This window comes from Pseudopodoces humilis, chromosome 8, assembly GCF_049639895.1.
Source record: "Pseudopodoces humilis isolate 2021_Gansu_Grassland_sample_001 chromosome 8, ASM4963989v1, whole genome shotgun sequence".
Lineage (NCBI taxonomy): Eukaryota > Metazoa > Chordata > Aves > Passeriformes > Paridae > Pseudopodoces > Pseudopodoces humilis.
The window spans coordinates 37,083,203-37,205,190 of record NC_142207.1 but is presented as its reverse complement, the minus strand read 5'-3'; the positions used below and the strand labels follow the sequence as shown (position 1 = coordinate 37,205,190).

Genomic DNA, 121,988 nt, shown 5'->3' with positions numbered 1-121,988 from the left:
ATACTTATGATCAATAACAGCATGTAAAAGTTAGTGCATAAATGCAAAAGCCAATATTATATTGTCATTTTTAACAGTGTCCCTACCCATGCCGCAGGGTGGAAAAGGATGAGCTTTAAGGTCCCTTCCAACCAAAACCTTTCTGGCATTTTACAAAGACCAGCGCCCCCTTTCAAATGAACAGTTGTTTTGTGTCATGGGTTTATTATGGGGATTTGGGATCTCCTGTCAAGGATTAATTTGAGGCATTTGGAGACCGCCTTTCATGGATTACAGGGGCTTCGGGATCGCTCTTCATGGGTTTATTTGAGGTGTTTGTGGATCTCTTTCTGGATTTGTTAGAAGGGTTTGGGGCTCTCTTTTCACGGATATATTAGGGGGATTTGGGATCTCCTGTTTATTAAACAGGAGATGGGTTTATTAAAGGATTTTGGGATCTCCTGTCATGGATTTCTTTGAGGTGTTTGGGAACCACCCTTCATGGATTTATTAGAGGGGCTTTGGCATCTATTGTCCTGAATTTATTAGAGGTATTTTGGGATCTCTGGATTTATTAGAGGCATTTGGGATCTCCTGCCATGGATTTATTAGAGGGGTTTGGGGCTCTCTTTTCATGGATTTAGTAGAGGGTTTTTGGGATCTCTTTCTGGATTTCTTAGAAGGGTTTGGGGCAATGTCCTGGGGTGACTTTATGATGCTTGTATCCCCAGTTGCCTTGTTTATGTCACATATTAAGTTCTGCACCTTTAAGACTGGCTCTGAGAGCAAAGAGGGGGAAGAAGCCGAAGTCTGTGTTCAGAAAGAGCACTCACTGTCCCACATCCTGCTCCTGGACTGTGTTGTCTGCAGCACAGACAGATAGCAGGACAGAGCTCTCCTTTGCTTTTAGTTAGTTTTTAGCTTGCTGAGGCAGGGAAGTTCCCTGGACTGTTTATTTTTTGTTTTTTCTCAGATCTGTCGAAACCTGCTCTCGACTGAAAACCCAGCCAAACCCCGGGAGCCCAGGGCCTGGGCCTTGGCACTTTCCAGCACCGGAGGGACTGATAAGAGACTGAGTGAGCTGAACTACACCCCATGAAAAGGACATTTCTGGATTTGCCATCTCATTGAACAGTGAGAGGTTTCTTTGTTTAATATTATGCAATTTCTGTTAAATAAAATAAACAGTTTTTTCCACTTTTCTCCAAGAAAATCTTTTTCCCGATCCAGCTGGGGGAGGGGCTGCTTGAATTTGCTTTCTCAAAGGACCCCATTTGGAGGTTCTCTCCCAAATTTGCCCTAAACCAATACAGTTATTGGCACCCAATGTGGGGCTCGAGACAGTGGAGAAACCTGTACTGATTACTGATTGCATTTTGGTTTTACTTACTCTGTATTGGGATAAAGCAGTCAGTGGCCACATTGTTTGAATGCATAATGTCTCTCAGGGTGGAGGCCTTCATGTGGTTCTGGTCCCTAGGCTGTTTTGAGGTTTGAATACCTTTCTGGTCCCTAGGTTTATTTTCTTTTCCAGAGATAACTCCAGTATTGTCCCTAACACGTAGCTTTACAGTAGAGGGGCGCAGATTAAAATAGCTATTGTGAAGGGCTTGGTGATAATGGTTTATAGGAAGCTCATAAAGATACTGGAGTTTATGCCATGTATATTTGGATTATGGTTTCTTCCTCCTACCCTGCCTCCCAGTCCCAGTAGCATGTTTTGGGGGTTTATTAGTAATTACATCCAATTTGTTAGAGGAGGAGCCGGGGATGAGGTTTTTCAGCCTTTCTGTTACGTCCCATTTTGAAAATGTTCATTTTTCCCTGAGTGTTAAAGATACCAGTTTCCTGATATTACATCTGCTAAGCTTCCTCTATACAGTCTTCAGCTTCTCTAGAGTGAGGGCTGAGATGTCCAGAGGAGCTGATGAGACCCCTGACCCAGGAGTAGACCCAGGTGTGGAAAATCTGGAGTGTTGTGGTGAATGGCAGGATATGGGCCAAACCCTGAAGGAATTTTCTGATTTTATAGCCTGGGACTTTCCACAGGAACAAATTCAGAACCCTGCTGAGGTGGGGAAATACCTGAAAGAGGAGTACCATGATGATTCCAAGGAGAAAAAGATCATTGCAGTAAGCTGGGCCCTGGTGTATGCTTATTGCACACTGCTACATACTGTAAGGCAGGGAGATAAATCAGCAGCTACCCCAGTCACTCAGGCTACAGCCAACCCAGCAGCCAAACCAGACAGTGAGTCCAAGCCAGCAGCCAAACCAGACAGTGAGTCCAAGCCAGCAGCCAAACCAGACAGTGAGCCTAAACCAATGTCTGTTGCTCCTACCACAAGAGGCATGAAATAGAAAACCAAAACCAATCAGCCAGTAGATGATGATAATGGTGATGCAGGGGACGGACCCTCAAGACCAGCAACTGACACAAAATCAGAAGTCACTAGTGAGCTCTTTTCCTCTGAAGGACCTTTATGGTCTAAGAAAGGACTACACTCGACAACCTGATAAATCTATAATTAGTTGGTTAATCCATCTGTGGGACGCCGCAGGTGAAGCTACGGTTCTGGATGGCACTGAAGCGAGGCATCTGGGGTCCCTGTCACACGATCCGGTTATTGACCAGGGGATGATGAGGGGGGCTGACCCTCACAGTCTCTGGGCACGGGTCCTGGGAAGTGTGGCACAAAGACATCTGTGTGCAGATGATCGCTATATAGAGCAAACCCAGTGGAAGACTAGAGAACAAGGGATTCAATGCTTGAGAGAAATGGCAGCAGCAGAGATTGTCTTCTCAGATGACCTAAACACTAGGAATCCATATTTGGTACCGTGTACATCCGTGATGTGGCAAAAATTTGTACGACTCGGGCTGCGAGAATACGCTTCTGCTTATCGTGGTTTTAAACCAGTAACTAAAAAAATTACTTATTTTTTTGCTGTGAGATATGGATTAGAATAAGAGCAAAACAGGCTTAAAACTTAAAAGGAATAAAGACAGTTTATTAACAAACTACAAGAATAAGAACACCAGAATAAACTTTCAGAAAACTCTTTTATCTTTCACTACTTGACCATTTTTTATACACATGATAACATAGAGACAAAAACCTTGGTGAACCTTGGTGGTCAAACAGTCTTAATTCTTGCTAGAGTCTTTCCTTCAGTCTTTGCAGAGAAACAGAAGTCTCTTTCTGCCAATCTATGGAGTTTTTAGAGTTCACTCCTCTCATTTCACATTACTCCGAGGTGTGCATGGGTCAATGAGTCTAGGGATGCTATTTTAAGGATAAGTTATTCAAAGGCAGAAGTCCTCTTCATCTGTTTCTGTGAGCCTTCCTGGAAAACAGCTTTCCTCTTGCCCCTTCAAGGCTTCAAAATCTTCACTTTACCCATTTCCAGCAACCCACAGTATCACAACCACTCTCTCTTTTTCTCTGAAGTCCACACTTTGAACACTCTATTCCTCTCATACTCTAGTCAAGAATTAAAGGGGTCTTTTAAACTACTATTATCCATCTCCATAGCTGTAACAGAAAGATATTTCAGCTGTAAAGCATCTTCTTATTCTCTCTTTCTTATTTAAACTTAACTCTTTTCCTCACTGGTTTTTAGTGGTTCTATGATGTTTTTTGCATGTTGATTGTCTGTCTTTCTGAGAAAAAAGAGTAATCTGTTTGCTTATCCAGGTAGTAAAAGAATTAAAAGCTCTAGGAAAGCTGCAAGCGTTCATGGTGTCAGGTTTCAGTCTAGCAGCAGAAACTGAAAACTAAACTAGGCTGCTTTCCTTTCCTCCCCCCCCTTCCCTCTCATCCTCTGCGGCCTTCTTTGGCCGAGAGGGGGGGGCGGGGAGTGAAAGAGGCTACCACAGAGCCCGGCTACCTTCTCAGAAGCCGGAAACCAAAGAGGGCAAGAGAACTCTGTCTGTACTTCTTAAGGGGGTGTTTACAAGTTGAATTCACTTTTTAATGGTCAGATCTGCTGTCAATTCTTGGAAATGACTGATAATTGGTCAGAAAGAAAAACTCCCATCAGCCACCAGCAGCTTCAACTTCCTCTCTTTCCAAGCTGTCTTAAAGGTAAAGCTACCCCATGACACTTCTTTAGCAATGATGAAGTGGGATGACAAGGAGGAGACCGTGCTGGATGTGGCAAAGAAGCTCTGAGCATATGCAGATTCTGTGCATGGCCCCACACATGCAAGAACCACAGCTGTGGAAACACGTCTGCAGAAATTAGAAGATAAGATAGAGGAGAATCACAAGAAACTTAGAGAGGAGATGAAAGAGGGCTTTCTCCAAATCTCAGCAATACAGATCAGAAGTTCTGGTATCAAATGCAGAAGTTGCCCAGATAGGGAAAGAAAGTACACCCCACAAGCTGGGCTGTGGTTCTTCCTGCGTGACTATGGAGAATACATGAGGAGATGGGATGGAAAATCTACTGCTGCTCTGGAAAAACAGGTGCATGAATTGGAAGACATCAAGACTCAGAGAGGAAGTTCCTCCAAAAAGAAAGCCGCTCCAGTAGCCTGTAGCCAAACTACCAGGTATGATGATGATGGCATCATGTTCGATCCCCTTGAAGAAAACTCCAAGACAGATGAGCAGGGCAAGAAGGATAACCAGGCTTAGAGGGGCCCTGCCCCTAGCCAGGTAGAGGCCAGGGAAAACCGTGTCTTTTGGACTGTGTGGTTCCCTTGGCCTTGCAGATCAGAGCCACAAAAATATGAGGCCTTGGTCTATGCTGGTGTGCAGTGCACATTAATTCCATCAAGACATGTAGGGGCAGAATCTGTTTCGCTGGCTTGACAGGGGGATCACAGGACTTGACTTTGCTGGAAGCTGACGTGAGACTGACTGGAAATGAGTGGAAAAAACACCCTATTGTGACTGGCCCAGAGGCCACACGCATTTTGGGCATAGGCTTCCTCCAAAGTGGGTATTTCAAAGACCCAAAGGGACTCAGCTGGGCATTTGGGATGGCAGCTGAAGAGACAGAGGGCGTCAAGCAAGCAAACACCTTGCCTGGACTATCAGAGAACCCATCTGCAGTAGGCCTCCTGAAAGTGGAAGAACAGCAAGTACCAATTGCCGCTTCAACAGTGCACTGCCAGCAGTATAGAACAACTTGAGATGCTGTGATCCCCATCCACAAGATGATCCGTGAGCTGGAGAGCCAAGGGCTGGTCAGCAAAACCCACTCACCCTTCAACAGCCCCATTTAGCCATTTAGCCTGTGCACAAGTCTGAAGGAGAATGGAGATTGACTGTGGACTATCGTGCCTTGAATGAAGTGACTGCAGAGTGCTGCCATGCCAGACATGCTGGAGCTCCAGTATGAGCTGGAATCCAAGGCAGCGAAGTGGTATGCCACTATTGACATTGCCAATGCATTTTTCTCCATTCCCCTGAATGCAGAATGCAGGCCTCAGTTTGCCTTTACCTGGAGGGGAGTGCAGTACACCTGGAACCGACTGCCCCAGGGGTGGAAGCACAGCCCCACCATCTGCCATGGACTGATCCATGAGGACCAAGGAATCAGCAAACAGAGGAGTGTTGGTGAGCCCCTAGAGTGCTTCATCCTAGGCCAGGCACTTTGCCCTCATAGTGAGAGAAATGTATCTCCCAGACACCCTTTCGTGTTTTATGTTAAACTGTTGCACCCCATTGGTGTTCTCCCCTGCCATTCCACCCTGCTACTTGTATCCAAGTTTCCCCCACCCCTCTCCTTCCCTATATATACACCCCAGTTTTTCCCCAGTTGGCTGAGCTGTTGTCACTGGCTCCCTTCACTGAGGGCCCTGCTATAATAAAGGCTGTTTCTCAGTGGAATGCCATACCGCTCTCCAGTCTCTCTCTCTGTGTTGCCTGCACACTGCCACTAAGCTGAGATCACTCACTGGGCAAGGGACGTGCCTGTGCTCCTGGGCAGTCCTTTTCAGGACGGCTTCTTCGGGGTAGTCGTGGCACCCCTGCCATCGACCCTGCTGCAGCAGATCCAGGCTGCACTGGAAAAGGGTGAGGCTCCAGAACATCTGCAGTACATCAATGACATAATTGTGCGGGGGATACGGCTCCAGAGGTCTTTGAGAAAGGAGAGAAAATCATCCAGACTCTCCTGGAAACCTGTTTCGCCATCAAGTGGAGCAAAGTTAAGGGTCCTGCTGGAGAGATCCAGCTCCTGGCAGTAAAATGGCAAGATGGACGGTGTCAGATTCCCAGTGACATCATCAACAAGATCATAGCAATGTCTCCACCAACCAGCAAGAGGGAAACTTTCTTAGATGCCATATGTTTTTGGAGACTGCTTATTCCTGAATGAAGGCAGATCATGACCCCTCTCTACCTGATCACCCGCAAAAAGAACACTTTCCAGTGGGGCCCTGAATAGCAACAAGTCTTTGCCCAGATGTGATGGATTGGCATTTAAGAAACAAAGAGAAACACCTAAGGAAGTTAAAGCTGCTGGAGGCTGATGGGAGTTTATCTCCTGGCCAATAACTGGCCATTTCTAACAACTGACAGTAGTTTTGACCATTGAAAAGTGAGATCAACCCGTGAGCACCACCTTAAGACCTAAGCCTCTCTCTCTGGTTTCCAGCTTTTGAAGAGGTAACAGGGCTCCAGTTCAGTTGCCCCGCCCCCCCCACCCCCAGGCCGGTCAAGGCCGCGAAGAGGGGAGAGGGGCTGGCCGAAGTTCTGCAGGTCCCGGGGAGGATGGAGACTGTGAAGTGACAGGAGCCTTCCCAGAGGGCTCGCTGAGCCTTATACAGAGGGCCTGCCAGGCTGGTTCCTGGCTCGGCTGCAGTTTCTGCCACTGCTGGCTTTCACCAGAGACTGCCGAGGAAGGGGAGGGAAAGCTCTTGAGCTGCGGCGTGCTGAGACAGTGGCCACACTCCTCCAGAGCAGCTACGGAAAATCTTCCATGGCAAACAGCTCCAGCCGCTGCCCCGGCAGAGATCACGGCACCATCCCCAAGGCCTGGGCAAGATTTTAACTCTTTCACTACCCAGATGAGACTTGCGGATTAATCCTTTTTTTCCAGAGAGAGGGGAAGAGAGAGAGTGATCAACAGGTAAAGAGACAACATAAACTATCAAAGACAGTGGAGAAAGGAATTAAGCTTCAGATGGGGGAGAGAAATAAAGAGAAGCTTTAATAAGCTGAAATATTCTTTTGCTAAAACTATAGAGATGGACAATTGTGTTCTGAAAAAAACTGCTTTAATTCATGAAAGAGTATTTTGGGGAGAATGGAGTATTTCAAAGTGTGGATCTAAGCAAATGGTGATGTAGTTGTAATCCTATAAGATGCTGGAAGAGAAAAGGAGAAGTGATAGTTGTTGAAGATTTGTGGCCCTTAAGAGGCAAAGAGAAAACTTCTGTTTCCAGAGATACTCACAGAGACAGATGAAGAGAACTTCTGCCTTTGAATAACTCATCCTTAAAATGACACCCCTGGATTTATGACCCATAACACACCCTCCAAGTGATGTGAAATGGGAGGAGAGAACTGATGGCAGAGTTTTCCGGGTGGGTGGCATCAGAAAAATAGAAAACCATGCGAAAATGGTTTTCTTGTGAAAAAAGATTGACAAGATTTTTCTTGTCAAAAAAGATTGACAAAAGAGGACTTCTTTTTTCTCTACAAAGACAGATGAAAAGACTATAGCAAAGTTGGGACTGTTTTAACCACCAAGTGTTTTTGTTGTCTCTATGTTGTCATGTGAACAAGGAGAATGGTTGGGTAGTGGGGAAAAAGGGTTTCTGGAGGTTTTATTCTGGTTTCTTATTCTTGTAGTTTTGTTAATAAACTTTCTTTATTCCTTTTAAGTTTTAAGCCTGTTTCACTCTTCTTCTAATCCATATCTCACAGCAAGAAATGAGTACATTTTCTAGTGATTTTTTAGCTAAAGCTTTAAAACCACGACACCAGATCAAGCAGGAGATCGCTCATGCAGTAGCCCTTGGCCCAGTCAGAACAGGACCAGATGTGAAGAACGTGCTCTACTCTGCAGCCGGGAACAATGGCTTGTCCTGGAGCCTTTGGCAGAAAGTGCCTGGGGAGACTCGAGGCCGACCACTGGGATTCTGGAGCCGAAGCTACAGAGGGTCGGAAGCCAATTACACTCCCACAGAGAAGGAAATTTTAGCTGCCTATGAAGGAGTTTAAGCTGCCTCAGAAGTGATTGGCACAGAAGCACAACTCCTCCTGGCACCCCGACTACCAGTGCTGGGGTGGATGTTTAAAGGAAAGGTTCCTGCTACCCACCACACCACCAACGCTACATGGAGCAAGTGGATCACCCTCATCACGCAGCGCGCCCGTATAGGAAACCCAAATCGCCCTGGGATTTTGGAGATAATTACAAACTGGCCAGAAGGTGAAAACTTTGGTCTCACTGATGAAGAGGAGCAGGAACAAGTGACACAGGCTGGAGAAGCTCCACCATACAACCAACTGCCAGCAGAAGAAACCTGCTATGCTCTGTTCACTGATGGTTTCTGTTGCATCGTAGGGATGAACCAGAAGTGGAAAGCAGCCGTATGGAGCCCCACATGACAGGTCGCAGAGGCCACTGAAGGAGAAGGTGGATCAAGCCAACTTGCTGAACTCAAAGCTGTTCAACTGGCCCTGGACATTGCTGAAAGAGAGAAGTGGCCAAAGCTCTACCTCTACACGGATTCATGGATGGAGGCCAATCCTCTCTGAGGATGGCTGGAAAACTGGAAAAAGGCTAATTGGCAGCACAGAGGAAAACCAAATGAGGCTGCTGATGAAAGATATCACTACTAGGGTAGAGAAACTGTCTGTGAAAGTCTGTCATGTACATGCCCATGTCTCCAAGAATAGGAATTTCTTTTCATGGATTTATAAGAGGTATTTGGGGATCTCCAGTCATGGATTTATTCCAGCCTTGGCTGGTGTGCTGTAGCTAGCCTAGTAATTCCCTCCAGAGCCTGGAATGGCCCAGCCTGCACCTGACAGAATCATCAAGCTTAGAGAAGTCCTCCAGGATTACCCAGTCCCAGCTTCACTGCCATCATCACCCCTAAACCACGTCCCCAGGAGCCACATCCAGGCTCCTCTTGGACACTTCCAGAGATGGTGACTCCACCACCTCCCTGGGAAAATTATTCCAATGCTTAACCATTCTTCCAGTGCATTTAATTTTATTTTCTAATAGTCACTCTGAACCTCCCCTGGTGCAACTGGAGGCCATTTCCTCTCATCCTTTCCCTTGGGACACAGCAAGACGTCCCCATCCCACCCCACCTCCTGTCAGGGAGTCGTGGAGAGCAACAAGGTCCCCCTGAGCCTCCTTTTCTCCATAAACACCCCCAGTTCCCTCAGCTCAGGAGATTTCTTGAACCCCTTCCTCAGCTCTGTAGCCCCTCCCTGAACACAGCTGCCCCCAAATTCGGGGCTTTTCACCCAAATCCAGCCTTCCCACTGTCCCTTTGCTCACATGTGAGCAGGGAGCGACTTTGATCTCGCCCTGCCTTGAACCCAGCAAATTCCAGAATGCCTGGCTGGGATATCCTGGGATAACCAGGCCAACTGAGGGAGCCTTTGACAAGTTGACAAACACTGAGGTAATGATCAACTTCACCTGTTCCAGGATTGCCTTTGCACCCACTCCTCACACTGAAGGTTTGGATGGAAATTTCGTCCTGCAGCAGGAGGGAGGGGAGGACATTTCCCTGCTAACCCTCACCTTATCCCGCTTCGGCAAACAGCTGGGTGGCCTCACAAAATACATAAATTAACTTGTTTTTTTATGAGAAAATGCTGTTTGCTAAACTGTTCAGCTTCCCAATGGGCTTTATAAAAATCTGAACATACTTAGTAGTTCTTACTGTGGTGTTTTATTCCTTTACTGCTTATAATATTCAGAGAGTGTTTTAGTCTCTTTCACCTCAGAGCTTCTCCCCTTGACTCTGAGGCTCAAAAAGGTTGTTTTCTGAAAAGCCATTGTGACATAAGACTGCTCTCTGCCACCTTTCCAGTAGAAATAATTAAAGACATTGGTAAAACACAAAAAATAAATAAGGCTGATCTGAGGAAAGCAATATACAGTTCATTTTGGTGCACTGACCATGGTGTGAAGGGAGATGAGAGAAGTTGTGTGCCTGAGGGATGGAGGTTGTGTGGCTCTGAATATCCTGAGGTGTGGCTTTTTTCGATTTTGGCATCAGTGGCAATGCTGTGAGGCTGGGGAAATCACGTCTGTGCTGAACCTGCTCCTTTGCTGAGTCAGGTGTGCAATGAGGCCCCAGTGGCTGCTAAAACGCATTTAGTGCTGGTCTCATTCCTGGTTGGGAGGAGTTTTCAGCTGCCTGAGGGCCACCTCCCAGGCTGGAAACAACTCTGTTAAGTGAGAACTTGGGCTGTACGGAGAGAGGTCAGCCTCTCTCAGCACCTCTTTGTGGCGTCCCTGGCACTGAGGAGGAGACTCCTTCCAGCTCAGAAGAGCTCTGAGCCTTGTCCTGAGGGTCTCCTGCTCCATCCCTGGAGGAATCACCTGAGGATCCCTGTCCCCAACATTGAGAGGCTGTTTGCATTTTTTCCTGTGGGGCTGGGAGCTGTGCACAGCAAGGTTGCATCCCTGGGTCCTGGGCAAGTTGTAACACAAGACACAACAGAGATGTGGAGTCCTGAGGGATCCGAGTTGCAGGTCAAGGAGCTAACTGAACACCGAGGAGCTGCAGTGACTCAGCATTGAAAGGGTCACAAAACCTTGGCCTTTCAAACAAGGTGGGAAAAGGCAAAACGACCAACCAACAAACCAAAGCTGTGAATCATTAACAACAGGATTGCCAAAAGGCACGGGCAGCACAATCCACCCTACAGTCGCTTTCCAAAGCACCTTCAGGCTACAACCTGCAGGAGAAATCTCTTCCAAGGACCCTACTCCAGCTCACATGGCTCTGAGGCTTTGCTGTGCCTGGGTTTCCATCCTCCTTCTCCTGCCCGGCCTCTCGGATGGAGGGAAGCTCCTGGTGGTGCCCATGGTGGGAAGCCACTGGCTGAGCATGCAGGAAGTGGTGGAGGAGCTGAGCAAGAGAGGACACGAGGTGGTGGTGCTGGTTCCCGAGGTGAGCTGGCAGATGGAGACGACGCAGGCCTACAAGGTGGTCACGTACCCAGTGAGGCAGACCCTGGAGGAGCTGGATAATGTCTTCCGGGAATATGTTGCCGTGCACCTGACAGAGAAGCCTTTCCCTCTCAATGTCCTGGCAATGTACAGGGCCTCGGTGAACACTTTCAGTACTTTCTTTGGGCAGTGCAAGGACCTGTTCCGCAGCCAGGAGACCCTGAGTTTCCTCAACCAAAGCGGCTTTGATGCCATCCTGACAGATCCGATCTTCATGTGCGGGGTCATCCTCGCCCATCATCTCTCCCTTCCCTTTGCGTTCATCATGAGGGGGTTCCCTTGCAACCTGCACTTTGCAGCCCCACAGTCCCCGAGCCCTCTGTCCTACATCCCGAGACTCTTCAGCTTCAACTCAGACCACATGACTTTTTTCCAGAGGGTGGAAAACGCCCTGATTTCCCTCCTGGAGCTTGGGTACTGCAACGGTTTCTTTGGGGAAGCACTTCAGCTTTCCTCAGAAGTTCTTCAGAGGGATGTGTCCCTCACGGACCTCGTGGACTCCGCCGCCGTTTGGATCCTGAGGTTTGACTTTGTGTTCGAGTACGTCAGGCCTGTGATGCCCAACATGGTCTTTATTGGGGGGATCAACTGTGCTAAGAAGAAACCACTGCATAAGGTAATGTTCCTTCACCTACAAATTGTACATTTCCCAATGAAAAGTCATTCTGTGGTTTCAGGAAGTTCATCGCTATTGACTTTTTTTTTTTTTATTTCTGTTCATGATTGAATTTGAGCAGGTTTGGGTAGTTGTTTTCCACAGGCTAAAATCCCAAGTCTCTTGACAGCAACCTGCTTGAATTAATGAGGGTTTTCTAACAGGCCAAACAAAAGAGGCATTTCACCTACCTGATGGAAATGACTGTCCTCAGTGAATGTGTATTAAGCACCATCCAGATCCAGTTTTGATTACATTTTAACAGCAGCTGACACATATTTCTCTTATCTGATCAAAACCCCATACGTCCTCTTCTGTTTTTAACTCCAGGCTCATCAGCATCAGTTGATTCACTTTTCACATGTATTTTCATGACAAATTATTTCCAAACTGGCTGTCTGCGTTGAGTTACTCCTGTTGTGGGGGTGAAATATAAATGTTGTGTTGAAATGGCAAGAAATAATCATACGATTGTGGATTTGGTGAATGACACTTGAATGCAGAACTGAGATCAGTTTTCACACCTACTTCTTGACATCTACTTTTACCAGAGTTGCTCTGCAGGGTTTTTAAAGCTAATCTAGAAATCAAAATCTATTTTGATAGTCACCATGTAATCTCTAAAATGATAACACTGGACATTTCTTTCCAGGCACAAAGCAGGACACAAATCTCTTTCCTGGGAAATTGCTCCCTCACTTCCAAATTGTGGTCACGCAATATCTCTGCCCAATGACTTTGAGCTGAAGGGGTGGGTTTTTTCTTTCTTCTTTCAGATTTCTTTTTTGCTCTTTGACAGGCTTATGGAGAGCCCTCTAAACCTGATAAGGAAGGCAAAGAATGCAACTATGAACTAGAATATTAGGATAAAATTATTTCTGAGGTGTTCTATCACATTAAGCTCACAACAGTGACACTAGTTTGAGATTTAAGAGGCAAATTCTTCCTGGTTACACCACACAAGTCTTTCGTTTTCTATCCTGAAGGTCTCAGAGCTACGAAGAGCTACATGGGTGGAGACATCCTGCCCTCATTTTATCTCTGCCAGCTCCTGTCTTCACTCTCCTGTTAGGTGAAAATCACATGTTCCATGCACCTGGAAAAATCTTGCATTGGCTGTTTTCAGCCAACTGGTTTTGCCATTGAAAAGCCAATTGAGTCCAGAGTAGAAAACGCAGCAAGCAGCAACTCCCAAGTTAATTTGGTCAGCTTTTGTCACAGCAGTTGCAATAAATTCTTTGCGTCCAGATTCCCTACATTTAATGGGAATTCTTTCTAGGTCTGTTCAGTCTCCTGCTTTCAGTCTGTGCCGTCTCCCACCTCTCCTGCCTCTCTGGCCCTCTCCAGAAACTGGTTTTCCATGTCTAAGGGTGGTTCCTCCGTGTCCAGTGTGACAGAGTGGAGCTATTACACGGAGTGCCAGCACCCTTTGGGTGTCATGAGATGAATCCCTTTGCCTCAGGCTGCATGGATTTCTTTCTCCCGACTGAGGATGCTGGGAGTCCCACCACCATTTATAAAAAGAAGGGAGAAACTCTGTGATGATGATGATGATGATGATAGTTTTTCATCACAAGGACTTCTTTCTCAGCACCATCCAAAAGCCTTTGCTCTGGCATTGCTTTTACTTGCACAGTCCAAACACTCCTGCTGTGGGATTAGTGGAAGGCATCACACCTTCTCCTACTTTTGTCTTGCTCACAATACATGAAAAGGGGTTTCAAGACCGCAAACAAAGACGAAAACTCCTTCTTTGTGTCCCTGTGCCGGCCTCCTTTCCTTTTGTTTGCCCTGAACCCATGCATTAGTTCACTTTTTTGGTGTAGTGCCAGGAGGAAGCAAGCCAATCGGGATTGTTCTCCTCACACTTGGGATTGCATGGTACACCCTGGTGGCTGGGCCATCTTTGTAAGAGCTGCAGCTTTGGCTGCTTCCAGGGCGTGGGAATTCAACATCAGCCTCATGTCAGCCTCAGGAATGGAGTTACATCCATTCTGCTGGGTGTATTGTTGCTATTTTCTCAGTGTGTATTCTTGCCAGGTCAATGGCTCTAACCACGGCTATGGTTACAACGTGACACCCGTGCTCTTGGTGTCACAGACTTAGTGCTGACAGACTTTGAAGCTTAAACATTAACAGAAAGTACAACTGTTTTTCTCTGAATACGGCTTCCCTTCCCTTCCACAAACATGGGCAATATCACAGGCGAATCACAACCCTGTTGGGAAGTTAAATATTAATTCCTGTAGCCAACAAATCCCCTGCTTAGTCTGCATGGACCATCATATAAAGGAGGGTGTGGATCCCTGCGGAGCAGAACCCTCTGGTTCATGCCCACCAAAATGGCTCTTTTTTACCGAGGTACCGGGGTACTTCTCCTCCTGGCACTGTCTGTAATCCTGGCTGAAGGTGGGAAGATCCTGGTGGTACCCCAGGATGGAAGTCACTGGCTCAGCATGCGCCCAGTAGTGGAGAAACTGCAGCAAAAGGGACACCAAGTTGTTGTGGTTGTACCCTCAACCAGTCTGTATATGAAGTCAAAGGAGCCTCAGAATTACACAGTGAAAGTGTATCCAATCCCTTACACAGACGAATACTTGGATGAAATGCTCAAGACCTACGTTAATGCCCATTTTCTTGAACAATCTGTTTTGAATGTTGTTCTTACCTCGTATCAAAGCACGATAGCAATCTCCTCGGTCTTCTTCACCAACTGTAAGAGCCTGCTGCAGAACGAGGAGCTGATGCAGGACTTGAAAGCAAGCAAATTCGATGTGGTTTTCACAGATCCCATCCTGATGTGTGGGCCCCTGGTGGCTGAGTATCTTTCCGTTCCTTCCGTCTACTTCCTGCGGGGCTTTCCCTGCGGAATGGATTCCGCTGCTACCCGGTGTCCAAGCCCTCCTTCCTATGTCCCCAGGTTATTCTTGGATAATTCAGACAGCATGATGTTTTCCCAACGGGTGAAGAACACGCTGGTTGATCTGCTGGAGCTCTTCTACTGTAAGCCTATCTATGATCACTTTGAAGAACTTGCCTACGAGGTTTTCAAAAAGAAAGTGACAGCGACAGAACTCCTGAGCCGTGGATCCTTCTGGCTGATGAGATACGATTTTGTGTTTGAGTTCCCGAGACCAGTGATGCCAAACATGGCTTTTATCGGAGGGATTAACTGTGTTCAGAGGAAAAAACTGTCTCAGGTACAAAATTTTCTTTGGTTTTTATAGGGAAAAGGCAAAAATAGAAATGTGTCATAGAATTGCAGAATGGCTTGGGTTGAAAGGGACCTTCAAGATCATCTCAGTTCACCCCGCTGCCGTCCTGGGCAAGGAATGTCACTCACATCCTTACATCAAATCCTGACTGACAGCAGCTGGGTGTTTAAAGATAGAAATCCTGCATGGTGCAGAAATGTTATTTCCTCATACCCAGCATTCAGATGATATCACATCCTGCCAAACCTAAAGCCTTACCAGACTTGATTAGGACAATTTAAGTGACATAGAGCTTCTATGCAAATGTTTGTCTTTTTTGTTGAACTCAAGAATTTTTGGTATCCTCCTTTCCCATCTTTCTCGTGGACTATCTCTCCATACTTCCATATATCCCCTCTCCTTTCATCCACAGTGAAGGTTCTTGGACTGAAGGTTTTGCCTCTTTGCTATCAGAGACATCCACTAGATTGCTTCCTTTCCATCTGCCTTTATTGTCAAGGTGTCAATAGCTAAGCCCCAAAGGAAATCTGCTTTCAGTTCCATCCTTCCCTTTTTTTTGTTTTTTTTTTTTTAGATTGCTGAATTAGGTTTTAAGCTTTTCTGGGTATGGTTATCTCCTGTCAATGTCCATTTGGGCTTCTGTGTACCAACCTTCCCATGTTCATTTGGCAGCCTTGTCTGAGGCCATGGCCCCTCTTCTGAGCATGCCCTTCCTCGGAGCTGTTTGAAATCTCCCCATGAAGTTAATCCATGTTTTAAACTACCAATATGGGCTCAGAGCAGGTGATGGAGCTGCTGCTCCTTTTGGAGGGCAGGTTCTCAGAAAAGTCCAAGATTTGCCACCAGGCTTGGGAAGGAACACACAGAAACTGCATGGGGGAAAAAAGCTTCAGGTAGGATTTAAAGCCCAGGATGCCCTGGAAAAGGAAATTGTTTCTCATATTCACCTATTTAGGAACTTTTATGAGAGGTTATCACCAGCAATAACCCCCCAGCAATTTAGAGCCAAGAAGGACCTGGACACAGGGTTGAGGTCATAAACTGACCCAACATTGGTCATGAACTGACCCCTCACTGGCCGGGAATGATTCCTGCCTTTGTGAACTGGAGAGGTGTTGTTGGTCTTTGTTGTCTGGAGTACAAGGGTGAAATGCTCTTTTGCAACTTCATTTTATGTCTGGTAGGATAAGGGGTTAGATGAAAGTTATACGGAGAGGTAAGGAAAGATTTTCTGCTGGCTGCTTATCCTCCAAAAAAATGCAAGTCTACATGAAGGAAAATTAGTTTTTCTCAGGGCTGCCTGCTGGTTTTGACTATTGAAAACTCAGCAAAACCCAACTGTACCCAGGTACTGTAACACCGATTTCTCATATGAACCTCTACAGCAAGTTATGTTTCACTGCACAACTTGCACCCATTTCATTAGGGAAGAAAATGCTTTGAAAAATTGCTAAATGACCTCAGTCTATGACAAGTCCATCAGCCTTCAGTGGCAGCGATGGAAAAGAGTCCTTGCAGTGCTCCCTTGATAGGCACAGTCCTCCCATGAGGGATCAGCAATGTTTCTGCTCCATCCATTCCATGGATGCATTTCTTCCTGGATTTTCCCTGCATTTTGTCATTGGACCTCGGGCGTGGTGGGCTGGCGGCAAGAAGTGCCAAAAAGCTGGGATCCTGCTGAGGGAAGAAGGTGGCATTGAGCCAATAACCTTTGCTTGGCGTGTGTGACGGTGACACGCCTTTCCTGACTCACCCAAAGCCACCTTTGAAATTCAAACCTGCCCTGAGTCTTTCCTAATAATTTATTGATATCGGTGACCTTGTTGCAAAGGTCTGTGGATCTGAAATGGGAGGTGAGACAAAGGGGAAGAGGTGGAGCACGGCTACAAGGCACTGGCAAAGCAGCCCTGGCCTCTCTGGTGCGAGGGCTCCTCTCTGCACAGCCCACACCATGCTGGTGGCACTGCTTCTCCCCTTCCTGTGCCTCCTGAGCCCGGCTGCTGCTGGGAAGCTGCTGGTGATCCCTATGGAGGGCAGCCACTGGCTCAGCATGAAAAAAGTGCTGGTCGAGCTGAGCAAGAGAGGGCACGAAACTGTGGTCATTGCACCGGACAACACACTCCTGATTGATTCCTCGGGTGTCTATGAACTGAAAACCTACCCTATGCCATTGATGAAGGAGGTTATAAAAGAAAACATACGCTCCTTTACTTCAAAATCTTTCAGACAAGAGCCTTTCCTGGTGAGATTCTGGAAGCTTTTGGCAGAGTATCGGCAGACCGGTGCCATCTTTTACGCTTCCTGCAAGTCCTTGGTGTACAACCAAGAGCTGATGAAGTACATCCGAGACAGTCACTTTGATGCCCTGCTCACAGATCCCGTGTCACCTTGTGGGCAGATCATTGCCCTGCACTTCTCCATCCCCAGCGTTTTCTTCCTGCGGCTGGTTCCGTGTGCCTTCGAGGTTCGCGCCGCTCAGGGCCCGGACCCACCATCCTACGTGCCACGCATGTTCTCGGAATACACCGACCACATGACCTTCTCCGAGAGGGTGAAGAACTTCCTGATTGCCCTTTCCGAGTCCTTCATCTGCAGCATTGCCTACTCTCCGTTTGAAGAGCTGGCCTCAGAGATCCTCCAAAAGCCAATGACAATGACAGAGCTTTTAAGTCATGGATCCATCTGGCTGAGGAGAATTGACTTCGTCTTTGAGTATCCCATGCCTGTCATGCCCAACATGGTTTTCATTGGAGGCATCCACTGTGGAGAGAAGAAGAAGCCGTTATCTCAGGTCAGTGGCTGGCTGGGAGAGGTTGTGGCAGTCACACCTCTGCCTAATCCAAGTGAGGTGTTTGATAGGGATGTATCTTCTCTCTCCTGGAGGGATACTATTTACAAGAGCCTGAAGTGATGGTGCAAGAGCAATGGCTTTAAGCTGTCAGAGGAACGGATTAGATGGGATATTGGGAAGGAATCCTTCCCTGAGAGGGTGGGGAGGCCCTGGCACAGGTTGCCCAGAGAAGCTGTGGCTGCTCCAGCCCTGGAAGTGTCCCAGGCCAGGGTGGACGAGGCTTGGAGCGAGCTGGGATAGTGGAAGGTGTCCCTGCCCATGGCAGGGGGTGGAATGGGATGAGCTTTAAGGTCCTTCTCAATCCAAACACTCCTGGCATTCTTCAATGACCATGTCCCTCTTTCAAACAGTTGTTTTGTGTCATGGATTTATTACAGGCTTTGGGATCTCCTGCCATGGGTTTATTAAAGAATTTTGGCATCTCCTGTCATGGACTTCTTAGAGGCATTTGGGGACTACCTTTCATAGATTTATTAGAGGGGCTTGGGGATTTATTCTCCTGAATTTATTAGAGAGGCTCGGGGATCTCTTTTCATGGATTAATAAGAGATATTTGGAGACCTGCAGTCATGGATTTATTCCAGCCTTGGCTGGTGTGCTGTAGCTAGCCTAGTAATTCCCTCCAGAGCCTGGAATGGCCCAGCCTGCACCTGACAGAATCATCAAGCTTAGAGAAGAACTCCAGGATTACCCAGTCCCAGCTTCACTGCCATCATCACCCCTAAACCACGTCCCCAGGAGCCACATCCAGGCTCCTCTTGGACACTTCCAGAGATGGTGACTCCACCACCTCCCTGGGAAAATTATTCCAATGCTTAACCATTCTTCCAGTGCATTTAATTTTATTTTCTAATAGTCACTCTGGACCTCCCCTGGTGCAACTGGAGGCCATTTCCTCTCATCCTTTCCCTTGTGACACAGCAAGACGTCCCCATCCCACCCCACCTCCTGTCAGGGAGTCGTGGAGAGCAACAAGGTCCCCCTGAGCCTCCTTTTCTCCATAAACACCCCCAGTTCCCTCAGCTCAGGAGATTTCTTGAACCCCTTCCTCAGCTCTGTAGCCCCTCCCTGAACACGGCTGCCCCCAAATTCGGGGCTTTTCACCCAAATCCAGCCTTCCCACTGTCCCTTTGCTCACATGTGAGCAGGGAGCGACTTTGATCTCGCCCTGCCTTGAAACCAGCAAATTCCAGAATGCCTGGCTGGGATATCCTGGGATAACCAGGCCAACTGAGGGAGCCTTTGACAAGTTGACAAACACTGAGGTAATGATCAACTTCACCTGTTCCAGGATTGCCTTTGCACCCACTCCTCACACTGAAGGTTTGGATGGAAATTTCGTCCTGCAGCAGGAGGGAGGGGAGGACATTTCCCTGCTAACCCTCACCTTATCCCACTTCGGCAAACAGCTGGGTGGCCTCACAAAATACATAAATTAACTTGTTTTTTTATGAGAAAATGCTGTTTGCTAAACTGTTCAGCTTCCCAATGGGCTTTATAAAAATCTGAACATACTTAGTAGTTCTTACTGTGGTGTTTTATTCCTTTACTGCTTATAATATTCAGAGAGTGTTTTAGTCTCTTTCACCTCAGAGCTTCTCCCCTTGACTCTGAGGCTCAAAAAGGTTGTTTTCTGAAAAGCCATTGTGACATAAGACTGCTCTCTGCCATCTTTCCAGTAGAAATAATTAAAGACATTGGTAAAACACAAAAAATAAATAAGGCTGATCTGAGGAAAGCAATATACAGTTCATTTTGGTGCACTGACCATGGTGTGAAGGGAGATGAGAGAAGTTGTGTGCCTGAGGGATGGAGGTTGTGTGGCTCTGAATATCCTGAGGTGTGGCTTTTTTCGGTTTTGGCATCAGTGGCAATGCTGTGAGGCTGGGGAAATCACGTCTGTGCTGAACCTGCTCCTTTGCTGAGTCAGGTGTGCAATGAGGCCCCAGTGGCTGCTAAAACGCATTTAGTGCTGGTCTCATTCCTGGTTGGGAGGAGTTTTCAGCTGCCTGAGGGCCACCTCCCAGGCTGGAAACAACTCCGTAAAGTGAGAACTTGGGCTGTACGGAGAGAGGTCAGCCTCTCTCAGCACCTCTTTGTGGCATCCCTGGCACTGAGGAGGAGACTCCTTCCAGCTCAGAAGAACTCTGAGCATTGTCCTGAGGGTCTCCTGCTCCATCCCTGGAGGAATCACCTGAGGATCCCTGTCCCCAACATTGAGAGGCTGTTTGCATTTTTTCCTGTGGGGCTGGGAGCTGTGCACAGCAAGGTTGCATCCCTGGGTCCTGGGCAAGTTGTAACACAAGACACAACAGAGATGTGGAGTCCTGAGGGATCCGAGTTGCAGGTCAAGGAGCTAACTGAACACCGAGGAGCTGCAGTGACTCAGCATTGAAAGGGTCACAAAACCTTGGCCTTTCAAACAAGGTGGGAAAAGGTAAAAAGAACCACCCACAAACCAAAGCTGTGAATCATTAACAACAGGATTGCCAAAAGGCACGGGCAGCACAATCCACCCTACAGTCGCTTTCCAAAGCACCTTCAGGCTACAACCTGCAGGAGAAATCTCTTCCAAGGACCCTACTCCAGCTCACATGGCTCTGAGGCTTTGCTGTGCCTGGGTTTCCATCCTCCTTCTCCTGCCCAGCCTCTCGGATGGAGGGAAGCTCCTGGTGGTGCCCATGGTGGGAAGCCACTGGCTGAGCATGCAGGAAGTGGTGGAGAAGCTGAGCAAGAGAGGACACGAGGTGGTGGTGCTGGTTCCCGAGGTGAGCTGGCAGATGGAGACGACGCAGGCCTACAAGGTGGTCACGTACCCAGTGAGGCAGACCCTGGAGGAGCTGGATAATGTCTTCCGGGAATATGTTGCCGTGCACCTGACAGAGAAGCCTTTCCCTCTCAATGTCCTGGCAATGTACAGGGCCTCGGTGAACAATTTCAGGACCTTCTTTGGGCAATGCAAGGACCTGTTCCGCAGCCAGGAGACCCTGAGTTTCCTCAACCAAAGCGGCTTTGATGCCATCCTGACAGATCCGATCTTCATGTGCGGGGTCATCCTCGCCCATCATCTCTCCCTTCCCTTTGCGTTCATCATGAGGGGGTTCCCTTGCAACCTGCACTTTGCAGCCCCACAGTCCCCGAGCCCTCTGTCCTACATCCCGAGACTCTTCAGCTTCAACTCAGACCACATGACTTTTTTCCAGAGGGTGGAAAACGCCCTGATTTCCCTCCTGGAGCTTGGGTACTGCAACGGTTTCTTTGGGGAAGTACTTCAGCTTTCCTCAGAAGTTCTTCAGAGGGATGTGTCCCTCACGGACCTCGTGGACTCCGCCGCCGTTTGGATCCTGAGGTTTGACTTTGTGTTCGAGTACGTCAGGCCTGTGATGCCCAACATGGTCTTTATTGGGGGGATCAACTGTGCTAAGAAGAAACCACTGCATAAGGTAATGTTCCTTCACCTACAAATTGTACATTTCCCAATGAAAAGTCATTCTGTGGTTTCAGGAAGTTCATCGCTATTGACTTTTTTTTTTTTTATTTCTGTTCATGATTGAATTTGAGCAGGTTTGGGTAGTTGTTTTCCACAGGCTAAAATCCCAAGTCTCTTGACAGCAACCTGCTTGAATTAATGAGGGTTTTCTAACAGGCCAAACAAAAGAGGCATTTCACCTACCTGATGGAAATGACTGTCCTCAGTGAATGTGTATTAAGCACCATCCAGATCCAGTTTTGATTACATTTTAACAGCAGCTGACACATATTTCTCTTATCTGATCAAAACCCCATACGTCCTCTTCTGTTTTTAACTCCAGGCTCATCAGCATCAGTTGATTCACTTTTCACATGTATTTTCATGACAAATTATTTCCAAACTGGCTGTCTGCGTTGAGTTACTCCTGTTGTGGGGGTGAAATATAAATGTTGTGTTGAAATGGCAAGAAATAATCATACGATTGTGGATTTGGTGAATGACACTTGAATGCAGAACTGAGATCAGTTTTCACACCTACTTCTTGACATCTACTTTTACCAGAGTTGCTCTGCAGGGTTTTTAAAGCTAATCTAGAAATCAAAATCTATTTTGATAGTCACCATGTAATCTCTAAAATGATAACACTGGACATTTCTTTCCAGGCACAAAGCAGGACACAAATCTCTTTCCTGGGAAATTGCTCCCTCACTTCCAAATTGTGGTCACGCAATATCTCTGCCCAATGACTTTGAGCTGAAGGGGTGGGTTTTTTCTTTCTTCTTTCAGATTTCTTTTTTGCTCTTTGACAGGCTTATGGAGAGCCCTCTAAACCTGATAAGGAAGGCAAAGAATGCAACTATGAACTAGAATATTAGGATAAAATTATTTCTGAGGTGTTCTATCACATTAAGCTCACAACAGTGACACTAGTTTGAGATTTAAGAGGCAAATTCTTCCTGGTTACACCACACAAGTCTTTCGTTTTCTATCCTGAAGATCTCAGAGCTACGAAGAGCTACATGGGTGGAGACATCCTGCCCTCATTTTATCTCTGCCAGCTCCTGTCTTCACTCTCCTGTTAGGTGAAAATCACATGTTCCATGCACCTGGAAAAATCTTGCATTGGCTGTTTTCAGCCAACTGGTTTTGCCATTGAAAAGCCAATTGAGTCCAGAGTAGAAAACGCAGCAAGCAGCAACTCCCAAGTTAATTTGGTCAGCTTTTGTCACAGCAGTTGCAATAAATTCTTTGCGTCCAGATTCCCTACATTTAATGGGAATTCTTTCTAGGTCTGTTCAGTCTCCTGCTTTCAGTCTGTGCCGTCTCCCACCTCTCCTGCCTCTCTGGCCCTCTCCAGAAACTGGTTTTCCATGTCTAAGGGTGGTTCCTCCGTGTCCAGTGTGACAGAGTGGAGCTATTACACGGAGTGCCAGCACCCTTTGGGTGTCATGAGATGAATCCCTTTGCCTCAGGCTGCATGGATTTTTTTCTCCCGACTGAGGATGCTGGGAGTCCCACCACCATTTATAAAAAGAAGGGAGAAACTCTGTGATGATGATGATGATGATGATAGTTTTTCATCACAAGGACTTCTTTCTCAGCACCATCCAAAAGCCTTTGCTCTGGCATTGCTTTTACTTGCACAGTCCAAACACTCCTGCTGTGGGATTAGTGGAAGGCATCACACCTTCTCCTACTTTTGTCTTGCTCACAATACATGAAAAGGGGTTTCAAGACCGCAAACAAAGACGAAAACTCCTTCTTTGTGTCCCTGTGCCGGCCTCCTTTCCTTTTGTTTGCCCTGAACCCATGCATTAGTTCACTTTTTTGGTGTAGTGCCAGGAGGAAGCAAGCCAATCGGGATTGTTCTCCTCACACTTGGGATTGCATGGTACACCCTGGTGGCTGGGCCATCTTTGTAAGAGCTGCAGCTTTGGCTGCTTCCAGGGCGTGGGAATTCAACATCAGCCTCATGTCAGCCTCAGGAATGGAGTTACATCCATTCTGCTGGGTGTATTGTTGCTATTTTCTCAGTGTGTATTCTTGCCAGGTCAATGGCTCTAACCACGGCTATGGTTACAACGTGACACCCGTGCTCTTGGTGTCACAGACTTAGTGCTGACAGACTTTGAAGCTTAAACATTAACAGAAAGTACAACTGTTTTTCTCTGAATATGGCTTCCCTTCCCTTCCACAAACATGGGCAATATCACAGGCGAATCACAACCCTGTTGGGAAGTTAAATATTAATTCCTGTAGCCAACAAATCCCCTGCTTAGTCTGCATGGACCATCATATAAAGGAGGGTGTGGATCCCTGCGGAGCAGAACCCTCTGGTTCATGCCCACCAAAATGGCTCTTTTTTACCGAGGTACCGGGGTACTTCTCCTCCTGGCACTGTCTGTAATCCTGGCTGAAGGTGGGAAGATCCTGGTGGTACCCCAGGATGGAAGTCACTGGCTCAGCATGCGCCCAGTAGTGGAGAAACTGCAGCAAAAGGGACACCAAGTTGTTGTGGTTGTACCCTCAACCAGTCTGTATATGAAGTCAAAGGAGCCTCAGAATTACACAGTGAAAGTGTATCCAATCCCTTACACAGACGAATACTTGGATGAAATGCTCAAGACCTACGTTAATGCCCATTTTCTTGAACAATCTGTTTTGAATGTTGTTCTTACCTCGTATCAAAGCACGATAGCAATCTCCTCGGTCTTCTTCACCAACTGTAAGAGCCTGCTGCAGAACGAGGAGCTGATGCAGGACTTGAAAGCAAGCAAATTCGATGTGGTTTTCACAGATCCCATCCTGATGTGTGGGCCCCTGGTGGCTGAGTATCTTTCCGTTCCTTCCGTCTACTTCCTGTGGGGCTTTCCCTGCGGAATGGATTCCGCTGCTACCCGGTGTCCAAGCCCTCCTTCCTATGTCCCCAGGTTATTCTTGGATAATTCAGACAGCATGATGTTTTCCCAACGGGTGAAGAACACGCTGGTTGATCTGCTGGAGCTCTTCTACTGTAAGCCTATCTATGATCACTTTGAAGAACTTGCCTACGAGGTTTTCAAAAAGAAAGTGACAGCGATAGAACTCCTGAGCCGTGGATCCTTCTGGCTGATGAGATACGATTTTGTGTTTGAGTTCCCGAGACCAGTGATGCCAAACATGGCTTTTATCGGAGGGATTAACTGTGTTCAGAGGAAAAAACTGTCTCAGGTACAAAATTTTCTTTGGTTTTTATAGGGAAAAGGCAAAAATAGAAATGTGTCATAGAATTGCAGAATGGCTTGGGTTGAAAGGGACCTTCAAGATCATCTCAGTTCACCCCGCTGCCGTCCTGGGCAAGGAATGTCACTCACATCCTTACATCAAATCCTGACTGACAGCAGCTGGGTGTTTAAAGATAGAAATCCTGCATGGTGCAGAAATGTTATTTCCTCATACCCAGCATTCAGATGATATCACATCCTGCCAAACCTAAAGCCTTACCAGACTTGATTAGGACAATTTAAGTGACATAGAGCTTCTATGCAAATGTTTGTCTTTTTTGTTGAACTCAAGAATTTTTGGTATCCTCCTTTCCCATCTTTCTCGTGGACTATCTCTCCATACTTCCATATATCCCCTCTCCTTTCATCCACAGTGAAGGTTCTTGGACTGAAGGTTTTGCCTCTTTGCTATCAGAGACATCCACTAGATTGCTTCCTTTCCATCTGCCTTTATTGTCAAGGTGTCAATAGCTAAGCCCCAAAGGAAATCTGCTTTCAGTTCCATCCTTCCCTTTTTTTTGTTTTTTTTTTTTTAGATTGCTGAATTAGGTTTTAAGCTTTTCTGGGTATGGTTATCTCCTGTCAATGTCCATTTGGGCTTCTGTGTACCAACCTTCCCATGTTCATTTGGCAGCCTTGTCTGAGGCCATGGCCCCTCTTCTGAGCATGCCCTTCCTCGGAGCTGTTTGAAATCTCCCCATGAAGTTAATCCATGTTTTAAACTACCAATATGGGCTCAGAGCAGGTGATGGAGCTGCTGCTCCTTTTGGAGGGCAGGTTCTCAGAAAAGTCCAAGATTTGCCACCAGGCTTGGGAAGGAACACACAGAAACTGCATGGGGGAAAAAAGCTTCAGGTAGGATTTAAAGCCCAGGATGCCCTGGAAAAGGAAATTGTTTCTCATATTCACCTACTTAGGAACTTTTATGAGAGGTTATCACCAGCAATAACCCCCCAGCAATTTAGAGCCAAGAAGGACCTGGACACAGGGTTGAGGTCATAAACTGACCCAACATTGGTCATGAACTGACCCCTCACTGGCCGGGAATGATTCCTGCCTTTGTGAACTGGAGAGGTGTTGTTGGTCTTTGTTGTCTGGAGTACAAGGGTGAAATGCTCTTTTGCAACTTCATTTTATGTCTGGTAGGATAAGGGGTTAGATGAAAGTTATACGGAGAGGTAAGGAAAGATTTTCTGCTGGCTGCTTATCCTCCAAAAAAATGCAAGTCTACATGAAGGAAAATTAGTTTTTCTCAGGGCTGCCTGCTGGTTTTGACTATTGAAAACTCAGCAAAACCCAACTGTACCCAGGTACTGTAACACCGATTTCTCATATGAACCTCTACAGCAAGTTATGTTTCACTGCACAACTTGCACCCATTTCATTAGGGAAGAAAATGCTTTGAAAAATTGCTAAATGACCTCAGTCTATGACAAGTCCATCAGCCTTCAGTGGCAGCGATGGAAAAGAGTCCTTGCAGTGCTCCCTTGATAGGCACAGTCCTCCCATGAGGGATCAGCAATGTTTCTGCTCCATCCATTCCATGGATGCATTTCTTCCTGGATTTTCCCTGCATTTTGTCATTGGACCTCGGGCGTGGTGGGCTGGCGGCAAGAAGTGCCAAAAAGCTGGGATCCTGCTGAGGGAAGAAGGTGGCATTGAGCCAATAACCTTTGCTTGGCGTGTGTGACGGTGACACGCCTTTCCTGACTCACCCAAAGCCACCTTTGAAATTCAAACCTGCCCTGAGTCTTTCCTAATAATTTATTGATATTGGTGACCTTGTTGCAAAGGTCTGTGGATCTGAAATGGGAGGTGAGACAAAGGGGAAGAGGTGGAGCACGGCTACAAGGCACTGGCAAAGCAGCCCTGGCCTCTCCGGTGCGAGGGCTCCTCTCTGCACAGCCCACACCATGCTGGTGGCACTGCTTCTCCCCTTCCTGTGCCTCCTGAGCCCGGCTGCTGCTGGGAAGCTGCTGGTGATCCCTATGGAGGGCAGCCACTGGCTCAGCATGAAAAAAGTGCTGGTCGAGCTGAGCAAGAGAGGGCACGAAACTGTGGTCATTGCACCGGACAACACACTCCTGATTGATTCCTCGGGTGTCTATGAACTGAAAACCTACCCTGTGCCATTCACAAAGGAGGATATGGAAGAACACATACGGTCTACTACTGCAAGAACTTTCAGCCAAGAGCCTTTCCTGGTGAGATTCTGGAAGCTTTTGGGAGATTACAAGAAGAGTGGGACCGTTTTTCACGCTTCCTGCAAGTCCTTGGTGTACAACCAAGAGCTGATGAAGTACATCCGAGACAGTCACTTTGATGCCCTGCTCACAGATCCCGTGTCACCTTGTGGGCAGATCATTGCCCTGCACTTCTCCATCCCCAGCGTTTTCTTCCTGCGGCTGGTTCCGTGTGCCTTCGAGGTTCGCGCCGCTCAGGGCCCGGACCCACCATCCTACGTGCCACGCATGTTCTCGGAATACACCGACCACATGACCTTCTCCGAGAGGGTGAAGAACTTCCTGATTGCCCTTTCCGAGTCCTTCATCTGCAGCATTGCCTACTCTCCGTTTGAAGAGCTGGCCTCAGAGATCCTCCAAAAGCCAATGACAATGACAGAGCTTTTAAGTCATGGATCCATCTGGCTGAGGAGAATCGACTTCGTCTTTGAGTATCCCATGCCTGTCATGCCCAACATGGTTTTCATTGGAGGCATCCACTGTGAAGAGAAGAAGAAGCCGTTATCTCAGGTCAGTGGCTGGCTGGGAGAGGTTGTGGCAGTCACACCTCTGCCTAATCCAAGTGAGGTGTTTGATAGGGATGTATCTTCTCTCTCCTGGAGGGATACTATTTACAAGAGCCTGAAGTGATGGTGCAAGAGCAATGGCTTTAAGCTGTCAGAGGAACGGATTAGATGGGATATTGGGAAGGAATCCTTCCCTGAGAGGGTGGGGAGGCCCTGGCACAGGTTGCCCAGAGAAGCTGTGGCTGCTTTGAAAGAAATTGGCTAGGAGACAAGACTCCTGTTTTATGCCTTTATTAGGACTGAGCTCTTGCGGTGGGGCCCCGAGGGGTCGCTTGCACCACAGTTGCTCTCACACTGGCGGCTCCAAGGAGGAGGCACAATTCAGCTTTGCAGCACACTCTGCAGAGCTCGGGCTTTCGTCCTCATGGAATAACCAGAAGGCCTGTCATTCTGGCTCATCGTGTAGGGTGGTCCGTCCTTTCCAGTCCTCCTTAGGTCATGGTGATGCAGGAAAATGGTTTCTAAGCAGGCTTAGATGATGGAGGAAGATGATCTTTCATCATAGCTTGCTAGAATATGTTTCTTTGTCCTTTTATTCTTTTGCTAGCTCGTTGTTTTGGTGTTTTGCATGCCTTAGTTTGCATGTTATTCGGTTGCACAGCTCCTGTGGGAGTTGCTTGGTTCTGTGGCATAGCTCCTTAAGGGGTTGCTTTTGTTACAGTGTGGCAGGGAAGTCAGGGAAAGGGATAGAGGAATGTCTCATAAGAACTCTTAAAACACTTCAAAAACTGGTAAGTAATTAACATTACTAATAACCATCGGAGTAAACAAGGGGTACAACAAACAAGGTTTAAAATGGGATAAGAACATTAACTGTACATAATTAAACACAGTATTTTAACCAGGGTGGATTTTTTGAGAGATTTTATTCATGACATGCTCCACCCCTGGAAGTGTCCCAGGCCAGGTTGGACGAGGCTTGGAGCAACCTGGGATAGTGGAAGGTGTCCCAGCCCATGGCAGGGGGTAAAATGGGATGAGCTTTAAGGTCCTTTTCAATCCAAACCATCTACCAATCCATTCTACCTTAGGATATTAAGCTTAAGATATTTAGCTTAAGACTTTCTTTACAGCCAATCCACATAAAATCCAGGCCAGGAGCACAGGATGTGACTCCAGTTCCTTTCTTTAGGTCTGCCCAATTTAGGGATTTTGTTTCATGAGGGCATCATGTGCTATGCTGTGTTTAATTCCAGCTGAAATCACGCACAGAAATTCTCCGGCAGGAATTAATGCCAAAGGAGGCTGGTGAATTATAACAACTCTTCCAATAATTTTTTGCCTCGTGTAGAAGGCTGGAGAATATTTCTTCAAGACCATTAGCTGCTTATCTAGTCAGAAAAATACCTCATTGGATGATGTTCAAGAGCATCATGTTCTTTGTTATGTACCAGCAGCTTTTAAGACAAAGGCTCATATTTTGTGGTGAAGGTCTAACAGCTTCCATGAAAACCATCTGAAATCTTGGCTGCTATTTTAGGACACATCCAGTTTGGATGGGGAAATGTTGATGGGTGTTTGCTGGGGAATCTGTGTTCTAAAAAGCCATTGATTAGCTTGGTGGTGCTCAGGATGTACCTTAGCTTCTTGCTGCACGTGATATGTGTTCTTGCTTGCTTGTGCTGTCAATGGAACAGTCTCATGTTCCAGGGATTAATTGGAAGAGGAGATAGAGGAGAAGGGAACTCTCCTCAGCAGTGATGGATCTGTAGCTAGTGTCATGCTGCTGTCTCAGCAATACATCATTTGGTTTCCTAAAAAGGAAGAAGTTTTATCTTTATGAATATTACTTAGAAATCAACAAACTCTCCTCTCTTCTTCTCTCGAACTTTTTTCACCTGCCAGTCTTCCCAGAGCTCTTAGAATGGATTCTTCTGGCTTAGCACCATTCTTATTCTTCCCTCAAAGTCACAGGCTTTTGTACACAAGAATGAGAGAAGATTCACAAGAAAAGAGATTTGCTTTTTACACCTTCCTCAGAGCCAACCTTCCCTACCCTCGGGCTTTGCTTCACTCCTCACACTTCCCTAGTGCCTCTGTTGCTCTGTTTTTTTACTGAAGTCTTTTTCAAATTGTTACTAAGCCCCACTTTTATCCGGGCAGTGCTTTCTCTTGTCTCTTCTGTCCATCAGAGCTGGTTAACAGCTCCTCAGGGACAAGGCCAGGCAGATCCTCTGGAAAAGCAGCAGTATACCCTGCCTGCAAGCAAAGCCATGGAGCAGCTCCAGCGTGGAACCAAATTCTTCTCTGAGGGCAAGGTTCCCTCTTTTTTTTTTTTTTTTTTCCCAGGGGATAAAGACCGTAGTCCAGCAGCAATATTTATTGCAGAAATACTGATTTCACTCCTGATTTCTTCCTATTGCTCCTGGAAGGAGAAAATGATGGAGAGAGATAGGTCAGGATGAGAACAAGGAGTGGTGTGCGTGACAGCATCAATCCAGTGTTTTTCCTTCACTGATGCAAGCCTTCCTGCTTCTCCCATGGATTAAATCAGTCCCTGGTAGTGTTCCTGACTCCAGTGCTGAGCCATATGTAAATCCCAGAGCCTCTTCCTAAGGGTTTACGTAGATAGTGTGCTGTGTAGTGGCACACTTTTATAATTTTAAATATAACTCACCAAGCATTTCAGAACAACTGCAAAATGCTTCTCAAAAAGAAGGATAGAAAGCAAGCATTTTTATATCAGCAAGCCTGATTATTTCCAAGTGCCAGCACTATTCTAGGGGATTTATTTTGGCAGAGCCTGATTTTATTTTCAATCTAGCATCAATCAGCACAGATTGAGGTGGAAGGAAGCCTCAAGTACCAAGCCCAAGTTCTGCACAACCCACATTTATTTATCACTTAAATGGTTCATCAGTGCCTTCAATGGTTACCAGTGAATGGTTCTGCTGGAAAAGCCAGGTCATTAATGGGGGTATGTAGGCTATATTTAAAAGCTGCTAGGACAAGATAGATGAGCAGAATTTGGATTTCTGGGAACATGTCTCCTGTGGGTAAATACAGCTCCTCAGTTTCTTCTTTCATCAGGGATTCTACTTTTCCTGTCTGCTGTGCTCAGCCAGTGATAGGAAGCTGCTGGTGGTGCCCATGGATGAGAATCACTGGCTCAGCCTGTGCTCGCTGCTGGTGGCCCTCAGCCAGAAAGGCCACCACATTGTTATAAATAAATTCAGCCATATTTATCAATAATACATTTATTGAAAAAATTGCAAAAACTGAGTTATGGAAACAACCACAATCACAGTCAGCGTCGAGCCCAGGATCGGCGCTGGGTGAACTCTGAATCAACCTCTATCGCACTGACTCCCCCAAGTTCACCGCCTGTCCTTTGGAGAGACGAGGTTTTATACAGTTTTTACAGCCTGAGGCTGTGCCTTAGTTTTTTCTTTCTTCCAGAGTCTGTTGCATATTCATATTTTCTGTTTGTACTAAGTTTCCAAGAAAGGGAGGAAAGGTTTGAGTGGTTTTTGTGGGAACTGAGTATTGAGATGCATGGTCTGGAGAATCAGATCAGGTCGGTATCAAGTGTAAATCACAGGGTTGTTAGTACACCTATCTTGCTTGGGTGGGCCTTGTTCTCCTTGGTGCCATCCTGTTCTGCAAATTACCCTTCTCCTTTGGCTCCTGGCTGTCACGTTGCAATTCCTTGCTGTACATGTGTGTTTGATATTTGTAACAATTTTTATTTCTTTTTTCTGCTTATATACATGTACAATAAAACACGAATTATACAACTATATATTACAATGTTGTCATCATGGCACCAGATGCAAACTCAAGCGTGGAGGCATCTGCATATTACACCCTCAAAAGGTATCCAGTGCCATGACATAGGGAAGAGCTGAGAGCATGTGTGCGCTCCCTTGCTGTGAGAAATGAGCCTCAGTCTTTAAAATGTTAAAAGTTTAATAAGGGATAAAAAAGGACCTTTACAGTGCTGGATGCATAGCCATAGCTAGATGCATGCCAGGTAACAACTCTTCTTATCTACTTTTTCACTGCATTGATGAAATGAGTATTTATGAAGATTATATATATTCAAACATTCCTTTGAGTTCTTTTACATGTTCCAGGAATTCTTTAGCTTGGTTTGACCCATCGTGCAATAGTGTAGATTTGATTTTTGAGAGTTGTGTATGCCGTTTTCTCACAACAACAAATGGGGAGTTATTCATAGTCGAATGTTCAGTGGCAGACATCCTCTTCACATCGTTTCTTTTGTGTTATCTGTGTGGTTCTTTCAATGTTATCTAATCAGATAGAGAGTTTTAGCTATTTCCACAGACTTATCTGAGTTATTCTCACTATTGTCCATTAGTTACAAAAAAGCCACTTCTGCAAAACTTAACATTACAATGCACAACACATAGTCTCTATTTCAATATTTTGCAAAAGTCTAAACTATATGTTTATCACACTAGTATATATATGAGCTACACAGGGCCAGGACATTGGCCACAAAAACTGACAAATTATACCATATCAAAAACAGTTAAAAGTGATTACAAACTGTACTATATCAAAATCATTATGAGTAATAATAATTTGCAAAAGCCAATGCATAATAGTGAAAGCTAACAACTACATGGTTATTTATAACTCTTGAGAATGATCTTGTAGCAGCATGTGCGATGGTGGTGATGGCTGCTACCTTCTGAAAGCGTTCCCAAAAGAGTCTTTGTATGGAGTTCCAGTGAAGGTGTACTGCACCCACACACTGGAGGTGTCCAGGGACAAAGACAGGGATGATTGGAGGGTCCAGGATTATATACTGGGAAGCAGGGGTGGATCTGAGGGTCAAAGGCCAATGGGAATAGGGGAAAGTGGTGCATAGGCGGAGCAATTTGCTAAGGGGGACCAATAGGATAATGGAGGCAGAGAAATGCACTGAACTGGGGCCAATAGGGAAACAGGGAGGGAAGAACATTCTAGGGAAAGTACAGATAAGGTGAACTGGGGCTGAACTGGGTGACATAAACTTGAGGAACCAATGGGAAACAACATATTAACATACAGCTGCAGAGATCTGTGGGAGAGAGGTGTCTCTAACCCCGAACTGGAGGCATTGTTTAGGGCCTCCTTTCCACAACTGGGGTGTGGGGATTCTAGTCACAGGCCTTTGGACCTCCACAGCCATAGGCCCCTGGGCCTCCACATGATCTTTTTGAAGGAAAACCTTTTCATCAAAGAATTACTGCTGTCCTTGAAAAAGTCTGGCTCATCCCCAACCTCTACACCTCCTGTGGCAGTCTGCTGTGCAACAAGGATCTGATGCAGTATCTCCAAGGCAGTAAATTTGACATTGTTCTCATGGACCCTCTTGTATCATGCAGACAAATCCTGGCTCTGCGTCTCTCAGTCCCATCTGTTTTCTCTCTCCAGGGATTTCCTTGCAGTTCAGCTTTGCAGGTTACTCAGTGCCCATACCTGCCTTCCTACTTTCCAAGAGCATTTACACACAGCTCAGACCACATGGTGTTTATCCAGCATGTGTAAAACTCAGTTCTCAAGTTCACAGATTCCTTCCATTTCCATTCCACTTCTTTGCCATTTTGCCTGTTTCCCATTTAAACTTCTGGCCTCAGATGTTCTTCACAGACAAGTAACAGTGGAGGAGCTCTTAAGCCATGGATCCATTTGGCTTGAAAGAACAGATCTGGGGTTTGAGTGTCCCATGCCAGTGATGCCCAACATAGTTTTTATTGAAGGTATAAATTGTGGAAAGAAAAAGCCACTATCTCAGGTCAGTGATTGCCATGGTAAAATATATGAATGTTAAATGCTGTTTGCAAATGCTTTGTGTGTCTCTGTGTCCATTAATTGGTTTTACTGTTACAATTAATTTTTAAAAACAGGGAATCCTTTTGGTTAATAGACCCCACCTTTCATAATTTAGAAATGAAGCACCATGATGCACAAAGTGGTAGATAATGTTCTGGTTGCACTGGCAGCCTCTGCATTCGCAAGAGCTTTATGCTGCCTTCCCAGAAGTTTCTCTACAAAGGATGTGCCTAGAGCCACAATAGTTTTATAAATGTCCTTAAAAATATTCTGGTGCAGGCTATCAACGTCGACACTAAATTATTCTGTTGTCAAAATTACTTCTGTGCAATAATTTTCATGATTAGGGCTTGTCTGCAAATCCTATCTGTGCATTAATATTGTTTGCTTTCATGACCCAGGGGCAAACTCTTCCCAGACTGATCTAGAATGGCGTTTCTGAGTTGCTAATCCAGTTTTAAGTACAGCTGGCAAAAACCATGGCTGTGTCCCTCCTCCTTCCAGCCTCTACTTCATCCTTCCAAAAAGAGGTTTTGCAGGGAAATGAACTTTGATAGCAAATTTTCCATTTTCCTTGCAGTGTCACAATATAAAACTGGTGAAGAATCCAGACCATTTCCCATGTGAAGCTTTAATATTTTTTCCAGTCTTTTGCAAACAGAAAATGATACGGAATATCAGTAGAGAAGGAATAATCTTACACTGAAAATTCTTGTTTGGAAAGTGGAAGATCTGTTAATCAGCTCTTTTGAGCAGACCACTTGTTGAAGGATCCCCCATTTACTTAAATCATAGAATGTCTCCTAGGAGGATCTGTCCTGTAATCTTCCCAGGCACAAGGAGAGGCTGACAGGTTGGTAGTTCCCAGGGAATTCCTTTCTGTCCTTTTTCAAGGTGGGTCCAAAGTTTCCCTTTTCCCTGTGACTTCACCTAACTGCCAGGACTTTTCAAGTATCATGGAGAGTGCCTTGGCAACTCCATCAACCAATTCTCTCAGGACTCTGGGATGCATCTCATGGGGTCCCATGTGTTTGGGTCATCATGTGCCCTTACATTTGGGTTCCTCAAGTGGTCACCAAGGTGATCTTCTCTTACACTTGGTAGAATTTTGCTTCCCCAGCCCCATCTTGCCATCCATCTACTTGAGAAGTGTGGGAAGAGAGGTTGACGGTGAAGGCTGAGGCAAGAAAAGTTCTTGAGTCACTCGGCCTTCACCTCATCCATTATTACCAATTTCCTAATCTTAGGGGGGTGGGGGGGAAACACTACCTTTGACCTTCCTGTTGTGGCTGACAGACCTGCAGTGGTCCTTCTCGTTATTTTCACCCCTGGCCAAGTTCAGTTCCAGCTGAACCTTGGACTTCCTCACCCCCTCCCTACATAACTAGGCAGCGTTCCTCCAAACCCGGTGTTCCTCCAATACAGAGAGGGGAGTGTTTCCCAGAGTAGCTCCTGCCCTGATTTGTGTTTGCCAGTTGGGATGAACTTTAACAGCTCTTCTGCCATCTTTGCCATGTCCATGTTTAAACATTTACCAAATGCAAATAAGTCTAAAGATCTTCCATAAAAACCAGAGACCAGATTGCTTAAAATCACTAAGCTGGGGATTCCCTTCCCTGGAGGCACTCACCTGATCCCTGCAGGAATGGGCCTGGAGCTCAGGGCTTCTCCACCAGTTGTGATCCTGCTCCTGTCCCTGCTGGGTCTGGCTGCTGCTGGGAAGCTCCTGGTGGTGCCGGTGGATGGGAGCCACTGGCTCAGCATGCAGGAAGTGCTGGACATCCTGAGGCAGAGGGGACACGAGGTGGTTGTGGTGGCGCCTGAAGTCTCCTTGCACATCAAACCATCAGAGACCTTTGTGATGAAAATGTACCCAGTTCCCTACACACAGGAAGATTTGAAGAAAGAATTCCAGGCATTTTTTCATTTTTCATTTGAACAAGGATCTTTTCTGGAAAGATTTATTAAAGCGTACCAAGGTATTAAAAGAATCACTAACTTTGGGGTCTCCAGCTGTGAACATCTCCTGCAAAACAAAGAGCTCATCAGGTACCTTGAGGAGAGCAAGTTTGATGCTGTCTTTACAGACCCAGTCTTACTCTGTGGGGCCATCCTGGCGAAGCACCTTTCACTTCCTGCCGTGTATTTCTTACGTGGAATACCATGTGGTTTAGATTTTGAAGCCACTCAGTGTCCCAGGCCCCCTTCCTATGTTCCCAGGGGATTTACACAACTTACAGACCTCATGACCTTTCTCCAGCGGGTGAAGAACCTACTTCATGACATCCCAAATACTTTCCTCTGTGATTTTGCCTTTGAACCCTATTCAAAATTGGCATCTGAGTTCCTCCAGCAGGACGTAACTGTGCAGGATCTCTTACGCCAGGGCTCTGTTTGGCTCCTGAGGTTAGATTTTGTGCTTGACTACCCAAGGCCTTTGATGCCCAACATCATTCCAATTGGAGGAGTAAACTGTGCTCACAAGGAACTGCCTCAGGTGAGTATGGTGTTAATCCTTGCCTTGATGGATTTCTGTGTTAGGATGGGGGGAATTTTTTTATGCAATAGGCACTGAGTTCCCGTTTCTGCTGAGTGAGGTGAATCATCATGACAGGAACTGTTTTTCTCTCCTTCCTCCTGACTGTATACTGCCAGTATAGGCAACTGTTCCTTCTGGCTTTTAAAGGCTTCTTAATTGAAGGGAATCACTGGGGTTTTCTGGTGAAGGTCTGTGATGAGACAATGATTCCACCAGAAAGAGTGCTCAGCTCCTGCCTGGAGCAGGTCAGATTTGACACATCCAGCATGGCTGAGGGTTTGGGTTTGAGTGCAGCCTTGGTGATGATGCCAAACTTTGGGTTCCCTGGGATGCTGGCAAGAGCCCTGTGCAGTTTTCCTCCTGAAAAGCTTCCTCTGCTGCTCCAGGGGAGAGCCTGGTGAGTTGGGTGAGTTCTTTTGGTGCTCTGGCTTTCTCTTCAGTCCTGTCCCTTAGGATTGGTGTGATGTGGGCTGGGATCATGAAGCCCGTGGCTATTCCACCCATCCCCAAGTGTGGAGGTGGCTGTGACATCTGACAGATATCCCCATGCACATCAGGATTTGCCACGTGAGCATTCACACAGCCCCACCACTGCTGGACAGCATTGGTGCTTTGTCAGTGGCAAAAACAAAGCCAGAAGTGGGTCCTGAATTGTTCTGTGGAAGGTCCCCCTCACAGAGTCGTGTCAAAATTTAACACTGGCTAGAAGCTAGGCACCCAGAAAAAAAACTTTTATTCATTCTCTCCTGTTATAATTCAGCAGACAAGGGGAAAAGGAAAAACAAAAGGGGCTCATGAGTTGAGGTAAGGATTTGGGAGAAACACTTTAAGGGCAAAAGAGGCTCAAAACTTAAAAGATATAAAGAAAAAATTATTAATAGAATTAAAAGAGGATAATGAGAACTAAAATAAACCTTTAGAATACCTTTCCCTGCACACCCCACCCTTCTTTCCTTCCCACCAACAGTGCAGGGAGACAAAACACAAGGGGTTTTTAGTCAGTTTGTCACTTCTAAAAAACTTTCTTCAGTTTGCTTAAGGAGAGGAGTCTTTTCTACTGTGCCATGGGGTCTTTTTCATGGGACAGTTCTTTGTGAGCTTTCCCAATGTGGTTCTAATTTTCATGAGAAGCAGTCATGCCCAACCTGCTACAACGTGAGTCCCTCCCAAGGCAAAGCAGTCTTCTACAACTTGTTTGTGTGGGTCATTTTAGTTCATGGGCTGTAGTCTTTTAAGGATGAGTTGTTCTAGTTTGGAAGCAAGGGTCTTCTTTTTCTATCCCTTGAAGCAAGGGTCTTCTCTCTCTGTTTGAGTTTCTCACTAGATCACAGCTTTTCAGCATCCATGCACTCCAGTGTGCGCACTCTTTCTCACGGGTTGCAGGTGAACCCTGCATCCCCCCCATGCACCTCATGAAATCCAGGGAAATAGTTTGTTGTATTATAGTCCTAACCACAGCTTGCAGAAGAATCTCACCTCCAAGGCCCCTTAGTATCTCCATATTGTTCTCCCTACGTGTCTTCACTTTTCCCTTTTCTCTGACTCAGGAGAGAATTGGTGTTGGTGTGTTCATTTGTTCTCAAGTTCTAATTTATAGAGTCCTGCAGCGCTGCAAGGTTGATCCCCTCCTGGCTCCACACTGGGGAATTCCTCACCATGCCTCCTGCTGCTGGTCATGTGGTCCCTGCTGGCACTTCCTCTGCCCTCACTAAAAGCCAGGTTGTGTTCAACAAGCTCAAGTGTTCATAAATCTCTTCTCAGAAACCTGGCATCATCCTTCCACCACTTCTGTCTTGTCAGGCTGGAAACCATCTTAAAGAGCTGTTCCACAGCTGCTGTGGGGTCTGGGTCTCCTAGAGATGAGTTTTCCAAGAAAGAGGCAACAGGCTTTAATTATAGGAAAGGGGAAGCCTCTGCTGGGCTGAATGGTGATATGCATGTGACACATTGCACGTGACACATCTGAACATGCAGAAGGTCCAGCCAAAGGGAAGGAATCCAAAGTACAGACCCAGAGTCACAACTGCCTCCTTCTTGAGGCAATCTTAAGTGTTCCTCTGATAGAGATAGAAGGGATAGATAGTTACCTGGTGATTCCATGGACTTGGCAGGAATCCCATGCTTTTGTCATATGCAGCCTTTTATCATATCAGGGATTACACATTTACCACCCTGCACATTAAATACCCATCCACAGTTGGGCTGTGGCACAGATCATTTGAGAGCACGACGCAGGAACTCGTGCTCCAGTGCAGTCAGGGATTTCCTTCCTTGGAGGCACTCACCTGATCCCTGCAGGAATGGGCCTGGAGCTCAGGGCTTCTCCACCAGTTGTGATCCTGCTCCTGTCCCTGCTGGGTCTGGCTGCTGCTGGGAAGCTCCTGGTGGTGCCGGTGGATGGGAGCCACTGGCTCAGCATGCAGGAAGTGCTGGACATCCTGAGGCAGAGGGGAAATGAGGTGGTTGTGGTGGCAATGAGGTGGAAGCAGAGGTGGAAATGAGGTTGGTTGGTGTGACCTGAAGTCTCCTTGCACATCAAGCCATCAAAGAGCTTTGTGATGAAAATGTACTCGGTCCCCTACACGAAGGAAGAGATGGAGAAAGATTTCAAGACATTATTTCATATTACATTCGAAGAAGGATCTTTTTTTGAAAGATTTTTTAAAGTATTTGAAGGTATGAAAAGAATCACTAACTTTGGGGTCTCCAGCTGTGAACATCTCCTGCAAAACAAAGAGCTCATCAGGTACCTTGAGGAGAGCAAGTTTGATGCTGTCCTTACAGACCCTATCCTACCTTGTGGGGCAATTCTGGCTGAGCATCTTTCCCTTCCTTCCATGTATTTCTTACGAGGAGTCCCATGTGGGTTAGATTTTGAAGCCACTCAGTGTCCCAATCCTCCTTCCTACGTGCCCAGGGTATTTACAGACAATACAGACCACATGACCTTTCTCCAGCGGGTGAAGAACCTGCTCTTTGACATCCCAAATATTTTCCTCTGTGATTTTGTCTTTCAATCCTACTCAAAACTGGCTTCCGAGTTCCTGCAGCGGGAGGTGACTGTGCTGGATCTTTTACGCCAGGGCTCTGTTTGGCTCCTGAGGTTAGATTTTGTGCTTGACTACCCAAGGCCTTTGATGCCCAACATCATTCCAATTGGAGGAGTAAACTGTGCTCACAAGGAGCTACATCAGGTGGGTGCCACTGTTTTTAGTTCTGGCTCTGATGGACTTCTATGTTCAGCAGGGTGGAATTCTGTTTTGCAATAAGAATCCAGCTCCTGTTTAGGGTGAGTGAGGTGAATCCTCATGAAAGGAACTGTTTTTCTCTCACTTTCTTGCTGAATTTCCACTTCCTGTGTAGGCAGCTGTTCCTTCTTGCTTTGAAAGGATTCGCAGTTGAAGGGAATCATCAGGGTGTTCTTGTGGAGGTTTGTGCTGGGACTTTGATGCCACCAGCAAAGGGATTGTCAGAATTTGTGGACAGTAACACAAAATCTTGGGTTCCTTTAATGACCAGCTCCAATGGGATGTCCCAGAGAACCTAAAAAGTCTTTCCTGACTCCAAAGCCCAGCTCTGATGCCTGGGGCAGGTCTGATTTGACACATCCAGCATGGCTTGACTGGCACTGATGGTTTCTATGCAGCTTTGCCCATGATACCAACTGCTCCAACATGCCGTGTGCTTGGGTTCCCTGGGGTGCTGCCAACAGCCCTGTGCAGAGTTCCTCCTGGACAGCTTGATGTTCTTCTCTGGGGGAGAGCCTGGAGAGTTGGGTGATTAATTTTGGTGCCCTGCCCTTCCTTCATGTTCCATAGGAGTTGTGTGGTGCAGGTTGGGGATCACAAAGCCCAGTGTGTGACAATTCCACCCAGCTCCAAGTACAGAGGTAGCTGTGACACCTTACAGACATCCCTATGTACAGTGGGATTGGCCAGGTGAGCATTCACACAACCCTGCCACTGCTGGACACCATTGGTGCTTTGTCAGTGACAAAAACAATGCCAGAAATAGGCATTGTAATGTTCTGTGGAAAGTCCCCCTCAAAGAGTGTTTGTAAATCTGCTCAGAAACCTGGAATCATGTTTCCATCTTCTCTGTCTTCTCAGTCTGGAAACTGTCTTAAAAGAGCTGTTCAACAGCTTTCATGGGGTCTGGGTCTCTGGGAGATGAGTCTTCCAAGAGAGAGGGAGAGTTTCCTTTCCTAGAGGGAAGAAGAATCTCAGCTGGTCTGAGTAGTGATGTGCATGTCAGAATGTCCAGACAGAGAGAAGGAATCCAAAGTACAAATCCAGAGCCACCCCTGCCTTCTTCTTGGGGCAATCTTAAGTGTTCCTCTGATAGAGATAGATGGGAGTTACCTGGTGATTCTATGGACTTGGCAGGAATCCCACGCTTGTTGTGCAGCCTTTTATCACACCAGTGATTACATATTTATCACACTGCACATTAAATAACCATCCACAGTTGGGCTGTGGCACAGATCATTTGAAAGTGTGGGGCAGGAACCGGTGAAGACACAGGATTCCTTCCCTGGAGGCACTCACCTGATCCCTGCAGGAATGGGCCTGGAGCTCAGGGCTTCTCCACCAGTTGTGATCCTGCTCCTGTCCCTGCTGGGTCTGGCTGCTGCTGGGAAGCTCCTGGTGGTGCCGGTGGATGGGAGCCACTGGCTCAGCATGCAGGAAGTGCTGGACATCCTGAGGCAGAGGGGACACGAGGTGGTTGTGGTGGCGCCTGAAGTCTCCTTGCACATCAAGCCATCAAAGAGCTTTGTGATGAAAATGTACTCGGTCCCCTACACACAGGAAGAGATGGAGAAAGATTTCAAGGCATTCTTTCAGGTTTCATTTGAAGAGGGATCTTTTTCTGAAAGATTTTTTAAAGTATTTGAAGGTATGAAAAGAATCACTAAATTGGAGGTCTCCAGCTGTGAACATCTCCTGCAAAACAAAGAGCTCATCAGGTACCTTGAGGAGAGCAAGTTTGATGCTGTCCTTACAGACCCATTTCTACCCTGTGGGGCAATCCTGGCTGAGCATCTTTCCCTTCCTTCCATGTATTTCTTACGAGGAGTCCCATGTGGGTTAGATTTTGAAGCCACTCAGTGTCCCAGGCCTCCTTCCTATGTCCCCAGGATACTTACAGACCTTACAGACCACATGACCTTTCTCCAGCGGGTGAAGAACCTGCTCTTTGACATCCCAAATATTTTCCTCTGTGATTTTGTCTTTCAATCCTACTCAAAACTGGCTTCCGAGTTCCTGCAGCGGGAGGTGACTGTGCAAGATCTTTTACGCCAGGGCTCTGTTTGGCTCCTGAGGTTAGATTTTGTGCTTGACTACCCAAGGCCTTTGATGCCCAACATCATTCCAATTGGAGGAGTAAACTGTGCTCACAAGGAGCTACATCAGGTGGGTCTGGTTTTAATCCATGCCCTGATGGATTTCTGTGTTACGGAGGGTGGAATTCTGTGTTATGATAAAAATCAAGTTCCTATTTTCTGCTGAGTGAGGTGAATCCTCATGACAGGAACTGTTTTTCTCTTGCTGTCTTCCTGACTTTCCACTTCCTGTGTAGGCAGCTGTTCCTCCTGGGTTTTAAATGCTGCTCAGTTTTAGGTAAACACCAGGGTCTTCTAATGAGGGTTTGTGGTGGGATGTTGATTGCACCAGTCATGAGGTTGTTGAAATCTGTGAATAGTAAGACTAAATGCTGGGTTCCTTTAATGAACAACTCCCATGGGTAGTCCCAGGAAAACTTAACAATTCTTTTTTGATCGACAAGCCCAGCCCTGATGCCTGGAGCAGGTCAGATTTGACACATCCAGCACAGCTTGACTGGCACTGAGGGTTTGAGTGCAGACTTGGTGATGATGCCAAACTTTGGGTTCCCTGCGATGCTGGCAAGAGCCCTGTGCAGTTTTCCTCCTGGAAAGCTTCCTCTGCTGCTCCAGGGGAGAGCCTGGTGAGTTGGGTGAGTTCTTTTGGTGCTCTGGCTTTCTCTTCAGTCCTGTCCCTTAGGACTGGTGTGATGTGGGCTGGGATCATGAAGCCCGTGGCTATTCCACCCATCCCCAAGTGTGGAGGTGGCTGTGACATCTGACAGATATCCCCATGCACATCAGGATTTGCCACGTGAGCATTCACACAGCCCCACCACTGCTGGACAGCATTGGTGCTTTGTCAGTGGCAAAAACAAAGCCAGAAGTGGGTCCTGAATTGTTCTGTGGAAGGTCCCCCTCACAGAGTCCTCATAAATCTCTGTTCAGAAGCCTGGCATCATCCTTCCATCTCTTCTGCCTTCTCATTCTAGAAACCATCTTAAAGAGCTGTTCCATAATTGCTGTGGGGTCTGGGTCACCCAGACATGAGTTTTCCAGGAGAGGGGGAGAGGAGACAGTCCTTGCCAGGGGAAAGGAGAAGCCTCTGCAGGTCTGGATGGTGATGTGCATGTGACACATCTCACACATGTGCAGAAGTCCGGCCAGAGAAAAGGAATCTGAAGGGCAGTCACAGAGCAGCCCCTGCCTCCTTCCTAGGGCACTCTGGACTGTTCTTCTGATAGAGACAGATGGAGTTATCTGGTGATTCTATGGACTTGGCAGGAATCCCATGCTTGTTGTGCAGCCTTTTATCACACCAGTGATTACATATTTACCACCCAGCAAATAAAATAAGAATCCATAGTTGGGCTGTGGCACAGATCATTTGAAAGTGTGTAGCAGGCGCTGGTACTGCAGCAGGTTTCCTTCCCTGGAGGCACTCACCTGATCCCTGCAGGAATGGGCCTGGAGCTCAGGGCTTCTCCACCAGTTGTGATCCTGCTCCTGTCCCTGCTGGGTCTGGCTGCTGCTGGGAAGCTCCTGGTGGTGCCGGTGGATGGGAGCCACTGGCTCAGCATGCGGGAAGTGCTGGACATCCTGAGGCAGAGGGGACACGAGGTGGTTGTGGTGGCGCCTGAAGTCTCCTTGCACATCAAACCATCAGAGACCTTTGTGATGAAAATGTACTCGGTCCCCTACACACAGGAAGAGATGGAAAAAGATTTCAAGGCGTTTCTACACAGTTCATTCGAAGAAGGATCTTTTTTTGAAAGATTTCTTAAAGTGTTCGAACATATGAAAAGACTTGGTTACATGTCAGCCATCAGCTGTGAACATCTCCTGAAAAACAAAGAGCTCATGAGCTATCTTGAGCAGAGCAAGTTTGATGCCCTTCTTACAGACCCTGTAGTACCTTGTGGGGCAATCCTGGCTGAGCATCTTTCACTTCCTTCCGTGTATTTCTTACGAGGAGTCCCATGTGGTTTAGATTTTGAAGCCACTCAGTGTCCCAATCCTCCTTCCTATGTGCCCAGGGCATTTACACAACTTACAGACAGCATGACTTTTCTCCAGCGGGTGAAGAACCTACTCTTTGACACCCAAAACCTTTTCCTGTGTGATTTTGCCTTTGATCCATTCTCAAAACTGGCTTCCGAGTTCCTGCAGCGGGATGTGACTGTGCAAGATCTCTTACGGAAAGGCTCTGTTTGGCTCCTGAGGTTGGAATTTGTGCTCGACTATCCAAGACCCTTGATGCCCAACATCATTCCAATTGGGGGAGTACACTGTGCCCACAAGGGGCTTTCTCAGGTGGGTCACACTGTTTTTAATTTGTGCTGTGATGGATTTCTGTCTAAGGAGGCTTCAATCTTGTGTTGCAGATGGGAATCAAGTACATATTTCAGGCAGTTGGATGAATGCTCATGAATTTTTCTCTCCCTTTCCATTTGTAGGCATCTGTGCTATACCTTCATCCTTATAATGTGTGCTCTGCATTTGTTTTTTTCATTTCATGTATTCAGAGCCATTTTGTGTAACTTTGTGTAACTTGGTACTCTCTTAGTGAGTGATGAAGGAGTCTGTGGGGCTGGCAAAGCCTTGCAGTCAGGTGCAATCCCTAATTAGCAAATTGCTGTAGTTGGGTCTGGTGTTTACTGAGAAATGCACCCCAGGCTTCTGTCCTTGTTACCTCACTATGTCTTTCCTTGCTGGTGAATTTTACCACTTCTTCACCTGGGTATTTCCAAAGCTGGGATCTGGAAGAACATGGCAGGTTGGGGGCTCTCAGGTTGAGAAGCAGCCTCTCTGTTTGCAGGCAGATCTAGGAAAATTTTGGCTTGGTGATGGCTGTGTGCAGTGTAACAGCAAATTTCAGAAGTCTCCAGGGGCTACAGTGACTTGGCAGATGGCGCTCAAAGGAGACAAAAGTGCCAAAAGTTTTGTTTCAAAACGCGAGGGTTATCTGGTGCATCCCCCACATTTATCAGCTACCTGAACCTGCTGGTTATGCAGCCTTTTATCCCACCCGTGATTACACATTTACCGCATGGCAAACAAAATAAGGTTCACAAGTTAAGTTGTGGCAGAGATTGCTTAAAAGCACAGAGCTGGTGCCAGTGGTCTGGTGCTGAGGCAGGTATCCTTCCGTGGAAGCAGTCACCTGATCCCTGCAGGAATGGGCCTGGAGCTCAGGGCTTCTCCACCAGTTGTGATCCTGCTCCTGTCCCTGCTGGGTCTGGCTGCTGCTGGGAAGCTCCTGGTGGTGCCGGTGGATGGGAGCCACTGGCTCAGCATGCAGGAAGTGCTGGACATCCTGAGGCAGAGGGGACACGAGGTGGTTGTGGTGGCACCTGAAGTCTCCTTGCACATCAAACCATCAAAGACCTTTGTGATGAAAACGTACCCAGTGCCTTTCACACAGGAAGAGATGGATGAAGTTTTCAAAGGGTCAATCACGGATTTATTTAAAGGAGGATCTTTTCTGGAAAGAGTTATTAGGCAGTATCAACAGGTAAAGAAGACCTCAGCTATGTTCCTGGCCACCTGCACACACTTAATCCACAACAAGGAGCTCATCAGGTACCTCGAGGAGAGCAAGTTCGACGCTATCCTCACAGACCCTGTCCTACCCTGTGGGGCAATCCTTGCGGACTATCTTTCCCTGCCTTCCGTGTATTTCCTGCTTCAAATTCCATGTGGTTTGGAATATCAAGCCACCCAGTGCCCCAATCCCCTTTCCTACGTCCCCAGAGTATTTACAGACCTCACAGACCGCATGACCTTTCTCCAGCGGGTGAAGAACATGCTCTATGACATCCCAAATCTTTTCCTCTGCGATGTTGTCTTCCAACCTTATGCAGAACTGGCTTCAGAATTCCTCAAGCGGGAGGTGACCGTGCTGGATCTCCTGCGCCAGGCTTCCATTTGGCTCATGAAGCTGGACTTTGTCTTGCACTTCCCAAAACCCTTGATGCCCAACATGGTTTTGATTAGCGGAGTAAATTGTGCTTATAAGAAGCTAAATCAGGTGGGTCACACTCTGCTTTCTCTTGTTGTTCTTGAGGGCTTTGGAAATCTCTAGGAAGCTGAAAGACAGCTTTTGTTAGAAAGGTGGATTTCAAACTGGTTGTGATTGGCAGAGACGTGCCAGTTCTGGTGTCTGTGAAGGATTATCAGAGTGGAAACGTGGAGAAAGTGTTGTATATGGAATTAGCTCTGGGAGACTCCCCATTGTTCCTGTGCCTCTGCTCCAAGGTAGCTTTGGCTTTGGAGTAGGCTGTTCATGTGATGCAAGACACACTCTGATTTGAGGAGGTCTTCATTTATCCTCTGGCTGATTTCCTCTCTTTTTTTTTTTTTTACCTTAAAGAAGAGTTCTCTGTGCTTTGAATTGTCATGGACTCACAAAACATTTTCATCTTGAAGGTCATTATAGGCCTCTCTGAGAGACTCCTATCAGAATATTTCCAGGTCAGGGTTTTCTTTTCTCTGTGTTGTCAAATTTTAAGTATCTCCTACAGTGAACACACCTTATTATATCTAATTAATCCCTGTCTCCAGTTTAAATCTTCCATGCTGCAGCTTGTGTTTGTTGCTTCTTATCCTGTCACTAAATCTTGTCACTGTCAATATAATTTTTTTCATTAACTTTTTGTCATCCCCTGCAGTCAAGCTGTAGTGTACCTATCCTTGTGGCATGGGCTTATCCCATTCCAGAGGCAAAACTTTGCATTTGCCTTTCCTGGCCTTCATGAGGCTTTCAGAGGCTCATTCTTCCAGCTCGTATATCCCAGGCCAGTGATGCTACTTGGTTTAATTTTCATCCAGAATTGAAAAAATAAAGTATAAGTTACTTTATTCTTCTAAGATGAATGTTGGATTCAAGTCAGCCTTTTTTTAAATACGTTTTCAAATAGATTTTGTGGTTTGCAGAGTATCCTCATAGATTCTATTTTTTAATAATAACTATTCCTGTTGGGTTTTTCAGATATTAGCTTTACAAAATGCTGAGATAAGGCTGATATTTCAGAAAAAGCCCAATCTCACGCAGTAAAAACTGAGGATTTTTAAGAGGATTCGGACTTGGCACTCAGGCTAAAAAAGCAGAGATGGAATAAAGTGCACAGCTGAACCTAGGGAAAAAAATATGGCAGAGGTCTGTAAAATCTGGAAAATCATATCTAACGGCGCAAGGGGAACTGATAGTTTCTCCCAATATTTGTCCTATGACTAACACTGAAATGCAGCAAGCTTAGAGCAAACAAAGCGGGGTATTTTTTCACACCCTGCCCCAAAAACCCCAAATCAGCCTCTAAAGAGCTGCAGATTTTCTTTTTTGTAGACTAACCCTCTGAATTTAAAAGGGATTTAGGGGGTTAATAAGAGGTACAGGCTGTCTGCCAGGGTTTGTAGGCTTACAGGAGAGATAATCATGGGTTCCCTTAGCTAGAATATTTGCTGTACTGTTTCCAGCTTACAACCTTGGCACTCAATTCTGTACTTTTGCTTGACTTTCTCCTGCTATCTCACCTTTGGAAGGGGCTGGACTTGTGGACTTCAGTCTCTGCACTCATAAACACGTGGAGTGTGTTCGCATGCTGCTCAAAATCCAGTGTCACAACTTCTGTGAACTTTTGCTGAACTTTTCTGACCTTTTTTTTTTAAAAAAAAACTTTTCTGAGCTTGGCCTTAGGGGTTTGGGCTGAGGGGGTTTTTTTACCTCTTTAGTGTTATTTTATAGGGTTTTGTTTTAGTGTCTCGCAGATGATACACGTTTGGCTGAAATGTTAGCAGAACTGGACTAGGTGGGAGCAACTATGTACCAAATATGAGATTTGAGAGGCCATTATGCAGGGTAAGAGTGTTTCTGCAACTCTGAGTTAACTACCTCAGTATGTACTGCCATCTTAAGGTTTGTTTAATGCTGCTTCACCTCATTATTTGAGATCTTTTTACCACAGAAATGTGGAAATGCAGCCCTGGCAGGTGAGAATTCCTTCCTTCCACCTCCTGTAGTCTTTGGTCTTTCAATGCTACCCCACTGCCAGCTGGAGCCACTGTTCTTCACCAGCTGCAGAATAGGACTGCATCAAATCATGGAACTGTTAAGGCTGGAAAAGCCTTCTAAGATCACAGCCCAACCATTAATCCAGCACTGCCAGGTCTAAACTGTGTCCCCAAGTGCCACATCCACACATTTTTTGAACGCTTCCAGGGATGGTGATTCCATCACTGCCCTGGACAGCCCCTTCCACTGTTTGACAAACCTTTCCTTGAAGACATTTTTCCTCATACCCAATCTAAATGTCCCCACTGATGTCTGAAATTCCTTCCTATTTAGTGCACTTTCCATAAACATTACAGTTCTTCTTGCTGGCTTTCAGGAACCCCTTTTCTTTAGTAGGCCACCTAGAGGACCTCCTCTCCAAATAAACCTTTTAGGGCACACTTAGTCTTATTCTTGGAATAACGCTTAGGATGAGCCTTGGAGTGTATTTATCATGCTCAGGTGCTTTTGGCAAAGGTAGCCATTTCATGATTCAGGTTTCCCATCATTCCTTCTCCAAGAGAACTCTTCCAGGCATGGAGAAACTGCTCAGAGTTCCCTCTGTTCAGGAGGGCTTGGTTGGGAGGGTCTAAAAGAATCTGTCTTCTCCAGCCAGCTCTTGTGCAGGTACCATTTCCGTATCTTGTATTGCTTTTGTAAACTTGCAAACTTTCGGCATCCAGCTTTTCCCTATCCATGAGGAATATGCAGGTGAGATCTGCTTGGGCAGGCCCTTCTGCCCACAAGGGTGGACTTCTACATACCACAGCCAAGCCTTCTGAAATTTGAGAAAGGGACTGTTATTAAGAACTTTCAAACCAATTTGTCCCGTAACCTCTTTACCCTGAAATCCCATGGCCCCTCTTGAGCAAGAGCCACATATTCTGCTGCATCATTGCTTTTCAAAAAGATGTTTAGCCTCGAGCCATTCACCTACAAACTCTGGTGGCCCCGCTTGAGCACAGCCTGTGCTTTCTGCTGTATCACTGTTATGCTAAAAAGGTGAAAGGTGGTTGGTTAATGTGTTACCCGAACTTTGGTGACTCCGCTGTTCCACGTGCCGACTCCTGCTTGCCACAGAGAACATTCTCTGTGAACTCCAGCCACCTTCCTGAGCAGACGCTGGGGGCTTAGGTCTTGTGTGTCAACAGTGCAATGCAATTCTTCTGATAAAAACTCTGTGGAGTGGCCATAAATTTGATTCCTGGCTTGAATCTGGCCCAGGACATTTGAGTGCACAGTAGTGAGTCACTTGAAACAACCCTGACACAGCAAAACCCCTCCATGAACAACTGCTTTTTCTGTTGATTATTCTGAACAATTCGAGATAAATGCAGATAAAAGCACAAGGGCCTTGGTATCACTTTAATCAAGGCTTTTATCAGCAATGTGGCCTTCGAGCTCCAATAACCTGCATCATTTTGTAATGATAAACATTAGAGTCCATCATGATATAAATGAGGTACAAGCAGATTTTTCTTCATGTGCTGCTGAACAACATAAGGAGGAGCAGCTCGTTTCTTTTCCTGCCCCATGACAGTTATGTGGAGGCACCAGGTACATGCTGGGCTTGTGATTCTCCTTGCTTTCTGGAGTCTGGCAGATGGTGGGAAGCTCTTGGTGATGCCTCAGGATGGAAGTCACTGGCTGAGCATGCGCATGGTCCTGGAGAAACTCTGGGAGAAGGGACACGAAATTGTGGCCGTGGTTCCTGATGCTGCCTTGTTCTTGAAAAGCTCCCAGTCCTTCACCATCAAAACATATTCAGTGCCTTACACCCAGGAGTTTGTGGATCAGTCCTATAATGAGCTGGGGGAAAGGAGCTTTGAGCCCCTAAAGCTCTCAGTTTTACTCAGCAATATCTCAGAGCTGACCAACATGTTCTCTTCTGCTTGTCAGCACCTCTTATACGACAAAGAACTCATTAAGTACCTCCAGGACAGCAAATTTGATGCCATCATGATGGACCCTGTGCTGCCCTGTGGGCCAATTCTGGCTGAATATCTCTCCCTCCCCTCTGTGTACTTCATGCGTGGCCTTCCTTGTACCTTAGACTACAAAGCCATGCAGTCTCCCAGCCCTGCGTCCTACGTGCCCAGGACTTTCTCATCCAATTCCGACCAAATGACGTTCCCAGAGCGTGTGAAGAACTTCCTGATCGGGGTCTCAGAGCCTTTGCTTTGCGACCTGTTTTATTTGAAATACAAGAACTTGGCCTCCGAGTTTCTGCAGAGGGATGTAACCATGCAGGAGCTGTTCAGCCAAGCATCAGTTTTGCTGATGAGATATGACTTTGTTTTTGAGTATCCACGCCCCATCATGCCCAACATGGTCTATGTTGGGGGCATCAACTGTCAGGAAAAGAAGCCACTCTCAAAGGTTTGTCATTGCTTACCCTGGGGGTGGTGTTAGTGCTTGTTCCCCATGTGCTGTTTTTAAGTGTTTCCTATAGTGATATTTGTGCTTGAGGCAGGGTGTGATCAAATCCCAGGATGGCACGGGAGTGGGAATCTTAGGCTTTGAGATGATCACAAGGCTTGCTGGAGGGTTTCTCTCCAGGAGAGCTTAGGTCGAGTTGTCACCATCACTTATGGCATGCTCTATATCCAGGTAAATGACAAAATAATTCTAGATTTAATATCCCTAAGGGATGTGGAATGCCAGTTAATTGCAAGAGACTTGATTGGACAAAAATTGGAAATACAGAATTAACTCTGCGGATATACCCAGGCACTTTTGCTGTGCCACTGAACATGAAGCTGAGTGAAGCACAGAACATCAGGGGAGGGGGTCAGGCTGGGGTTTAGGGAAAGCTTCTTCCCCCAGAGGGTGCTGGGGCACTGCCCAGGCTCCCCAGGGAATGGGCACAGCCCCGAGGCTGCCAGAGCTCCAGGAGTGTTTGGACAATGCTCCCAGGGACTCACAGGGTGGGATTGTTGGGGTTTCTGTGCAGGGCCAGGGGTGATCCTTGTGTCAGGATATTCTAACTGAGTCTATTCCATGATTCCATGTGCGCCAACAGCCCAAAAACAGGGGTGTGCAAGGACAGCAGAGGGAGCTCTGTTGCCTCTGGATTTGTGCAAGCAGCAGTGCAAGACAGCAAGTAAGAGGATGGTTGGGAAAGGAAGACTTCAGGATTGTAACTACTGTCCCTTGTTCAGATTCCCCCCGTGCTGTGCAAATGGTGCCGATATCCCCGGTTCGTTCTGCTTTCAGACCATCCTGGTGTTGCAACAGCAGGAGTTACTGCTCAGCTTACAACATGTTTACTATAAGTGAACTCAAGGCTTTCACTTTGATAACTGCTGTGACAGAGCAACAAATCTGGAGATAAACCTTTACAATCCACTTTATATCAAACCTCTGTCAATCTTTGCTTCTTGGTTACGCTCCAGGGGCACAAAACAATCCAAAGGTCAGATTTAAGCTGAGTTCCCTGTCCAATCAGTGCAGTGGACTCAAGGCAGGGGGTTGATCATTAACTGGATGTTAATGATGCAGTGATTGCTGTGTCAGTCCCATTCATGGCTCTCATTCAGCCTCTCAGCCCCACAGGCTATTGGTCATTCCCTCCCTCCTGGTGTCAATCCAAACATTCAACTTCACCTCACTCACTGACAGACTTCCCTGCACACAGATTATAAACCCGATATTTACACACAGTTAAAAATTACCCCAATTTCTGCCTGTTAAACATTAAAAACCCACCTTAGTTAAAATTCAAGTGGGAAGCACCCCGTGATTTATTCCTCATCCCTGGCCACAGTTTCACTGCTGTTTAAAACTTCACTAGCAGCACAAGGGAAATGCTTTCTCCAAAGACAGGATTTCTTTCTCTTGCCTCTTGGGCTGTGTTTTTCCTGCTGCTGTGGACCTCTGGCAAAGGTGGGAAGCTCTTGGTCATACCCATCGATGGCAGCCACTGGCTCAGCATGCACCCGGTCATGGAGAAGCTCAGGGACAAGGGACATGAAATCGTGGTGGTTGCTCCAGAGATAAATTTGCGGATCCATTCATCCCCACTTTACACTTTGAAAACCTATTCTGTGTCCTACACCAAGGAGTTTGTGGAGGCAGAGTTTAAACAGATGGGGCACAGGAGTTTCACACCCCAGCCCTTCTTGGAAAAACTCTCCAAAATTACCAATTTTACAAGCATGTTCTTGGATTCCTGCAAGCGTCTCCTGTCTGACAAAGAGCTGATCCAGTACCTCGAGGGAAGCAAATTTGATGCCGTCTTTATGGATCCCTTCTTCCCATGTGGGCAGATCTTGGCGGAACATCTGTCCCTGCCCTCCGTGTACTTCCTGCGGGGGCTGCCGTGCAGCCTGGAATTCCAGGCCACGATGTGTCCCAGCCCTCCTTCCTACATCCCGAGGTTCTTCACACGCTCCACAGACCGCATGTCCTTCCGGCAGCGCCTGGGCAACCTCCTGGCCACCCTGGGCAGCTCCCTGGCCTGCTCTGTCCTTTATTCCCCCTATGATCCCTTGATCCGCGAGTTCCTGCGGCGGGAGGCGACCGTGCCCGAGCTGTTCAGCCACGCCGCTGTTTGGCTCATGAAATACGACTTTGCCTTTGAGTACCCCAGGCCCCTCATGCCCAACATGGTCTTGGTTGGAGGCATAGGCTGCACTCGGGAAAACAAACTATCCCAGGTTAGTTCCCGGCTTTTTCCTCCCCGGCTTTAGCTGTGGGTGCGCTGTGAGCTCTCTCCGGGAGATGGAGCTCCCAGGCTGCAATAAATGATGCCAGGTGAAAGTGACTGGGAATGCATTTTGCACCGCTGCATCCCTTGAGCAACGAGGGAAAAGTTACTTTGTGGGACACCTCTGCAGTCCCCGTCAAACCAGCAGAAAAAAAAAAAAAGAAAAAAAGAAAAAAAAGGGGGTTTTATTTTCCAATTCTTCCTGTTTCCATTCCCTTTTCTTTTTTCCTACAACAGCTACAGCTTCCTTAAGAGGCACAGTGGAGTGACAGCTCCCATCTCTGCTCTCTCAGGCCAGGGACAGGACCTGAGGGAACGGCTGGAGCTGTGGCAGGGCGGGCTCAGGCTGGATTTAGGATTTAGGGAAAGGTTCTTCCCCCAGAGGCTGCTGGCACTGCCCAGGCTCCCCAGGGAATGGGCACAGCCCCGAGGCTGCCAGAGCTCCAGGAGAGCTTGGACAGGGATGCCCAGGGTGGCATTGTTGGGGTGTCTGTGCAGGGCCAGGGGTTGGACTCTTGTTGGATTCTTGTGGGTCCCTTCCAACTGAGGATGTTCCATGAACTTCAGACAGTTCAGGCAGGCCCGAATGAAATTCCTGCCACCAGTGAAGCAACACTTCTGCCACTTTTATGTAAAATACTCTGCACTGTATCTGTATTTTACTTCAACTGTGCCAAAATTCCTCAGTATGGGATATCTCTCACTTTCCATTAATAAATCCTGTTAATTCTCTTATTTTTCCATGAATCTCCACTGCAGATATTTCATAAATGTATGAACAGGTGCTGATTAAAAACCACTACTAGAATAATCAGCATATCCCTAAAGCAGGGCTGCAAAGAGTTTCCTCATAGTAGAACTTCTGAGCAGAAAGTTGGACTTTGGAATTCAAAAAGACCTAAAAAACAAAGTAAAACCGATGCCCCACAGAATATAAATAGGATTAAATATGCCTCAAGACAGCCAGAAAAATATGGAAAAGAGCATAAACTGACAGTCTCTGTTGTCCCTGCCCATGGCAGGGGGGTTGGAATGAGACAATCTTTAAAGCCCCTTCCAACCCAAAGCATTCTGTGGTTCTCTGGTTATCCCCTCAGATCCCAGAGATAACATGGCAATCGCCAGACTTACAGGAACATTTAGTTCATTGTATTCCCCTTATTTAACTCTGATGCCTGCAAAAATTTCCTCCAGTTTTTCCTATCCTTCCTTGGCTCGACCAAACATTTTTTCTATTTCAAAGAATATTTGCTCCAGCCTTGGGCTGTTTTTTCTCTGCTTCATTGGAATCCTTTTGTTCCTGGATTCCAATGCTAAATCTTCTTTTATTTAAATCACTCAAACAAAAGAGAGACAAAACTGGCAGCAGTACAGTGTTATCATACCCAAAGCAGATACAATAAATCAAGATATTTAGATATTTGAGTTACCTGCTGTCACTTCCAGGATTTTAATTCTCTCTTGTAGCTGCGTGGCCTGAAAAGAAGAACATCAACTCTGAATCCAGGCTTGGGTTAAACGTGCCTATTTTTACTTCCCCAAGAGTCATTTTCTTCAGGATCGTAGAACAGGTTGGGGTGGAAGGGACATTGAAGCCCATCCAGTCCCACCCCCTAGCCATGGGCAGGGACATCTTCCGTTAGCCCAGGTGGCTCCAAGCCCTCTCCATCCTCCCCTTGAACACTTCCAGGGATCCAGGGGCAGCCACAGCTTCTCTGGGCAGCCTTTTCCATAGCCTCAGCACCCTCACAGAGAAGGATTTCTTTCTGATATCTAACACAAATTTCCTCTCTTTTGGTTCAAACCCATTACTCCCTGTCCCATCACTCCTGTTCCTCATGAAGAGTCCTTTTCCAGCTTCCTTCTGGGCCTCTTCAGGCACTGGAAAGGGGCTCTGAGGTCTCCACACAAAAATTTTCTCTGCTGCAGGCTGAACAGCCCCATGTCCCAGCCTGTCCCCTTAGGGGAGATGCTCCTGTCTCCTTGTCAACTCCATGGTTCTCCCTTGGAATTGCTCCAACAGTCCCATGTCCTTCTCATGCTGATGACCCCAGAGCTGGATGCAGGATTCCAGGTCTCAGGAGATGGGGAGAATCCCTTCCCTGGATCTGCTGGCTGTGCTGCTTTGGATGCAGAACTGTCAATGAGAAATCGATTTCCCAGTCCTAACTTTGTTGTGCTCTCTGCTTGCTCTCTTCCCTTTCCAGAGAGTTTTGTGGGAATGTGGCAGCAATTCCATCCTCTGACAAGAGAAAGGGCTTTGACTAAAGGCTTGCTTTCCTTTGGCAGGAATTTGAAGCCATGGTCAACGCCTCTGGAGAACATGGCATCGTTGTCTTCTCGCTGGGCTCCATGGTGTCTGAGATTCCCATGAAGAAAGCCATGGAAATCGCGGAGGCCTTGGGAACAGTCCCTCAGACGGTACCACTTCCCTCTTCCCCTTCCAGCAGAGCAGTTCCACACTGTTCCCTCCTCCCTCCCTTTTCCTGCTGGGATCTGACGTGGGCTTTGCTTCCCTTGCCAGGTCTTTTGGCGCTACACGGGCAAGGCACCCCCCAACCTGCCCAGCAACGTGAAGCTCGTCAAGTGGCTGCCTCAGAACGACCTCCTGGGTAGGTCTGACACTGCAGGGTGGTGCTGGTACTCCAGGGCTGCTGCTGTGAGGCCCCAAGGGCATCATCTGTGTGTCAGGTGTGAGTTACCATCCCCTGACCCACCACTGTGGGGCACAAACCTTCCTTGCAGCCTTGGCTCTTGGAGCCAGGGCTCGTCCTTTAGGAACTTGGCTGGGAATTGCCAAATTATGAAATGACTCTGTTTGAAAAGGTTTTCCAACACTTCAGTGCCAGGCAAAAATGGGAGTCTTTATCTCTGACTAAGCAGCCTCAACACCCAGCTGTATTTTTGTCCCATCTTCTGGCCTGAAAAAGAAATTTCATGGTCCTCAAGGGAGCACTTCCAGGCAGGTCTTTGGGCTTTTAAAGTGGTGGAATTGTTGTCAGGAGAGCATTTGTTGGTAAGAGAACAGCTTCAGCTGTGAGAGACCTTCACTGCCATGGAAGAGATGGTGAAAAACTGATCGGTGATAACATCCTTTTTAACTTCTCCTGGCTCTGGTTTCATCCTAAAGTTGGAGGATCACCCAAAACCAAGACAGAGGTCTACAGCGTTCCAATCTCTAAGTCTGGTCATGAGGGACGATGCTCACAACAGCCCCAAATCCTTGATTTATCCCACCCACGGCCCTTTTTTGTGCATGTTTTTCCCCGGGAGGTGTTGCTGGGAGTCAGTAATTCTGGGAGCTAAGCAAGCCTGTGTTTCCCTCCACAGCCCACCCCAAGACTCGTGCCTTTATCACCCACGGAGGCTCCCATGGTGTTTATGAGGGAATATGCAATGCAGTGCCCATGGTGCTGATGCCTCTGTTTGGGGACCAGATGGACAACGCCAAGCGAGTGGAGTCCCGGGGAGCAGGGCTGACCCTCAACATCCTGGAGATGACTTCCAACGACATTTCCACTGCCCTGAAAGCGGTGATCAACGAGAAAAAGTCAGTACCAGAGACACAGCCTCCCCCCTCCTTACTGTGTGGCCTCAGCACCTTCACTTCCAGCTTAACACAGTGTTTTTCTCTCCCTAAATGGCTTCTTTTGTCAAAGGTGTGGATTTGGTAGCAGCTGCTTCCATGGAGAAGCTGATACTTGCCCTGGGTTAACTTCAGGCTGTCCCCTTTAGAGGATGAGAAGTGGCTGAGAAGGGAGGATGCAGGGAGCAGGGGACATGGGCTATGAGTCCCAAGCTGCCAAAAAAGTGTGTCACCTTCTTAAAGTCAAGGCAGTGACAGAGAGAAGATGTCTCAGTGACAGAGAGGGCTTTGACACAAGCGGCAGACAGCTTTTGTTCCCAACCCTATGGTCACACAGGTCAGTGGGGAGCCTGAAAAGGGTTTATCAAACATATTTATCACTGACTTATCTTACAGGTGAGTTTTCTCAGGCCTTTCCCACCCCCCACCCCCTCCACTTCAGTGCTCATGAGGAATTCTGTGAGCACAGAGAGCTGCTTGCTTGGCTCAGCAAGGCTGGACAATCCCAGCATGGAGCAGGAGGAAGATGCAGGGATGCACTGAGGAAGCCCAGGGAACATCACAGCATGCCCAAGGGGTTGAAAGGCAGCACAGAGATTTCTTTCAGACATAAGAGCTCTTCCCTGCTCCCATTTGAAGATGCTAAGGACTAAGAAACTCCACCACGTTCCTGAGAAAGAGCAGCTTATTGACATTGTTTCCTAGCCAATTTCTCAATTTTTATGGCAGCAACAGCAATAGTACTACACTAACAAGAACAACAATGATAATGCAGCTGGAAAAGCTGCCCAGCTTTTTTTAACCCCATTATTCAGCCAGAGACCTTCACCCCAGAGATTTTGCAGAAAGCCCAAAGCAAGCTTTCCCTCATTTTGTTGGGTTTTTTTTGTTTCTTTTTTTTTGTTGTTTTGTTGTTTTTTTTTTTTTTGTCATTGGAAACAGCACTTTCCTGAGCCTGTAACTTTGCCATTGTCCTTCTCAAGGGGCTCAGTAGCACAAGAGCCCAGAGAAGCTGTGGCTGCCCCATCCCTGGAAGTGTCCTGGATGGGGTTTGGAGCAACCTGGCCTGGTGGAAGGTGCCCCTGCCCATGAGGGACAAGCTTTAAAGTCCTTCCAACACACTCCACCCTGTGATACTGATGCCTTGGAGTGGCTACCTAGAACAAAGGCGAGACAAGATTAGCAGAATAAAGTGGGTATTTATGTTTCTCTGGTCCAAGGGTTTTCCAGAAGCCTTTCTTCTTCCATCTGGGGTGCCAGAAAACTGATGCCTTGGAGTGGCTACCTAGAAGAGAGGCTAGACAAGATTAAGAGGACAAAATGTAGGTATTTATTAAAAGCCTTCCATAGGTACACCTTGGCACCCAAGATGGACAACGGTCACGAGTTTCTGAGACCATTTTAAGTTTGATCCATTTGCATATCAGGGGTTATTCCTCCAACTACAGCTTCAGGTAATGAAGTCATTTACCCCCAGTTTGCTCCCATCCCAATTCACTGTTGTTTACATTTTGTGCCCTTGAGTCCCAGGCCTAGAAGGGATTGTTTTGTCTGAATACAACGGCAGAGCAGCCGCTGACAAGCTGTGGAGTTTTGGAGTTGCACCCTAAAGCAGTAGAGGATTTAAAAAACCGTAAAAGCCAAAATCCTAAGGCGTCAATCCCATGTTTGAACCCTACCCCCAATGCCTTCTCCTCGGCAGGTACAAGGAGAACATCCAGCGCCTCTCGGACCTGCACCTGGACAGGCCCATCCACCCGCTGGACCTGGCCGTGCACTGGGTGGAGTTTGTGATGAGGCACAAGGGGGCCCCTCACCTGCGCCCCGCCGCCCACGACCTCAACTGGGTGCAGTACCACTCGCTGGACGTCATCGCCTTCCTGGCCGCCGTCACGCTCCTCTCCCTCTTCATCTCCTTCAAGTGCTGCCTGTGCTGCTGCCGCAGGTGCTTCTGCAAGAAGGGCAGGACGGGGAAGCCCGCCAAAGCCAAGTCCCAGTAGCTCCCCACGGTGCTGGGGGACAAAGCTCCTGCTCCAGACCCGCGGCGGGGTCGGAGAATAGCGCAAATTTCACTGCAATAAATTAAACACTATGATTTTCAGCTGAGGGATGATAGGGATCCTTGGCTGGTCCCACTGATCTAATTTTGGCCTTTTAATTAAGAATGGGTGGTTAAAAATGCCTCGTGTAGGAGTGCTGCAGTTGCTTGGGAAGGTCTGAGTCTGAAATCCCCCATCAGTGTGTAGAGAGGACTCTCAGTGACTTTTTCTTTTAACCTCTACCTGCAGCAGAGGTATGTAGGGATTTTGGAGGACTTTAGGAGCACCATCTGGTCAGATTTCTGTTTGAAATCTCTGCGTGGCTGCTGTTGTAAGAGAGGCAAATGTTTTACACTCACAACTCCCGTCACGCAAACCAAGCTTGATGCACATCTTTGTGAGTCAAACCCTGAAGAAAACCAAGGTTTCTGGCTGGGAAGCTGCTGGAAAACCACTGGGGTTTCCCCCAAACTCCCCATCAGGCAGGTGTGCTGTACCTGGAGCTCACCTGCTGCTGAGATCTTTGTAAGCATTCTTTATCAACCCCCACAGCTGATTTGTTCTTTGTAAGTGATGCTCAGGGAAAGACCCCAAAGCCCAGCCCTATAAATAAACCCCAAATACCAAAAATAAAGGCTGCTGTGTTTTCTGTCTTGAGAGTTGTGAGGGAAGGGATACTTGTTCACAGAAAAAGCTGGAGAAGGGAGAGATTCAAAGAAAAATCCCCTTCGTTCCTGTCCCTGCTGCCTGGTGACTTGGTCCTTGCTGAGAGGTGACATCCTGGAGCTGCCACAGCTCCCAGCTGAATGTTCTGGGCTCTGAACTGGGGTATCCTGGGTACCTGCTGCTGCTCTTTTCTCTGGCTGTTTGGAAAAGCAGGGATTTCAGAGGAAGCTCAAGGCAATCTCTGTCCTCAGCCTGTCCTCACTGCAGTGCCCAAATCTCCTGGACACCCACCCTGCCCACAACCTGTCCAGCACTTCCCTTTCCCTGCTCCTGCCACCACAAACAGAAGGAAACCTTTCACTGGGGTGTGCAGACTCCCCATGGTGTGTGAGGGCTGCCCTGTTTGGGAAATGCAGCCCCTGCAGCTCCAGACATTCCTGAGGTGACAGCTCCGGCTGTTCCCGAGGCTCTGGTGACAGCAGTGCAGCTGGAGAGGAGACTCTGGGTGACCTCTCTGGGCTGTCACAGCACAGCCACGCTGGCTCCAGTCCCCTCTGAGCATCCCAGCAGTGTCCAGTGCCAAAAAAAATCCCACTCCAAAATGTCCTTGAGGAGAAGTTCTCCGAGTGCCCTGCCGCAAGCTGGCTCTGGATCAACCCAGTGACTTTCTCTGTGTGGACAAGGGGAAAACTCTTTGATTTCAGATCAGAGGAGCACAGCTGAGGAAAAATATATAAAAACATCCCAACCCCTTCATGCAGGGGAAGTAAAACTTAAAGGAAGGAAGTGTCGCAATGCCCATCCCATGACTGATTTCATTTCAGAAATACTTCTGACACAGCCAAAGAAAAACAGCTGCAGAATCCAGGTACCCTCCTCTTCTTCCTCCCTTCACCCTCCTCACCCTCACTGCTTTATCCTGCTCTTTATTTTCCCTTGAGAAGGAATGCCCAGGGCCAGGGCTGGACAAGCATCCCTGTGCCCAGCAGAGGACACTCTGGGATCACCCAGAGGCAGGAGCAGGGAAAAGCCACCCTTCCCACCAAGCCAGCACAGCCTCCCAAATTCCACCCCAGGACCCCCAAAATCCCCATCAGTCTCCTGAAATCCATCCACAAATCCCGGAATTTCCCTAAAATCTGCCCCAGGACTCCCAAAATTTACCTGGGGACCCCAAAACTTCACCCAAGGACCCCAAAAATCCTTAAAAATCCCCTAAAATCCACAATTCTCTCACCCAAAACCTCTTAATAATCCTTTTAATTTTCCCCAGTTTTACCTAAATCTTCCCAGGTGTTTCCCTTATTTTTGGGGGGTTTCCAGACCCCCAAAATCCCATAAAAATCCCCTTAAAAATAAAATAAAAAAGTTCAAAAAACATTTAAAAATAATCCAGAAAATATCCTGAAAAATTCCCCCAAAAATCCCAAAATTTCTTTCCCTTTCCCCAGATTTTTCCCAACATTTTTCCACACTCCTCCTTAATTTTGGGTAGTCTCTGACTCCAAAATAACATTAAGCCACTCAAAACCCCTCAAAAAAACATAAAAAAAAAATCACAAAAAATCCTCAAAAAATCCCTTAAAATGTCCTTAAAAATTCCCAAGTTTTTCCTAACCTTCCCAAATATTTCCCAAATTTTCCCAGAATTTTTGGGTGCCCCTGAAGCCCCTAAATCTTATAAAAATCCCATTTAAAATGCCAAAAAAATCCACCCAAAAGAATCCTTTTTTTAAAAAAAAGCCAAAAAAATCCCCAAAAATTCTGGGAAATCCCCCAAATCCCCTAAATTTTCTGGAATGTTTCCTAAATATTTTTTTTAAATTCCCAGGTGGGGGCTGGAACTCCACAAGGATTTATTTATCTCCCACCCCCGCCAGGTGCTCCAGGAACAAGGACTCTGCTGCCAGGAGAGGATTTCCAGAGCCAGTTAGGAGCCAAAGCATTTGGGACAAGGAAGGAGCTGGATCATCACCAGAGCTCGGGCCCCCCAAACCTGCCCAGGGGAAGGGTTAATCAGGGGATGATGTCCCCTCTTATTGCCCCTTAACTGGAGGACAAACAGAGCCAAAAAACCAGGGCAGAGCTTCCAGCCTGGCTTCCCTCACCGGGAGATGGAGAAATCCACAGCCACAGTCCAGCCAAAAGCACCAGAGCTGAGACTGGGACACTTCCCAAAGGGGGAAACTGAGGCAGGGCCAACCATTGCTCCTCTCCCCGAGCTCCCCAGGCACCGCAGGCTGGGCTTTTCCTGCAAATCTTTCAAATCTGGGAAAAGGCAGCAGTCAAAATGCCCTTGCTGCCCTTGGAGAACGGGGGTACAAACACCTCCCACCTCAGCAGCTCCTCCCCCCAGAGCCGCTGATTTCTGCTCCCACCCAGGCACTTTTTGAGTGTTTGTCTTATTTTTCCCTGGATTTTAACATCCAGTCAGGCTGGGAAAGAGACAGTGCTGCTTCCCAGCTCTTTTGGGCTGCTCAGACCCACCCCAGCTGCCCCGGAGCAATCTGGTTTTGGGATGGGGTGTCCTGGGGGACAGAGCAGCCCTGGCTCCAGGGAGGGAGGATGCAGCTGGCATCTCTCTCTGCTTCCCACCAGCCAGAGCATGGGAAATGACAGCAATTGCTGGCATTTTTCTGCAGTCACAGGGTTTCTCAGCCTCAGCCCAGTCCTCAAGGGCAGAGGTTTTCCCACTGCCATGGGAGCTCTGGGTGGATCTGAGGCTCCTCCACCTCCCCAGTGTCCCTTTAGGGACACACCATAGTGTCCAAGCCCTGGCCAGCCTGGCCTTGGACCTTTCCAGGGATCTAAGGGCAGACACAGCTTCTCTGGGCAACCTCACCACCCTCACAGGGAAGAATTTCTTCCTAATATTCCATCTAAACCTATTCTCTGTCAGCTGAAGCCATTCCCCCTTAGAAACACATCCATATAAATAAATATTCTGGTTATTCACAGGCACTGGAACACTCCCTTTTCCTTTCCTGCACAGGGCTCCACCCAAAGTGGGTCCCTTGCCCTGGACACTTTCACTTGGATGCTCACCCTCAGACCTGCAATTAATCATTTAATTCATTTATTTGATAATCCACCTTTTGGGTGGCTTTGTAAAAAGTGAGTACTTGCTGCTGCTGCTGCCCAGCCACAACTCCAGGCTGGGGAGGTTTTCCAGGAGCTCATCTCCCACTGTGGGAAATCATGGAAGCATGACATGAGAAGATGAAGAGTGTGGATGAAGGAAACCAACCTGCCAGCAGCAGCACCAGCCTCATTTAACAAAAAAAACCCAAACCCTCCCCAAACCCAAGCGCATCCACAAAAAAATAAGGTGGCTTTGGGGTCCAGCCTGGGGAGCAGTGCAGGGACAATGCCCATGGGAAGTGGTCCAGAACACTCCTTGGCCCCTGCATCATGCCCCGGAGTTATCCCTGCCATTCCAGAGGGTTTGGCACTGGACATGTCCCATCCCACGGCAGTTTGGATCCCTGGCGCTGCCTGGGGGTGACAGGGAGCTGGCATCAGACAGCCCAGGCAATTTCAGCTGGAGCAGCCACAGAGGCCTCAGATTAATTATCACCTGCAGAGGTGTTTTTAGGAGTTATTTATAGGTGAGTGGGATGAAACCTGGGGAAAAGGGGTTGTCAGCATGTCTGACACAAAGGGCAGGAGAGACTCTCCCTCCACAGGGAGGGAGCATCAATTCCCTTTCTTTTAAGGGTGAAAGGTCTCCCGTGCCAGATCTGATTGCTTAGGATGATAAAAGTGAATCATCGAGCAGAACCAAATCCCCCCAGCCGGCTCTGCCTGGCTTATTTAATAAAACCAGCTTGAATCAAAGGAGCAGATTTCTTCCCAGGAATGCTACCAGCCTGGATTATCCATGGGGAGGGGGAGAGGCGACCCCTGCTTCACTGGGGCAGATCCAAGCATCCCTCTGTGGTTCAGTCCCAGGGATTCCATCTGTGCTGGATGATGCCACAGAGCTGGAAGCTTTAATTGCTCTTGTGTTGGGGGGAATCAGAGGAACCCACAGTTGTATTCCAGAGGCTGCTGAAGGGATGCTGGGGCCATCCTTAGGGGCTGGGTTGGTCCCAGCCCCGTGGAGATGATCTCAGCAGAGCAGGAGGGTGATTCAGGGCTGGGGGATGAAAGGGAAACCGCAACCAGCGGCACTCCCAACACCGAGTGAGGCTGTTAGACAGGAAAAGAGTTACACATTCCTCCCCCCCAGCCAGAGCCCTCTTCCTTTTCACTTGGACATCAGGGTCCTCCCCGCCAAAATCCAGCAATCAGCCACCCCTTGGGATCCTTCTTTCCCCACAATTATAATAAAATTAATAATAATAATTAAAAAAATGCCCAAAGGTGCCATTTGTTGTTGAGAAGCCCCTGAATTCCAGCGATGGATTAAACCTGCTGAGCTGTGAAGATGAGAGCCCCAGGGGATGCTTTTGGTAAAGCCTGTTACCAAAAAAAAAGGAAAAAAAAAGGGTTTTGAAAGGAGGCTTGAGCCGGTCATGCTGTGAACGTGGAGTGGGAGTTGGATTTCCCGGGATGATCATCATCTCCCTTAAATTCCAGCCATTCAAGGCCTTTTTTTGTGAGGGATCAGGCCAGATTAAGTCACCTTGGGCTGTTAAGGTAAAAAAAAAAATTAAGGAGCCAGCAAACAAGGAAACCCAAACCCGGAACAGGACTGGGTGTGCCAGGAATGCCAGCAAATCCCAGCACCCAGGGCAGGATTCCAAGGAATCTATTGTGATCCTCATGGAAGGTGTTCCACAAAACAAAGCATCAGGTCTCCACCTGGCACGGGAATGAGGCCCCCAGAGGGGCCTGGAGCAGGGGACAGCCCTGGCAAGGGGGGGTTTGGTGGCAAAAGAAAAACCTGAGGAAGCCTTGGGAACAACCAGCTCCTCACATCGTGTCCTGCTCATCCACAACAGGCTTTGAATGAAGAGCTGGGAAGGAAACAAGCCCCGTGGTTTCCAGCAGGGATTTCTGGGGATGAAAACGAACGCCCGGAGAGCTCCGGGGTCTTTTCATCACAGGCTCCAGATTTCCCTGCAAACCACACTTTGTGTGGAGACCCCGATAACCACGGGGTGACTTCCCCCTCCCTTCCCCTCCTGGCACCTCTCCCTCAGCCTTTTGGTGCTGGATGAGCCCACGGGAGATGATTCCTCACTTGTGATGGCTGAAGCAGAGGAGAAAGTGCTGTGGGGATGCCTTTGCAAGGTGACCTGCGCTGAAACACTTTGTCCCCTGAGGAATAGAAAGCAAAATCCTTTCCTTCTTTGAAGCTGAAACGCTCCAGGGAGCCAGGCAGCAGGGAAGAAGCCAAGGGGGAACTCCCCAAATCACCTGGCTGGTGTCCCTATCTCCCAGAGCAGGTGGGGCATCACCTGTGCCCACCCCACAGAGCTGGGGCAGGGCAGGAGGGGCCCGAGAGCCCCAGCAGAAACCAGATCCCTTCCCTGGCTTGGGATCTGACCTCCACTGGGATTGGGAGCACCACAACAGCCTTGGCTAAACACAAGGGTGTTTTTCTCCAGCCAGAAAACAACCAGGAAAACTCCTCTGTGCTGAAACAAATCCTTCAACCCCGTCTTGTCCCACTGGAGGAAGTTCCTTACCTGGAGTTTGAGCACTCTCTGGAGGGTGCTCTGGGAGGTGAGAGCTCTTCCAGCCACTTTTCCCCTGGAGAAAGTGGGATGGAGAGGCTGAGGGGAGGAGATGGGATTGAGGACCACTGGCTCTGGGTGTTGGCACAGTGGAGACCCCACTAAATGAATCCCACCCTGCTTTGGGATGAAGAGACAGCAGCAGATGGCATCTAACCAGGAGCACTGCAGAGTAACACCTTTAATTGGAAATTTTTTCCCCAAAAAACTCCTTTTCCTTTTAAAAAAAGGACTGTTAACACTAAGAACAAAAACCAGCTGCTGCACAAGGGTGGCAATGCAAAGCCCAGACAGATTTTTAGGAGGAGTCCTTGATGTTTAGTCCAGAAGGCATCTGCAGGACACATTCCCAGTCCCAGCCCAGGAGGAAGGACTGGATTTCAGACCAGAAATGGGGAGAAGATAATGCAGCCCACCCCATGGGCCCAGAATGTGCTGCCTGTGGCCCCAGGGCCTGGGGAGGGCACAGGGTGGTGAGGAGCCGAGCCCAGGGTGTTTTGAGGCAGCCAAGGGGGGTATTCAGAGTACCCGAGGTAGACAGAAAAACCAAGGGGAGGGGGGGTAAAAAGAAAGCAAGCTGGGACTATTCATGGATCACAGGAGGCTCAAACTCCTGCCCAGCCTCCTGCAGAGCTCTGGAGCCTGCCAGGGGAAGGGGGAAAGCTCAGATTTGGGTAAAAGCCCAGGGGAAAGGCATCCTGCTGCTTGCACCTGGAGGTCATCCTCACTGCAACAGGGATTTTAGCTCCTGCATGGAAAAACGAGTGCCTCAGGGGGAGGGAAAGGGGCTGGGCTGCTGACAGACCCCCTGAGCTATGGGGAGTGGCACAGGAAATCCCCAAAACCCCTGAGGAGAAATGTAAGGTGCTATTGTGGGGTCCATGGACAGGACAGTGATCCCTTCTAAGGATGGGATTTCAGGAAGAGGAAAAGACACCATTCCCTCCACCAGATGCCTTTCATACTCTTTTTCTTCTGTTATTTTGCTAATTAACCTGAAAAGCAAAGGAGTCATCCTTTAAGAACCTTTACACATCCTCTGGTAGCAACTTTTCACTAAAAAGAGCCTTTGCACTTAAAAATATTTCCCTCCCAGGTGAAATATCTGAAAGCTGGGGAGCAGGAGGAAAAGAAGTCATTCAAAAAACTCAGATTTAAAAGGAGCAGGAGAAAAATAATACAGGCACTGGGTGACACAAATATTGAGGTTTTTTGGCACCAGGTTTATAGGAAAGATGATTTAAAAGTTAAACTGGATTTGAAGAGCCTTGAAGAACTAGAAATCAATAGCAAGGAGCACCTGGAACATCCCCAGTGAGATCAGATTTCAAATTAGGAGAAAGATTCTTTCTTTTCCCTCCTTTATTTGGGTTTTTTGGGGGGATATTTTGTAGGGTTTTTGTTTGGTTTTTTTTTGTTGTTGTTGGGTTTTTTGGTTTTGTTTTGTTTTAGTTTGTTTTGGGGTTATTTTTGTTGTTGTTTTTTGGCCTGTAGAAGGATTATCTGGATGGTGACAATTTCCTCCCCTTTTTCTGGCCTCTTCCCCAGAGCAGGAGCACCTGGGAAGTTTGATTTTCCCTCTCAACATCTTCCTGATCCATATCCTGAGGTCTCAGGCAAGCCCCAAACCTCCAGCTTCTTCCAAAGGTGTCCTGCACTACATCCAGGTGGGTAGAAGTTCCTCCTGGTTAAAAAACAGGAATGGGCAACTCCCTGGCCACAAATGTGAAAATCCACAGCTGCAGAGACATAAAAATAACCCAAAAATCAACCAAAATGCTCACAGGTTCTGTGAATAAAATAAAACAATTTTTAAAAAGGTCTTTTTTGGTGCAAGGTGCTGCTTGGGCTGAGCACATCCCAAATCTGGGGACATCTGAAGTTCCTGTGGTGCTTTAGTCACACCTGGCAGCCCAAAACCTGCCTGTGGTGGGGGGAAAGGGCATTTACTGTGCTTCCTCTTAAGACATGTATTTACAGGACCCATATTTGTCTCAAACTCCATCATTTCAAAGCAGTTTCTGCAACCTAAAACCAGCCACAGCTTCCCCCAGCCCTCCCCAAAGTGGTGACAACTTTAACTGCTCGTTACAAAAATTAGACTTTTATTTGTAAATGCCTAGAAAATGTGATCTCTTTTGGGAACCCATCCCCACCCCCTCACCTTCTTGAAGGTTTTTGGTTTTTTTCCAGTAAAAAAACAGTTTAACTGGATGAAAAGCCAGCCCCTTCCAAGTGAATTCCCATCAAGGTGGGATCTCTCCTCCCAATTTCCAGTCCTGGTGGAGAACTTGCAAACTTTGGCCTCTTCAAACCCAAGGCAGAGAAACCTCCACTTCTTCTCTTTAAAGTCAACTGCTTAAGAAAGGGAGAGGAGGGGGGGGGAAAGCGCAGGAAAACAAAATTCCCAGCCAGGGAGAAGTGGACAAACACGGGCTAGATGGCGAAATCCTCGTGGTCCTGGGGGCTGAAGGCGGCTGCCCGCAGCATGTCCAAGGAGTTGACGAGGATCAGGGTGCCTGTGAGGTGCTTCCAGCGCTTGGTGATGGGGTTCTTCATCTTGTCCAGTCCCGTGTGCAGCTCCTGGATGACGTCCCTGTAGCTGTCCCCCATCTGGCTGCTCCAGGTGAGCAGGAAGTCGTACGCCGGCTTCCACATGGCCTGGGGACAGGTGAGAGAGGGAGCAGAGCTCAGGCAGCATCCCAGAACAAGCACATTCCCGGGAAAACAGCCCCCCCCCAGCACCCCCAGATCCCTGTGATCCTCCAGGAAGAGCGTGCTCTGGAGGAATCTCCAGAGAAGGAGCACGGAACAGTTTGGGTTGGAAAGGCCTTTAAGACCACCGGGCCCAACCATTGACCCGGTGGGTTTGGCAGTGCTGGCTCAACAGCCGGACTCAAAACCTCTCCAAAGCCTTTTCCAGCCGAAAGAATTCCAAGATTCCGGTTCCATTCTCAGCAGCCCTGCGGAGAGCCAGAGGCGCCCGCTCTCACCTCGCTGTCCACCGTGCCCGTCTTGTCGCGGTGCGGGGCCTCGTAGGCGTCCATCTGCTGCTTGGACACCTTGGCCAGCTTCTCGGCCAGCTCCCGCCAGCGCTGCGCCACCTCCACGGCCGTGGTCAGCAGCACAAAGTCCTGGATCAGCCGCACCACCAGCCCCTGGCAGTCCATCTTCAGCAGGGCCTGGAGGACACGGGGAGAAGTCAAGGCCTGGGGGAGGGTGGTGGCCGGTGAACTCCCCCCATGGGAGCATCCCAAAAATCCTCCTGCCCCTCTTGTTTTAGCGGCAGCTGGGGAGGTTAGGCCACCAGGCTTGGCAAGAGAACAATCCCATTAACTGGACAAAGCGCTCGACCCCTCTGGGATGGGGTTTGCAGCCTCGTTCTCCAGGCAGCCCCTCTCGAGATGGCCAGGCCCCACTTTAAGCAGTTTAAAGCATCCCAGGGGCTGAGGACGACAGATGCTTTTAATCCAGAGAGCTAATCCAGACTCCATCCCAGGGCTGCAGGATCCTTCAGAGCAGCGGGCAAGGGACACCCAGGACATTTTGGGATGGGACCTGGACATCAGCCCTGTGAGGGGATGAGACCCAGGTGAGGACTCAGACACTACAGGAACACTGCTCAGCCTGGGATGTTCTTCCTCTTCTCCTCCTCCACCTCTTCCTGCATCATTTATTGGCCTAAAAGCTGAGATTTTCCACAAATGGTTTTGAAGTAGAAAGAGCGACTGCATCAGTCTGGGTTTCCTAGGCAGGAATGACTTTAGCCAGGCAAAAAAGGATGGAGCAGGGTTAGCTCCTGCCTTCCAAGTGTCAAATCAAATTAAAATCCCCTCAGAGAGGGATGAAGCTGCGGTAGAAGAAAACCCCCAGTACAGCCCTGGAAAAGGAAGGGTTTAGTGGCAGTCTTCAGTCTCAGAGGACAGGATCTGACTGCCAGGATCACCATCCCACTCCCCAGGGCTCCCACAGCCTCTGCCAGAGCCTCTGGACCACAACAGTCCCAGCAGCAGCAACCCCAGACCTTGGGCAAATCCCACCCTGACCCTCAGGAGGGGGTTTGAAGTTAATAAAAATGGAAATGGAGCAAGCAGAGCCCAGCCACTCCTTCACAGCAGCGTGGGGATGGTTCTTACGGGAATTGTAAGGGTAAGGTGGGTCCCCATGTGGCCAGAATCCACCTTTCTGCCCCTGTGGGGGCACAGAGGGGTCTGGGCAAATCCAGGTTTGGCTCAGGGGCAAAGGAAGGTGAAATCCTCCCCCAGGAGATTGCACAGGGACAGTTGTGGGGGCAGGGGGAGGGAAGATGGGAACATCTGAAACCACTCCAGCCATTTGCAAAGCAGATACACGTTGATTTTCCCCTTATCAAAGCTGAGCTGGGTTCTAATCACAGCTGTGTCGCCTGCTCCTCCAAAGTGCTGACACCACCTTCCTGCAGGAGCCAGGGAGGCATTAAACCCCCCCTGTCAAACGAGCAATGAAAACCCAAGGAAAGAGCACTCCTCTGGCTCTGCAGGAGGACATGAAGAAGCGTTTAGATCTCACACACCTGTGCCAGAACCGCCTCCTCTCCCACAGCCCCCGGATCCAGCACCCTCTGCAGATCCACCACCCTGAACATCCTCAAACCTGCCTTTCCAGGCAGCTGGATCCCAATCCCGTGCACAACCTGGCATTTATAGGAGAGCAGGCTGAAGGAGCTGCTCTCATCTCCTGCCTGAGGTCAGAGGCAGCAGAAGAGACAGCCCAGAGCCAGGAGTGCTGTAGGGTTAAGAAGGATGGAGCTGCAGGAGATGGATTCTCCTGCTCCTTCTGCTGCTCCAGGTGAACAACAAAAACAGCAGCAAGGAAAACACCCGGGAGGCCACCCCATCAAGAACTGCAAAATCACTCAAAACAACGACTCTGGGAGAGATGGGTGGGTCCGGAGCGCTGAGCGTTTACTCTGAAACCTACGGATGGCCACAGCACCACCCACCCCTGGCAGCTCCCCTCGCACAGGCAGAGGTGACAAGGACATGGGCACAGCACCAGAGCCACGTGGGGATGGGGTGCAGGCATCACAGACACCGAGGTGGCAGCCAGAGGGGGAATATTACTGGAAACAGCGAGACACTGGGATTAGCTCAGCAGACTTAATCCTCCAGTGGGATTATGCTACAATCTTTTCCATCCTCCTCCCTTGCCCTGGACAAGCCTCCCGGGATAGCTGGGTCCACTCACTGTGTCTCCATCCCTCATCACCTAGGTGTGATCTGGGCTGTGCTTTGCCAGAGTCCTCGGAAATATTTATTATTTATTCCCCTGGGAACCGGCTCCACCAGCCCAGCAAACAGCAAAGAGGGTGTTTGATATTCAAATCCCAGTTCAAAGCAGAAACACCTCAACTTTAAAGGCATCCAGGGGAGGCTGCATTTACATCCCAGCTTTGAAATGCAGAATCCCATTTCCTAATAAAGGAAAGCAGCATTGTGGAGGAAAACAGCTCCCCCCTGGGACTTCCTCAAACAGGGGGGATAAGGTCCCCAGGGAGAGCATGAGACCCGTGGGGTGAGAGGATGCTCGTGCACAGGCTCCTGGCCCATCATCCTCTCTAGGACACAGGTCAGTTTTTGACCCAAAAAAGTTGCCTCTGTGCAAGTGTTCCCCAGAATAACCCTTGTTTAAGCATCAGACATCTCTTTCACTCACTGTTTTGGCTGTCACCACCTCCAGAATCATCTCACACGCTTAAAATGCACTCTCAGCCTTAAACACTGATTTTTTTTCTTTTGCTTCCCACAGTCATGCACTGCCTCCATGGGGTAATTCCCTGTGACACGATGCCCAGCTGGATCTCAGCATGCTGAGGGTGGGGAGGCCCTGGCACAGGTTGATCAGAGATGTGGCTTCACACCCCTGGAAGTGTCCAAGGCCAGGCTGGATGGGGCTTGGAGCAAGCTGGGACAGTGGAAGGTGCCCCTGCCCATGGCAGGGGGTGGAACTGGATGGGCTTTAAGGTCCCTTCCAACCCAAAGCCATGGACACCCTGACCTGCAGGGCTTTAGGACAGCTCCAGCCCCCCAGCTGCTCTGTGGGGCCTGCACACACCAGGGATAAGCAGCAACTCGTGGCAAGAGACAGGCGGCACATGGATACTGGGAGTCAGGGCAAACAAAACAATGGGAGGGGAAAAAAAATATCCCCACTTCACCTCCTGTGTGACCTTTACAAGTAGCCTGGAGAAGAACAAGCTCACAGCTTCCTCTGCACAGCTCCCTGCTGCCGTGCCAGGGGCCATTCCCAGCAGAGCCGTGTTTTTCCCAACAGCAGTGTCTGTTGGAAGGATGATAAATGAGAGCCTCTGACAGCCAGAGAGGGAGAAATGCTGTGTCTCAGGGCAGGTCTAACCCCACGGGCCAGGCACCAGGGGCAATGAAATCTTCTTGAATCCACGCCCAGTTATTTTATCCAAACCATCCATGTGCTGCCTGCTTCCGACGGGCAGAGGAGGCAGGGAGAGCTTTCCCCTCTCTGCTGAGTAATTCCTGACACACATCCCCCTGAGTTACCTTCACACTCCAGTGCTAGTGCCTGATTAGAAAAATAGTAATTAAAGGCAGATTACTGATTAACCAGCCATCATGACCAGGCTTTTCCTTGCTTGGCTGCTGGTGCACGACTCTGCCACTGGTGTTTTGTGTACTCAACACGGATAAAGCTGCTTCTGCTTCTCCCTTCACAGACCTTTTGAGAGGAGACAAGCAACTTTCAGCTGAAACGGCCACGCTGGAGCTTAGTGCAGCTGGTTCCTCTTGCCAGAAAGCCAGTCCATTTGTTACAAATAAAATCAGATTTAAACACAATAAAATCCATTACTGCTCCATTGCCATCCCCTGAAACATCATTATTTCCTTCTAATTTCTCCATAGGCTAAGGAGGATTTGACAGCAGCCAGGGGTTTGGAAGCAGCATCATGTTCCACCAAGAAGGGAGCTCATCCTTTATCCACAGGATCAGCCTCACAGAGAGCAGGATTAGAGAAACAAGGAGAATAAAACCTGCCCTGGGACTCTGATCTTCAGGCAGCCACAGGGGAGAAGGATGTATTCCTGCAGCTTCCAGCCCTCCCCTTGAGTCAGCAGCTCCCTGAGCCTTATCTTTCCCTTTGTCTCCCCAGTGAGAATTCTCTGTGACCTACAGACTGTCTGGGATCCCTGAAAACAATGGGGATAGATAAAAGCAACACCTACAGGGTTTGCAAACAGGTAAAGCAAACAGCACAAAGCTCTTGGAAGCATCAAGCAAGAGCAGCATGGATTTCATCCCAACATTCACTGAGCCAGATGAATAAAGGAGCAAACCCTCCCTCGGGGGAAACAGAGGGGCCAGAGAGGGGGATTTTCCACTCCTGGATGAGGAGAGGGTCACTGATGGCCAGGAGAACCCTGCAACAGAGGCAGCGTTGGTGGCACGACCTGACAGCTGAAAGTCAAAGCTGAAACATTGCCCCACAAGCCTCTGAGTGGCACCTGGGCACAGGGAACTCTCCGGACAACATTTCCAGGAATAACAATGGATTCCATACTCCCTATAACACCTTCTGCTCAATCCTTCAATTTCCTCCTTCTCCCTAAAAGGAGTGTGGGAACTGAACTTCTTCATTCAGCTCCAGTCCCCTTTTGCCATAATTTCATTTTGCCAGGCAAGGCCGCTGCTATTCCTTAATCCAATTGACATTTTAAACCATGCTGTCCTCCATAACTCAGTTATTCTGCTCCTGTGGGAGAGCACAGAATGGGAGAGAGCCGCAAACCTCTTCCAGACATCTTGCCCTGTATTTTCTTTGGCTCACCTCCTATTAAATGCTAGAAACGATCGTGGAGATGATATTTCGTGAGGGATTTATTTGCTAACGGCATCCTAGAAATACTGGCAGGCAGCGCTCCTCCCAAATTCCTTTCAGGATAAAGAGCAAGCCACACATTTCCATTTGCAATGTATAAAACATCCCAGAGGTGCCCTTGGTTTAGCTGCCACTCAAAAAAAAAACCCCAAAACAAAAAGGCTCCCCATCCCTGAAAGTGTTCCGGGCCAGGTTGGACAGCGCTTGGAGCGACCTGGTAGAGTGGAAGGAGTCCCTGACCATGGCAGGGGGTGGGACTGGATGAGCTTTGAGGTTTCTTTCAACCCAAGCCATTGTGTGATTCTGGAATTCCAGGTACCTCAGCGCATCCCTCATTATCGCCATGAACCCAGTAAACCAAGAGCCCAGCAACCACAGGGCTGGATTCCCACCTGGCAGTGCCCAACAGTCTTCAGAAGGCCTTTAAGGTAGACTTCACTCTCTAAAGACTGAATTAAGAAACTTCCACCTCCCCTGGTCCCTCTGCAGAGCCAGGAAGGAAGGTCCAACTTGCCAGGCCTCAGACTCACCGTCATCAGCTCCTTCTGGAAGGATTTCCTCTCCTTGTTCTCCACGCTGTTGCAGTCTTCCTTCAGCTTCTCCAGGACAGAGGCCACTCGCTCCGGCTCGCTGTCCAGCTCTGCCCGGCAGAAGAACGTGAGCGGCAAGTTCAGGTAGCCCAGGGCGTCGGCGAAGGAGCGCCAGCTGCTGAGGTTCTCCATCAGCAGAGTCCTCACCGAGGCGTAGATATAAGTCAGGAACTTGCAGGGCCTCAGGATCTGCTCCAGCAGCAGGCTGGTGGTGAGATCCGGCCCGGAGAAGTAGCTGGGTTTGACCTTCCCGACCACCAGCACATTTTTGGTGTGCACAAGGCCGATTTTCCCCTGGTAGTAGCCAATGTACCACTCCTTGGTCCACAGCTGGCCTTTCAACCTGATCTTCTCCTCACTGAGGAGGGCTATGACGTCTCCCTTCTTGTACTCCAGCAAATAGTGGTTCTTGCTCTGCCTCACCACCGTCTTCAGCAGCTTCCCGTACTTCAGGCTCAGCACCGGCCGGTCCTGAAAATCCGGATACTTGGCAGTGGCAGCCAGCGGGGAGAGGATGATCTTCCCCACCTCGTTCTTCTTGAGGAACCGCCTCTGCCCCATGGGTTTGATGGCGCTTTTTGGAGGCGGCTGCGGCGTCTGGACGCAGAACTGGGTCAGAATGGCATCCTGGTCATCCTTGACTTGTATCCTCAGCGTAAAGTCCGAGAGCTCGTTGGGGTCGTGGGACGCGATCGGGAAGATGAGGCGGCTGACCTTGCCCAGCTTCATCTGGAAGCCCCGGACGATCTTGGCTTGTTCGCTGGCCTTCACCTCATAGTTGGTCATGTTGGAGAACATGCAGAGCTTGAGGTCCTGGGGCCGGGACAGGGCAAACTGGTGCTTCCCCCAGAGCTGGAGGGCGACGGGAGCCGGGCCGTGGGACTGCCTGGTGACCTCGTTGACCAGCAGGGTCTTGGGGGCGCACTCGTGGCCAAACATGGCCACTACGGTCTTGAAGGAAGGGTGGATGTGCTTGGGGCCGTAGACGCCCACCGTGATCTTCTTGCTGATGTAATCCCACACGGTGTAAGGGTAGAGGATGTTCTGGCCCTGCGCCACGGCCGCGATGTACATGCAGGGCTCCAGGTTCTCCAGCTGCACCTGGATGGTGTCCCCGTAGGAATAGCTCAGCTGCATCGGTGTGTACGGCCCCTCCTTCATGTCACTGCGCAGGCACTGCAGCCCCACCAGGCTCTTGCTCATGACGTCGTTCTTGACCTCCGCCGACACCTTCATCTCCAGGATGATGAAGGTCTTCACCTCCATGTTGCTGAGTTTGATCTGCAGGACGGGGCTGATGGTGCTGCACTTGTCACTGTTCAGCTCCAGCGGCGGGTCCAGCATGGCCTTCATGGAGATCTGCTGCGTCTCCCCGGGGCACACGTGGCCCTCGGGCACGTGGATGCTGATGTTGGTGTCCGGCAGCTGGACGGCCCCGCCGGAGCTGTCCAGCTTGCACACAATGTTGGTCTCCACCGGTTGTGTCTGACCCCAGCCAGGATTTTGGCCAAGCAAATCCAAGTCATGGCAAGACCGAGCCAACTTCCTGTGGTTCAGCCACGCTGTCCTAAAATCCTCCCTGCTCTGGAACTGCTCAGGGGTGGGAGACTTCAGGCCACTGAAGAAACCTGATGATGCTGGCGTGTCCGACTTGGCCTGGAGGACAGACAGCTCAGACAAGCTGTAGGAGCGTTTACTTCTGAAGAAGGGGTTGTCCCTTCTCATGGGCTGTTCCACATCCAGCCTGTTTGTGGAGGGAAACTCATCAAAAAGGTTCCCCAGGCTGCTGTTGGCGGCTGAACTGGGAAGAGCCGACGTGGGGGCCCCCGTGTCGAAGAGCAACAAATCCACGGCGACGCTGGAGTTGGACTCTTTGTCCGAGCTGGGTGCTGCCTGCAAATTCCCATTCAGGAATGGGTTGGTCTGCACGCCGTTCAGGAAGGGGTTGTTGTGGTAGGATTTGGCAGAGTTCCTCTTCCCATCAGTCCAATCCCCGAGTAGATCCAACTCCTTGACGCCCTCGTCAGGGCTCTCCAGCAGATTGTCGATCATCCCGCTGTCCGTGAGGGAGGAGTTGCGGTAGTTCACGGGCTGCACGTAGGAGGACGGGATGTAGCCCATCTCCGTGGTGTTGTGGGCGTACCACCACTCCCCTCCTGACGTGTCCAGCACGTACAGGTGGTCCCCCTTGGAGAACTTCAGGGTGGTGAAATTTGTGGGGCAGTAATCCTTGATTGCTACGACTTCCTTCGCGTTCCCGAAGGACGTGGGATTGTCCACCAGCAAGGCACTGGGAGAAGGCACTGCAGAGGCAAGGAGGAGACAGCATGGTGAGAGATGCACAACAGAGTCACCACTGACTTGGAATCCTTTATTCCAGGTCATCCCTCCACGCTGTTTCAAGTGATGAAGGTAGTTTTGGAATCATTGAATCATTAAAGTTTGAGAAGGCCTCCAAGATCATTGAGTCCAAGCATTAACCCAGCACTGCCAGGTCCACCACTAAGCCATGGCCCCAAGTGTCACATTCACACGTTTTCTGAACACTTGCAGGTCCACTAACTCCCTGGGCAGCCTCTCAAGACTGAAGTTATGCTTCTCCATAAATTTTTTTCAAGTAAACCCTATTATTTCTGGTACATTCACACCTCCCATCCCTTAAGGGTTCATCCAAACCCAAGATAACCCTCCCTACAGGCTAAAAGCCCTCTGGCTCTGCTGAAACCCCTCTCCTGCACATGTCAAACATGCCCATAGAAGCTGTGGCTGGCCCTGAATCCCTGGAAGTGTTCCAGGCCAGGCTGGATGGGGCTTGGAGTAAGCTGGGCTAGTGGAAGGTGTCCCTGCTTTCACCTCCCTCCCAAACCAAACCATTCTGTGGTTCTAAGGGTTACCCAGTTTGAACCCTCACAGAATCCCAGCACCTCCCACACACACTGCTGTTCTGGTCCTGGCAGCATCTCCAAGCTCCCTTGCAGGATTGCCAGTGGAAGAGTTTCCTGCCAGGGGATCCCGATTTACATCCAGGCTGGGCTGAGCCTACACTGCCACCTTATTTATTGGCTTCCCTCTCATTTTCAGGATGCATTCCTGTAAAAAGTGCTAAAAACAAGTGAGAGATGATGTTCCATCAATGGTTAAATGTGTGCTCTCTCCCTAGACAGACTGAAGAAAACAAGGAAAGCTGGATTTTAACCAACAGGGAGCTGCAAGGGAACTGGGACAGCGCTTGCTTCAACAGGCTCTAGAGCTCTCTGGGAGGAAAAGGGAGTTTAGAAAACACAGGAAGCCCTTAAAATCCCAGAGACAAAAGGGATGGGAGCTCAGACTGCAGTCACCACTCACAGACTGGCAGCTCTTCTCACCCACGGAAATAACAAGGGAAGATACAGCTGAGCACAGAGAAGCCTTTAAATATAGCCTGGGGATCAAGTGAGTATTCAGAGGAGAAGAGTTTTGTACAAATCCTGAACAACTCATCTGCCAGCAGGCAAAGGCGTGAGGAGATTCATCCAGCGGAAAAGTACACAGAAACTCTAAATTGGAATTATTTTGGCAGCCTGCTAGGTTGGAAGCTGCTGTTAACTCAGTCTCCTACAGGATGGAGCATTTTTGGTGTCAGATCAGACAGGCAAGTGGCTGCTCCCATGTCCCTCCAGCTGGGCATGCAGGGGTTAACAGGGATGTGCTGAAACCCCTTGGAGAAGAGGAGCAATTCCTCCTTTTCCATTGAAACACACCTAATTTGCAGCAAGTGTTTGATGTTCAGGTGCTACACCTGCAAAAACAATCGCCTTTGTGTAAACAATCGCCTTTGTGTGTGTTTATTTTCAAGGCCCTCAGCGCTCTCCAGCTTCCACCTGGAGATTTTCCTCAGGATGCTCTCCTGCCAGGGGAGCAGTAATTCCCCTCCCACCTGACCCAGCTTTTATGCCAGGCAAGGAAAACACAGCAGGAGAAAAAAGCAATAAAAAAAAAAAGGATTGATTACTGGAGGAGCAACCTGCACCAGGGAGAGGGAACACCTTTGTCACCGCCTCGCTGGTGTCACCGAGCCCTCCCAGGGGGTGAGGATGGGCCTGAAATGAGGAGGGGCACGATCCCCACGCACCTTTGACATCGCAGAGCGTGGTTTCAGCAAAGCCCTCGCCCAGGTCGATGAGCGTCCCCTCGGACTTGCACCGCGGGAGCCCTCCTGAGTTGGCCGCCCGGATCCTCTGCGCCGCCATCTCCGCTCCCGGCGGGCACTACGTGGCCATGGCCTCTCTGCCGGCGATGGGGACCCCAGTGTCACCGCAGGGAACCAGCCTGGGGGAGACAGACAAAGGCCAGGGCGTTAGAAAGGCTGCGGGTCCTCCCACGCCACCCGCACGCTGACCCCGCGGTGCCATCACAGCCTGGATGCTCCCAGGAACCACAGCGCTGCCTTGGACAGCCAAGGACAGCCTGGTCCTGGTTGCTGGACACAACCCCAGACGAAGCAGCCCTCCAGCCTTTAAGAGTTTTTTGGGAATACGCCGTTCCCAGGATCGTAAATTGGTTCTTCTCCCCATTTCCCAAGCATTTGCACGTTTCTGTAACACAATTCTAAAACCACAAAGCACTGGGCTGCTGTGGGAGCACGGAAGGCCCACGGGACTGGGTTTTTTTCCCTGTTCAAAGAGGTCATCCCTCTCTCTCACTGAAGCATCTCCTAGGATGGGGACTTGCCACTTGCTCCCCACATCTCTCCCCTCACCCGGCCAACCAGGCAGAGCAACAACCCTTCCTGCACTGAGTAAGATAAAAATAAAGGGCTTTTTCCTCCTCTTTGTCCAGAAGCACTTGCAAAAACACTTCCAGAACCCCTGTGGAAGAGCAGCTGCATCAGCCCGCAGGAGCCGAGAGGAAAAGGAGCCCGCTCCCACAGGACACTCCGACCACCAACGTCGTGGCTGATGCAAGCGTGGGCAAGAGCTGCCCTGACGTCACCCGTGTCCTCTGGAGCTGGGACAGTGGCCAGATGGGCCAGGAAAAGCAGGGAAGGCTGAAGGCATGGCCGGAGCACAGCCTGAGCCACGAGTTGCTACTCCAGGTTTGCACCAGGGAACAGGAACACTGTCTGGCGTACCCAGGATGGTGCTGGAAGTTCTGGATTCAGCCCCTGCCTCCTGCTCCCTCAGAGCTGCCACAAAACTCCAGCCTGGCTGCAAAACACCAACAGGTCTTACCCATGGAAGTTTAATTAAAAGTTACATCCAAATCCCTTGCTTTACAAAGGGATTTTCATCCACTCCTAACGCTGTTCTTCCTTTCTCCCCCTCCCATGCAATTTTTTTTTTCTTTTCCTCCCTCTGCTTGAAAATGAAATCAAGCAAAAAATAACAGCCAGACCCAAATTCCTTAGGTGGGAATCCAGAGCTGTCTCCTCCGGCACTGTGAGGGGGAACAGCAAGTCCTGAAGGATTTGGTGCCCTTTTCTGGAATGCAGCAAGAGGAAATTTGCAGGGGAGAGCCTGAGCAGGAGATACTCCAGCCTGCTTGAAATGCTTCCCAAGCCATCCCCAGGGCTGGTATGCCGGGAATGTGGCTGGCTGGAAGGGATGCACCAGGCTGCAGCCAGAAAAGGGAAAACTTGTGTGCAAACATTTCCCCTTCCAGGAGAGCCTGGTCCTGCTGGGAGCAACCCAAGGGGAAAGGGTTTGGTGGGGAATAAACACAGGGAAACCAGGCTTTGAGCCAAGGCTGAGCATATCAGAGCCAGGACAGGTAAGAGAGGGGACCTGGAGCTGCTGCCAGGGGCAAGACAAGGGAATAACTAGCAGGAAGTTCCAGCAGGAAGCAAAGAAGGGAAGAAGGATGCTCCCCTCGGCTGGCACCGTCCACCCAGTTTCCCATTAATGCCATTTGGGATTGCAGCTTTTCTAGGTGGCATGGGAAGACCCCAAACACACAGTGCCTCCCTCTAGAGACCCCACACCACACCAATTTTGGCGATTCTTGTACTCAATCTTGGTAAAAAAAAAAAAATCAAAATCAAATCAAGCAGCTGTGGCATCCCAAAATTCTCCCCTGCTCGGGCAGCACTGCATGAAGTAGGAAAAGAACAAGTGTAAGCCATGAATATGTTTTGAAACACCTGCCTGCTGGTCCACCATGAAATGAATTTTATATTAATTCTGGCAGCTACAGCCCTGACAGCTCTCACTGACATACCCACAAGCCTGGAATTCACAGGGATGCTCCCCCTCCCTTTATTTACATAAGGAGATGGGAAGCTTCCTGCTAAAGGCCTCTGACAGATGTGGCTGTGTGGAGAAACAGCTGGAAAAATCCCCTCTGCATCGAACCCTAAGGCCCCAAAAGGCAGCAAGAATCTAAACACAAATGAGGGATCACGGAAAAGTATTTCCTCCCCTGACAGCAGCATCCTGGATCTGTCTGTCCCTCCTGGATCTGTCTGTCCCTCCTGGATGTGTCTGTCCCTCCTGGATGTGTCTGTCCCTCCTGGATGTGTCTGTCCCTCCTGGATGTGTCTGTCCCTCCTGGATCTGTCTGTCCCTCCTGGATGCAGGGATGCACACACACACTGAAGGATGGGGGGCCAGGCTCCCCACGGCTGGATTTGGGATGGGAGCCCTGTTTTGGAGCTGGGGACAGACCCAAAATGTTTCTGAATGCAGAGGTAACCAGCAAACCCTGAAATTCAGGCTGTGTGAGGATAAAAGGGATAAATGGGGGGAAACAAAGGGTCGAAGGGGCAAGATTTGTTTAGAAATCACAATGGTGATTAAGAGACAATGGTTTGCAAACTCCTCTGAAAGCGCTTTAAATTTAGCTCGGGGTTAAATATAGACCAGGGCAAAACCCAGCCCCATTTGTTTACCCAAAGCCACAAACAGCATCCGAAATGAATGGTGGGGGGAAGGAAACCAGTGGGCGACCAGAGCACGCCCTGACAGCGCCAGCAGCTCCTCAAAGGCACCCACACCTGCTTTTCACATTGGCTTTTCCCTCCTACCAGGGACAGGGAATGCTGCAGGGTCAAATCCAGCCCTACGAGCCAGGGGGACCTGCTGCCTTCTCCCCCCATCCCAACAAATCCAGCTACCTGGATCAGGGCCCCACTGTGGTTACATTTTTCCTTCCCAAATCCTAACCAGGCTTTGCTGGGAGTTGGAGAAAGCTTTAGGGAAGCCCTGGGGAGCAAATTTCCAGGGGTGCATCCTCACAGCTTCCTGGGATGGATTTAACTTTCCCTGGGGAGCCTGGTCAGTGCCCCAGCAGCCTCTGGGGGAAGAACCTTTTCCTAAAATCCAACCTAAACATGCCCAGCACAGCTCCAGCTGCTCCCTCAGGTCCCACCAGGCACGGAGCAGCAGCAGGTCTGGGGCTGGTGACTGTCATATCTATTAAAAAAAAAATACTTATTAGAACTTAACTAAAAACTAACCCCAAAGGTCACTTCTTCCTGCAGCACTTGGAACACAAAGCATTCAGGATCCCAGCTGCAGCATTTTCCGGCATGCAGTGGCGTGGAAAAGGTTAAAAATAACTTCTGCAAAATGTCTGGTAGGATTTATCCCAGAAATCCCAGTTGGATCCCAGAAATCCAACTGCAGGCCCAGGGGAGCCCCCCAGGACATCCTGGCACAGCGCTCCCAGCTCCATCCATCATTCCAAGCTCATCCTGGTGGGATTCTGGGATGGACCCACCTCTGGCCAGACAGTGAGCTATCAATCAAACACACACCACGGGCACCCAGCCACGCTGGACAGGGAAAAGCAATCCCGGGAAAAATACCAAGCCCACGTCCTGGAGCAAAGAAATGCAATAAAACCACGGCAACACCCAAAAGTGCACAGCCCGAGGGGGGGAAGCAGGATCTGCTGTTGGCCAAGGGTGGGAGAGGAGCCCTCCAGGAGCCTCAGTGATGGAAAACCCCTGGCTGCCAAGAATTTGGGCTGATAAGAGCCAGTAGGGCTGGGCAGTACCAAGCACTGTCAGGGCTGGAGATGGAGCCAGATCCTTCCAGGGGAAGCCAAGGAGCCGCCACCAGCAAAGGCAGCAGTGCACATCCCTGCCCATCCCACATTCCCAGCTCTCCCTGGCACTGCAGGGTCCATCCCACCAGGGCACGTCTGTGTCTGTGGGAAGCACAGGAACAGGAGCCACCGTGACACAGGACTGGTGAACTCTGCCACAAATGACCTGCACCCCTGCTTTCCCTGGAAAATCCATTAAAAGCCTCTCAAGACTGTGGCTCAGAGGAAATCTCTCACCCTACCTTTGGCCACAAATTAAAAATTGGGGGAAAAAAAAGGGAGCTTCCAATCAATCCCTCATCATCCTCTCCCCACACCAGAGCCAAGATCAACTCCAGGCACTTGTTGCTTTATGGCTTTTAATTTGCTTTTTCTTTCTCCAAAGCTGAGTTCCTCTGGCTCTCCTACAAACATAGAAGTGGTTTTTGGAGGTTTCCTTTAAAAACAGTCGGCTTTGCTTGGATATGAGCAAATGTAAACGTTTTCTAGGCAGGAATTCATGTCCCAGAGCCATGGCGTTCCCCACAACACTTGTCCCATACAATGAATTTACTGAAAATGTTGCTTTTATCAGTCAGAAAACCCCAAGTAACCAGGATTTGTGCAATCACATGCAGAAAAGACCCCTCAATGCCCCGGGGACACCCCAGTTCTGAGAGAGCTGTTCAGGGAGTGCCAGACAACACCAATCCACTGCAAGGTGCAATGGCCTACAAAAGAAGCTGTAAAAAGCCCCAAAGCGACCAAAACTGCCAAATTTTAGCAAACAATTCTGATTTAGGAGCTTGGTTTTGCCCTGTGAATTCTTCACCTTCAAGAATCTCTCTCGTGGCTATGACACAACACAATGCTGGCCCTTGCTCGACACATTTCCCCCTAAAATGATCCCACCACCTTGAGAATTCCCTCCTTTTCCCATGCTGGTGCTGCAGATCTTCAGGCAGGTGGAAAAACACAATGTCCTCCACACTGGAAACATCAGCACAGCCCCACCCAGGTCCTTTCCAGCCCCCTAGGAGGCTGGGATGGCTCTGGAAGCTGCTGGTGGTAAGGAACAGACTGATGACCTTGTGGCTCATCTCCTGGTGATCCAGGTCTCTTCCATGAGCCTTGCTGCTGGGGATGGGTGGGGAAGAGCTGCTGTTGAGTTTTTCCCCTCAAAAACCTGGCCCAAGCATTCCCCAAGCGTGATGCCAGCCATGCCACGTATCCCGGTGATTCCTGACCCCGCTGCCTCTCTCTTATCTTCTCCTCCTCCTCCTTCACCGCTTGTGTTTGCCAAGCCAATGCTTTCATCTTGCAAAAAAAAAAAAAAGAAAAAAACCCACCCAAGCCAAGCAAAGATAAAACCACCCCTTAAGACAACAGCAAACACCAGCTCTTTGTACCAGAGAGAACACCCTGGTGTGAACTCACACGTCCGTCCCAGCACGAGCCTCCCGGGAGCTGCCAGGAACACAACACACAGCGCTTTTAGTCCCTTTCCCAGCAAACAAGAAGGGACTTGTGGAAGTATTGGGACCTCCCATCCCTCCTGCAGCACCCTCACGTCCCAGGGGTTTGCTCTGGAGCCCATTCCCACCATGTGATGTGGGAATGACTGCACCCCGTGCCATGGCCGTGCCCTCCGCTCCCTGCCAAGCCCCACGGAAAAATCCTGCCCTCGAGCTCCAGCCTGGCTCAGCTCCTGCAGGCAAGGCCAGTTTGATGGAGAAGGGAGGGGAACGAAGGCAATTTTGACTGAGTGTCTGCTGGTGCCTGGTGTCTGTCACGGCCTCCCTGCCAATGATGCCATCCTTCAGCGGCAAGGCAGGAAGGATGGGAAAGCTTCCTTTTATAGCAGTGACTCCGGAGCACGAGTCCTGCTGGATATCCACCAGCAGCTCTATGAGACTCACATACAAATTAGTCTTGAGGGTGGAAAAAAGGGAGTTTTCCCTGCAGGATCTCCTGCTGCTGCCCAGCACTGATGCCATGGCAGAGGAGGGTCCTGGAGGCACAGGCACCACCCTCGAGCACCCACAGCAACCTCAAAGCCCACCCCAAATCCCTGGAAACGGTGCTGGTGGGGCAGAGGTTTGAAAAACCTGGAAGTGCAGGAAGGTGCTGGAGGTGCTGCACAGGGCAGGAACTCTTGTGATGTTTACAGGGCCACAGAGAAAGGTTTTCCAGGGACAACAGCCCGGGTCCTCCCGCTCCACAGCAACGCTTCCCAGCAACAAAACCACGACATGCATGCCCATCCTGATAACACAGGGAAGTAAAGAAAGCTGCACCTGCTTCCATGGCTTCAACACTACCACGGGCTGCAAGATCAGACACCCTCTCTGGCATCCCCCCAAAAAAAGGCAGAGGGATGTCTCTGGTGGGATGGTCCTGGGTGCAGCGGATGCTGCCGGAACGCTGGCATGGAGAGCGAGGCACTCCCCAAGAGCAGATTCCTCCATCCCACAGAGCCAATTAAAAACCCAGAGGTGGTGTCTGCCCCAACATCTCTTGGTGAAGCAGTGAGATCAAAGCAGACCTCAGCAGGGACCATTCTGCAGCCTCACCTGGACCTCTTCCCCGGGGGAGAGCTTGGTCAGTCCTTCCCTGAACCCACAGATGTTTTTGCCTCCACCATTGTCCTACGGCAAGGAGCTCCACGGATGGGCTGGAAGGCAATGGAAAACTGATCTCCATCAGGAACAGGCAGAGTTCAGTCCTGGTCTACCCTGTCCCTGTTTGCCCAGTGTTCTTCCAAGAGAAAAAACACTTCCTAATTCAGGCCGGGAATTCCCAAAGGTGTTCTGGCTTTTTAACAGGGAGCTGTGGATGGATGCTCCTCTGGCAGGGCAAGGAGTTTAACCCAGACAAGTCCCATGGGGGCCAACAAAACCATGAGAACCCAAAGCCACATCCAGTGCTGTGCTCCGAGGGGAATTAAACACAAAAACCCATTAACTCAAGCTTTAAAACCCTTGGATGGAACAGGAGTCCAGGAGAGAGCTGTCATTCTCCAAGCCCTCACAGCCTCTCCAAAGTCCTTCACAAGCCCAAGAGTTTGGCCAACAGCCAAAGCAAGACTGTTCCTGAGGGATGCTTAGGGCCAAAAGCATGGACCAAACGTCTCTCAGAACAGAGAAACTTAGATTTGAGCTGGATCAGCCCAAGCTCATGGGTGGTGGAGGAGAAATGAAATCCAGATTTCCAGAGTCACAATTTCCAGACATTTTTAAAGAAAAGTTCCTGCCAGAATCACCAGGACAATGCATACAGACACCACGGTCACCCAGGAGATCTCAGGCCAACATCCACAAAGAGCAGAGTAAGGGAAATCATGTCAAAAGGAGTGGAAACAGCTTCCCACACCTCTGTGGGTGCTGCAAGAACCATCTCAACATCACCCCAGGGGGGCCACTCAATCCCTCCACATCTCAAATCAACCAGATCCACAGAAGCTTGAAGGCAAAGGACACTAATTGAGAAAATCCTGAATTAACTCGCTATCTTCCCACCCTCCAGCCACAGACCCAAAGTCCCGGCAGCTTCTCCTTCCTCGGATAATTTGGATGCTAATTTGGCCTTCAAGAGCTGTCAAAACCTGAAGTCCCTGAACTGCTGAGCTTCCCCCAAGAGGAGATGATGACAGAGCTTTAACTGCATCAACATTCCAGAGCCCTGTCCCCATCACCCTTCACTGATTCTGCCCTTGCCTGACGGAGAGGAGCTGCTGCAATGCCACGTGTTCTCCTTGTTCCTGGCTGGAAAACCAGTCCCACCAGCATGACCAGAGAAGGGCAGGCACAAGAAAGTCACTCGTGCTGCTGGCTGGACAGGCTGTCACCACAAATGGTGACACGCAGAGAGGACAACAGAAAGCTCCAGAGATGAGCTGCAGACCACCACAGACGAGGCAGCTCCCAGCAGATCATCAGAGACAACTCCATGCAGCTCTCTCAGCCCAAGTACTCCACCAAGATTGATCTGTCTCCAGGTATCCTCAGTCAGGAGGTCCATTTTTGGGTAAAACCAAGGGGTTTTGTTCCCAGCTCATCACCTGAGCAAGGCCATGGACACCAAGCAACGATGAATGAAACCTCTCTGGATGACAAGAACCGATTCAACCTGGGACCACCTCCTTGATTTAGTTTTCTTGCACACCTTCCTAACTAATCCATCACTGATCTGATGCTGGATTACAGGACACCCTCAGCTATGCTAAAAATGCTGACAGAAGCCAAAAACATCCTTTCCTCTCTTTGAGCAGAAACAAACAGAATCAGCACATTGCAAAGAATTCCCTCAAAACAGCAGGGTTTTTTAAGCTCCTCTTTGGTAAACATTCCCAAACCAGACTGCCTGGGACACCTGGGCTTAAGCAGCTTAACCCTTTGCTGGAGTTGATGTCCTCTCGTGGGATGCTCCATGTTAGAAAGAGGGCAAAGACACCCAGAGAGAAAACTCCCAGGTGATGACACAAGTAGGAAGAGGATGCGAGGAGAGATCAGAGAATCATGGAATGGTTTGGGTTGGAAAGTTTGTCTCACAGGCAGGGACAGCTTCCACTACCCCAGGGTGCTCCAAGCCCCATCCAACCTGGCCTCGGACACTTCAGGGATGGAGCAGCTGCAGCTTCTCTGGACAACCTGTGCCAGGGCCTCCCCACCCTCTCAGGGAAGACTTTCTCCAATATCTGATCTAAACCAACCAAACAGAGCCTGGATTAGGACCTCAGGTTTGATCCCACCTGCAGACCCATGCCAGAAAGTGTTCCTTCAATCCAGAGCATGCTTTGAACACCACACTCATTACATGGACACAAAATACCATGTGGCTCATTTTAGGTGGTTTTCAGCAGCACAAGTCCTCACTTCAATTTAGCTTAGAGCTTTCCCAGGGGTGGGAATGAGCTTTCCAGGTGCAGATACCTACCCCTGCCAGCCAGGAGGCTGCCTGAGATACACCAAAACTGGCTGCTGTTTATGCAACACAAGAGCAAACACCACGCCTGCTTGTTTAATTAATTACCCCAAAATTAAAGCCCATCAGACTGCACAGAGACTCCGTGCAACCTGCAAATTAACTCAACCTGGGGGTGAGGGAGGTCAGATAGCATCCAAGCAGTGGCTCCAAGCATTTTCCACAGCATCAGGAGTGCCGTGAAGGGGAAGAAAAAGCCAGAACAACGCCACCCACCCCCATCGCTCAGAGCTTCAGGGTTTTGTTGTTTCGGTCTCGCCAGGCTGAGAGCTGCTCAGTCCCATTACTGTGGGTCAGATGGCTGATAAGAAACCAATTTCATCACTTTTAAGCCCCAAATGTTTATGGGCAGGCTTTACCTGCAAACAAAGCCATGCACTTTGGACTGCAGCTTTATGTCAGTTTAAGAACAGAGGAGACCCGTGTCGGGATTAATGCGGTGTGAGGAGAGCTGCTTCTCTGGGCCAGGACATAACCCTTGGCTAAAAAATTTAGCCATTTTGTGGGTAGATGCCCCTTATTTAGCAAGATCCTTTGTCACAAAAATAGCAGTTTGTGCAAATTTGGCAAAAATCTCTGCTCAAAATTACTCTCCTTGCTGGACAAAGCAGGGTTGAATCTCAAACACTTTTTTTGCAGCATTAGTCACCAGGAAAAATTTAAATGACGCCTGAAAGTCATCCTAAAGCCACGGCAGGTTGTTCCCTGCTCAAGGCAGAGCCTTATTGCTTGAGTGGAGTCATTTCTACAACTCTCTGCACCGCACTTGTAAGGACAAAACACTTCCCATGTGTGCATCAGACACAGAGCACAAGAGCATCTCTTAAAAAAGGGACAACTTTGAGCCACCACAGAGGGAACATTTCCAGAGGACAAGTTATTCCCTCTCTGCTGGCTCCAAGAAGTCAGCCCCAGGCAAGGCTGGAAGGAGACAGACCTGCCCTCACTTCTCACTGCCCAAGAGGAACCTCAGAGCCTCGCTGCTGGAGCCCCAGAGCCACATTCTGTTCATTCCCACTGAGATTTCACAGAACCCCAGAAAGGTTTGGGCTGGAAGGGACCTCAAAGCCCTTCTTTGCCCACACACAGGCAAACAAGCCTTCCAGCAGACCAGGTTGCTCAATTCCCATCTGTAAGACAACCAGAGAGTTAAATTTGGTGTTTTTGGAGCTTGAGTTAGGGGTGAAGCGTTATCAACTGTGACAAGGGGTGTTTTTGGGCCAACACACGGTGCCCAAACTAGAGGAAAGCCCCTGAGAGACACACAGGAGACACAGAGGAGCCCAAAGCTTGTCCCCTGTACCTACAAGAACCCCTCTTTTCAGAAAGTAAAGACTAAATTGAGGTTAAAAAGCCCCATGCGTTCAGGGATTCCCTGGGTCAGCAGGCCACAAGCAGCACAGAACCCGCTCCATCTCTGGATTTCTGTAGGAAACAACTCCAATCCCACTGCCAGCTCTGCTTGGAGGCTGCTCTGACAACCACAGCAACGTGTTTTAGTTTCCAGACCCAAAACATGGGGCTGCAAGCAGCAGGCTCTTGGCTAGAGAAGACAAATCCATGGCACCTTCACCGACCTGCCCAGACAACACCTCCTGCTCTCAGCATCTTCCACAGCAACAACAACATCCCAGATTTTATTTTTCCCCTGTTAGGATCGAGCTCTTCCACATCTCAGTGTTGGACACATCCAGCAGGTGTTGGTGCCAGTGATGGAACAGCTCTGCCAGGAGAAGCAGCACTGACTGAAAGCAGCCCTGAGGAGAAGACCTGGACTTCCAGGGAATGGGAGATGTTTTACAAGGGCCTGGAGGGATAGGACAAGGGGGAATGGCTTTAAACTGACAGAGATGGGATACTGGGAAGAAATTTCTCCCTGGCAGGGTGGGCAGGCCCTGGCACAGGGTGCCCAGAGCAGCTGGGGCTGTCCCTGGATCCCTGGAAGTGTCCAAGGTCAGGATGGACACCGGGGCTTGGAGCAGCCTGGGATGGTGCAAAGTGTCCCTGCCCTGGAATGAGATGAGCTTTAAGGTTCCTTCCAACCCAAACCACCCCCTGATTCCAAGCAGGACACAGCAAGAACTTTCCAGAAGCTGAGGATGTTCTCCAGCACAACCAGCTGATGGCCACATGCAGCCTGCAGGACTTTGCAGGGTCAGGCTGGAATTAGACACACTCCTGATGAGGAAAATACTCCATAAGTATCAAACCAATGCAGATGGACCTTTCTTCTTCTTCTTCCTTTTTTTTTTTTTTTTAATTAAAACTTGATTGAAGTGCCACATAAAAGAAGTGAAAGCCCAGGCACAGCTGACACACCAGGAGAGATTTATATTTAGAAGAATGATTTAAGTACTCGATCAACAGGAAAAAAAAATGGGAACCTTTTCAGCAGGGTCCAGAAGGAGGAAAGAAAACCAAAAGGAAGACAGTCACCACCACTTTCCTTAGGGCAACATCCAGTGGCATTTTAGCCTCCCAACAATCCACTTTTACAGTGAATTCTGCTTTTTTTTTTTTTTTTTGCCATGCATGATCCCAGTAAACAACATTTACAGCCAGAACACATGATGTGCATCACAAGACAACTGGCACCAGCATTATTTTTAAATACCATCAGCCCTGCTCTTAACAGGGTGATGGGAAATGTGTCATTACTTGAGCATAAAACAAATACAATGAGGATATAAAAAAAAAACCTAATAATAAAAAAAAAAAAACATGCCCAAGTTTTGCAGACTGAAGATTTAAAGAGAGATAAAACAGAGCAGCACCAGAAAAATATAACCCTTTGAAATCTGCCATTCCTCCCTGTGCATTCATTTGGGAGCTTTCAGTGCAGAAGTCAGAGCCCTGCTTAGCCGGATATCCGATTGTTTCCTGGGCCTCATCCCAAATTTCTCCAGCATTACTCACTTTTTTTTTTGGTGCAGGAAGGGGGTGAGGCTTTTCTGGTGAAAGGCAAAAGTGAGGCAGAAGTGTTTGCAGCACTATGGAGTGGATAGGCTCAGATCTCTGCTTCCAAATGATTCCCATCCACGGAAGAAGAAAGGAATCAGGGAGATGCTCGGACTCTGCTCTGCTCTGGAGCTCTGGATGAGCTGGGACCTTTCCAGGCAGGAGCAGAGGATGCTCATCCCAAAGGAAGATGCTCTGCATCCTGGTGGCAGCATCACCTCCCCTGCCAGCATTCCCACTGGGAATTACCCTCTGTCCCACTTCCACAAGCTCACTTGCCTTAAAGCAGGAATTACCTCCCCTTCCCTCTCCAAGCCAGGGGAGCATCTGATGCAGCATCACCACTCCACGATCACAAACTCTTAAAAATTAGGCCCAACAGCAAATATTCCCACACTGATTCATTTTCCCAGCCCCACCCAAGCCCTTTTGGAGTGATTTTAGAGCCCATTTTTGGAGACATGGGCACCATGACTGCAGAAACCACAGTTTAACCTTCCCACAGAGACACACCGATGGCCCGTGCCTCAGTTTCCCTGAACCACTTTCCAGAGGTAACCAAACCCTTCAGGACACACATTCCTCCCTTTTGCCTAAAGGATGCACCTCCACCTGCCTGATCCTTTCCCATCACAGCCAGGAAAACCAGCTTCCCTCGGGATGTCTGGAAGGCCAGGCTTTAAAACAGAGCCCAGCACACGGAGCTGAAGCCAGGATGGAACGGTCACAAAGCAGACAGGGGGTTAAACACTCACCCTTCCCAAATCCCTGCTCCAGGGCCCCGCATTCCTCTGCTCAAACAGCCTGCAGGGCTTTTCTCTGCTCACTCTTTCCCTGCCTGGCCATGTCCTGGATGTGGTGGATGTTTTAGGAGCTCCTGCTGACAGACAGAGCAGGGGCTGCAGAGGCTGCTCTGACCTGGGAGGAGCTCAGGGATGTCCTGGCAGGGCAAGGTGCACAATCATGGAATGCTTTGGCTTGGAAACACCTTCAAGCCCATCTCATTCCTGTGGGCAGGGACACCTTCCACCAGCCCAGGTTTCTCCAAGCCCCATCCAACCTCTCCTTGGACACTTCCAGGGATCCAGGGGCAGCCACAGCTTCTCTGGGAGCCAGGGCCTCTCTACCCTCACAGGGAAGAATTCCTTCCCAATATCCCATCTAACCCTGCCCTCTAAAGCTGTGAGTTTAAAGCAATTCCCCCTTGTCCTGTCACTCCATGCCCTTGTCAAACACCTCCCACTGTAGACCCAGGAGCAGGGATGCTCTGGAGAGCACAGCACATCCCGTGGGGTCTGGATGAGTCCCTGTGTCATCCCTGTCACCAGGCTGGAGCTGCAACCTCATTCCAGGGATCTCATCAGGCTCTGCAGGAGCCCAGATGGACCATCTGGCTAATTGAGTTAATTAAAGCATTTTTCAGCAGCGATTAACTTTCAGGCAGCTCTCCCTGGGGAGCAGGGGCCACAGCTCAGGAGCAGCAGGAGACGGGAAGAATTACTTGGAAGCACTGACGGCCCTGAGCTGCTTCTCTACAGCTCCAACAACTCTCAGTGAAAAAAACAACCCTAAATCCCCCAAAACTTCACCTATTTCCCAGGCTGAGCTGGATGTGAAGAGGCAGGCAGGGGAGGAGAGCCACCACAGGGATGTTCCCATCCCAGAGCATCCTTCCCAGGCAACCTTGGAGTGGAGAGCTGGCAGCGCTGGCAGCTCTGTTTTGCTGACAAGGTAATTGCAACCCCCCAGGGACAGCAAATATTTTGTCCTCAGTCCATTCCCAGAAAAACCAAGGAAAACACTTCCAAAGACCCCAGGAAAGCCTTGCTTTGTGGTCTCACTCCCTGATAAGCTCAGCTGCTGGAAAGGCAAAGCTTTCTGGGAAGCTGGTATCAAAAACAAACAAACAAAAAAAAAGACCCCAAACAACCTCAAAATAACCCATCCTGGTGCTGGGGATGCCAGGGTTTCCTCCCCTTCCCCAAAAAACCCACTTGAGTAGTCATGGGATGCATCTCAGCAGAGGCACCACTCCTGGGGAGGCTGCTCCAGGGAACCTGCAGCCAACTGCATCCACAGAAAAGGAGGAGCTGGAGCAAGGGAAGCTGTGGGATGCACCCCTCCCTTCTCCTCCTCTCTTTCTGGGGGAGGCACTCGGGCATCCCCTCTTTCTTTTCCTGGGATGCACTTTCTCCTTTTATGTGGGATTTACTCCAATCTCCTCCTTTTGAGGGACACACCACCCATCTCCTCATCCTCCTTTTTTTGTGGGATACACTCACACAGCTCCTCTTTTTTCCAGGAGGCACCCACGCATCCCCTTCTCCTTCTGTGGGATGCACAGCTCTTTTTATCCAGGATCTACCCCCACACCCGCTCCTCCTGCTTTTTTTTCTGGGATGCACTCCCAATCTCCTCCTTCTTTTGGGATGCACCCCTTCCTCCTCCTCCTCCTTTTTTTCTCAGGATACACTCACACAGGTCCTGCTTTTGGATGGACTCACGGATCTCTTTTTTTTTCAGGATGTACTCAAGCATCTCTTTTTTTCCCTACCCCAAAACCTTCTCCTTTGCAAGGCACAGTTGGGAATTATCCCCTGTGCTTCCTTACGGATCCCAACAGCTCAGCCCATGCACACAAAAACCCCCACTGAGGATGTTTTTGGCAAAGTAAGCACGGAGGGGATTTGGGGGAGAGAGCAGAGCGATTCCCAAGGCTGCCTTTCCATCTAGGAGAAATGCTTCCCAGAACAACCCCACCCCAGGAGCCCTAATCTGATGGCAAGGGTTTCAACGGAGCAGCCAGGATGGGGAGGGAGAGAGGCTGGAGAGGGGGGAAAGAAAGCAAGGAAATGCCTCTGAGGTGAGGAGGTATTTTTTTTTTCTGGCTGGGGACGCCTTGTTTTGTTTGCCTGCCTCCAGCGCGCTGCCATTTTCCGGAAGCTGGAGCGCTCACAAAAAAATGGGAAGTTTCTCTTTGTTTAATTTTAGCCGTGGCAGGCTCTGCACTGAGCCCCCCTGGCTGCTCTGGGAACGGATGCGAGCCAAGAGGACGGAGCAGCAGCAGGGAATGAGGCAGGAATTGGGGATTTAACATCTCCCACCACGACACGACCTGACCCCGACTGCAACGCTCTCGGTCCCAGAGGTGTGTGAGACTGAGGAGACTTTGGGCTGAACTCCCTGTGTGACCAGAGCATCCTTTATTCCAGTTCCTGGGGTTTTTCTGCTCCCTTTCTCCACACTTCACCTGTGGAGGTGTTTTTAGCAGGACGACTTGAGCATCTGCCCCCAAGCAAAATGATGGATGCTGCACACAGCCCCAGGCACACTAAGAAGCCAAACCAAACCCACTCTAGGATTTATCCCAGATTCATAACTGAGGGTGGAGAAGACCTTTAGGATCACTGCTTCCAGCAGCAGTGCCCATAAAACACCTCCTGCCCTGCTCCTCTGCGCTGACCCAGCCGGCGCCGCACCATTGTTCAATTCCAAAAAAAGCCTTTTCTTCCCTGTTCCTAAGGAAACAGCCAGCATTGTTCAAACAGGGCCACACACCACGGGACCCTGCCCCCCAAAAACCACCTGAAACACTTGGTAGGGATGACCCAAAGCACTTGATCCGAGCAGAGAGGCCAGGCACGGCGGGAGAGGGGCGGCAGCTGGATTTACCAAGCACGGAGCCTATGCAGCATGGGATGAGCCTCACAATCCCACCCCACAGCCAGGAGACTTTGCTGGGTCAAAATTTTCTGGAGTCAGCTAGAAAACATCTGCTTTGGCTCCGTGGCAGTGATTTCCCCTCTTGGAAATGATGGGATGGTCCCCAGGGTGACCCTCCCGTGGGGCAGGAGAGGAAGCAGCTCCAGAGAATGCAGAGAACAGAGAAAAGGAAAGGCTTTCACAACATTATTATAATTATCATTATTATTAAAGCTTTCCCCATCATTTAATGGGACTGAGATCCAGATGTGCATCACCATCCCTTCAACTTACAATAAAAGCAGACAGATGATGAAAAATCACCAAATCCCAGAATGGTGTGGATTAGAAGGGAGCTTAAAGCTCATCCCATCCCACCCCTGCCATTCCAGGGACACTTTCCACTGTCCCAGGCTGCTCCAAGCCCCATCCAGCCTGGCCTGGGACACTTCCAGGGGCAGCCACAGCTGCTCTGGGCACCCTGTGCCAGGGCCTGCCCACCCTCACAGGGAACAATTCCTTCCCAATCTCCCATCTAAACCAACTCTCTTTCATTTTAAAGCCATTTCAGTTGGAAGAAACACCAGAGTGATTACAAAATAAATGGCTGGGCCACCTTCCACTTTTGTATTTTCATATACAGAGGTTTGAGGCTATGAAGTTATTCTCCCAAACTGAAAGAAATTGGGTGCTAGGCAGGAATTGTTCCCTGGGAGGGTGGGCAGGCCCTGGCACAGGGTGCCCAGAGAAGCTGGGGCTGCCCCTGGATCTCTGGAAGTGTCCAAGGACATTGGACATGAAGGACATTGAGGCTTGGAGCAGCCTGGGACAGTGGGAGGTGTCTCTGTCCATTGGAAGAGGGTGGAATGTGATGAGATTTCGGGTCCCTTCCAGGCAAAACCAATCTGGGATTCTGAGACGATCCTACAAAGAGGAGATGGGATGTGCCATCTTCCCACAGCTGGGTTGGACACAAGCTCTCTCCTGGGCGGAGCAGGAACACCCACTCAGGTAGGAAAAAGCAGGAACACTTCTTTAGCCCCAGGAGCCGGGAATGAGAGCGTGTCTCTCCCACTGATATGCCAACTGGAATGGGAATGGCTGCCTCCCAGCACCCAAAATAACCCCTTGCACAGATCCACGTGGAATCAGCAGGTTAGAATAGAAATGTCCCATGGGACAGGGGGACACTGCTCATGGGGTTCTCAGTGGAGGGGCAGCAGCTTGGCCACCAAAAAATGGGATCACAGCCAGGCAATGCTGCTTGTGGCACAGCGAGTGATTCCTCCCAAAAACACGCCACCCACCCAAAATGCCAACTTCCCAGCAGTGGGGCAAAAGGCAAACCCAGGGACACAATGAAAGAGTTGGAAGTTTTACAGTCTGCTCCTTGATCCATGAAAAACTGACTGGGAAACACCTGGACCCGCAGCCCCCCTGAGGCAGCAGGGGGATTTCACGTGCCTTCCCTGCTGCCCTGAGCCATCCACACATCCCTACCCACACTCCTCTTTAGGGGCCCACAGAAGGAGGAATACACAGAAATCACTTCAAGGACCACCAGGAGAGATTAAGGACCCCCCCAGGCTGCAAGGAGGAGCACAAGAGGCAGGAGAAGCCACAGGCACCCTCAAAAATGATCCTCTGGTGTGGATGGTCGTGGTGCTAACAGAACTGGGGCATCACTCGAGCACTAAAAACCAGATCTGAGCTGCTGGGGGCAAGTCCCTCCGCCTTGTCTGGGAAGCAAAGGGACTTGTCAGGACATGCATGTGCCAAAGCTGCAGGTCCTGCAAGAGCCTTCTCTTTTTCCCCTTCCTAAAACCCCAGACATTATTTATGGCCACATAAATCTGCAAATCCTTCTGCACGTAACAAACCCCGTGGCCCCATCAGTGACACCAAGCCTTCAGCTCCTCCAGGGACAGGACTCAGCCCCACCACCCCCACCAGGAGCAGCCCAGGGCTCCTCCTGCCCCTCCAGCCTGTTCCCAAGTCCCACCAGCGGGATTCTCCCTGTGCCAGGCCGGCAGAGCCGCGTGCTCCCTGCCCCAGCCAAGGCTGGCACGGCGCTGCCGAGGTCCCCAGACAATGCCAGCCCTGTGCCCAAGGCCTGGCCAGGGTTAATGCAGGGATTGTTGGCCAGGAGGGAGCCCAGGCAAGCAGCCCCAGCTGAGGGAAGCGATGGAGGATGCGTTCTGTGCCTTTAAATCACGCTCTGCAGATTTTGGGGAGTGGCTTGGATGGGTCCTGAGCTGGTGCTGACACTGGAGATGCCTCCTGCATCCTGGCAGGGCATTGTCCAGAGGGCAGGGAGCCCCAGCAGCACCCACACCCTGCTCTCTATGAACACCTTGCTGCAGCCATCAGAGAATCCCAGAATGGTTTGGGTGGGAAGGGCCCTCAAAGCTCATCCCATCCCTGCCATGGGCAGGTACACCTCCCACTGAACCAGGGTGCTCCAAATCCCATCCAGCCTGGCCTTGGACACTCCCAGGGATCCAGGGGCAGCCCCAGCTTCCCTGGGCACCCTGTGCCAGGGCCTCACGGGGAACAATTCCTTCCCAATATCCCATCCAGCCCTGCCCTCTGGCACTGAGAGGCCATTCCCTGTGTCCTGTCCCTCCATCCCTTGTCCCCAGTCCCTCTCCAGCTCTCCTGGAGCCCCTTCAGGCCCTGGAAAGGGCTCTGAGCTTTCCTGGATCCTTCTCCTCTCCAGGTGAGCACCCCCAGCTCTCCCAGCCTGGCTCCAGAGCAGAGGGGCTGCAGTTAAGATATCCCAGATAATAAGTAGAAATACATTTCCCAGTGGGTTGATCCCCTTGTTTCAAAGCTGACTCATCACTGGTCACTGGGGAAGTCAAAATTTGGCTACAAAACTTTCCTGGGTGCTCTCTGTAGCCAGGGGCAGCACTCAAGGGAAGGGCTGGAGGTGTCAGGAGAGGTTTAGGTTGGATCTCAGGGAAAGGTTCTTCCCCCAGAGGCTGCTGGCACTGCCCAGGCTCCCCAGGGAATGGGCACGGCCCCGAGGCTGCCAGAGCTCCAGGAGAGCTTGGACAGGGTGGGATTGTTGGGGGGATCTGGGCAGGGCCAGGGGCTGGACTGGACGATCCTTGTGGGTTCCTCCCAACTCAGGAAATTCCATGATTCTATCAAAACCCATCCTACCTCCTCACCATCTCCTGGGGAGCTGTGGGCCAGCCTGCAAAGAAAGTTCAGGTGCTTTCAGGATGAATTTTGGGCAGGAAAGAAAAGGCAGGTGCCAAACCTGAGGTTGAGAGGCTCCCAGGTGAGGTTATTTGCATCCACTCCTGTCCCAGCTGCCGGCACAAATCCACCCACGGAGCCAGGAGGCGACACAACTCTCAGACCACTTGGAAATAAGGAGACTGAGGAGGATGCAAATTCCCCTGCACATCCCAACCTCTCCAGCTGCCAGCTCCCTCCACACAGAGCCCCAGCCACAAAAACGCCTCCTGCCTATTTAAATGTTTTTTCCCATTAAAAACAAAAAACCAAAGCCCCACATGGTGTCTAAAGCACCTCCTTTACCATCCACACAAGCTCTTGCAAGCAACCCCACCAGGCTAAAATAAATATTTTAGCTTCACAAATAGTTTTGCTCTCATTAAAAGGCAAACGTAATTAGGATGTCGAGCGGCGGCTGCAATCACTCCACGCTGCTCCGGCTTTGGTTGATTAAAAGTAACGAAGCTGCTATTTTTGAAAAGCACATTCCCTTCCATGGCCCAAACTGGCTTATTTTGGGAATATATATCCATGGAAAGCTGGCATATCTCGCCTGTAAAATTCTCCAGCCAGGAGGTCTGTGGGACAGGGGTTGTAAGTGGGAATTCTGATGTGAGTGACCAGGGGGGTAAAGCTCACTGTGGGAAGAACACGGAGACCCTGGAAAGCTGAGGGAATCATCATGGAATCATGGATGGTTTGGGTTGGAAGGGACCTCAGATTTCACCTCATGGGCAGGGACACTTTCCACCAGACCAGGGTTGCTCCAAGCCCCATCCAACATTCCAGGGATGGGGCAGCCCCAGCTCAGCAGGGCAAGCTGCTCCAGAGCGAAGGAGGAAAGAAGGAAAAAGCAGAAGAGGAGAGAAGAGCTGCCACCAGACATGCTGGGTCTGGTACCAGCACAACTGCACAGGAGTAAGAGCCAGGAGGAGACGCCGCCGTTCCGAGGATTCCGGAATTATTTGGGTTGGAAAAGCCTCTCTGAAGGCATCAAGCCCAAGCAACTGCCAAAGCCACCCCTCTCCCCTGTCAGACCTACAAGCCCCCTCAGGAGGATGTCATTCTCATTAGCAAGATTGACTTTTTTTTAACTTTAAGGCGATTGTAGCATCCCGCTGGTGCAGTCAGGCACGAGGAAATCAAGGATGAATCCCTTATTCCAGAGCCTCAGCATCCAGACGGAGTTGTCAACACAACACGCCCCCCACTCCAACTCCAACTCCTACCCAAGCTCCGTGCAGCACAACTGAATTATTGACTTACAAAGTATATATTAATTAACAGCCAAAACTTAATCGCTGCAAATCTCAGTGAGCATCAGCCAGGAAGGACAGGCTGGAGAGGGGGGGGAAGGCAGTGATGGGCATTCCAGAGGAGGGACGCTGCGCTAGGAATCTGCATCCGCCTGATCCCACATCCCACAGCTCCTCTGGGTTTTGGGGCTTTGAAGCAACGCGGTTTAATTCGGGCACAGAACCACGTCACGGTCACCGCTGGCCCCCTTTGTACCAAAGTAACATCCAGTTACTCCTGAGCAGCCGGGGATCCCAAAAAACGGGTGGGTATTCCCGGGAGCCCGAGGCTGCAGCACATCACACACCTGCACAACTCCACCTCTCGCACCCAGCGCTGTCCCGGGAGCAACAGCTGGAAAGGCAGCGCAGCATCCCCAAAGCATCCCCCTCGGGCAGGCAGCAAGGAGCACAGAGGTCAGCGACCCTTCGGAGAGCCCCAGCTGGGAAAATCCTCCCGGAAAACGAACGCCAGGCACAGCCGGCGGAACGCTGCTCAGAACAGCCCCGAACTCCCCGCAGCGTCCCAGCCGTGGCCGATAAGAAGCGGAGGCAGCCCGGCCCCTCTGCCCTGGCTGTCGGACACCGGGAAGCGCCGCTGCCATCCCCGGGAGCCGGTGCCCATCGTGCCCATCCCCTGCTGGCAGCAGCGGCGGGACCCGGGGGACACCGCCCGCACCTCCCAAGGGACGGGGACACGGAGCCACCGTGTCGCGGTCACATTTCCAGCCTGACACCCCGCACGGGAGCAGGGACACGAACAGCGAGGACAAAAGGCAGCCCCACGCACAGGGGACACGGTGACACAGGGGACACACGCAGGCGGCACGGACACGGACAGGACACAGCCACGGAGGACGCTGTCACACGCACGACGCTTGCACACAGCCACACGCACAGAGGGCACTTGGCACTCGCTCACAAGCGCACACAGCGAGGGGCACACACACACACACACACACATACACACACACACACACACACACACACACACACACACACACACACACACACACACACACACAAACAAACATCCCCACTCTTACGCTCTCCGCAGCCGCCTCCCCGCGCTCCGCCGCTGCTCAGCCCGGACCCTCCGCCACCGCCGCCGCCGCCGCCGCTACAAACTTTTCCCCGGGAGCCCGCGGGGAGCCGCTCCCATTCCCGGGGGCTCTCCCAGCTCCCGGCTTTTACCTGCGCCCGTTCCCGCACCGGGAGCAGCGCCGGGAGCGGCCCCGCTGCGCTCCCCGGGCGCGCCTCCGCCGGCACGGGCCGCGCGCGCCCGCCGCGTGACGTCACGGGGCGTGGCAGGGGCGTGGCAGGGGCGTGGCCCGCGGAGGGGCGGGGGCGCGGGCGCGGGGGGCTTGGGGGATGCTCGTGTAAAACACGTGGGGGAAGGACGGGAAAACGGGGATTGGGGGGGGAATTGGGTGGGAGCGTCCTCCCGCCCGCCTGGTGGCCCGTGGTGGTCACAGCCGTGGTGGTCACAGCCATGGTGGTCTCGCTCAAACCCTGCGCGAGGGGTTTATGCCTCCCCACCCTTCCCCGTCCTTTTTTATTTTTCGGCCGTTTTTGTTAGGGAAGCGAAGCTGTGAAATGCTGGTAAAGCAGAAATCCCTCCCCTCTTGCTCTCCCCGGGTCGGAAAAGCTCGGGAAACGCGGAGGGAAACGCTAAACTCTGATTTCTTGGCGTTAACCGCGGTCGGAGGGTGGCTTCCGAGCTTCCCGCAGCACCCAGTGCCAGAAAAAGGGGGTTGTGCTCCCTAAAATCCCATAGGCTGAGGGAGCATCCCATCCTAGGGTTGTGCTGCCTGGCTGGGATGCAGGGTTAGGAAATGGGATATCAGGAGCTTCAACACAACGGGACAGGGATGGATGCAAAGTGCACCCAGAGATGGTGGCCACCAACACCACCACAGTGGCCATCTCCCGTTGGAACACTCTTTGGAAAAGCAGCTGAGCGAGAAATACCAGAGCAGATGGGTCCGGGCTACTCGAGCCGCTGCTCTTCCCACCCCCTCCTTGTTTTTTCCTGGGTTTAATCGGGATCTGATGATTAAATTTCCTCTTCCTGGTGCTGGCTCCTCCTGCGCCCGGCACAGCAGAAGGAGTTGGAGTTTTGGCCGGGCTGAGACAGAAGTGGGGTGGCTGCAGGTCCTTGCATGGCCAGACCCCATCCCGGGGCTCAGCTGGAACTTCCCAGCCTCATCCAAGCCTTTTCCTGGCTTCCCAAAACGAGCCACACAGAACCACTTCAAAGCACCCTTGGGAGCTCTTTTCTGCGGTGTTATTTTGGGAGCTTTGGGGTTTCTCCAAGGTGAGCTCCCTGCAGCCAGATAACCCGGTTCTCTAACTGCAACGGGGCATTTCCATCCTGTTTTGCCCGTGGAAAACACTGGGATGGCACCTGGGATGCAGCTGGGCTGGGTGCTGCCCCCATCCGTGCCTTGGCACCGAGCCTGGGCTGCTCCTGTAAAACTCTCATTAAAATCAGTATTTGAGTTGCTGGTTTATTCCTCTTTTCCATCTCTGGTGTGATTCCCCATCTTTTGGATACCAGAAAGTCTAAAATTATTCCTGTCTTGGGCTGCTTTTGGGACAAAAGTGTAATTTCCAATGGGCTGGAGGAGGTGTACAAGAATCTGCAGCTCCAACTCAGCATCCTGACGTTCCCTAGGGAAAAACCACATCTCCAGGTGGGAAAACTGTGCCTGGACTCCATTAAAAATCAGCAACTTGTGGGTGACAACAGCTGCTTGTCCTGGGAGCAGCTTTCCCAGCACCCAGGCTGTGCCTTGGGCTTGTTGCTGGTGCCGAGCCTGGGATAGAGTGGTGAGAATTCCATCTGCATCCATCCCTCCTCTGTTTTCTGAGCAGTTTGCTATGCCCAGGAGCAGCTCAGAGCAAGGAAGCGATAGCTGGGAGCAATTAGCCCTGGACAAAACACCCTAATGAGGCCAGGCTCCTCTGTGGTGCTGGGGTTGCCTCTTGCAGGAATTCCTCAGTAAAGTTCATTTCTCTGTGCAATCCCCTCTGTGGTGTTTCTCAGGCACAAATCTGGGTGGAAATGGTTGGCCTGAGCAGTTCTTAGGAACAGGGCTGGTTCGGGATGGCATTCCCATGGGTCAGGTATGTGAGTGTAGCCAGCTTTCTTTTGGGAAGAGAGCAACTCCTTTTTGCTCCTTGGGAATTGCAGACAGGAGCTGAACATCCAGACCTGAGTCTGATGAGTCCCAAACTCAGCAACCAGCATGGCTGGAGTACGGATCTTCCTCACCAGGAGCATCCTGGAATCACAGAATCATGGAATGGTTTAGCACCCATCTCATCCCCATCCCTGCAGGGGCAGGGGCGCTCTCACAGACACAGCAGCAGCTCAGCCACAAACCCTGAGCTCCCAAAACCTTCCAGAAGGGAGCATTCCCAAACCTGAACCTGACAAAACCCGCTTCCACGGTTATTCCACAATATTCCTTGGAATATCAGAACACCCCAGCCCTCCGTGGGAGCACCCAAGCTCCGTGTTTGCTGCAGCCGTGATCCTGCAGGTTTGGTATCGGGATTTGGAGACAGACAAGACCACTGGGAGACATCTTAAAGTGTGATTTATTCTTCTTCTACAGTCTGGTGAGGGAGTGAGAGTGTCTCCTCCACGTTCACCAGATGTTTGTGGTCAGTGCTCACAAGACCACAGGTTACAAGGTTTTTTTAAAGGTTCATGAGCCAGTAAACTTCTGCCACAAAAGAATCTTTCTACTTTCTCACCAAAAGTTAATTATTTTGTTTTATACGTCTTTGCTGCAGTGCAAATCTCTTTCTTAGTCAATCATACAATCACACACAAAACTATTTGCTACGCTTTAAAACTTCTTATTACTTTTATAACTACTTCTACATCTTCATTTTAAAACCTTAAAACTTTCCTCTACTTAGCTGAATGTCATTCTATCTAAACTACAAAACCCACATTCTTGCCCATGGTCTCTAAATCCAGAAGTCTTTTCCAAGGTCTCAGGTGGAACCCTGCACTCATCTCTGTGCTTGGGCCTGAACACATGAGATTTTGAGAATTTTCCGTGCTTGGAATTCCCACATTTTGGTAGGAGCCCAGCGAATCCCTGGGCTCACAGCATGCAATGGATGGCTTTCTGGAGCTGGGGAAGCGCGTGCTTGGCTGCCAAGGTAGGTTTAATAACGCTTGGTTAATACAGCACTCCCAGCAAACTCCCTGGGGCGAGCTCTTCTCAGGCCAATCTTCCCCTCGCTGCGAATTAATTACAGCCCTGATGGTTAATGACGAAGGAAAGGGATAACTGGCAGGGTTTGATGTCCCTCTTCTCCTATGGAAGCTGAGTTATTGACTCCTTCCTGGGAAGCAGCAGCTCTTTGTTTGCATCCCGAGGCAGGGATCGAGGCTCTGGAGCGTTGCTGCTACAGGCAGCGCTTCCAGGTGTTTGCTCAAAGCTACTCGGGGTTTAGGAGCTGGGTGAAGCCAATAAATTCCAACGAGATTTATTCTGTAGGTATAACATTCCTGCTTCAAAGCCAATTACCCACACAAGTGGCTCACCGCATTTGGAACTGGCAAACAAAGCACTGTCATCCCTCTGCCAGGCTCCCCAAATGGATTCTTTCTGCTTCGTTTTCGGAATTCCATTATGCCGGGCTGGAATTAAAGCAGGGTGGATTTGCTCCTCCGACACTCATCTCCACAGGCATCCACCTGATTTCCTCTTGTGGCTGGGAGTCCAGAGGATTTATTCCTGTTCCATCCATCCAGCACAATGGCTGAAGGCAGCAATTCCCTACATGATATTGTTTGCAAGCCTCGCCTCTACTTGTGCCAGAGGGCAAGGTTAGATGGGATATTGGGAGGAAATCCTTCCCTGGGAGCATGGGGAGCTGCTGGCACAGGGTGCCCAGAGAAGCTGGGGCTGCCCCTGGGTCCTTGGAAATGTCCAAGGCCAGGCTGGACAGGGCTTGGAGCAATCTGGGATAGTGGAAGATGTCCCTGCCTGTGGTAGGGGTTGGAATGAGCCTGAAGGTCCCTGTCCAACCCAGATCATTCCGTGATTCCATGATTCATAAATCTGTGGCCGTGTTGGTGCCAAAGGTGAAGGAAAGCTGTGGGAAGGGGGGCTGAAATCACCTGTGATCACTCCTGGATGAGGTTTGTGAGGTGACAGGAAGACACAGCCAGGTAACAGCCACCTCCCACTAATAACAAGGATTAGTTTTTTAAGCCTGATGAGGATGTGCAGAGAGCAAAGGACAGAGCTTCCGGAAAGGCTTTTAATATCTTTGGCTGCCTGACATCAGCTGGGAGAGTGAATGAACAGAGGACAGCAGAGAGGTGTAGGGGAGAGGTGAAAGAGCTACAGGGATGGGTCTTGCACCTTCTCTGCTCCTCAGGCCAAATCCTGCAGTGACCTTGCCCTGCTGCCCTCAGCTTTGCACACAGATCCTGCCCCCATCACACCCCTCATCCCTGCTGGGGTACAAATCCCACCTGCTGCTCACCCTGTCCTGTGGGAAGGGGTGGGTTTTGGAGAGCTTTGCACCAGCCTCCCTCCCCCTGGAAGACCACTCCACATGGCAAAGTCTTTTATTATAACCAAAATCCTAGAATTCTGGAATGGTTTGGGTGGGAAGGGACCTTAAAGCCCATCCCATTCCACCCCCTGCCACGGCAGGGACAACTTCCACTGTCCCAGGCTGCTCCAAGCCCCATCCAGCCTGGCCTGGAACGCTTCCAGGGATCCAGGGGCAGCCCCAGCTGCTCTGGGCACCCTGTGCCAGGGCCTGCCCACCCTCCCAGGGAAGGATTTCTTCCCAATATCCCATCCATCCCTGCCCTCTGGCAGTGGGAAGCCATTCCCTGTCCTTTCTGGCCTTTGTTCAAAGCCCCTCTCCAGCTCTCTTGAAGCTTCTTCAGGTTTTTGGGGTTTTTTTGGTAACCAAAATCCTCCTTTTTAAGCCACCATTCCCAGTCAATTGCCCACTTCATTTTTCCTCCTCACCCTTTAGAAGCCGAGGAATCCCTGTCCTCACCTCCCACGCTGCCTGGCTGCTCACAGCAGCAAGACCCACAGAGTTAACACTGCCCTTCCCCGTCTTCTCTCCCCTCCCCGAGTCCCATCCCACAAAATAAAACAGCTTTTGTTCCCCCTGGAGAATCTCCTGGCAACAGAACCACGGAAGCTGACAAAAAAAAGAAATTAAAAAAAAAAATTCCCAGCCTCAATGACAGCTCTATCTAAAACCAACCAGCAGGATGAGGCTGTTTCATCATCGTTAGGGGAGAGAGCGCCGGGAGAATGGGAACAGGGAAATCATTGCTGGTTCTGACGGCTTCCCAGATGGATAAACATCCCTGGCTAGCAGAGGGGGGATGCAAAGGGGGGTTCAGTTGTTGGTGTATCCTTGGGAATCCTGACATGAGGGTGAGATGGCTCCAGCCTCCCCCCTTCGTGTAGCAACAGATTCCAGATTGTGGGATTTCTGCAGTCAGCGAAGAGGCTCCAGCAGAGTTCTGTGCGCCTGGAAGAGGCCCAGGGCTTGCAGGAGGGAGTTAGAGGAGCAGAAAGTCCTGTTTTTCAGCCAAGAATACTTTTGTCTTTAGCTGTACATCCTCCTAAGCTGCCTTTCCGTGCCCCTCAGAGGCTCAGAGCTGCCCTTTCTCCACCTCTTTTGGGCTGCCGATTCCCAAATTTTCCTTTCACATCTAAAGATTCTCTGGGGCAAAGGCATGGGGAGCAAGAGCCATTTAATGGTGTTGCCAAGGCATGCACCTTTATTTATCAAGATGATTTATTCCCTTCCCTCAGATCACTGCCAGGGCCTTTCCACCTTCCAGACAGCTCTGTGATAAAACAGGGGGAAAGTTTCCTTCCTTAAGCAGCCTAAGACACAATAATTCCCCATGTTCAGTGACAAACAGCCTGGTTTATGGCCATTGCTGAGCTCCTGCATTAATCAGTGGGGTTAATTGAATTGATGACTGTGCTGGCTTTTGTTCAGAGCAGCTGCTTCACATCATTAACCCCATTTAACGAGAGGATCTGCCTGTGGTCATTTCCACCTGGATTTCTACCCTGGGTGTCCCTGCTAGACACCAGTGTGGCTTGGGACAGGGACAGGCATTTGGAAGATGCTGCTACAAATACAGGGCAAGCTCAAAACAAGCAGCATTTCCTACAAATTCATCCCAGGAATACTGGGTGGAAGTGTCCCAGGATGAAAGCAGAGGATAAAAGTATCTGCACCCTCGCCTACCTGCTATCCACATTGGAAAAGGGCTCAGGACTCAAAAGATAGAGGAGAAAATAAGAATTCCCTGGTTTTTGGAGGCAGAGGAAAGGGGGAGAGAGGAATTAGACCAGGTTGGGCAGGGATTGGAGCCACCTGATCCAGTGGAAGATGTCCCTGCCCATGGCAGGGGGGTGGAAGAAGATGAGCTTTAAGATCCCTTTCCAAACTGTCCTGGGATTCTCTGATCAGCCCTGTGTAGCACAGCAAGAGCACAGTGCTGAAATTTGCCAGCATGCCCATAATTCAGGGTATTTCCAGTGATTCCAGGTGATCTCAAGCCCAGCTTGAGAGGCTGACAAGTCTTTCAAGCCCAAAACTGTGCAGAGATAAAACTGGGGACATTTATTGCCAGGACCAGGGGGACAAAGCAGTGATGCTGATGCTCAGATTTCCCTCGTTTCCCCTGGCAGGGTTTGAAATCCATAACCACTGTCCCTACTTCACCAGGCATCCTGGAGCAGCCCCCAAGGACGAGGACAGGGTGGCTGCTTTGCCACACAGGTGCCTGTCCTGGGTGGTTTTTCCACCCTGCCAAGGAGGAAGAGCATCCCAAGTGAGTTTTGTCATTCTAAAATGATGTTAAATATCCAGGTACTGCGCCACACACTGCCCTGCCCGGCGCTCTCTGACAAAGCCTGGCTTGTCCCAAGCTCTGCCTGGCTGAGATTTAAGCCAGTCAGAGATAACCACTTGGCTGTTCCTTCCCTCAATGCCTCCTCTGGCCTGGTGGAACACACTTCCTTTCTGTGTCGCCGGATTTGCTGTTCAATGCCCCATTATGTCCCAAGGTCACGGCGGATCGAGGAGTTTGCTCGGCTGCCCTGCAAAGAAACCGAGTCACAAGAATTATATTTCTTTTTATTCCTCCTGCCCCCAACTTAATAACTGCGTGTGCTGAGCCTGAATTGCTTTCTTTAAGCACGTGAGGGAGAGCGGCGAGCACTCGGCTCCGCGTTTTTCTTGGCACTCCCTCTTTTCTAAGCCCATTATTCGCTCTCCTTTTCTCCAGCAAAGAAATGCCTAGTTCTCTTCTTCTCAAGCTGGCAAGCACCAGGATCACATTCCCAGTGCCATGGGATTATTAGCATGGATGTTGAGACCCTCCCTGCAATAACAGTGACTGCCAACCCATAAGCTGAGCTTGCCACCAGCACGAATGGCACAATTCCCGTTTTAAAAGTGGGAAAATTGGAGCAAGGTAACCTTTATCAGGCTGCTTCCTTTGTGGTGGGCACCCTGCGGAAAAGATTTGGGATTTGTGTGGTCCGTCCGTGCCGGGGATGGAACAGCAGATGGGAGCAGCAGGGTTTTGGGGCAAAGTGTTGGTTTCTTTGAAGGCAGCAGTGCAACACCCTGGCTTTAACCAGCAGCCACGCAGGGCCAGGGCTGTGCTGATGGTCAGAGCCAGAGCTGGAGCCTGTCTGGTGGCGTCCCCTTGCCAGCTTCTTTGTGCTATTAATTATGGCCATGAGTCTGCAGGGTTTCCAAGCTCTGTGGCTCCAGTTTGCCATGTGGCAAGGAGCTGGGATGCAAACTGAATTCCCCCTGTCACGCTTCACGACAGGTCCTGCATTATTTATGCCTCTGACAGCGCCCAGATCCATTCAGGGTTGTGCTGGAGCTCTCACAAAGCATCCTCAGAGCAGCTTTTTTGTGGGACACAGCATCTCATGGGGTGCAGAAAGCTTCTTCCCCCTGGACATGGTGTTCCCACTCCTGCCAAGGCTCCAGCTGCAAAGCCAAGCAGCCTGACCGGTTTTCCACCTGCGAATTTTTGGCAGATCTCCTGACACAAAGCCGAGGGCGAGCAGTTCTTGGGCCCTGGCAGCCCCCAGATATCCCTGGAAACCTCTCTGCAACCTTCCAGAGGTGAGGTTTATGCAATTCCTTCTCCGTTACAAATCTCACCTCCCTGGCTCTGAGTTTTCATCACGTCTCCGTGCTGATGTTTGCTGAAGGTGAGGTCCAAGCCACCACACTTTCTGAGGAGCCTTCAAGGGTTGGAATTGAGCATCATGGAGGTCCTGTCCAGCCCTCATGATTCAGTGGTTCTATTTACAATCAGATCTGACACAAGGATAAATCTGCACTGGCAAAAATTTATATGGAAAAACATCTGTAAATGTCTTGGCAAGGAACATGAGGTGCTCATACCTCATTAAACACCAGAAAACCCACATCAACGGAGATGTAAAAGTTAAAAACATCCCCAAATCCATTGCTGAGTGAGTTTTTTGGAGACTTTGAGACATGGAAGGAGCAAGTAAACAAGCTGGGATTTTCCCTTCTGGATGCAGGGACGTCTCGAGGGCAGCAGAAAGTGCGATCAATAATTGAGTGAGAAGCCACGCAGCTCAGAGCTCTCACAACACACAGCCTGAGCATCCAATATTTATTGTCAAGCCTTAAATAATGCATTTGCAAATGCTCCTAACTGGATATTTTAAGGCAAACAAATTTATGTCATGAAAAGTTAATTGGCAAAAGCATCTCTGAAGGAAAACCTCTGACAACCATGGGAAACACCCCTCAGCTCCTCAATGCACTGGTCCTGTTCTTCCTTGTAAATTAGGGGGCAATTCCATAATTTCTAATTAAGGAATCATTTGCTATCAATTAACCCATGTAAGTAGATTTCACTCATTCCCCAAGCTAAATCACTTAAGCCCTGGCATTTCCTCCTCGCTGCTGCAGCACCAGCGGCCAGCGGAGCAGTGTGGGAATGGGAGGCAAGGGCTGCTTCTGATTCCCATTTCCCATGGGAGCTGGGTGAGATGGGTCCATCCCCATGGGTCAATTCACTCTGAAGATGTGTGGCAGCTGCTGCAGGCAAGCAGGGGGAAAAAAAATCACCCATTGTCCAGGAAGGTGGAATGGGCTGGACTTCGGTGATCCAAGTGGTTCTCTTGCAACTGGGAATGTTCTGCAATTCTGTGGTGGGAGTTGCAAGGCATGGAGGGGAGGGATGTGTCCAGGACAGTCACAGGTGGCCCTCAGAGGGGTCCTGGGGCTCAGACAGGTGCAGGTGAAGACAATGAAGCTGCTCCACTGCCTGCTCCCAGGCACTGCTGCATCCCAAGACACTGCTCAGAGTGGGCAACAGCTCTGGAGAAATGACCTTGACCAGGGCTGGCACCTTCCCACGGGTGTTTGCTTCCACCTTGGCAGCAGGTGGAGGGTTTGCTGTTAAATCCACCACAGCTCCAACACTGACCTGTTCCCTCCCCACCTTGTCCTTCAGCCCTGCTGTTCCAGGGAATGAGTAAACACGGCCAGGGACACGAGGACCACGGCTTCCAGTTTTCCTGCCCCAGCCTCATCCCACATTACAAACTTGGGGAGCAGAGCTGGCTGCAGCACCCCCAGCCACCCCAGCACCCCAGCCCCCAGCTCAGGGATGAGCTGCTGCCACGTCAGGCTTCTCCTTATGAAACCCAAAGAGATAGAGGTGAGATAAGAAAGGTTCATAACCTCTCATTACAGGACAAGATTTCTCATCTCCAGCCAGACCTCCTGCCTCTGATGTTTATTTGCTGTTCAAGCCAGCATCCAGCAGGAGATGAATTGCCTCCTGAAAAAATGAATTTCAACTCGGTCTGATCAGAAGAAATTGGTTTTGACAGCTTTGTGATAGAAACACCTTGGGCCAAACTCACCCCTGGTTGAAGCTCTCTGGGGTCCCTGGGGCTGCATTTGGCTCTGGCTGACTGGGAAAATTAAAACCAGGAATTAAAAGCCTGGAAACAGAGTAACCTGGATCCAAAAACAGGTAACAAGGGATGGCTTAGCCCACAACAGCCTTGAGCTGTTGGGAGCTTAGAGGGTAATGGGGGGAGAGCCAGAAGGAGGGAGAGGCTGGCTGTAGCTGCATGGGCTGTGTGACGTTGGTGTTATCCCCTCCAGGGCTTAGGCTGGCACAAACACAGCCTTAAAAAATCATAAACTAATCCCAAATGCTCCTGTGCAAAACGAGCTGACCTGGAAGAACCAGTGCTACCACTTCTCCAGGAGTTGTTTCTTCCTGGGCTTTAGAGAGAACCAGGGTCATGCTGACACAGAGCCCTGAACATCCAAGTGTTGCTCCTCAATTTCTTTCTCGTGGCAAAACGTTTGGACTGAGGGAGGTTTCCCCACCCTGCGAGTTTTGCAGGAGGTGGGAGGAGTGGGGAAGCACAAATGTGCTTTTCATGCCTCGCTGCCCTCAGTTCAAAAGGCTTTCACCTCCCCAGGAGCACGTTCACCACTCCTATCTAGTCTCAGCAGCTCTCGTGCTCGTCAGGAGCTGGGACAAACAGGAAAGCATGGAATTACTTTGATCCCAGCCTTTAATACCTCAAGGCTTTATGTTACTCATGGATTGTGGGAGCTGGGTGCTGTCAACCCAAGCTCAAGGATTTTTCCTAGGAGCCTGGTTGACGTATCAGGCCCATTTGGATCCAGCTCCACCAACCCTTTTAATTTGGGTCCAAAACTCTTTTTTCCTCCTTGGAGGGTGAGGAACGGATGACAGATAAACATTCCTATGGCAAAACTGCTCAGTTTTGCTGCGTGGCTTCATCTTCAAGTAGGTCCACACAAGTGCTAGCAGAATCCTGTATCCCTGTATCCATCCCAACCCATCCCAGATGGATAACAGGGCTGTGGTAGTGGCAAAAGTAGCCTGGATGCTGGAGCAGCTGGAATGAGATAGGGTTGTCACAGATTTTTTTCAACAACACAAACTAAATTTGGGATGAAAACACCACTTAAAAATGTTTATCAGGAAGTACAAGCATCGTAAAACTTGAGGAAAGCATAAATCTGACAGGAGTTTATAGGTTACAAAAATACTCACATCTCACTCTCCTTTTCATCCCTGTTTTTCTGCCCATAACTCACCCACTCAGGCTTCATTAATGACTCCAGTAAATCATTCCCAGGGTCGGAATACTGCCAACTTGCCTACAGCTTAATGGAACCTTCCACTTGACTCTCATATTCATTATTTGCTTCACACTGCGGGGAAATACTCAAGTCTGACATAATATCAGAAGGAGGAGCACAGATAATGGGAATGGGAAGTTTAGCACTGGTCCATTTGTAATTACCATGCTCACGGACTTTTAGGATATGCTTATTTAGACATATATAATCTGGTATTTGTTATATGGTGGATATATTATGCCCAGAGAAGCTGTGGATGCTCCATATGTGAAATTGTTCCTGGCCAAGTTGGACAGGGTTTGGAGCAACCTGGTCCAGTGGAAGGTGTCCCTGCCCATGGTAGGGGTGGAACTGGATGAGCTTTGGGATCCCTTCCCACCCAAACCATGCTGGGATGATTTTTATGCACTCTTATTTTAAAGCACATTAAATCTTCCCTGTCCCCCACCAAACCCAACTGCACTTTTTCTCTTTGGGGTCACTGGTCACTCCCCAGGTCTCATCCAACACCTTTGGGACCTGCTGGAGCTCCAGTTCAACAAATACACATCTCCTGGTGGATTTTCCCAGTCCTGGAAAGGAGCTGTGACCCTCATGGACAAGAGGGAATGAGTCCCTTTGAGACCTGGGAAAGATCATGATGGGCTTTCAGGTGCCCATATCACTCACTTTGAGACTTTTGCTTGGTCCTGAAAAAGCAGTCCAGCTCCTTGTTTTCCATCCCTACAGACCACCTCTTGCTCGAGTGGGATTTTCATTCAGGCTTTGTGAAAGGAGAGAGCCACCAGAGCTGTCAAACCCTCAGCAATGCTCAGCCTCCCTCCCTCTTGCAGGCTCTGCTGCACCAGCCCGGGGGAGCAGCAAATTCGGGTGATTCAGGGGCAGTCACAGATTTTAAGCAGAGCGTGATCACCTTTCCTGATTAGTGTCACGCTTCACTGGCCTTTCTGACTAATTCACCATTAACATTCCCGTCATTATCCCGAAAATGCCTGGCTCTTTGGTAGGCAGACCTGGTGTATCATTTACTGAGTGCATAAAACTCTCCTGGGCTCTCCCCAAGTTTTTGGGAGTGGGAAGAGGGCTGACTGCAACCCCAAGGGAGATCATGGCATCCTGTGACAGAGCAAGGGCTGACACCCGAACAAGGAACAGGAATGGCATCTCCACTGGACTAAAGGTGTCTTGGTGCAGTGAGGTGCTCTTCCTCCACTGGTTTAAGAGAATATCCCAAGAAAATCAGGATTGCACCCCTTCCCTCTGTGACAGTGTGGCTCCAAAACTTTGTGGCCTGAAGGGGAGAAGCTGTGGCTACACCTGGAGTCTGCTTCCTCTCTGCCCTTGTTTCCAGAAGCCTGCATAGCTCTTTTTCCAGGGATAAAGGCTGCCAGCCTCCATTTCTGCTACCCCTGTCGCTTTCATGCAGCTCAAAGGGCAATTCTCAGTTTACAAACACTCGCTCACTCCTGATGGACCCTGAAATGGGGCATGTTCATTGTTCAACGCACGTGGGCGGCCACAGGAATGCAGAAGAAATTACAGCATGGACGCAGGATCATGAAAACTCGTTAATTCTTGGCTCCTTTACAGCTGCGCAGTGCAGAGGCTTTTTGGTTCAGTTTAATCTAATCTGGATTGGAAGAGCTGCCCTTGAGGATGGGAGGATCATGAACAACTGTTCTCCCAACTCTGTTTGGATTGTGATTTCTCAGAGCAGTGAGAAGCCTTTTCCAAAGTGCTCTTAAAAATCATCAAGGGTGTGAGTGAATTTGTGATCTGAGCCCTGAGGCTCAGGTGAATCTGCTCTAATGACAGTAAAACTCCTTTTCCCAGAAGAGGCAGGTACTAGTGTTGCTTGACAAGCAGTAAAGTTTTACAAGTTGCTGTAAAAGGAGGCACAGAGGTTGGTTTTTTTTCCCCCAAAAAAACTCCCCATTAGGTAATCAGGGGGAGATATCCCCCTGGACCCCCATCCACATTTGTGCCTTAAAAACCCTTGTCCTTGAGGATTCCCCATCCATACCTGCATGCCCCGGATATGATCACAGACTCATTAGGCTTAAATTCATAATGTGGACCAGAGCCAAGAGAGACAAAAAACTCATTTGGGATCCCCTCATCATGTCAGGAAAGGAAAGAAAGCATCTATCTGTTGTTTTGCCCTTGCTAGGAGCCCCTTTCCTGCAGGCTCTGAGTTGCAGTCTGCCTGCAGAGAAAGGCCAAGGAGCTTTGGGACGCTGAGTGGGATGTTATCCTGCCAGCTGTCCTCAGGTGGTTTTGGGGTAAGAATTTTTTGTGTAGGAATCAAATGATCCTTAGACTGTATTAACTGGAAAAGGGCAGAGCAGACCAAGACCCCCAGAGAGGGTGAACTGAGCCAGCAACAGCCCCATCTGATCTATCCCTGCTCAGTGAGTCCCTTTCTAATGCTAATATCCTGCGGAGAAATCCTGCCAAGGAATTGCTCGCATTCCTCCCTGCAACAACAAACCCACAAGAGCCAAACCCCCGGCCCCCCACATTCATCCTGAGCCTGTGCTTGCTTCAGGCTCTGCCTTCTGCTGGCCGTGTTCCCTTTCTCTCCCAAACTCATAGCCTAGCAGCCCAGCTCCTGGGGCAGTTTTTCTGTGGAATTCGGTGCAGGCACTGGGTGTGCACACCCAGGCTCCTTAAATCCCAGCTCCCTCAACCTCCCTTCCCCTCCACCTCACCTGCAAAGCCTCAGGCTGATATGGGTCTGGAATTCGCACAAGGAAAAAGGTTCTGAGGGGGTTTCAGAGGTCTGAAGCAGGAGGAGGTCCATGCCCTCCTTTCCCAACAAGGCTGGATTGATCAGCAAGGGATGGGACCAGCCAAAGAGCAGCCTGGGAGCAGAGCAGAGACCCAAGCAAGCTAGACCAGTGTAGGGCTAGAATCACAGAATATCCCACAGGGATCATCCAGTCCAACCCCTGGCCCTGCACAGACACCCCAACAATCCCTCCTGTATCCCTGAGAGCTTTGGCCAAACGCTCCTGGAGCTCTGGCAGGATTGGAGCTGTGGCCACTTGGATTCGGCCTAGGTGGCAGAGGAGGAAGGTGACCTGGGCAGCCCTGCCCTGCCTCCTGCCAGCATCACCTCCATGAGGACCCTGCCTTGGGGGGCTCTCCCTTCAGCTATCACTGCTTCCCACAATCAGTTAGGAAGGCCTGGATTCCTTCCCAGTGAGCAATTGACTGTAATTAACACACAATTAGAGGGCTTTCCTCCATTGTATCCAACCAGTGGGATTGGGGGCACTAATCATGGCAAACCCCAGGAGATTGCAAGCCTGGGATGAAGCTCTTTTTCGAGACCTACCAAATTCCAGCTCCTGATCCACAATTCCCTTCTCTAATTAGGGTCCAGACACACAGAGACTGAACATCGAGTGGCTACAGTGAAAGCTCCCTTTGAATATGTCTACTTTTCCAAAGGGATCCATTCCTTGGTGAGCTGGAGCGTGCTCTGGATTCAGATGAGCAAATTCCCACATGAGGGACAATTACAAGACGAGCCCATGAGGACAATGCCATGATCTGGGAGTGAGAGTGAGACACTGCACGTGGGCTCTCCATTGTAGCTTGATGGAAAAGCAGGAACAAAACCCAAGTCCTACTGAGCCTATGTTCCTGTACAACTCCAAAAATAATTGTTCTGGAGGCAGATGAGAACATAAAGCAGAATGAAAACACTTTTATGTTGTTCAGGCACTTAATCCCAAGGAAAAGTCCATTGACAGAGCATGGCAGGGTGCACGGTGCTTATCAGCCCCTCCATTTTCTTTGGCATCAGGACCATAAACAAGAACAGAGCAGCACTGAGTCTCTGAAGTCCAGAAGAAGTCTCCTGGCTTTGGGAGGACTCTGTAAACATCGGGGCAGACACTATCTTAAAAGGCTCAATGCCTTTGATTATGTTCCTGTGTCGAGTTTCCTCCATTTATTTTTGTCTCATCGTCTCTAAAGTTGGACTGTGTTGCCTATAGAGAAGGTTGTGAACTGAAACACCACCATGAGTTTCTTCTGATGGAGCCTGAGCTCCAGCAGAGAAATTGGCACCTAGATTGGATTTTGTCAGTATTCCCAGCCACAGGCTCAAAAGATGATTTTTTTCCTAATGGCAGAGCTATTGTGGCTCTGATAGTCCAAGGTCATGGCTAAAGGCAAGATCTGTGAGCAGAGCTAATATATTTTTTAACCCAGCAAAACCCTCAAGGCCTCAAGAACAAGTAAAAAATTTAGACAGGCTGGACTTTCACTGGATCGCTCTTACTATGAGGGAGTAAAGTTTTCCCAAAAAGACTTTTAGACTTTGAAAAATGAGAGTGGAGATTGTTCCTTGTTCATGTGACTTCACAATCTGGGGCTTCCAGTGAACTTCAGGTCTGGCTGGGCATGCAGCAAAGCCATGTGAGGTGATGATACCCATGTGACTCTGATGATGGCTGTGGGACTTGTGGGCTGGATAGAGAAGGACCTGTAGGTTGGGAAGGTGTTGGACCTGTGGGTTGGGTGTCATAGGATGCGTAGTTTGGGTAGAGTCGAACCTGTAGGCTGGGATGGTGTAGAATCTGTGGGTTGGGATGATGTCAGACCTGTGGGTTGGATGGAAGAGGACCTTAGGTTGGGGTGGTGTAGGACCTGTGAATTGGATGAAGGAGGATCTGTAGGTTAGTAAGGTGTACGGCATGTGTGCTGGGATGTCATTGGATCTGTGGGTTGGATAGCGAGAGACCTGCAGTTTGGGATGGTGTTGAACCTGTGGGTTGGGCAGTGTAGAATGTGTAGGTGGGTGGAGAAGAACCTGTAGCATTGGATGGTGTAGAATCTGTGGGCTGGAATAGAGAAGGTTCTCTAGATAGGGATGGTGTAGGATATGTGAGTTGGATGGAGGAGAAACTGTAAGTTGGGAAGGTGTAGGATCTGTAGGCTGGGATGGCATTGGATCTGTGGGTTGGATGGAGAAGGACCTGCAGTTTGGGATGGTGTTGGACCTGTGGGTTGGATGGAGAAGGATCTGAAGTTTGGGATGGTGTAGGATGTGTGGGCTGGATGGAGGAGGATCTGTAGGTCTGGATAGTGTAGGACATGTGGGTTGGGTGGCGCAGGATGTGTGGGTTGGAATGGAGAGGGACCTGTAGGCCGGGACAACCTTGTTGCTGCAGCTCTGGCTCTGACCAGCTCATTGACGCTGGTCTGGGAGCTCCTGTGCTTTGCTGTGACTTCTCTGGGCCAGGTGACCTCTCTCGCTGTCCCACAGGCCACCACACAGAGGCTGGGTTTGGCTGTGTGTCCCCAAGAGGAAATGTGCCCCCCACCCCAAGACCAAGAGGACTGTCCCAGGGCCCTGCTGGTCTGATCACCTTCTCTCCAGATCGTGGCAGAGTTCCCACTGCCCTCAGGGAGAGTGGGGACCCAGCCATTGTCCAAGGCCTTTGATATTTTCTGTGACTGACAGGAGCTATTTTTGGGCCGGGAAGGTCAAAGTCAGAGCAGGCCCAGGGGAGGAGGGTGGACAACTTCAAAGCCCAGCTCTGAAGTCTCTATGGGCAGGAATCCATGTGGAGACACCCAAAACACCGCTGAGCAACCTCACTTTAAAGAAGGTTCCTGAACTCTCTTTTTATGGTGGAAAGATCTTTCCAGAAGAAGGTTTCATAACCCCCCACAGAAGGCCTCAGCCACTTGGCTTGGTCCTTCTCTGCTGTCAACTCAGCCCCATCTCCTCACTCCAGGCTGTGCACTGTGCACTGCCTGCTCTGAGGGTATTTGGGATATCAAGGCCATTAAACTCTTTCCCAAGGGAAGTCACAGCCTGTCCCACTGGCTCAACCCTGCCACTCGCTATCTCTTGCGTTAATTAATGTTTGCCATTAAGCACACACTTGATAAGTTAACAGAGGGAGGAAAACGTCCCTTGCAGCCATCAACCCTGCAGCTGGGATGTCTGCTCGGCTGAGCTCTCTTTACTCCATCCAAGAAATGATTATTAGCAACATAAATTTGCCTGGGACATCAAAAGCCACCCCTCCCTCCTGTTCACTATTGGCACCTGGATGAGTCACACTGGCAATCGGAGATCTCGAAAGGAGCTGGCAAGGCAGGAGGGAAGGGGGAAGGGAAGATGTTGCTTTCCCTATTTTTTTGTGCAAGGGAGATGTCAAAGAGCAGTTTTTTTCTACTGAGGAGCGTCTGTCAGCTGTGAAGTGTTGATGTTTGGGGTGGATGTGCCAAATACGTGCTAAAAACCCAGGGATCAGTTTGTGAGGGCTGATCTTGGTGGAAATGGAAAGGAAACAAGGAGACTGAGCATCTTCCTTGGGCAGCAAAATTCCACGAATCTGTCCAAGATCTACCAGCAGCAGCAGACCTTTCTGCCTGGAAGATAAGTAAGAAAACAGGTGAGAGTTCCTATTAAAAACTTTGTCACTTTGGTGCTGCTGTGTTGAAGGTTTGGGCTCCAGAAGCAGAACACCACCACTGCCCATCCTTGTTTCCACAGCTGACACACCCCTGTGCCTCTTCTCCCTCCAAAAATGTCCCTATCCCTTTGGCGTTACCGAAATAAAGTCTCACATTTGCCAGATATATTTGACCCTCCATGAACAGTTACCCAGACATAGCTTTGGGAAATAGTAATAGCTAGAATTTTCCCCTTGGGAACTTAATTCCTGGGAAAATTAATTCCCCTGACTCTGCTTTAAGCACATGATTACTCTCATCCAACAAAGTCAAGGCAAAGACCACACAGTGCTTCCTGGAGCTCCCCAGATCCCACCCAGAGCATCCAGGACCTACATCTGCCCAGGGAATGCCGGGACATTGTGCCAGGGGGAGCCTCCTGGACCCTGCTCCAGTGGTGAACATTGGGTGGGAAGCACACATGGCCATCAAACAGGATGTGGGAGTGGGGTGAACAAGAGCTGGATTATCTGGAAGGAATGAATTTTATTAGAATGGATTAATAGAAGCTCAGAATCATGGAATGGTTTAGGTCAGAAGGGATCTTAAAGCTCATCTCATTCCAGGGCAAGGACACCTCCCACTGTCCCAGGCTGCTCCAAGCCCCAGTGTCCAGCCTAGCCTGGGACACTTCCAGGGATCCAGGGGCAGCCCCAGCTGCTCTGGGCACCCTGTGCCAGGGCCTGCCCACCCTCCCGGGGAACAATTCCTTCCCAATATCCCATCTAACTTTACCATCCCTCAGTATGAAGCTTTTCCCCCTTGTCCTGTCTCTCCCTGCCTATGTCTAAAGTCCCTCTCCAGCTTTCTTTGAAACACCTTCGGATGCTTATCTCAGTTTTCAGCTGTCTTTCTCTCCTCACATCCATAAATCCTGTGAGCTCAGCCTTGTCTGAAGGCAAGGCCCTCTTCCAAAACCCCTCTGAGATGCCTGGTGAGCAAGAGGATGAGGAAAGTGAAATTCTCTCCAGCCTCAGGAAAAGCAGGGCTGAGCTTGGCCTGGTTCTCACCAAGCTCTTTCCTGCTGCTCAGGCATCACTACAACAGGATTTTTGCCTTGGTCTGGACACAGACATGAAGCCTTCCCTGAAAAATCTCTCCTGAGAGGTGTAAATTGGGAACTGGGTGGTGGATTAATGGTTTGACTCGACAATTTTAGAGGGCTTTTCCAACTGCAACAATTCCATGAGTCTCTGGATGGCCCAGGCTGCAGCATGGTTGGACCTCCAGGGACAAATTCACCTTTCATGGGCATCCTGGCTTTGTCCTGGCTTTGAAGCAAGAAAACAAAGAGCTTTTGGGCTGTTGAAAAAAAAAAAAAGTCTGATAAGCACAACTCTTATTAGAAACATGGAAAACTACTCGGCACAAAAGCGGTGAAATGGGGTTCCCCACCCCATATCTCATCTTTCTGATGGCACTGTAATCCCATGGGATAACTCACATTCCTCAGTGATTTGCTGAGCTGTGGAGTGGATTTGTTTCCTGAAGGATTCACATGCTTGGCAAGGGAGGTTTAGGAGCAGTTTCTTCTTTTATTGCATTTTTTCGCTTATTGTTCTTTAGCTCGCTAATAAATAAGTGCATTCCAGGGGTTTGAGATCATGTAAGGGAGAAGGAATGAAGGTAGGAAATGAAAACACAAAGGGGAGCAGAGCCACAGGCAGAGGCTTTGCTCCCTGGCTTATTTTGAGGCCAATTTCCCAAATTCCAGGCTCTTTCAGGATTATCTGTATCGTGACTCAAGCAAACATCTTTCCAGTGTGTGGGTCTTGAGCAGGTAAAATATCTCAATGTCACAGCAAGCAAAGGTGAAAAATATATTTGAAAAAAACATTTTTTTTTCTGTTATAAAAAGAATAAACTTTTCAAATATTGAATAACAAGTAATGGAATTTCTTAGGAGACATCAGTGCTCCATTTCTGGCTTTAGTAAGAAGGGATGGAGAGCTGGTAGCAGTTCTCAATTCCAGCATCTCTGATGTACAAACCTGGGTTTGGTTGTAACAAAAAAAAAAAAGAAAAAAAAGGGAAACTTTTAGAAATCGAGGTTTTGAAATCCTAACAGGCTGCGGAATGGAGGGCAGGTGTATTCGAATTTAAATTTAAAAGTATTCTACGGCTTTTATCCATGGAAAAGTCCTTTACCAACGTGAGGAGAAGTGAACCATCACCTTCTTAGAGGTCGGAGATTAAGCTCTAAATGAGTTTTTAAAACAAGGTAAACTCCCTTGCTCCAGGGCACGAACCAGTGAAGACCTGGAAGAAACCTCAGCCAAGCACAGTCATTCCCTGCCTGCTTCCAAGATCCTTATCCCTCTTTTGCAGGCTGGCCATGCCAACGAGCTCCGTGGATTGAAGAGGTATCAAACTACGGATTGTTGTGTGTCTGTTTCTAAAGATTCCTCGGAAAGGCTGATGGAAAAGCACACCTCACTGAGTTTTTTGTCTGCTGCTCCTCTCATGTATCAGCTGATGAGCTGCCACAGCCCCAGAACAGGGCCAGGCAGTTTTATTTCAGTTAAATGGGACGTGAGAGCGGCGTTCTGGCACCTCCAAACCAACAGCAAGCTATTGATCGCTGAAGGAAATCAGCTAAGTTTGGGCTTGGAATTGGCAGTGCATTCAAATCTCTAATAACAGCAGGGTTATTCCTAAACTGAAAAGGAGGTGAAGGCTTAATTACGTGGCTGAATCCAGGGCTGCCAGCGTGGAGAACTCTGGTGTTGAATGTCAGCACGGAGGCAGATTCCTATGGCCGGTTACAAATCACTGGGATTTATAATCACTTTATAGTCAAGGAATGCTGACAGCTTTAAATATAGTGCCGTGCCTGTGATAAATTGCTGGCATTTTTTTCTTGTTAGCCTTTTGTAACTAAATTTAAGGTATCCATTTCAGCGTGATCCAATTATGGAAGCGTAATCGGGAACGGCTCCCCATGCAAGAGGCCACATCTATTTTTGCCTGCAAAGCTTAAGTCTGCATTTCTGAGCTCATGATTTATGGCAGGCTTTAAATTAATAATGAGGCATCCATCCACAGGCAAATATTTGTATTTGGAGAGCCATTCAGGCCCCAGCCAAGGCTTCCCGAGCAGCCAAGGATCAGTTACAACAATGCCCACACAGATCCTATTTCAAACATCACCTGGCCTTGCACAATTAGCATCAACTCCTCCTTGCTAACGAGAGCCTGAAATTAATGGCATGTCAGCCGAAACTATTGAACCCCCAAAGATTCATTCCTGAGACCAAGAAAAAGGCCGTATTTCAGCTAAATCTCTGCCGGGCCGCACCCTCGCTTCCATTGCTGATGGATAAATTTCCATAAATATTTCCAGGGACACAATGCAGGTGTCCTGCAGACGTTGTGGGATCAAGCAGGCAGCTGAGCAGGCACAGATGTGACCACACAGAGAGACCCCAGGGGGGTGCAAAGCTGAGAGGGAAGGGATAAACCTTCCCCAGGCTGTTTCCTGGCAAGGACATGAGTTTGGGGATGTTTTGAGCTGTCACTTCTTCTGCATTAATCTATGGAAAATACACTGATTTCATCTGGAAAGTGCCTGCAGACCTGCTGGTGGCAGAAGCCCAGAGCCAAATGCTGTTACCATGGTCAGAGTTCAAGAAACCTCCTGCAATTAGTCCTGACTAGAGCAGCTTGTCCTAGAGACAAGGATTTATTTATTTTTGAACAGCTGGGGCTGTTGCAGCCTCAGGTTACCTGTGGAAATTGCAGCTCAGTTTTCTTTCTCTCGAGTCACCATAGAACAGTTTAGCTTGGAAGGGACCCTTAAAGGAGTTGGATGATGTCATGAGGAGTCACAGCAATATCCATGGATAACCTTTCCTGGTTGGCTTTGTGAGTAGAGGGTTGTGTTGCCTGCTTGGTGATCAGATATTGGGAAAAATTTAATTGTGGAAAGAGTTGTCAATCCCTGGCATGGGCTGCCTGGGGTGGTGGTGGGGTCAAGATCACTGGAGGGATTTAAAACATGTGTGGATGTGGCACCTGGGGACATGGGTTAGTGATGGCCTTGGCAGTGCTGGGGGAGTGGTTGGACTCGATCTCAGAGGGTTCTTCCAACTGAGATGTCTGGAACTGTCTGAGCTGGGCTGCCTTTATGGCTGAGGACAGGACAGGAGGCCTGAAGATGCTCCCTGATCCATCTGTCCCAAAGGAGACACAGGACAAGTGCTTGCTGAATGTCTCACCATGGTCAGTGGCAGCATGGGGAGCAGGATCTCGGTGTCCCATGCTGATCCCTGTCCTATCCTTCTTCTCAAAAAGTCCATTTACTCCATGGCTTGTCTCAGCCTCCACCTGGAGTAAAGCTCCTGGTGCTCACCTTGAGCAGCAGCACCATCGCTGCTGGATATTTTTATCAGTAATTAATTTAATGATACTTTGAATCACATCTGTGTGTTTCTCTCTTGTTGGGATGATGGAAGAGTCCATTCACTTTATTCCTGATTTTTCTCTGGGAATGACCAGCTTCCTTTAAGACACTTTTCCATGCATGCATGGCAGGAGGTTCTTTGGGAAAAATGATGTCATCCATAGAGGTTCTGCCTTGTTTGCCTGGCAGCCCAGCGGGAATATGAGCACCACACAGCCTCAGCTGAGCCTCTCCAGGCTCTCCAGGCTGCAGCAGAGATTAATTAAGTGGTGAGTAAACACCTCTGCCCAGCCTGGCAGCCAGAGCGGAAAGCTGAGCTTAGCAGGGAAGGGCTGTGAGGCTGTGAGTGATTGGGATCATATGGAATCACAGAATCCCAGAGTGGGTTGGGTTGGAAGGGACCACAAAGCTCATCTGGTTCCACCCCTGCCATGGGCAGGGACACCTTCCACTGTCCCAGGCTGCTCCAAGCCCTGTCCAGCCTGGTCTAGATTGGATATTACAGAAAATTTATTCTCTGAAAGGGTGGTCAAGCACTTGACCAGGCCTCCCAGGGTGGTGGTGGTGGAGTCTCCATCCCTGGAGGGATTTAAAAGCCATGTGGATGTGGCACTTGGGGACATGGTTGGTGGTGGCCTTGGCAGTGCTGGGGGAATAGTTGGACTCTGACCTTGGAGAGTTTCTCCAGCCTTCATGATTCTGTGATTCAGTGATTAAAGGTCCCTTACTCTGCCCTGAGCTCATAACCCCAGCACCCATCAGGGTGAGACAACAGTGCTGAAAGCCCCTGGCCTGGGTTGGAAGCTCCATGAGGAAGAGATTTCCAGCAGATCCCAGCCTGGCTGTGGCTGTGTACCATTCTCTGTGCAGGAGTACATCCTTGAGGCAACTGGAAACGCAGCCCTGCCCTCCAGTGCTCATCTCCTACGCCTTACATCACTCAAAGCCTGCTCTGAGGTGTGCTGCACCTGGGAAAACTCAGGAGAGCGCCGTGTTCCCAGAGATCCTGGAGCCAGCCCCTCTGGAGAGTGCTGCATTTTCCTCTCCCTGTGTTTCACCCAGGGAAGGGTAAGAGCCACTTCAGCCCGGCAGGGATTTTATCCAGAGTCTGGGAAAGACTTCCCTGCTCCAAGAAATGCAGCTGGGTGGTGTGGAGAGACCCATTTGCCCAGAACTCCATTCCTGTCTGCAAAGCAGGGGCAGCGCTGCCCTGGGCTGTCCCCAGCTGACCCCAATCCATTGGATATAATTCATTAATCACTCCTCACTGCTTATTAACATCATTAATGCAGCAGAGTCCGCCAGTCTTCACCACTTCACCCTTCATCTGTTCACGGATTGCTCCCTGGTTTTCACACTGCCTCATTCCCATGGCGCTGAACCGAATGTTCTTCCCTCCCTTCCTTTCTCAGCTTGTCTGCTGACAGCCCCAAACAGCCAGGCTGATCTGCAGCAAGGTCAAAATTGTCTGACAGACTTGAAAAGATGGGTGAGCCTTTGCTACAGGACAGCCTGGCACTGCTGGGGGGGACGGATGACAGCAGCAATTTGTTTCTTTCACATAGTAAACTGAAATATAGGAGTTTTTTCTAATTTTTTTTTTTTTTTATCATTCCTGAGGTACTCCTGAGGTGATGTTTTCCCTCCCCAGCTTGTTTTAGGGTTCAACCAGAAGCTCACTTGGTGGCCCTGCCCCGATGTCTGATGGGTCCATCCCCAGTGAAAAGTCATGTCAAACCAAGTGTGATGCTTTTCCTTCCCCTTAAGGATGATCTGAGGGCTTCTCGCCTCTGCCCAGAGCCTAAACTCAGCAGCACTGAAAGAACGTGCTCAGAACAAGCTGCAAACTCTGCAGGGCCAATATTAAAGAGCAAAAAACCAAAGACACCTGAAGGCAGGAGAGATCCCAGAGCTCCCTGACTCTGGGGCACGGGCAGTGGCTTGGAGCTGCAGTGCTGAGCCCCGCTGTGATTTTCAAATAGCTCATTTATTCTGTCCTCACTGACTGCTCCGCTCTGCAATTATTTGTCCTTGGTTTTGTCAGCTCGGGACATGCAGCCTTTGCTTTTCCCCTCTCACAAATCTTGCTGTGCAAGGGGCAGAACGAGCCCTGGCAGCAGGGATGGCTGTTGAGAGAAATCCAAGGCTTCAGGGGGAATTTACAGAGCCCTGCTTGCTTTTCAAATGGTCTTTTTCCTGACCCTTTGTGGCTCCTGGTCGGACAAACTGCCCCATAAAACCCAGGCACCGGTCCAAGGCAGTCTGCAGCACAGACCCAGACTGGGCTTAATTTTCAACATGCAAAGCCAGGAAACAGGAAAAGTCATGGAACCCTTTCCTTTGGGGAGATTTCCCACAGACATGGCTCAGGCTCCTGCTGGAGCCCCAGTGAAGCCCTGCTAAGAGCAT

The 121,988-nt window shown here is 49.5% G+C and overlaps 4 protein-coding genes and 8 pseudogenes across 9 annotated transcripts; 11 read left to right on the top strand and 1 right to left on the bottom strand.

Moving 5' to 3' along the window:
- The first annotated feature begins 10,819 nt into the window (after positions 1–10,819).
- On the top strand, positions 10,820–13,909 carry LOC148183911 (UDP-glucuronosyltransferase 1A6 pseudogene; annotated as a pseudogene).
- Positions 13,910–14,100: 191 nt separating this feature from the next.
- LOC148183910 (UDP-glucuronosyltransferase 1A6 pseudogene) lies at positions 14,101–15,030 on the top strand (annotated as a pseudogene).
- Positions 15,031–16,939: 1,909 nt separating this feature from the next.
- LOC102110485 (UDP-glucuronosyltransferase 1A1 pseudogene) lies at positions 16,940–17,929 on the top strand (annotated as a pseudogene).
- A 2,454-nt stretch (positions 17,930–20,383) lies between these two features.
- LOC102109386 (UDP-glucuronosyltransferase 1A1-like) lies at positions 20,384–58,075 on the top strand. Of its 4 annotated transcripts, none has more exons than XM_014262117.2 (5): positions 20,384–21,312; positions 54,106–54,237; positions 54,341–54,428; positions 55,147–55,366; positions 57,105–58,075. In XM_014262117.2, the coding sequence occupies exons 1-5, from the start codon at positions 20,464–20,466 to the stop codon at positions 57,400–57,402; spliced, it is 1,587 nt and encodes a 528-aa protein (XP_014117592.2). In that variant the 5' UTR covers positions 20,384–20,463; the 3' UTR covers positions 57,403–58,075. The 4 variants fall into 4 exon arrangements, with proteins under 4 accessions (XP_014117592.2, XP_014117587.2, XP_014117588.2 ...); XM_014262112.2 differs by lacking the exon at positions 20,384–21,312 and adding an exon at positions 23,655–24,551; XM_014262113.2 differs by lacking the exon at positions 20,384–21,312 and adding an exon at positions 44,166–45,089.
- On the top strand, positions 25,438–27,477 carry LOC148183909 (UDP-glucuronosyltransferase 1A1 pseudogene; annotated as a pseudogene).
- Positions 31,174–34,549, top strand: LOC148183908 (UDP-glucuronosyltransferase 1A5 pseudogene; annotated as a pseudogene).
- LOC148183907 (UDP-glucuronosyltransferase 1A1 pseudogene) lies at positions 34,780–37,152 on the top strand (annotated as a pseudogene).
- LOC102110113 (UDP-glucuronosyltransferase 1A1 pseudogene) lies at positions 37,970–39,138 on the top strand (annotated as a pseudogene).
- On the top strand, positions 40,270–41,340 carry LOC148183906 (UDP-glucuronosyltransferase 1A1 pseudogene; annotated as a pseudogene).
- LOC148183905 (UDP-glucuronosyltransferase 1A1-like) lies at positions 42,463–43,479 on the top strand. Its single transcript, XM_088058572.1, has 2 exons — positions 42,463–43,372; positions 43,444–43,479. Exons 1-2 carry the CDS (start codon positions 42,521–42,523, stop codon positions 43,477–43,479), a joined length of 888 nt encoding a protein of 295 aa, XP_087914698.1. The 5' UTR covers positions 42,463–42,520.
- LOC106628803 (UDP-glucuronosyltransferase 1A1-like) lies at positions 48,628–50,387 on the top strand. Its single transcript, XM_088058571.1, has 2 exons — positions 48,628–49,487; positions 50,325–50,387. Exons 1-2 carry the CDS (start codon positions 48,642–48,644, stop codon positions 50,385–50,387), a joined length of 909 nt encoding a protein of 302 aa, XP_087914697.1. The 5' UTR covers positions 48,628–48,641.
- Positions 58,076–65,876: 7,801 nt separating the features above from the next.
- Positions 65,877–97,742, bottom strand: SH3BP4 (SH3 domain binding protein 4). 3 transcript variants are annotated; one of them, XM_014262119.2, is made up of 5 exons: positions 97,655–97,742; positions 76,381–76,577; positions 72,210–74,572; positions 66,785–66,973; positions 65,877–66,452 (listed from the first exon to the last, which is right to left on the bottom strand). In XM_014262119.2, the coding sequence occupies exons 2-5, from the start codon at positions 76,496–76,498 to the stop codon at positions 66,228–66,230; spliced, it is 2,895 nt and encodes a 964-aa protein (XP_014117594.1). In that variant the 5' UTR covers positions 76,499–76,577; positions 97,655–97,742; the 3' UTR covers positions 65,877–66,227. The 3 variants fall into 3 exon arrangements, with proteins under 3 accessions (XP_014117594.1, XP_005533638.1, XP_087914606.1); XM_005533581.3 differs by lacking the exon at positions 97,655–97,742 and adding an exon at positions 97,507–97,645; XM_088058480.1 differs by lacking the exon at positions 97,655–97,742 and adding an exon at positions 81,711–81,730.
- Positions 97,743–121,988: the final 24,246 nt, after the last annotated feature.

What these genes read in the sequence shown, in the direction of transcription:
- LOC106628803 (XM_088058571.1), top strand. Translation starts at nt 48,642, where the DNA reads ATGACAGTTATGTGGAGGCACCAGGTACATGCTGGGCTTGTGATTCTC. An exon ending in AAAAGAAGCCACTCTCAAAG is followed by an intron (nt 49,488 to 50,324) that starts GTTTGTCATTGC and finishes TTCTGCTTTCAG; the next exon opens with ACCATCCTGGTGTTGCAACA.
- LOC102109386 (XM_014262112.2), top strand. Translation starts at nt 23,682, where the DNA reads ATGCCCACCAAAATGGCTCTTTTTTACCGAGGTACCGGGGTACTTCTC. An exon ending in AGAGGAAAAAACTGTCTCAG is followed by an intron (nt 24,552 to 54,105) that starts GTACAAAATTTT and finishes TTCCTTTGGCAG; the next exon opens with GAATTTGAAGCCATGGTCAA. An exon ending in GCGGTGATCAACGAGAAAAA is followed by an intron (nt 55,367 to 57,104) that starts GTCAGTACCAGA and finishes TCTCCTCGGCAG; the next exon opens with GTACAAGGAGAACATCCAGC.
- SH3BP4 (XM_014262119.2), bottom strand. Translation starts at nt 76,498, where the DNA reads ATGGCGGCGCAGAGGATCCGGGCGGCCAACTCAGGAGGGCTCCCGCGG. An exon ending in CACGCTCTGCGATGTCAAAG is followed by an intron (nt 74,573 to 76,380) that starts GTGCGTGGGGAT and finishes TTGCCTCTGCAG; the next exon opens with TGCCTTCTCCCAGTGCCTTG. An exon ending in CGGGCACGGTGGACAGCGAG is followed by an intron (nt 66,453 to 66,784) that starts GTGAGAGCGGGC and finishes ACCTGTCCCCAG; the next exon opens with GCCATGTGGAAGCCGGCGTA.
- LOC148183905 (XM_088058572.1), top strand. Translation starts at nt 42,521, where the DNA reads ATGGGCCTGGAGCTCAGGGCTTCTCCACCAGTTGTGATCCTGCTCCTG. An exon ending in CCCACAAGGGGCTTTCTCAG is followed by an intron (nt 43,373 to 43,443) that starts GTGGGTCACACT and finishes CTTGTGTTGCAG; the next exon opens with ATGGGAATCAAGTACATATT.